The sequence below is a fragment of the Melopsittacus undulatus genome, chromosome 6 (assembly GCF_012275295.1).
Source record: "Melopsittacus undulatus isolate bMelUnd1 chromosome 6, bMelUnd1.mat.Z, whole genome shotgun sequence".
NCBI classification, from domain to species: domain Eukaryota; kingdom Metazoa; phylum Chordata; class Aves; order Psittaciformes; family Psittaculidae; genus Melopsittacus; species Melopsittacus undulatus.
In genome coordinates this window covers 63,781,522-63,905,395 of record NC_047532.1, presented here as the reverse complement: position 1 = coordinate 63,905,395, position 123,874 = coordinate 63,781,522, and the positions used below count along the sequence as shown (strand labels likewise).

Genomic DNA, 123,874 nt, shown 5'->3' with positions numbered 1-123,874 from the left:
ACATGTCAAACTCAAAGAAAATCTTTTAAATTAAAATATAACATTTACAGGGTTCTTCAGGAGGCAGCCAGTATGGTGGACAGGTATGCTTTCCTTTCTCCACACAGTTCAATTGTGCTTGTAGCAGGCACTCATAATTTACTTTGCCTATCTTTCCTACATGAGAACTGTGTTCTGCCAACACTGTCTTTTCTGCCTAAAGCCTCAGCAATGTCATATTCTTTTTCCATGTCATTCAGACATCCTGCAGGCCAGAGGCACCAGTAGTGACTGAGTGGCAGTTGTACAGGAACTTCTACCCCTGCTTTATTGCTTTATGTTTTTCTTCTTACCCATTTCAGGCAGATTGAATGTGGGAAGTGAGACACTGAATGGTGAACTTCTGTCCACCTCTCAGCCCTATCAGAGTAGAAATCACATGTTTCTGTAGGGAAAAAAAAATGCTCTCTGTAGTATGACTCAGAATGTTTTACTTGTCCTTTTAATGCATAAGGTTTTGAAAGTAAGGATTGTAGATAACAAATTAGAAGATATTTTTTTTAGACTTTTGGCTCATTAAAGCAGTAAGTACAGGAATAGTTGCATAGGATGAAGAGAACAGAAAACAGCCTATTTTCTAGAAGATGGGAACCTTGACAGTTATGAATGTACCTGGGATGATAGAAAAAGTCATCTGAGTTGTAACTGAGGTCCCTCTCAGTCCTGTGCTCCTGATAAATATTTTCTGCACTCTTTACAGGGTGGATGTGATTGTTCTGGGACAAGTTCTGTAAGTGATATTTTTTATTATTTATTTTCTTTTACTAAATTATTTAACTGGAAAATTACCTGTGGCCCTACTTATGTCTAAGTTATTTATTTGAATGTACTCTTAATTTTATAGTTATTGTTCCTTTGGTGACTAACATATTACTGACATGGCAGAAGTTATTTCTCATTATGCCAAGATGAAGAATTAGGAATCATAGAATCATTTAGGTTGGAAAAGACCTTTAAGATCATCAAGTCCAACCATAAACCTAACACTGCCAAGGCCACTGCCAACTAACCCATGTTGCTGAGGCCTCATCTCCACGGTGTGTGAACACTGCACTGCCCTGAGCAGCCTGTTCCAATGCCTGAGCCCCCTCTGGGGAAGGAATTGTTCCTCAGCTCCATCCAAAACTGCCCTGGTGCAGCTTGAGGCAGTTTCCTCTTGTCCCATCCCTTGTTCCTTGGGAGCAGAGCCCAGCCCCCTCCTGGCTCCATCCTCCTGTCAGGCACTTGTAGGGAGCGATAAGGTCCCCCCTGAGCCTTCTCTTCTCCAAACTGAACCCCAAGTTCCCTCAGCTGTTCCCATCACACTTGTGCTCCAGGTCCTGCACCAGCTCCATCGCCCTTCTCTGGCCCTGCTCCAGAACCTCAGTGTCTCTCTTGTAGTGAGGGGCCCAGAGCTGAACACAGGATTCTGGGTGCAGCCTCACCTGTGCCCACTGCAGGGGGACAGATTGCATTAAATAGCAGAATTAACTGACAAAAGATCTATCATGTAGGAAAGTTAAAATAATAGCAAATGTACAAAATTGCCAACCATGCAGAGTTATCTTAGAAATCAATGTTTACCAAATTTAAAAAACAAAAACAGAACAACAAAACACAACAAACTCATTTGTGCTTTTAACTCCATATGAAATTATTTAGGCTGTGGTCAATCAATATCTAGTATGTAAAGGATATTCCTGCATTTTGGGTAGCATTCTTATTCACTACATAACGAGTTATGGGTAGATACAAAATGATTCTTTGTGACACATGGTCTTCCAGGCCAAAAAAGACCATTTGCTATCTTGGTAAATTAAGAAACGTAAGTGAAGTGTAAGTGTGATTTAATTGCAGGCTGGGATATTCCTCCTTTCCAATGCCACAGAACAGCCTTCTAAAGTTTTATTTCATTTTTAGTTTATGATCAAAGATGAAGGCTATTTTTTTTCTTTTTCTCCCCATCCCACCTCCCCCGTTACAGGGTGGATCCCCTACCTTAGTCAGGAGTGATACCTCTGTAAATGTAAGCAATATTTTGTGTGCCCTGGTTTTGTTTTGTCAATATAATGGCTAGAGAGGTTAAAAATAGTCAGTAACTAATAAAAGTAATACACTTGTGTAAAAAACCTACCTCAGTTACAATTAAAAGTACATTCATGCAACGGTACAATTAAAAGGACATTCATGCAACGCTCACAGTTTCTTTTTCCGTTTGAAATTATATTCATTCAAAGAGGAGTCTTTGAATGAAAATGCTGTTTGGCACAAACACAGGCACATAACAATATTTATTTTGGGTATTAGTTCTGTTGGCTTCCTTGGCATTATGTCAAAATATCCCTAAGGACATGGATTTATGGGTTTGTGTTCTTAGATAATTTACCACAAGAAAGATTAGTGTTCATAGATAGGAATTTTAATTTATCCCACATGGATAAGAGCTCTTTTGCAGGAGAGACCTTCTTAGGGCATTCCCAAGGCCAGTTCTGTTCATCATGTGTTAGGAAGTTATGCAGCATATGTCACTGGAGCTCTGTGTGTACTGCACTAAAGAGAGAAAAAACATTTGGGTCTTTTTGCACCTGGCACAGAGCTCTGTGGCATTGTTACCATTGTTACCAGGAGTGGCGTGAACTAATAGATACCAGGCTGGCTTGGACAAAGTTTTGTGTCCAGACAAAAACCAGTATTACATGATAAACAGGACTGCTGCCTTGAAGGAAAGAGGAATGTGTATATACCTACAGTCAAGAAAATATTCTTACCCACCTGTGTTCTACATACTTCATATTATTGATGCTGGGATTTGTTTCCTTTGAAACTTCCAATTGGGACTGGGGATTTTTTGTTTTGTTTTTACTGGCTTGGCTATCTTTGGACAGCAGTTTGTAATCAGGGATATTGTGTATAGATTGAGGGAACATAGTTATTGTGTCTACACCAACAAACTGCTAGGACTGTTTCACCCTACAGAGTGAAACAGCCAGTGCTGATGAATTGATGGCCACACTGTACACATTTCAGGAAGGGTTTGCTCTGCTCTGGTCCCATGGATCAAAAATCCATTTGATACATGAACACACTAAGTATTACCCTAGAAAGCACACTACAATTTAGATTAACCTAAAAAGTATCCAATTAATTAATTCCAAGTCTCAATGTTGTTTGCTTTGCATCATGGAGTGGGGACTATCTCAGAGCACACAACTGATCTCTATTTTAATGAACCCAGCACCTCAGCATGGGAGAATGGCTTTTGCACACTGAACGCAGATCTTGGTTCTCCCCCAATTCTATATTCTAGTCCACCTCAGAACATTGTCTTTAATATCTTCTTCAGAGGCTAATTGAAAAGCAGTTATGATTCTCAATAAAGGCCACATTTCTGATAAATGCTTAATGTTATGTAGTAGATAAGCTCTTTATGAGCTTAGCAGCTCTTGCGGAAGCTCAGACTACTCAAAAGCTCTGTAGGATTCTGCAAGAATGAACTTTAAAAGCTTTTTGTGGGGATGTCATTCTCCAGTGCGCTGATTGTAAACAGAAAGAAAGAAGCTGCCTGTCCTTCAGTCAGATACTTTAAAGTGAAACAACAGGTATTTCCTTTCTGAAAGGGCTCTTGAGGCATCCATCCTGATGGACAGGTACACAGTAAACTTGAGCTGTATTCACAAAGTAGGGAAGGCTGGATTTTATATTTTGAGTAGATTTTAAACCCAAGAAAATGAAAATTAAAATAGGGATGTATGGACCTCTGTCTTTCAGAAGTTTTGTTTTGAAATAGTTCTGTTGTTAGAAAAAAATAACTGGTTTCTCTGCTTTTCTTTTTTTCTTTTTCTTTATTATTTTCCCTCCCCAGGGCTCATCTTCTTCTGGAGGCAGCCAGTACAGTGGCCAAGTAAGTACTCGTTCCAAAAGGAGAGCCAGCTTGTGATGGTTGTTCACAAATTCAATTCAGTTCAGTTTTTATATGGGTACTATGTTTAAAGAGCAAAACTCAGTAAATGAAATTCAGCATAGAATTCAGTATGTCCCAAAGTTTATACATGATGACTTAGTTAATAAATAGTGCTCTTGTTTTTGTGAGACTTGCATAATGAAGCTCACACAAAACCCAGGTGTGAATAAAGAACAAATCAAAATGTAGCATTTTTGATTCCTACGGCACCTAATTCCATTAAGAAGAATAACAGATCCAATCTCCCCTCTTTAAAGAGACCTCTTATTATATGAACCTGTTGTATGTCCAGTGAACTTGCTCATTTTGGTTTTCAGAGACCTGTTGGGCAATTTTTACTGACAGCTTTTGCTCAGGATTCATCTTTCCAAGTAGAGAAATGCCATTCTCCTGAAATAAGCAGAGAAAACACTTGAAAGAATGCTGCTTAAATCTTCCCAACAAGTCATACACAAACAAAGCAGCAGGGGTTTTGCCTTCCACCCTTGCTTAGGAACTTGGATGTTCTTCCAAGGTACCTTGTAAGGCTTGAACTCTACTTATTAAATCATACTGAAAGTCCTGCTCCTTTGCTCCTGTTGTCCTGGAAGAGTCATATTTTGATTTAAGGAAATCCTACAGCAGGTAACTCACTTATTTGGTACTTTTTACAGGATTCGTATTCCTCTGGAACTAGCCAGTATGGTGGACAGGTAAGCTCACATATTTGATGTGATATGTTTGTTTTACCGTTATTTGACTCTTGTCAAGTAAAGGATTATCCAGATAGCTATCTCAGTATTCCAAGAAACTTCATAATGAATACTACTCTGTAGTAGTATTGTGAATTCAAGAAATACAAAGATACAGAGTTTATTCTGGGAAGATTACAGTCAAATAACAAAATACAGATGTCTTTGACACTCGTCTCCATGAATGAGGTATTCAGAAATAATTGGGTTTCAATATTATTCTAGGGGCCATCTTCTTATGGAGGCAGCCAGTACGGAGGACAGGTAAGCACTGATAGTCCGCACTTCTGTAGTTCTGACCTATGCAAACTTGTAGTTTATTTATTGTCTACCTGACTGTCAACCTTAGCTTGACTCATCTTACTCTAAAATCTTCTCAATAAATCTTTGTAGCATTCTGTGCTACTATGATTAAACTAACCAAGCTCAGATGAAGAGCATTATTTAAGACTAGTTAAAAATAGAATGTGAAATACATGATTGACTCAATTGCCTCTTGAAATTTTCAGGATTAGAGGTCCTGTCTTTCAGAAATAAATTCATGAGGCAGATAAAAACTTTTCAAAACCTCATGAATTTATTCTATAATTCTGTAAAATGGGTGTAAAGAAGTTTCAGTTCCCTTTTTTGTTGATATTTAGGGTTCACCTTATTCAGGAGGCAGCCAGTATGGAGGACAGGTGAGAATCCTTCCCTTGTAGTGTCTACTACTTTATCCAAGAGATTTGGTACTTATCTGTGTAAAAGAATATTTTAAGGAGGTTGAGTTTTTTTCCCCCTCATGTTTTATTTAATGTGCTGCTAAACATATAGTAGTTATAAATGTAAGTGATACAAAGCCCCAGGAGAGCTTTTAGGAGATGTAGTTTCTGATGCATCATGATAAAGGCACAGTCTGGTTCAGTCTACTCAGTTTTGCACTGAAGGAATTGGGTATCTCTCCTTCATATGGAGCACTGTGTAAAGGAGCACTATGACATGGTATAGAGATTATTTAATTCTATTTGTTCAGGGTTCATCTTATTCAGGAGGCAGCAGCCAGTATGGAGGACAGGTAAGAATCTCTTCCTGTGTAGTCCTTATTCTGACACCCATTTTCTACATCAAAACTTGGTACTTTCCTGTGGACTGAAAAAAAATAGTGTTTTGAATAAAATCAGGTAATAGATGATCAAGTATCTAAAGATACATAATATGAAACAATATAGAAACTATGAAGGCCCAGTACTTCCGTTGTATCACAGTCAATGCAGCTCTGGCCTTGTTTTACCCTCCCACACGCCCTACTCATTCTGGATCTGTTTCCCTTCTGCTGATGTTATGGATTCTTACCTCTAGCAGTAAAGAGTGGCTGGAAGCAGACTGCATTCCTTCTCTACCTCAACCTATGGAATACCTCATCCCTTCAGCAAAATGCAGCATCAGGGTTGATACCAGAGAAGCAGTATGTCTCAGCAAGTGAATGGGGAGAAAGTGAGGATTTCCCAAGAGGTGTTCTATGCCCTTGTGAAATGAAAGATGATGGATACGGTTCCTAGTGCTACCTGATGGTATAGCCTTTACTATAGTGTAAAGTCCCCAAAAAACTTGTCCTTAGCCTCAGAAAACATTCATTGTCTGATTTATTGGAGAGGAAATTAGAAGAAAAAGAGATTTTCAGTCCATATAAAGTCTTCTGAAACTAGGTATATAATCCTAACAGCTCATGATCAGTATTCTGGATGATTCACATGTTATAGACTATCCCTAATTTGCACAGATTGCATACAGGGATAGGTTGGGTGATTATCTTTCTGGAATCCTTCATTGTACAGCAGAGAAAGAAATAGTCTTTCTTTCAAAACCCCTCAAAGTAGCTTTTTAATAAATAACTGGCACCTTTGCTTCAGGGTCCATCTTCCTATGGTGGCAGCCAGTATGGAGGACAGGGGCAGGTGAGAATTGTTTTTTTCTGGGTTTTTTTTTAAAGTTGTTCATCTTTCTGTCTGGGTTTTTTGGTTTTGGGTCTTTTGGGGGGTGAAATCAGAGTATTTTATAAAGGGGTGGCTTAAAGCAAAGCAGTGTTTAGGCAGAATACCTGAAGATACAACCTTGTGCTGTGTCAGCCCACTCAGGAAAATAAAACATCGCACAATTCAGTGCAGCAGCACTGCTCACCCCTGCCTGAAGCTGACTGTGATTTAAACTACTCTTCTGTTTAAACAGTAGCCATTGTGAAAGCCAGTAGATTTCAATGTGGTTAGAAAGGAAGTGTTGTCATTCCTGTGACACTTAAGTCCATGGAAGAAAATAAAAATGTGGTTTTCCATGCCAGGTTATACATAAGTTAAAGAATGTGCTCCAAATGTAAATTTTCTCACTTTTTTAGGGTGCTTCGTCAGGCAGCAGCCAGTATGGTGGACAGGTAAAGCTTCTACTTTCATAGTATTTGCAGTTTCAGGACACAATTCATTAGAAAAACTGACCTATGGTTTTTGCAAAAAAGGAACATTTTAAGAAAGAATAGCTTTAAGCCAAACTGAGGATTGCCAAGTATGGTTCTGTCTGTTATGTCAGATTATGACGTGAGCAAATGAAACAGGGATGTGTGTGACTGCAGGGAAATGCTTCCTTAAACAACCTGTGATTCTGAGAAGCCCATTTTTGTTGTTCTGTCTAAATGGAAGTGATTTGAAAGTCTAAGCACCACAGAGAACAAGTGAGAATGTTACTCATTAACACAGATATAATCATTTACTCCTTTTTTCCAGGGTTCTTCAGGAGGCAGCCAATACGGTGGACAGGTAAGCTTTCCTTTCTCCATGCAGTTCAGTTGTGCTAGTGGCAGGCACTTGCAATTTACTTTGCCTATCTTTCCTTCACAACAACTGTGCGCTGCCAACACTGTCCTTACCCATTTCATGCAGAATGAATGTGGAAAGTGAGACACTGAATGGTGAACTCCCAGCCACTTCTCAGTTAGTTTTATCACATACTAAGCCTCAACTGGAAGTAATGTGTAGTGTTTGCTGTAATATCTGTAGCATGAAAGAGTACTGCGTATATTCCAGATGCTCTGGCCTCTTACTGTTTCAATGGGTAAGAATTTTACTGCAAGTTTTTAATGAGAAATTAGAAGACTCTATTTAAAACTTTGATCAGTAGGTACACAGCTAGCCTGAAAGGATGGTGAAGAAAGAAACTCCTTTTTAAATGGAGCTTGTTGAGTTTATGAGCAGGATTTTAGAGTCCATTTTCTTGCAGTAGCAGAATGTGAGTTTCATTTACTAATTCAGAGGCTACCTCCAGTCATAAGCTCAGAAAAATAAGTTTGGCTGTTTTTTGTGCAGGGTGGATGTGTGTGCCCCGGTGGAAGTACAGTAAGTATTCCTTGGTTTTCTATATTGTTCTTCAATTCCCAAAGAATTGCATTTCTTGAAATCATTCTGACTGTGAATTTATATGTATGATGAAGTTTGGTTTTTTTTCACATTGTGCTAAAATGAGGAATTTTGAACCTGCTAAGAACAAAAATGCAAAGTGACTTGCAACTGTTCCTGTATTCAAAACTAGCCACCAGACACACTTCTGTTTTCAAGGAAATATGTGGGAAATAAATTACCCTTTCCCCACCCTGGATTAAACAAGTAGTAATATTCCTGGTATCTGTATTTAATACTATAAATAGTGCTAACTCTGTAAAATATTCAGACATGAAAAACTGTTTCAAAGCTTTAATTTCTTTTGTTTTGTAAGAGTTACCTGGAACTTTGTTAAGAATCTGTTTCCCAGCTATCTCATAGTATATCTCCTGAGGTTTGGACATGTGTGTGTAATAGTGCTCTTCTTATGATGGTTATTACCATCAGTATGATTGAACTAGGGAAACTCAGTTTCAAAATCTTGGCCCAAAATAGCAGAGGTGTAAATTTAAAAAGTTAAAGCTGTTTCCATTTTTCTATCTAATGAGTATATTCTCTGTACTTGGGTAAATACTTAGAACAAAAATGCACACACACAAAAACCAAAACAAGACCCTTCCTCTCCCACACATCCCCCCCCCCCCCCCCCCCCCCCCCCCCCCAGCTAATTTACTTTTAAGGGAAGGTTCAGTTATCTGTTGTCTCGGAAGAGTCAAAATTACTTAGATGACTACTTCTCTTTCTCAGATTATTAAATCAAGCAAAACCCACATGCCATAAGTACACCAGTAATGGGATATATGCCACTTCTGAGAATCTGAAGTGCTGAAAACATGTAAATTATCAGATTACTTCTCTTTGCAAGCAAATTATCTGAAGAAATGAGGATGAACTAACACTAAATCCTTTATTTCTTTAATGACCCAAATAGAAAAGTATACTAGTCATCAGTGTAGATGACTTGATCACTGCAATAGGTCAATATGTTCTTGTGGTTTTCCTATGCATGACATTGTATTCAATTCCGAGTAAAACTTGCTATTTTTGTTGAATACAGGGCTTTTATGCAGGAAACAGTTACCCTGGTAGACAGGTAGGCAATTTGTCTTTAACATTTACACAGATTAGTTCCTCGGGGATAACTATGGCTCAGTTGCCAGAATTGCTCAGAGCCATTAAATATTCAGTTCAGTTTAGTCACAGAGGTAGGGACAATAATTTCACAGAGTGCATGTGGCTTTTAGTGAATTGCTCTTGACATTGCAGTTACGTCTTTCTGTCTACTAGAGCCAAGATTTCACTGTGTAGCTCTAGAAGCTTTCTTAACTTGGAAAAACGCTGGAGACTAATATGGGCTTCCTCTCATTGCATAAACCAGTAATCTGGTGTGCAGAGAAGTAGCCATTTGGCACTGCATTAATAGCTATGTATTACTGTTCCAGTTAATCAGTGCCATGAGTATAATTTAGATGAGGTCCAGGTTTTTGATGCCAGGTGGTATTTAAAAGCACCATTTACAAATGTTTCCCCTTTTTTACAGGGTTCTTCATCCTCTGGAAGCAGCCAGTACGGGGGACAGGCAAGCAATGTTTCTTTGTTTTCATGATCATCTTCTTATTTGCTATTTATTAAATGAAAAATAGGATGCAGTGCATCTGCTGCCAGGCACCTTGTCAGAGTCCTTTTACTCTCAATAAATATCTGAAGACAGGGGCTCTTTCTCAGTGAATGAAATGGAGTGGTGTGAACAAACTCCAGTGTAAAGATACAGCACAGATTGTCATTTTAGTTTTTTTACCTCTTTTCTCTCAAGTGACGATTTTAATTCACCATTTTTATGTTTGTTTCACATTCCTATGATACCAGAAAGTCTGTCTTCTGTTATTCTTTAATTATAATTTTCTTTGTTTTTGCATTTGTTTAAATACTTAGAAACTTGGTACAACATCTACCAATAGATATTGCTTTGAAAATACAAATTCTGGTGTGTTACCTGCAATACTACTACTTTACTCATCTTCAGCTCCCATTAGAGCCTCTTATTGTAAGCTGCTCCCTATGTACCTTTTGTACACTTCATAGTTTGTCACTGAGTGAGAAATCTTGCTAGCCCAAAGAGTTAACAGATGTAATGGATGGCTCTCTAATAAGGAGGTGGACCATATTTTTCACCAATATTATTCTGTTTAAAAAGTTTCACTCTCCTATACTAAAAAACTAATTTCCTTTTATTCCATTGGCAAGCATTTGAGTTCAGTATCACTCTATTAAGACAATTTCTTGTAGTTTAGAGAGGGTTTTTAACAGCTGCAAACCAAATCTTTCCAAAATACTTCTTCTCTTACAATAATACACATGAAACTCTCTGAACATGTTTTTGACCTAGAAAATCACAAATAAAGTAGATTTTTTTCCCCCTCTTGAACAGAGCCACACTTAAAGACACTTTATACCTGTATATTTATGTCAGAGAATAGTCTTAGCAGGAGTTTTGTGACTGCCAAATTTATTACTTTCAAGTGTTGAGAAACTTAGAAGAATAAAGGCAGAAGTGTTTCAACATTCCTGCTGGGATCCCCTGTCAGAAGATCCTTTTACTAGGTTTCATTCTGCACAGAAAAACAAAAAAATGCTTAAGAATTTAGGTTTTTTGTGATTTTTTTTAATAGGGATCTTCAGGAAGCAGCCGGTATGGTGGGCAGGTGGGTATATTCTCTTCCCACCCCATCAGTCCTACAGCTTTCCCTGTACTGTCTGGATCAGGTCATTTACTTGATGCTATAAGATACATTCATCTGGCCATGTTACTGAGCTTAAATAGCTGAGCTAATATTGACTAAAGTTGTTTCAGCAAGCTGAATAAAAGAATTGGTGACAGTGAATTACTGCTCTGTGTAAAACACTACCATTGCTATCCTGTATTTCATAACACCACTTTCTTGATTCAGCATAAGAAATTGCCATCATTTTGATTTGCAGTAGACAGCTGAAGTTTTAGGTACCCCAGTTACTTTTTGTTCAAATAACATCCAAGTAAGTTTGTCCTAAGTATTGCACAAATTGTCTCCAGACAGTGATAGAGGATTTATTCATTCAATTAATAGACACTTGATTGACTTCTTACAGGACTCATATTCCTCTGGAGGTAGACAATACAGTCAAGGAGTAAGTAAAAAAAATTCCAGTAAAAAAATTCAGGTTTACTTTTTTTTTCTTGCAAGCCTTCTAAATATATATATATACATCCCATTAGACATGGAGCTCAACTTCTGAATTAGTTGTAGACATCACAGAATGAGGTTACAGGATATTATTATTATTACTACTATACACTTCTCAACAGCTATTTCTGTTTAAATTCATAGTAATCAATGCTCTGTGCTCAGGATTCACTTCTTCACTGACTTCATGTGCATTTGTCTTAAATATTTCTGGATTGCTTTGAAGAAAATACTTCCGAAGAGAATAACATTTGACATTTGACTATGCATATTTTCATCTTCTCCCATTTCAGACCACTTTTCTTACTATGAATTTCAGACCTTGCTCTCATTCTCATTCAATGGCAGGAGATAAAAATAAGCACACCCAATGTTTTATCTGTTATTAAAAAGCAGGCACAACTGTTACATTTTCTTGTGCATGAATCATAAAGGTGAAAGATTTTGTGTACCGTATTTGATGGCATTTCTTAAAGAATCAGTGTTTGTCCTATTGTACTGCCATTCAAAATAAGCAGAGCAACTTTGCCAGAAAGCTGAATAAGTTTACCAGAATATCTATTTTTCAGTATCCACCTTTATTCTCATTTACTTTGTTACTACAGCTTTCTTCAAGTAGGAAGAAATCTAACTGTAGAGTGATTGAAGGGGAACTAATGTTTAATTGGACCTTATTATCTTTTCCCTTTCCATATATTAAACCCATTGTAACTTCAAATCAGCTCTTTCTACTTGAGAACTTTCAATCAAATTCTCTATCCAATACATTGCTCAAAAGAACACTTGTAACGGAAAGATGTTAATGATTTGTGTTTCAGATAAGCTTTTCCCTGGGATTTTAGTTGACTAGACACAAAATAGTGTTTGGTCTCCTGTGGTCCTTTACTCCAGATAGCCAAAATACTGAAGTACAAATAGGCTTAGAGTCAAAAATGGGTATCTTTTTTCAGGGCTCACCTTCCTCAGGAAGCAGTCATCAAGGAAAGCCAGTAAGGATATTCTTCTTTTCAGTATTCCACAACCAAGTTAGAAATGTGGTATTGGGTTTGAAAATAGGTAACAATAATGAGGGTGAAACTTAAAATTCTATTACAGTTGTGAAGTGTGACCAATAAAAGGTGAAATACTGGGTTCAAACTTGAGCCTTCGGATGAGGCAGCATTTATTCCTGCCATAGCAAAGTTTTGATACACTGTTACTTACTCATAGTGTCATTCTGTTAAGAATGATGTATTTATATAGCAGGGCTAATTATTTTGAACTGTGTAGTTCAGTCAGTGATACCCTGCTTTGAAAACCCTTTGTAACTATTAATGGAATGAAAAGGACAAAGCTGTGCTTACTCAAGGCCATTCAATTAAAAAATGGGGGGGGGGGGAGAAAGGCAAGGAAACAGTAAAATCAAGTAGTCAGTATCAAAACTACTAATATCTAGGGCATTTTAAAGCCTGCTGTGTGATCTTTGGGTACAACTCACTAGGAGGCTCATACAACAAAGTAAATGGCTTATAATTATTGTACAGGGCTCTTCTACCTCAGGAAGCACTTATTCTGGGAAACCGGTAAGAATACTTTCATCACAGCATTTTCACCTTCTTTCCTTAGAAAACAAAGAACCTGAGTGGTTGACAGAGCAATTTTGGGCTGGTTTATTCTGAAGAGAACATTGTGTATTAGTTCCATTTCTATTAGAGCACATTTAAAGAAACTGCTGTCAAAAATACAGCCTCAGCCTGAGAAAGCTCTTTCAGTATCAGTTATAGTTTAAATCTGAACCTGCCTTTCTTCCCATTCCAGTTTGTGGCCTTGTTACAATTTGTGATCCTCTACTTTTCAGTTCCTGATCCCTGTGTAGATTTGGTAGGCTCTGCCCAGTTAATCCTTCACTTTTTTTTTTTTTGCTATAAGCTGGATTGTTGAGTTTCTCCCTGACAGGTTACTTTGGTTTGCACTCTCTTTCCCCCTTCTGCCCTCCCTTTTTCAGTAGTCATCAATTTTTTACATCCTCTTTTAATTGTAGGGATGGAAAACTGTATGGAATAGGATAATGGAATGAGACAGAAAGGAAATTTTGCCCTTTCAGAAATTTTAACTGAAACTTTCAGATGTCAGATGAGGTACTTTTAGTTACACACTCTCTCTATTTCCTTTATTTATGCAAAGCTACTTTCCTCTTGAACAACTTAAAGCTACTCAGTGGGATAAGCTATGGAAATTTTGTTGATTACAGATAAAATTGTGTTCAAAACCCACAAAACTGGGAAAAATTTTAGATTGATTTGTTTATTTCTTTTCAGAATTCTCCTTCCTCGGGTGGTAGTCAAGTGGTAAGCACTTTTTGTAGTTTCTACTCATTTCTTTCTCTACATGTTGTAGAAAACTGAAAGCTTTGTTTATCCTGTCAGATATCTGTCAGATTTCCTATCTCTGAATAAAAGGTTGAGAATATGTCCATGATAATAAAAGGGAATAGCATCAACAAAAATGACAAAAAATGGGACCATGTAGTGTTACAAAGCACATAAGAAGTACGAGCTTTGAATCTTGCATACCACTGAAGACCTGTTGATTTACGTGTATTATATACGTGGATGTAATCTTGTAACATCAGAAGTGTCTGCTTGATAAGGAAAGTTAATAGGAAAAGATTATTCTGAAACTTTCCATGCTTTTATAACAGTAATAACTAGAACTATTTTGAATTGGGTTTATCAAATTGCTCTCTTTTTTTTTTTTTACAGAGCTCTGCTGGGAAACACTCCACTCCTGGATTCCTGCTGTTATTCAGTGTTTTGAGTGCCTTTGCTCTCTCTGCTGCTACATCAAAATGGTCTATATGAACTTCTGAAGAGTTGTTTGGCATCCTAGACATGGATTATATGCTGTAATACTAGATTAATTACTTGTTGTAAGAAAAACAAGATACCCTTAAGATGAATTGGCAGATGCTACTTGGCTGTTATGTTCTGTGTTTAGCTAGTATGTCATGCCTCTCATTAGTTTACCTTTTGTTTTAGTCCTTAGTAGATACCATTAGTTTTGTCAGTGTTTTAGGCATCATTTTAAAAGAGCATATTGTACCCTACCTATACGGTTTATTTTTATTTCCCATGGGCAATGCAAAGAACCTGAAATCTGATGGATGCTACAAACAACTCCTTAAAAACGATTTGGCTATTGACAAGAGCGGAGGAGGTCAAACAAATTGTTGTATATTGAAACCACCTGGTCATCATCGCATGAAATAAGGCTAAGGTGAACATCTGATAAGCAGTCCTCCATGGGACAGAAGATGCTAAAATAATATCAAAGGATTGGGTTTAGCCCAGTGGGCTAAAATTTTGGGGAAAAAAACACATGGGACTAAAATTTGGTGAAATTAATTATTCACTAAAGAAGCCAAACAGCTCAGAAAAAGAAATGCTGAATTCTGTTCAAATACCTGAAGCTCTGTAGAGAAGCATATGAGGCAAATGCACCCTAGATTAGGCTGATAGTCTAAAAGCTGCTGAAAACCAATGCATTTTCCCTTGGGAAGGAATGGAAATTTAATTAAGTTCATAAAACTGGTAGTTTCTTGGCTCCTTTTCTCCAGTATTTAGTCTAACCTGTGATACCAGACCTATCTTCAAGTTTAATAACAAGAATGATGCTGACATCTGCAAGCAGGCACAGTAAATGTGGTCACAGAAAGACCATGGCCCATTTTTGAATTTGGGAGAAGTTCCACATCTTGCAGCAAACTCTTCTGCCAGAGCTGTGTCTGTATGTGCAGTGGCCATTGCTCTGGCACCCTGTTAGCAGTGGGGTGCCCTGCACCAGCACTCCTGCAGCTCCAGCTAAGCTCCCTTGGTGTTAACAAAGTGCCTTCTCCTACGGAGTACTTCTAATTATTGTCTTGTGGAAAATGTGCCTAGTATTAAAGTTAAATTTACTTGTACTGTGCTTGTCTCCTATGGTTTACAATTATATCTGATGAAATACATTTCCATTCAAGTTCTGCTACCAGCTTCAGTGGGGCCAGGGTGTCACTTGTGCTGCACAGGATGCACTGTCCTATGCCAACCACCAGTAAACCAACCTAAGTACCTGAAGCTGTAATTGAAACATATAGGAGTTTTGCCTAAATATGATCATCAAAATTTGGTGGACAATTTGTTTCTTTGCAACAGGGTTCTCTCTGGGATCTCTGTATCTTAGTGCGAACTTGCCTTCTCTAATCAGATTATCATGGATTTCATACAAAATGCTCATGCCTCTCACTGCAGACATGCTCTTGTTGCTGATTCTCATGCAGTGTCCCCAGCACCAGAGCCCCTGCTCCATTGGTGAGACCCTGGCCCAGCAGGCTATGAACCCACTTCCTTGATGAGGGAAAAGGTGTGGGCATTGTCTATTTGGACCTAAGTAAAACAATGACAGTAAAAAATATTGTCCCTCACAGCATTCTCTTGGGGAAACTGGCTGCTCATGGCCTGGATGGGTGTATTCTTCACTGGACTGGCTGAATGACAGAGCCCAAAGTATGGTGGTGAACGGTGTCACATCTCTTTGGTGGCTGCTCACTAATGGTGTCCCTCAGGCCTCAGTGTTAGGGCCAATGATGTTTAATATCTTCATTGATGATCTGGATGAGGGGACTGAGGGCACCTGCAGTAAATCTGCAGATGACAGCAGGTTGGGTGGGAGCATTGATCTGCTGGAGGGTAGGAAGTTCTGCAGAGGGATCTGGTCAGGCTGGATCTATGAGTTGTGGTCAAAGGGATGAGGTTCAAGAAGGCAAAGTGCGGGTCCTGCACTTGGGCCACAACAACCCCTTGCAACGTTCCAGGTGTGGGGAAGAGTGGCTGGAAACTGCTCATGGGAAGGGAGCTGGGGGTGCTGACTGATGGAGCTGAACACGAGCAGCTTGTGCCCAGGCAGCCAGGAAGCCACCAGCATCCTGGCCTGTATCAGCATGGCCAGGGCAGTGACTGTGCCCCTGCACTGGGCACTGGTGAGGCCACACCTTGAAGCCTGTGTTCAGCTCTGGGCCCTCACTACAAGAGAGCCATTGAGGTGCTGGAGCAGGGCCAGAGAAGGGCAATGGAGCTGGTGCAGGGCCTGGAGCACAAGTGTGATGGGGGAACAGCTGAGGGACCTGGGGGGTTCAGTCTGGAGAAGAGAAGGCTCAGGGGGGACCTTATCACTCTCTACAAGTGCCTGACAGGAGGATGGAGCCAGGAGGGGGCTGGGCTCTGCTCCCAAGGAACAAGGGATGAGACAAGAGGAAACAGCCTCAAGCTGCACCAGGGCAGGTTTGGATGGAGCTGAGGAACAATTCCTTCCCCAGAGGGTGCTCAGGCATTGGAACAGGCTGCCCAGAGCAGGGCTGCAGTCACCATCCCTGCAAGTGTTCACACAACGTGGAGACGAGGCCTCAGTGACAGGGTTAGTGGTGGCCTTGGCAGTGCTGGGGAAAGGGTTGGACTGGATGAGCTTAAAGGGCTTTCCCCGCCGCGCTGGCTCCCCTCTCCCTCGCTCGCCTCACGCCGGGCCGGCCCGCACTGGCTTCCGCGGCGCTGGGAACGGAACGGAGCGGGCAGAGCCGTGGCTGCAGCCGGAGCTTTCGCGGGACGGGACCGCGCTGCCGGAAGCACCGTGTGTGTGGTGGAGCGGAGACGGCGGCGAGCGGAGAGCGGGGCGCTGCAGGTGGGGGCTTGGGCTGGGGCCAGGAGCGGTGGAGGCTGCTCCGGAGGGTCATGGATGAGGGAAGGAGCTCGAGGGAGGCCTTTGAACGACGCTTGGGGTTGGAGGATGGGGTGGGAAGCGGGTCTGTGGGAGAGGAAGAGAGGGATGGAGGAGAAACTGAGGGAAGCGCCGGTAACCGGAGTGGACTGAGGGGCAGGGAGGGGTGAATGAGAAGTTGCTGTGAGGGAGCAGCTGCAACTGCCTGGAAGAAGGCTGCAGTGAGGTGTGTAGCGAGGTTTTTTCCAACCTAGTTGATTCTGTGCAGTTGGGAAGGGAGGTGGGTGTGGATGTGGATGTGGATGTGGATCTGGTCAGCAGCAGCGGCGGTGCGGGGACTGTGGTCACTTTGTGGGTTTGTTCTCCATGTGCGGGCAGTGGTGTGGCAAGGTTTCCTGTGCTTGGTGTAGTGCTGGGGTGGAGGTAGCACAAGAATTACGAAGTTAACACCTCGTAAGTACTGACATGGTGTCACGTTCACACGGGTTTTCAGGTGGGAAATGTTTTAGCAGGGCAAAGCTTATGGATTGCGTTGTAAAACCCGAGGATGCAGAGATAAGCGATGTAGTGAGGTAATACATCATATGGAATAGACTGGAAGGTAAAAGATAACATCAACAAGGACTCCCATCTGTTTCATTTTAAAACTATGTTTTACATCTGTGAGGGAGACTTGGATACCAGAGAAAAGGTTTTTAAGGAAGGATTGGATGGAGAAGGTTGAGACTGCTTTGTATGATGGCGGGTGTGTGATGTGGGACATGTATGCAACAGACCTCCCAAACTGAGCAAACACCACAGTGTGAAGCTCATCTGTCGTGGTGTCCTCTACAGAGCAGGGTTGGGGTTTGGAATGGACGTTACGTGACAGACTGCTTCTTCCCAAATCTCTCCCATTGCCTTTCTCCACTGGCACTGCAATTGGCTCATCTGAACTCTCTATGGACTGAGTTGAGCCAGACCCATTCAGCTCCTCATTGTTAATTGGGTACATGAGACCTGCTCCACTGAAGCTGTTGCTGTGCAGACACTTTGTTGGAGGAGACTCCAGCTCTGTGGTGTGTGCTTTTCTTTTAGAATAGAATGGGCAACATCAGATTTCTTCAGGAGCTGCAGGGTGAGTTTGAGGGAGGTGATAGTTGTGATTCACAATTTCCTTGTGCATTGTTAGGCATTGTGAGAACCTGTGATTGAGAGTTAGTTTGGGAGAATAAGAGTCTTCCAGATATTGGGGATGCATGATGCTCTGGTTTGTAGAAGTAGCATATGCAGCAAAAACACTGGGTTTGGGAAAGACTGTGGTAGTTGCAAGTATAAGTTTGCTTTATTTAGAGCAATGTATTGTTAGGGGTGTCTATATGTCTTTAACAATCCTACAGGCTTCTTACACAGCCTCATTCCGAATTGTGCTAGTTATGCTGCTGTTTGCAATAACAGAACAAAAAAGGTAGGGATCGTCCAAGCCAGGAATCTAGGCAAAAGAAATCAGAGAATCACAGAATCTCAGACTGGTTTGTGTTGGAAAGGACCTGAAGCTCATCTAGTTCCAACCCCCTGCCATGGGCACGGACACCTCACACTAGAGCAGCTGCTCCAAGCCCCTGTGTCCAACCTGGCCTTGAACACTGCCAGGGATGGGGCAGCCACAGCTTCTCTGCGCACCCTGTGCCAGCACCTCAGTACCCTCACAGGGAAGAGCTTCTGCCTTAGATCTAACCTGAAGTTCCCCTGTTTCAGTGTGAACCCGTCACCCCTTGTCCTATTGCTGCAGTCCCTGATGAAGAGTCCCTCTCCAGCATCCTTATAGCCCCCTTCAGACACTGGAACCTGCTCTGAGGTCTCCACACAGCTTCTTTTCTCCAGACTGAACAGCCCCAATGTTCTCAGCCTCCATCCATAGAGGAGGTGCTCCAGCTCCTGCTCATCCTCATGGCCTCCTCTGGACTTGCTGCAACAGTTCCATGTCCTCATGTTGAGGACACCAGCACTGCACACAGTGCTGCAAGTGAGGTCTCACAAGAGCAGAGCAGAGGGGCAGGATCCCCTCCTTTGACCTGTTGCTCACACTCCTGTTGATGCAGCCCAGCACATGGGGGGTTTCTGGGCTGCAAGCGCACACTGAAGCCAGCTCATGTGCAGTTTCTTATCCACCAACACCTCCAAGTCCTTCTCCACAGGGCTGCTCTGAATCTTCTCTGCCCAACCTGTAGCTGTGCCTGGGATTGCCCCGACCCAGGTGTAGGACCTTGCACTTGTCATGGTTGAACTCCATGAAGTTGGCATTGGCCACCTCTCCAGTGTGTCCAGGTCCCTCTGGATCCCGTCCCTTCACCATGTCGACTGCACCACACAGCTCGGTGCCATCACAAACACTCTGAGGGTGCCTCAATCCCACTAATTGCATGTGTCTGCTTAAAACAGTTCCAGATCTGGACTGTTAAGTGAGGGCAATGCATACTTGATTTTGGTACAGGCTTTCTAGATAGTTATTCTTCTCTTACTATTTGTGGATTGCTTGGAACCTGGGTTTATTCCTCACCAGTTACTCCGGTTCATACCCATATGCATACTGCTTGCACAGGTTCAGTGTCTTCACTGGAGCTCAGCAGGCTGCAAAGGTGGGTCACATTGATAGTGGGTGTCCCTAGAAGGAGGAAAGACTCTTAAGATCTGTACCTCTTAGGATCTAATATACAAATGTAAGACGGTTAGGAGTTCAGGATTTTCCATTGAATTTTTGGACCTTCTTGTCTTACAGTCATAACCCTGCAGTTCACTGTTCAACTGTCTAAGTTCATTTGTTACTACTAGCTTTTGGAAGTAAGGGTCTACGGATTGATTTTAGCTGTAGTATTAGTTTGTGTTACTCAAGCTGGGTCACCTTTAGTGAGGGTGGCTGCGTTGCCTCAAGCACTGAGGCTTGATTAGTAATTCATAAATAATGTAAGAGTAAGCTGTAGCTTGTATTCAGTGCTCAGCCTTTCAGCACCTTAAGTCAAGTCCCTTCATTGGCTTGAGAGATGTGCAGGATTCAGGCAATGCTTCAGCTCTTGGCATTGGCCGCCTGTGTGCTTGAACTGAAACTGAGAACTGAATGCCTCCTTGCTCCCAGGGTCTGACCGTGACTACTAGGATCTTTCTTTTCTGTGGTACATACAATGAGTGCAGTGTATGCACTGTTTGAAAAGAGAGAGGCAGTTAAGGCAGGTTGTATCAGATTTCTGTGCTGGCAGGCAGAATTTGGCTTAATGACTGTTATGTCAATATAAAACTATTGCACTACTGTGGGCATAGTTGAAGGCTTCATCTTACAAGAAATATTGGTGTTAGATTTGGCTCAATGAAGGCCTGAATTTCCTGAATGCTGAATATTTATTCTCCATATGTGATTACTTTAATCGTCATCAAAACAAATTCTCATCGGTCAAGGAAATCTTGCCTTTGGATTCTTAGGCTTGGTGTAAAGGATAAAAGGGGTGGGGGGGCATAAAGAGTATTTAGCCACAGATTTGGCATTTGAGATTCACAATGCCTAACTTTTCCTTTACGATTCGTAGATTAGAATGGTGATTTTTTTTTCTTTTTCTCCCCCACAAAAGAGAGAAAGAAAAAAAGTCTCTGTGAGGTCATCAGAACCATGTGTTTGAACTGCTGCGTTTTCTGTCAACATAGAGGAAAACCTTACCTGAGTCCCAAGCAATCTATAGCATTATCTGAAATTAGATGTTAGTTAATATGTAATTGCATTCCCTTTGTTAGACTTGGCAGTGATGCAGTTTCCTGGTTGAGTGTTAGGCCAGTGATACAGCCTCTACTATCCTTGGCAAAAACCTAGGGCTTTGGAGCAAAGGTGAGAAGAAATCATTGCTTGATCGTTAGCAGTTACAACTTAATGTGTAACTGCTCTGTGCACAAGTGCCTTGCCAGTGCTAAAAGGTACCTGCATGATTTTAAAAAGGCCAAATGTGGTGGTTTAAGCCCAGCCAGCAACTAAGCCCCACACAGCCACCTGCTCACTACTCCCCAGTGGGATGGGGAAAAAATGGGAAGGGTAAAAGTGAGGAAACAACTCATGGGTTGAGACAAATGCAGTTGAACAGGGAAAGCCAAACCCACACACACTGGCAAAGCAGAACAAGGGATTCATTCACCACTTCCCATGGTCAGGCTTCAGCCATCTCCAGGACAGCAGGGCTCCATCATGCCTAACCTTTACTTGAGAAGACACATGCTGTAACTCCTCCTCCTTTCTCCAGCTTTATGTGCCTAGCCTGACTCCATACTGTCTGGAGTATCCCTTTGGTCCCTTGGGATCAGCTGTATCCCCTCCCAGCTCCTTGTGCACCCCCAGCCTTCTTGCTGGTGGGGTGAGAGACAGAAACAGCCTTGACTCTGTAAGCTCTGCTCAGTGGAAGCTAAAACATCCACGTGTTATCAGTACAATGTTCAGCACACATTCAAACCAGAGCCCCATACCAGCTACCATGAAGAAAATTGCCCTAGCTAAAACAAGCACACCAAGATAGGGTACTAGATAGTTCTACCTAGATAGGTACTAGATGACATTGCAGGAGCAAGGTCCACCAGCATTCTGCTGTATTGTGCTTGCTGTCCTTGTTGTGAAGATCCTACTTGGATGCAGAAATGTTTTCAATTATTTTCACCAGTTAAGATTTTTTTCTAATGTAAATGAAGAAATTGGAAACTGCCTGAAGGAAACTTTCATGTGAAAACATCTCTGTTACTCAGTTTCTGCTAGAAGAGGCAGGAAAAACTTTGCTAGAGGATTTGCTTTGAATAGTGCTTCTGAAGAAGACAAGCTGTAAGAACATAGCTTATTTTTGCCATAGTGTGCTCAATACACATTATAATGTATTCAACGAGAAGAATGAGTAACAAACCAAAAAACAAAAGAAAAAGGAAGGTAAGTTTTGAAATGATGGAGTTGCAGTGCTCTAGATGAAGAGTGTCATGTGTTTGGGGAGGAACAGCTGGCAAGTATAGACACGTGGGAGGGAATGAAGGAGAAACCTCTATCATATGAGAGATTGAAAACATTAATAGCTGTCTTTTAAAGTGAGAGATAGGAGGTTTAAGATTATTAGAAATATTTATACCATTGTTTATGAAAAAAATAAATGCACAGATATGAAAGAACACACATTGGGAAGGGTGGGGAGAGAAAGATGTATTGTTGCATGATAGCAGTCCAAATTTAGCACTTCAGATATATATATAAGATCTTGTTCATAACCCAGTCCAGCAGCACTTACTAGATTTGGAAAAGTCTGTGCACCCTCAGTACTGTCTGGGGTGTTTATCGCAGAATCCTAGAATACTTTGGTTGGGAAGGGACCTTTAAAGATCAGCTACTTCCAACCTCCCTGCCATGGTCTCACTAACCTCATCCTAAAAACTTTTCCTTATATCCCAGTGAAATCTCCCCTCTTTCAGTTTTAAATTGTTGCCCCTTGTCCTGACACTGCACATCTTAGTAAAAAGTCTCTGTCTGTCTTAAAAGCTCCTGTTATATATTGAAAGGCTGCAGTAAGGTCTCACCAGAGCCTTTTCTTCTCCAGTCTGAACCCCAGCTCTTCAGGAGACAGGTGTTCCATCCCTCTATTTATTTTTGTGGCCTTTCTCAGATCCTGCTTTAACGAGGCCAAGTCTGTCTTGTGCTGGAGACTCAAAGCTGAATGTGGTACTCCAGATGGGATCTCATGGGAGCAGAGGGACAGAGTCACCTCCCTCAAGCTGCTGATCATGCTACTTTTGATGGAGCCCAGGATAAAGTTGGCTTTCTCGGCTGCAAGCACACATTGCTTGCTCATGTCCAATTCTTCATCCATCAGTACCACTACATCCTTCTCCACAGGGCTGCTCTTGAGTCATTACCCAGCCTGTACTGATATGGGTAATTGCCCCAGCCCATGTCCAGGACCTTGCACTTGGGCTTATTGAACTTCATGAACTCCATCCATTTATTTCTATACCTAATGTATTTGTTGTACCTGATACTAATTTTGGTGGGAACAAGGCTATATTGAGTCCAAGTGAAAGATCTATGGAATAGAACTTTCCTCTGAGGGATGTAGTTGTTATAGATAGTAGCATACTATTTGTTTGTTAGCCAGCACAGGGAAGAGGGCAATGCACATGCGAATGTGTAGAAGGAAGAAATAAAAATAGTTTCTTCAGGTTCTGTGAACTCTTACTCCACCTAATAATTGTCTTTTTCTTCTTTGTTGCCAGCTTATTATATTTGTACAGGTGTAGCATCAGCACCAGGCTCACATTCCATTTAAGAAATAGGAGAACACAGTCTTATTTCTTCAGTCTGCTGCCTTGATTTCAAAGCAAATGGCCCAGAAGTGTGTCCGTATCCATTCCACTGGAATGCAATAGTGTACTTTACTTCCCACCCTTCTGTGAGGCAGATTCTGTCAGTGCTTATTTTCTAGCAGGTTGCAGACATAGAATCTAGTCTTAAAGTTTTGCTAGAGGCTGCAGACTTCAAGTTACCCTTCTGCAGTTTTAAGAGGTTGGTTGTCTGCTTCTGTTTGACTGTATTATAACTAACCTGCAAGTGCCTTTAGTTTGGTTAAGCAGTCTTAAACTCATTGATCCTGAAACAGAATAAGCACTAGCAGTAACTTCTGTAACTTGGCTTTTTACTGTGAAAGACCATCAGCAATGAAAACCTTTCACAGCTAGGCTAGAGGAAATGTAACTCATGTAATGCCATCACTGTGAAGATTGCAAGCATAATAGTAATTAAGTTTGGGGTTTTTTAAATTTAAGAAAAAGTGAAAACAAATTGAATATACAGCTTTTAAGCCGGCTTCTAAAAAAAGCTGTCTGAGTAATTCAGGCTGAATTCAGGAAATATAATACAGAATATTGGATAGTTTGGGACACTGAAGGAACTCTCAATGTAATTGATACAGGAGAAATGCACAAATAAATGAAATTCAGATCATTTGTGGATGAGCTTTCGTCTTTCTTTATAAAACAATATGTGAAAATGTAATTTCAGTGAGCCTAAAAGATGCTATTCAACTAGATACTTGATGCTTGATAACGCTGAGTCTTAACAGTTCTATACTTAGTTTACCTTCACATATTTGTATCAGGATTTGTATAGGGGTGCTTGGATCTGTGAAGTGGTCCCTGCTTTCTTGTTCTCGAAGATGGTGTTAGGCCATGCTTGATGGGAGGATGTCCATGATGTGCAGCATAACACCATCTGAGGAAAATGTCTCCAGATAGTCTCTAGGCTCTCAGCTTAACTAAAAAGTATTTCAAATAAATAAGTCATGTCTCTTTCTAGAGGTCTCTTTTTTTGGTTTTAGTGTTTTAGATACCTTGAGCTGAAGTAATCCTCTCAAGTTTTGAGACCTACAAATTCAAGAATAGGATAAATTAATAAACTGGTCATTAATTTTGCACAGAATTCTCTTACTGTAGCTATCTGGCAGCTCAGAAGCTCAGAGATTTACACCATTACATCTGTAAAAGACAAAAGTTAAGAAAAGCCCTGCATTTATCCACCTGTGTGTACTGAAGGTGAATGTTACGTGGCTGCAAATACTTGGCTTGAATGCTGACTTCCTATATAGACCTGCCTTTCAGCTCTGCCCCTGCCTTCTGTGTTGCTGGTTATGGGGTGTGTCTACATGGTCATACTGAATAAACTAGGAAGAAATGGTTTACTTATTTTCACTTAGACTAATAGAAGAACAGTAAGCCAAGTCACTGAGTTAACTGATGTGACAGGCTATGTGGCAACCTGGGAGTTGCAGGTACTTAGCAGCTCTCCCTGCAAGATACAGCACAAAAGTCACTGAGTAAATGCAACCACTCAACTTCATGTCTTTGAATTAGCAAATCTAAGTCTGATTTTTTGGAACACAGTACTGAGTGATATGCCCAAAGCCCAGGAAGAAATCTAAGCCTGGTTGTAACTGTATAGGAAACACATTGAGAACCAGGTTCATCATTGGTTTAAGACAAAGTGTGAGCTGTTCCTGAGGACAGTAGTTCACTTAGTATATGATGCACAGTTGCAGTGGGAGCAGCAGAAACTCGTGGCTAGAGGAAAGCAATTACACCTCTGGTAGTAACCTCTAAATCTAAACCTGCTGGGAAATGCATTTAAAAATGCATCTGAAGGTTGGTGCTTAGATCCTTTTCTGGATCCGGGAGTCCCCTGTTTGCAGAGTTTTATGAGCTCATATGCAGCTCTCTTTAAAGAAAGGAAGAGGGACCAGGAGAGCTGATAAGATAGTATGTGTGCTCAGTAAAGAGTGGTTATTTTGTTGGCATGCATAAGTTTCAGTGAACCAACTATTTGTAAATACAGCAAGAAACTTCACACACTTGTCCTTTACAAGCCTGCCTTGCTGGCCGCTGACAGGACAGATATCCTTATTTCAGCTAGAACTGGGCACTTAAAGTCTGTTTTGTATGAGTTTTGGAAACTCTGAAACTGCTTTAGTGAATTACGGCAAAGAAATGCTTCCTGCTACTGGCACCTTTTTGAGACACATTGGGAAAGCTCCCTTTTGTATCACGATTACTACTGAAGACAAGACTGTAGTTCAAGGTACTAGTGTGGTATGTATACCTTATGGCTTTGCTGATGGGCTTATTAAACTGTTGTCCTAGTTGGTATGTTTTCATGCTGAATGCTTTGATACTTGCTCATAAAGAAGATATTGGTGATTTGCTTTTAAAATTCCATTTTAAGCTGCTTAGTAAATAGATGGTTCTATGTCAGCAAGAAATTCACATGAACATTATTTTCTGAGGTTGTGACCAGGTTTGCAGGTTATGGAATTGCTGTCTCAGAATTGGGAACGTTTGTTCTTCACAGGCTCACAGAAGGCAGAAATTTGGGTCCCAGTTCAGGAGAGATGTGTGTTCCCATTACCTGTAGTTTGTACAGAAGCAGTTTAAAAAGTGAAAGCCAAAAAGTTTAAAAACTTGTTTGTCTGTAAGTGTGCTTGGATGATATCTGGTGGTGTTCCTCTTAGCCACAGCTCATTGTTTCCAGATTGTCAAGTCTCAATACCAAAAAGTGAGGTAGATGGAAAAGGTGGAAAAAATGTTGTGCAAGTTGTCTCATGTAAGTGTACATTCTGCAGTGTTAGTTTTCCCCAGTAGCATGGACAGACCTTCTGATGAAGTTCAGTTCTGTATTTTCTCTCAGTGGATTTTGGGTTTTTTCCCTTTTTCTCCCTCTGTCTTCTCTCTGCTGCTGGAGAGTCTGATCTCTGTTCCTCTGGAGAGTCTGATCCTTGCATGTCCCCTCTTCATCCCTTTGCAGGAACTGTTCTTCTCATTCTCCACCTTGTTTTTAGGTATAGCAAACCTGTTCTTCCAAGCTGTTCCTCTAACTGATCTTCTGTGTTTTGCTGATGTGGATGCATAATTCCACAGTTAACATCCTCATGTAAAGGGTTATTCCACCAGAACCTGTGGGAAAAGTTAGTAAATCTTGAAAGTTGCCTGCAGCTTTCTTCTCCTTCATTTCTGTCTGATTTATATGGTCCAGTGCAGTTGTGTTGTTAGTATTTGTTTCTTCAGTGAGCTACATGACACCATAGTTCATACAAAAGTTATTTTCTATTAATCATAGAAACCTAGAATGGTTTGATTTGGAAAGGAGGTTAGGATCATCCACTTCCAACCCTCTGTTCCAACACTCTGGTTGGAGTCCAACCCTAGCAGGGACACCTCACGCTAGAGATTCCTAATAAGGTTACTTAAAGGAATCCTTTTGTATTTCTTCTCAGTTTCTGCATCCTGGCATCTTTTTCTTGGCTGAGATGATTTTAGAAATATTTCTACAGCTATATAATTTTTGAGGTAAACAATTTTAGTGTGCAGGATACAAGTATGTACTTCCTATCTGTGTGGCTATTGTCAATTCATATTTGTTTGCAGTGTCTCTTAAGCATCCGATCTGTGCCATATAGGTATTAATTTGAGTTTGTCTATTTGACTGGAGAAATTTATTAATGCTTAGAGACAAGATAAAAGCAAGTCAGAAATACTTGAATAGCACAGCTTTCCAGATCTCATAGAAATGAAAACTCTTACAAATTGCATCTTGTGCTAGAGAAATGCAGTTGAGCAAGAAACTGCTCTAGTTTCAGCTACAAATGTTTAGAGATACCAGCACGTCCTTCAGCAATGGTACAAACCTAGATAATGACTCAAAAGTTGTGTGCCTGTAGGTGTAGAACATGCACAGGGGCAGCTCTGGCATATGCATTTATTAAGTATTTCTTATGCAGCTCTAGCCTTCCAAAAGTCAGAACAGTTATTTATTGTCTTGACTTACTGCTTTTCTTTTACTTGAAAACATCTCTGTTGACTTCTACTTACTTACTTGATTTTACTTTTTCATTATAAAGCATGGCTCTGTTTTTTGAATATATGGGCAGTGAAGGCAGTAGCAGTTAATCTTTTATAGAAAGCATTAATTTCTGTGGTATGGAAACTCTTCTTAGTATGAAGAATAGCAGAAAATGATGCAATGTTCTGAATATAATGTCCTTGTAATGTGTTGTGCTCACAAAATACAGATTACATTGAATCTGTTAGTCTTTTGCACTCAGTTAATACTTCAGTTGGTGACAAAAGGGAAAGGAAACCACATCAGCTTGGTGAAAGTTCGTGGTAGAGGTGAGGATGATACAGCTTTACTAATCTAAGGTTTGTGGTGGTTGGCGCAGTGTGAGAAAGTGGGTGCAGTCACCAGTCATCTGTATTGAACCAGTTGAGCAGGATAACCAGCTGGACAGGTTTGGTGGTGCTTCCTTGCAGCTCCTCCTTCCCACATGTTCCTTTCTAACCCTACTTTCCCACAACTCTCCTTTTCCTTTAGCATCAGGCATACCTCATTTCCATGTAAAGCAGCTCAGCCCTCACCCTGTGCTGTGCTGGCACTGTGTCATCTGGCAAGGCAGAGACTGCAACCTGGTGGAAGGGTGAGAAGATCTAGTTCTGAGAATAGCTCAGTGCAGCAGCAGTGCTGGGCATTCTGTAGTGCCACAGCTCCTTCACTTTGGCCTTCAGCTACATAAAGAAAACCAGCATTGATTTACCTTGAGAGGTTTCTTGGGTGAAACCAGTTATTGGAAAGCTAATTACCAGTTATTAGTCCTTATTTTACTTTGTTGTTACTACAGCTAAGCAATGTTGCTTTTCTGTATTCTCACTTCTAATATTCTAATATGCTTCCCCATTTGTAATCTTCTATTTGAAAAAAAATTTTTTTAACTGTTCATCTTCTTTTTCTTATAAAATATCAGATTAGGTTTGTTATTTTCATGTGGCTGAGCTCCCTGGATAACTTCATTTAACATGCCAATTCCCATGGGAAACCTCTATCTGCAATATTGCCTTTTAAGCCTGGGTTTGGGTTTTTTTTCTGTTTCAGGAAGAAAAAAGTCAAGAAATGTCTACCAATTTAAAATACCTTTCCTTGAGCATCCTGGTTTTTCAGACCACAAGTTTAGTCTTGACCATGCGTTATTCTCGGACGCTGAAGGAAGAAGGACCTCGTTACTTATCCTCCACTGCAGTAGTTATTGCTGAACTTCTGAAGATTTTGGCCTGTGTTCTCTTGGTCTACAAAGACAGCAGTATGTGTCAAATTTTGCACCAAGTAATTTTCCTAATCAATATGCTGTATTGTAGTGGCAACTGCAGAGCAGCCATGTGAGTACAGGTGTGAAAACAGCATTTCCCTTCTCATGTTAGAAATGTTAGAAATAGTCTTGGAGTGACACTAATCATACCTCATTCTTCAACACAGGAAAAAAGATACTGTCTGTTTGCTTGCAAGAGTTAACTTTAAAGAATGTCAATACTGAGGAGTTGAAGAATGAATTTTCTACTAACAGGTTAAAGCTAGTAGTAGAAAAGAAGCCGAGCAGCTGTGTTTGCTCAGGCATTTGAAGAAATTCATGTGTAAGAGTAGGAAAAAATGAAAAGCTTTAAGGTGTTCAAAGCATGAATGATAGGGAAAAAAAACAAAACAAACAGCAGATGCAGAAGGAAGAAATCAAGTTCATTATTACAGGAAGAAGTGCAGGTTTAAGCTTGAAAAAAGTATATTGAGGTTTACTCCAGTTCTTTGTACATTCTAGACTGAATTTATCTGGTTCCTTGACATATATATTTGATCTTCAACAGCTTAAAAATATCATTGTATGTTCATAAATAGTGATGACTTGCTTCTAAATGTGCACTTTTTAGATAACATTAATCTTGAAATATTGACATGGTTTCAATAAGTTGTACTTAAATTCTTCTGAATAATTGTTCTAGTTCTGATATTCCTGGAAGACACCTTGCAGCCCTTTTTACTTGCATACATCCGAGTCTCATGAAAGTTAAACATAGTATTTTGAGGTCTTGATAGCAGTGATAGCTTTAAAAAGGAGGCAACAATCTTCATATATATATATATATTCATATATATCCATATCCTCCCCCCACCCCGCATCCTTATAGTGAATGTCTATTTCTTTTATTGTTTCTTTGGGTAGAGTGCAATTTACGGACTCTGAACAGAGTGCTACATGATGAAATCCTTAATAAACCCATGGAAACTCTTAAGCTTGCTATTCCTTCAGGGATTTATACTCTTCAGAATAACTTGCTGTATGTAGCATTGTCAAACCTCGATGCAGCCACATACCAGGTACTGTACCTTTGGATTTCTCTGTACATTTCAAATCCATTCATGAATTATGCAGTAGTAACTATTTCTGGGTTCTTCTAGGTTACATATCAACTGAAAATTCTTACCACAGCATTGTTTTCTGTGTCCATGTTGAGCAAGAAGTTAGGTGTGTACCAGTGGCTTTCGTTAGTCATATTGATGACAGGAGTGGCATTTGTTCAGGTAAGTATTAACAGGTAGTTTGAGCTTGTTTAATGTGTTTATTTAAGGAACATGGGCTTCTGTGCTTACTTTCTGATTCCACCAGCTTCACATGAGCACCAGAGTATGGTAGGAGCTATGAATCATCACTGGCAAGGGCTAGAGGACACCAGAACTGGTCTGAAGACAGAAGATAATACTTCTTTTGTGTGCCAGTGCTCCCCCAGTAGAATGTGACAGGAACTCTGCAACCTGCAAATAACAGGGATAGCAGTATTTGCTAACACACTTCTTCAGACATGAGGGACTCACTGATCTGCTGCTGCTCACAATGTGATTTGGTTTCAGCATGATAAATTTACTTGAACTTTTTCAAAAGGCAAACTTGGCCTCTGTTCTAAATAGTGCAGGTACCAGGGGTTATAGTTTTTAGAGGGCAGGACCATGGAATAAGAGACTTAAGTTCTAAGAATTTTTAGCAGATTTTAGCATATCCTAATTTTTTTTTTTTGTTAAGGATTTAAAAAAGAATCTGAGGATTACATTTTATAGACTTTTCAAATTTAATAATTAAAAATGAGAATAAAACATTCTGATAGTGTCTGAAAGCAGAACATCTGAAGCAGACTTCAGTATGATTTTTATCTATGGCATTGCATTTTATTCTGTTAGCAGTAGATATATTGCAGGATTTAGCTTCATAAATTTCAGTTTTAGTCATCTGCATAATCACTGAAGAGAGGCACATGCAAAAGTCAACTGATCCAACCTTAAGGGCAGCTTGTGAATGTGGTTTTCTACCTGTGCTTGTATTTATAAGGTAACTGTTGGGTTGCAAAAGTTAGTGAGTATGAATGACCATCACAAATTATGCTGGGATTGAGAAACAGTTCTACCCTATAAAACATAAAGCCTGTGCCTGTTTAAATTGAAGGGTGTTCTCCCCGTTCAGGCACAGGTTTACTCCTTACAAATACGCAGAATGAAGAATGATGGCTTTGCAGATTTTTCTAGGTATCTGTGGTGAAAGCACAAAACTTTGCAAGCATGGGATTGTATTTAGTTGCTAGAAAACAAACTTGCATTTTATAGGTGCTCCTGACTTGATTTTACCAGTGAACATTGTGTAATTGTTTTTACATCCAGTGGCCTTCAGACTCCCAAGCACCAGCTGCTAAGGAGCATTCGGCAGGTTCTCAGTTTGTGGGCCTGATGGCAGTGCTGATAGCTTGCTTTTCCAGTGGATTTGCTGGTGTCTACTTTGAGAAAATCTTAAAGGAAACCAAGCAGTCTGTGTGGATCAGAAACATTCAGCTTGGTAAGTTTAATTGAGATCATCTCCTAGAGATATCGCATGCTGAAGAATTAAGATAAATGTGCAATATAGAGTACTGAGTCTGGTAGAATGTAACATAGAAGCAAGAGATGGTGTAGTTTTTTGTAGTTATGGTTGGTCAGCACTGGTATAGTCACAAAAGTCTGAATATCAGCAGTATTTTTTTCCTTTGTTTTCCTGTTGCTGTGTTTTAATTATAAATGGTTTCAGCTAAAAACACAGAACTGCATTTTGATTATATTTTAATATTTTACATGCCCATAATGATTTGCAAATTGAGGATAGAGAAGGGGCTCAAAACCTTAATATCTGCTAGTATTTATTGTAGAAGTAGGGGAGGGAATACATCAGGAAAGGTTATGTTAGGGAATTCTGAAGGCAGAGAAGGGTGAGTAGGTGGGGCTTGGTCCAGGATTTAAGGGAAGATTTGGTGCCCTGGGTGGAGCTACAATGTAAAATCCATTGCCAGGGAAAGCTGACTATTATCACCCTGTTTCCATGTTAAAAGTGCTTTGGTGGGCAACAATGAGGATATCTGAAACAATTTCCAATTAAACAGTCATAATTGCCAAAAAAAGATAATCAAGGATTTCCTCAAACGTTCTTCAGATTTTCTGCAGTGCACGGAAGTGTGTATGAAAACAAGTGGGTTCATTGGTTTGATGACCAGGTGGCCTGGTCATATATTGAATGTTCCAGTATTCACCTTGTGAAAAACATGAGATCAGGAGAGGCTGCATCTAAACATGAACTATTGAAGGTAATGAGTAACTAGGACTGTGATATATGAAGAGAGAAATGCCTGTGTTAACAGTGAAAATCAAGTCACCTGCTATGGAGACCTCATAGCAGCTTTCCAGTATCTGAAGTGGGGCTATAGGGATGCTGGGGAGGGACTCTTTATTAGGGACTGCAGTGATAGGACAGGGGGTAACGGGTTAAAACTTAAACACGGTAAGTTTAGATTGGATAGTAGGAGGAAGTTCTTTACTGTGAGGGTGGTGAGGCACTGGAATGGGTTGCCCAGGGAAGCTGTGGCTGCCCCATCCCTGGCAGTGTTCAAGGCCAGGCTGGACAGAGCCTTGGGTGACCTGGTTTAGTGTGAGGTGTCCCTGCCCATGGCAGGGGGGTTGGAACTGGATGATCTTAAGGTCCTTTCCAAGCCTAACTGTTCTATGATTCTATGATTCTGTTTTTAATTCCATTTTGTCAGCTTAATTTGCCTCCATACAAAATACAATAGAATATGTTCATTATGAAGATTGTTTTCAGTTCAGAAATTAAATCAATGTTGTCATCTTCTGTAGCTTTCAGAAAAATCTTTAAAACATGAAATCACAATTTCACAGTACTTCAGTGCATCCTTTCTGCAAGTGCACAGTGGTGAGTTGCCCACATAAGATGTTGTATCGTTCAGTAGCAAGTCAGTCGTAAGCAAGAGCTTGGAAATAGAGCATTTCTTAAAACATAAACAATAAAACCCATATGTCAAACCTGGTTTTTATTTTCATATCCATAGAGAATTATTAGAACTGTATAAAAAAAGTAAAATATATTAGAATAATTATTGGAAAAAGTGTAAGTTTAATGCATCCCAGGCTCAGGTCAAGGATGTATGAACAGTTGTTTATTTTAGCAGATTGGTTGGAAAATAGAAATAATTGTTTTAATCTGAATGAAATCCAAGTTTTTCGTTCTGCCTACAGAAAGAATTCTTGGCAGACAAAAGGTTTTATGTTGTTCAATGTCAGTCAGAAAGAAAAGTGATGAGGTAGAGGCCAGCTTTGCATAGAAAAGGAATGGAAAAACTGCTCTCCCTTTCCTGCTCAGGAAAGTCACAGAAGAGGTGTTTGTGTTACTTCCATGTCTGAGGGGGTTAGGAACAGTTTCCCAGATGATTGGAAGAACTCTATACTCACCATATGATATGCGTTTTGATCTCACCTCAGTTCCTTCCTTTGACATTAAGTCTCTACTAGTAAACATGAGTCTGTTGAGATCTTATCAGAAGAATCCTACTTCTGAAGGGGACCTACAGGGATGCTGGAGAGGGATTATTCATTAGGGACTGTAGTGATAGGACAAGGGGTAACGGGTTGGAACTTAAACAGCAGAGGTTTAGACTGGATATAAGGAAGAAATTCTTTACTGTTAGGGTGGTGAGATACTGGAATGGGTTGCCCAGGGAGGTTGTGAATGCTCCATCCCTGGCAGTGTTCAAGACCAGGTTGGATGAAGCCTTGGGTGATATGGTTTAGTGTGAGGTGTCCCTGCCCATGGCAGGGAGGTTGGAACTGGATGATCTTAAGGTCCTTTCCAACCCTAACTATTCTATGATTCTATGAGCCTTATCTGAATTGTGAAACTCTTAATTTCTGCTCTTGCTATGTCAGAGCCTATCTCCTCCAGTGAATGCATTCCCTGTTTTTCTCACAGGTTATAGTGCGACCTCAGCCTTCAGGCAGGACCAGTCTCAGGAAAACTGAACTTGTTTAAGTGAATTTTGCTATTTATGCCATAAACAAAAATGACCCCATTCCAGTAGAAAGCAGTGGAAGATAAAAGCAGAAGAAAATCATACTGGAAACAGTCAAAACTTGTTATAAGTGTGAAAACAGCTTTTAAATGGGAATATCTATTTGAACACTGGCCACATTTGAATGTGATGATATCACAAGGGGCAGTCCATTTTTAAAATGGGAAATATGTAGCAGTCCTTGATGACAAGGAACCCGTTTGCATGTTTTTCACCTGAAGCTTTTAAATCAATCTTGTATTTTCAGGATTTTTTGGTAGCATATTTGGACTGATGGGTGTATACATTTATGATGGAGAACAACTGTCAAAGAATGGATTTTTTCAAGGATACAATAAACTTACTTGGGTAGTTGTTGTTCTACAGGTGAGATAACTTGTATCACATGTTTATGTGGAGGCACTTGGGATTTACTGTCCTATAAATGACTGGGGATACTAATGGGTGTCATTGAAGCTACTGCAAATTCTATAGCCCAGAGTCTGCTCTATCGCTGTTAGAATAAACCTCTAAATAAAAGCCTTGAAAATTTATAGCAAGTATATGTAATACAAAGTATTGTGCAAAATAAAAGCACGTAAGCTTTATTTCTTTTGCAGTGTTTAATAGAAATTATATTAAAAAGCCCTTCTTTCTATGGCTAAAAATGCAAGGTACAAGCACTTCCACTGATTTAGTGATGGTAATATGATTAACCATTTCTTTAATGGGAAAATAACTTCTCCAGTATTTATCAACCCATACCCATAACATAAATGTAATGCTCCTAAACATAGACAAAACCCTTTCCTAAAGTAAGTGCTTATTTTTAAAACAGATGCTCTGAGTTGAATTCTCAGGTTGCAAATCCAAACATTACTATTTTTTGCAGGCACTTGGAGGGCTGGTGATTGCTGCTGTTATAAAATATGCAGACAACATTTTAAAGGGATTTGCAACTTCTCTCTCTATTATACTGTCAACATTGATCTCCTATTTCTGGCTGCAAGATTTTGTCCCTACAAGGTAAGAAGTCTTTTCCATGTATATACAACTTGCACATGAAAGTTGAGTTTCATAACATCCCATAGGTAATACTTAGTTGGCAAGGTTAAAATTCCTGTAAGACAGTGCCCCCCACAGGTCAGGAATAACTGATGCTCAAATCTTGGCTCTTGACAAGCCACTCTGGTTTAAGTCACTGTCTCTTTCTCTCCTTTCCTCCCTACTCGACCTTCCTCAGTGTGTTCAGCTCCTGCTTTGCTCTCCACATACATATCTCTGCATACACACATGGAAATTACACTACATCAAGTACCATAAAGAGTCCCATATTTATTAGTAGAGGAATCCAATATTTATTAGTGAAAACAACTTGACCAAACAAGAAAGAAAAATGATTGCTATAAGCTTCTAGGCTGGATACACTGTGTCCAGATGTTGTGTGAATCAGATATTAGTAGCTCTGTGCACTGCAGGGGTTGTACATGGTTAGGTTCCACAATAGTGTTTGTTTTGGCAGTGCATGTTAGTATGTGGAGTTTAGAAGCAATATTCCAACCTTCTTTCTCTATTCCAACTAATATTACTAGGAGTTTGCTTATAATTGACCTACACTCCTCACGTTACACATACTTAGTGTAAAACTACTTTGAATAATATTTGCAACTTTATCTGATACAAAAACCCCCATCTTTTTATCTAAAAGCACTTGCAGTATAAGCAGGACTTAACATAAACATTCAAAGAGGGAAGTAAAACAATTATTTAGGCTTAAAAAGCGGAAGACTTTGAATTTCAATTATAAGCAGCCTATACTTGTCCTATTAAAACAAGTGTAGAAAGTGATGTAGGTATTTCTGTGTGCTCAAATGGAAAATAATAAGTAACTTGCCAGCTTCTGCAAACATGGTGAAAATGGAAACAGTGGTAAATAATTAAACGAGATGAAGCCAACTAGCAGCACATAGAACTTGAAGCCATCTCATTTAATAAAACTTGATTAAGTCAAGTTAATCAGACTTTAGTACCTGGCTTATGCTAACTGAATTTATTTGAACTGAAACTGCATAATTGTTTCTGTGCTTCAACAAACATCTTTGATTGGGATAATAGATGTAAAGTGCTAAAGTGCTTGAACGTGTTGCAATGGATCGTGTCCAGAAACAGGCTAACTGTATTCTCTGAAGGATTATCAAGTCATGTGCCACAGTTTTTACAGCGTTTGGTTCAGAAGCTCGAATTATCAACACTGTCATGTCTTTATGACAAGGTTCTTTTCTAACATGTGTACTGATCCTCTGTTGGCTTTGGATATTTTGTTTCAGGCTTGTAGCTATCAAAACAACCTAAAAGGCCCATGTGTCACAATACGAAAGATGCCTTTATTAGCTTCTCCTTACATAAATCTTGATGTATCTGCCAAAAATTAGATTATACTGACTTGCAAACTGCTTCTTGGGCCGCAGTAATTTGTTTTGACATAAGCTTTGGACTTCAAAGCAAACATGACTCCAACAACATGCTGTGTGCAAGATGTTAGAAGTTGTTGGGTAACTGCAGCAATTGCACTTTAGCTTCTGCTTGCATTTTGCACAGAGCTTTAGGCAAAAGAAAGGGGAAAAAAATAAGGTTGTTCTGATTACTTTTGACAGTTCTTCCATGAAACTGTAATTGTAATGTTCAGAATGTCACTATATGATGTGTTACTTTGTGGATGTAAATGTCTTATTTCAACTTCTCCCTGTATCCTTCTATAATAAATATATGCGAATTGTTTTGTTCTTTATAAATTGGGCAAATACAATTTATCCGGTGTTCCCACAATGTCTTGTCTTTGATTTTAACACATAAAAGAAGTTGCATCAACTGAAACAAGCTAACTTTTTCTTTTTTTTTTTTTTTTTCCCTATCCTTATTCTATTCAGTGTCTTTTTCTTTGGAGCAGTCCTTGTAATAGCAGCTACTTTCCTATACGGTTATGATCCCAAACCTGCAGGAAATCCCATTAAGGCATAGCACACTTCCTCATCAACCTGCTTCTCAAGATCATGCACTGGGGGCCTTGCTAACAATGGCATATGGAAAGTGTCATTGTGCACTGCAAGGAAAGAATTCCTACGCTGAGTCTATTGAAGAAATGCTTATGAGTAGTTCTGAACAGCTGGAGGGGTTGAAGGTGATGATACTGCCTGTAACTGACGAGAGGAAAAAGAAAAAGGCAGGGGATCTTCCAGTGCAACTTGCTAATAAAAACTTGAAAGGAACAAAAGGTTTCCAAGAAACTGCAATTAGGAATGTTTACAGCTTTGACTGGGATTGCGTCAAAAGAATTTACTGTACTGACTGTTGCAGAAATCCGTCCTATGCACTCTTTGAAAGAGCACATGACAACATTGTCAGATTGTATGGGTTTGCAATTTGACTGTATTTAATCTTAGCAAATATGGTTTTTAACCGTTTGTCTAGTTACATGAAATCAGATGACTACACATCATAGTTCTAAAGCGATGGTTCTAATTAGGTTTCCTATGAAGACTGCAAAGATTGCAGTAAGATCGAAAGACACTTTCTTAAGATCCAATATTTTTATATTTTAGAAGGCTGATTTAATAACAGAAATCTGTTATTTAATTATAATAATATAATTCTATTGCTTATATAAAACTGTTGTAAGAATGTTAACGTTCAAAGGAAGAAATTCAGAGTGAAAGCTGGAAATCTTTGTGGATAATCCAGCCATCGTCGGGATAGCCTATAGTGTTCCAACAGATGGGAAGACTCTGCTCTGTGAACACAGGCTGGAGGTTCCTCCACTAACCTGGTACTAAGAGTAGGGCTATGACAGAGTGCTTGCTCAGAGGTAATGCTCATTCTTTTTATTGATTATAAATCAGCTTCTTGGTAGAACCTTCAAAGTAGATCTTATGCTTTAAATATCTTCCAGGGATTTTTTTAACCACGATTTAAAACAAAGAGCCCATAATAAACATTCTGAATGCGTTATTGTTGTCTTTAACAGCTCCTTCTGCAGCTATTCTGGTCTATCATCTGTATACTGTACTGTACTCTTACAGAGGTGTTTTTTAAACAAGTGGTGTTTACTCATGAACTCTCCAAGGCTTTTTCAGGACATTTCTACGTAGTGGCTTAATTAGAGATTTTTTTTTTTCATTGTTATTATTTTGTTCTGGGAGTCCTTGAGCTATTCAGTTTAGTCATAGAATTACTTTAATAGGAAACATAATGCAAAAGTGCAATAGCTAAATATAAAAGCATGGTGTTCTTCTGTTTTAAACCAAAACCAACCTTCTTAAGGAACCTGGATGCAGTCAGAACTTAAATTGATAAGACTGTTATGAACACTTCACTTGTTGAAGTATTTGCATATAACCAGAAACACACAAAAAGAAAAATAAAAGTGAAGGACCTAATAGCCAAAAAAAAAGGTCTTAGAAAGCACTTGTTTTCAGGAGGCCTATTCACAATGGATAGTTATGTAGAGTGACTTCTTACCCACACATAACACTTGTAAAGATACACGTTTATACAAACCCCATCAGCAGTCCCTTACCTGTAGAATGGCAAGTGGCACAAATGAATGATTTCCTTCATTTTCCCCTCATGCTCTTTCTGTCTTGTGCTAATGAACACGTGAAGAGAGAGGTGTTTTAAAATGTTAACCAAAGTATCCCATCCTCTTTTCCACATTTTAGTGGTGGATTGACAAGGAGAGTCTGGAAGAGGGCTCTGAGATTTTTTTTAATGAAGTATTGTTAATGGGAAAGGAGAAATTCCACTTACATCAGCCATGTAAAAATAGTATTTTCTTTCTGTTGGCAGTGACATGGATTATCAGCTTTTTTGGTTGTTTATCATATCAGAGCAAGACATTAAAGAAATTTCAGAGTCCAGGGCTTGCTGAGCTTTGTGAACTGTGAATCTGTCCCAGTATGCCATACTTACAGTCAAATTGGTATATATACATACTTACAAATATATGCCATCCTTACTTTCAAATTGGTAGTCAAAACTATCTTGTATTACCCTAACTTTGCGTGCTATGTTATTCTTCAGCCTTGTGCCTATAACCTTTAATGGGGCAGAATCTTTCAAAAATTAAATGTAGTCATTTGGCCACTAAAATGCAACATGAAGTAAGATAGAACAGCATAGAGCAGTGGCTCACAGCATTGCTTGTGTAGAATGGGAAATGCAGAATGACTCTGAAATGATGGAGAAGTTGGTAGTAATATCTGAACTCGAGCTTGGCTTACACGATGATACTTTTAATTGCAAGAATCACAGTAGTGGAAATGTTCAGGTGATATAATTGGTTACTTTCCTGAGGAATTCCTCAAAGAACCATAAGCAGCAGGTTGAGAACGCTTTAAAGCTGGGCACACAGGGAGGGACCACATAGGTCACATCATCACCACATTGCTGGAATTGTGTTACATATAACCCAGCTTCAGTATTTTGGGTGAACCTGTCAGTGTTTGTCACCAAGGAACAGTTTAAAGGAAATAACAGGAATATGTGCTCTTTGCTCTTGAATAGGATGTCCTACAGCTTTGGAAAACACTATCCACTGTACTAAGGAATGGTAGCTCCTGTCCGTCAATCGGTGACTCTTCTGTGGTTTCAACTGACAGTTCCATTAAATTTTTCAGTAGATCTCTTCATACACTTGTTGCTATAAAGGAAATACGAATTTGCGTTTTTTGCTGTCATTCCTTAGCCCTTTCCAGGCTAAGACTCTTGTCTGAGGCCCTCCAGATTGAAAAGCATTATTCTAGACAAAGGGAGACCGTGTATGTTTCTTGAGAACAGAAAAGATTTGAGGAGGGATCAGTGATTTCTGTAACCTTTGCAATCTGTGAGCATATGCACATTTTCTCTTTGAGATACCTTTGTATCTTAAAACTTTCAGTCTATAGCTGGTAACTAACCAAAGAAGCATAGCTAGCACAGAGCGTCGGGAAGTAGGGGGTAGTGTGCTTTGAGTTTGCCCTACAAGCAATCTGTAGGAATCTAACGTTCCAAAAACAAACCTGCTTTTCTGGACTGTTTTTTAGACTTTTAGTCAACAGATTCTTTAGTTTAGTTGTATGTTTAGGGGGCTAAGCTATACTTAGCAGAATTTTATTTAAATATTTATAAAATTATAGCTAGGTATTTATTTACAATAACTTGAATGATGTGATTTTCTTTAAGATTTGCATAATGGGAGTACTGGTATTTATTGAGTAGTTGGATATTTGGTAGTTTTTTTGAGAATCTCTGGGATACATAGAAAATGGTCACATAAACTTAGAACTGTCTTCAAAGTAAAATAAACCAGCAGTTCAGTGGTGAAAAATCTTGAGTGTAATATAAAGTAAGATAAACTTTTCTTTAAACGTTGTATTTCTGTGCTGTCCACAAGTGCCCAGGAATCTTTTTTCTCAAGGAATTCAGATAATTTTATATTCCTATTCAACTTCTTTGTTTTAGAGAAACTGCAGGAAAACTTCCCTTTTTGTTTGCTTAATAAGGGGTAGATTCATGTTCTAGATTCGGCTTCTACAAGATAACACCTTGAGGGTTTTACTGTAACTTTTTTAAACTATTGTTTTATTTTTCCTCAAAAATTGATTATTTTGGTAGCATATGCTTGCATTTCAGTTACGCGTACCGTCTTCTCTGATTGTTGGAAGTATGTACCTGTTTTGTGTTCCTAATTTATTTTTATGGCTGTAATTCAAAAGACTGTAATGGATTATGTTGAATTGTTTTAAAATTGATAAATGAAACCTTGCATTTCTTCTGGGTTTTGTTGTTAATATATTATCAGCTGCACATGTTCTGTTGTATTTAAGCTACCATCATTTTCCAAATTTGAAGTTGTTGCTCATTTTCCTCCTGTGACAGTTTTTTTTGCTGGATATTGTGAATGAGGAAAGATTATTCATTGTTTTCTTCACCAAAATCATAAGAATGAGATACTAAAAAACACAACAGGTTTTTGGAGGTATTAGAAAGGTAATGTTTATCTATAACATGATATTACACCATATATGTGGTAGTGTATCATTACCTGTGGTGCTTGGTTCTTATAAGAAAGTACTAGAAGTGTTTCCTTGTTCTGTTGATAATGATGAGTATTTTCCACAGGAAGTTATTTAAAGAGTTGTGCTTTTCCCAGGTAAGCTCTTTATATGCTTTTAGGTGTCTGGAATTAACATATTTTTACTGAAAAAATGCAGGTGGAAGTGCAACAAAATAACTGGAGGTAATGAGATGCTCCAGTTACTGTGAATCCAGATTCTCTTCAGCTGAATGTAGAGCTCTCTCTAGAAGCAACAGAACTCTGTCCTGAGGTGTGAGTGCTCATTCTTGAACGTCTGCTGCATGTTTGCATCCAAGAGTAGACGTGACATGTTTAATTCTTGCCTTCAACCTTCCATCACTGTTCTGACTGTAAATTAGCCACATCCATTCCATTAGCAATGTACAGCTCAGTTGGAATTGCTTCTATGCCAAGCATATGTCTACATTTGCTGTCAGGAGTTAACACTTCTTTAGATTTTTAAAAGCTTGTTTTTATTGTCAATATATTTTAAATTTAATTTTAAATATATGAGCCCAAATATAAATAATATATTCAAACATTGTAGCAATTTTTAAGGTAGTCCTAGGGTTTTATATATGTTGACATTCGTGTATGATTACACTGAATACAGTTCTAATACATGGTCTTTACAGGCAGCTTGAAAATAGGTTATTTTTTTGATATAACACTGCTGAACCATGGAATCCATCTTACATGACCTGTTACAGTCTTTTTTTAAACCATATTGAGTTAAAATACTGTATTTTTTCCCTCCTGTATGTGTAGATAATGTCACCATAGTAATTGGTTAAAATTAAGCACTAGCTTTGTTAAGAATATGATATAAAACAGAGCTTTGTAAATGCAGAGGCTTGCCTTATGCATATTTTGGCAGAAATAAAACAATGTTTTAATTAACATCTCTTATTTTAGAATATAATTTTTAGCATAATTTTCTATAAACTGCAGCATGCTCTTGTAAGATGTTTGCTAATTGTGTCTTTGAACATACAGCTTACTGCATTGTGCCAGGAATTTAATTTTGCCTGAGACATGCTGCTTTTCGACCACTGTGTTATGCCTTTTTGTTGAATCACATTCGAGCAGTGTTCTTGTGACTGTCTCTGCACTCCCCTGGTCTGAAAGCCCTGGCCTCCTTGTTCAAGGACTCTGGTTCCCAAACTGGAGGTGGTGGGGAGCATCTGGGTATCAAGATCCAAACTACAGGGTAGCGTGCAACAGTAGAACACAGTGATGCTTTGTACAAGAGTTTTGCCACAAGTTACCAGAAGGCAGCTGGTGATGCAGAAGCTTTTTTTCCCCCTTGTTTTGAATACTGACTTTTGACTGCGATGGAAGTACTATACAATATACCCTGTAGAGTACAACACAGTCTGTTGATTCATGTTCCAGTTTAGAAGTTGAGAGGTTTTATAACTGAAATTTATAATATATCAAAAAGCTGAACAGAGTTCACAAACATACTGCTGTAGATGGTGTATAACACATTTCCCTGCCCTTTCCTGAAGGCTGTTCAACAGCTGTGCACCAGTAATTGTCAGGACACTTCAATTCTGTCTGTTTCTTTTGTCAGTTCTGCTCTGCTCTTAGTGATCACATGCAGCATGATTTAAACTTTTTAGCATAATTTTTAAGTTGTTATAGACCTAAACAGAAATTAGAGACCTAAAACCATAAGTTAATTATTCATCAACTAAGCAAAGGAACAGAGAGTACTGGCATGCAGGGGATGGAGTTTTTCGAGTTTGGCCTAAAACCAATCTGTAAGAGTCTTAATAGAAACCATTGAAACCATTGTCTGTCTGGAGTTTCCCCTGGGGAGGTGGTAAGCATTCTGTCCATTTTCATTCCACTTCCGAAAAGACTGTACTGTCTTCTACAGCTAGCAGGTAGTGTTATGCATTTATGTTGTATAAAAGGTTGAACACTACAGGTGTTTAGGTGTAACAGGCATTTTTTGTTTCTCTTCTTCAGGAGATTAAATGTATGTCAGGAATTTGTCTCTCAGTTAAATAATGGCAGAGCGGATTATGTCAGGACTGGCATGGGTAAGTGGAGTTTGATATTTGAGAACATGTAGCTGGCTGAAATTCATGACAGTAAAAGCAAGTCGTACCTATCTAGAGTTGATTCTAAATGTATGAATGATGAATTCTTACTTGAATTGTGTCTGCTCAGCAAACTTCATATGTGAGTGCATTTCTTTAGGGATGACATCAGTAATGGGGGTTGGTCTGATATAAAGATGTAGATAAAAACCCTGCTGTTCAGCCTCGTTACACAAGGTTTGCTGAGATGCATTAACTTCTCTAGGTGAGTCCCTTACATGTTACATCCATGTTTGTATGTGACTTTCCCACCAAAATATAACAGCACTGTCTCCAAGGAGTAGGCTTGAAACTGTGTCAGAATTTTAGGATCCCTCTGCTTTTCAAGAGAGAAACCCTGGATCAAAATTGTCACACACTGGGTGTGACTTACTGAGACTTGTGACAAAGGACTGGTAATAGCAGAGGCTGCAAATGTCCTTTCTCCCCTGGGGGTAGCCTGGTAGGTCCACACTTTGTATCGTCAGCTGGAGTCTACTTGCCTTTGTCTCACTGTGAGACCAGAGTGGATCCATTGGCATGAGTAGGGCTGTGCCTTGTGAAATTCCAAGTTTCTTAAAAGCTGCATTATGATGACATAAGAAGGAGCTTGTTTTCAAGGCTAATAGTTTAACTTAAAGTGCACACCATCCTAAGTGTTCAATGATTTGCACTCCTTTGTGATTACATGCCCATACTGCTGCCTGTGGTGAAAGGGAGCTAGAGTGGAGGTTTGCTTTAGCAGCTACAGTTGGTGTGGACAGGGAGGATAGTAGTATGCCACTGAGGTTTCGGGGGAAACAGTGTTGCAGGAGCAGGGGAGATAAAGATAGGCAATAAGAGGCCTGGAAGATGAACAGAGAAAAGACGGGTATGCGGATATGGCCATGGAGATCTGTGTCTTGAACTGTCAATGCAATCACACTGGATGTGCACAGATGTTATTCCCTTTAGTGCTGTCAGACATCAGCCGTGAAAGAATTTCAGAGAATCACAGAATCAGCCAGGTTGGAAAAGCCCTTTAAGCTCATCCAGTTCAACCCTTACCCCAGCACTGCCAAGGCCACCACTAACCCATGGCACTGAGGCCTCCTCTCCACGGTGTGTGAACACTTGCAGGGACGGTGACTGCAGCCCTGCCCTGGGCAGCCTATTCCAATGCCCGAAGAACGTTTCCAACTTGGATTTTTAAGCTGGGTTGTCTCAGAGGGTATAGACTTTGGCTCTGGAAATGCCAAATTCCAGGTATGTCCTGGAACAGCTGACCGGTTTTGCTCCTTTTTTCCAGGCCCCCAGCCAGACGGGGGAGGAGGGAGGGGAGGAAGGCTGGGAACAGCGCTGTGGGCTCGGCTGGGAGCGGGCAGGCACAGGCGTATGTGGACAGATGCCTGTGAGGGGTGCGGGGCTCGGGGCGCCGGGGGCGCCCGGGGAAAGCGGAGCAGGAACCGGGCCGCGCTGAGGGGCCGGGACCAGACTCCTCCCGCCCCGCCACTGCGGAGCGCAGGCGGTGCCTCCAGCGCACGTGACCGGCGTCTGACCAATCGGGCGATCGCGTGATGGTCTGCGGCTGCGCCGGAGGGTGTGGGGGGGAGCTGGCCAAGATGGCGCCGGGTGCGTGAGGGAAGGCGCGGTCGTGCGGGGAGGGAGGTGAAGGCCCGGCTGCCGGGGAGGGTTCGCTGCTGCCCGCGCTCCCCCCGGGGCTGTAGGATGGTAAAATGACCCAGGGAGGGAAGAAGAAGAAGCGCGCCGTGAACCGCAGTATCATGCTGGCCAAGAAGATCATCATTAAGGACGGCGGGACGGTGAGGCCGGGCGGGGCCGGGTGGCCGTGGGGCGAGCTGGAGGTGCGGAGGGCGGGCAGCGGGTGGAGAGGGACTGGGGGCCGGTGGCCCGCGGGGCTCGGTTTCGGTTTCTTTTCTGTTTCGTCGCTTGTAGCCGTGTTCTGGCATCCCAGGCTGGTTTCCTTGAGACAGTTGCCAGAGGAACACCTGTAAGAGCGTCAGGATAGCGCTGGTCGTCAAAAGTGATGTTGTCTGTCAGCCTAGGCCGGTGTTTAGGGCTCAGGAGCGAGTGTCGTCTGAGGAGTCGGGCGTAGGTAGCTGCAGTTCACTTGCATGTGTGCGCGGCTATCCGGTATTATACCTTAGTCCTAACCTAAACCTAACCTTATATTGGACATTCTCGAAATGGATCTTTACAGAAGGAATAGCTGCTGGGAAGCAGCTGCACCAGGGGAAGTTTAGATGGAGCTGAGGAACAATTCCTTCCCCAGAGGGTGCTCAGGCATTGGAACAGGCTACCTAGGCCAGGGCTGCAGTCACCGTCCCTGCAAGTGTTCACACACCGTGGAGACGAGGCCCTCAGTGACAGGGTCAGTGGTGGCCTTGGCAGTGCTGGGAACGGTTGGACTGGATGATCTCAAAACCCAAAAGGTGTACACCAACCTCGGTGACTGGAGACAGCTGTGTGCTTGCAGCAGCAGCTGGCTGCACAATGGCCTCTCTCAGCCTGGAGGAGAGCAGGAACCCCTCCGGTGGTGCTGGTGCGAAGGCTGTGATGCCTTCCCCTGCACAGGGAGGGGATCCCATCACAGCTGCCTTCTGCTTCCAGAACCTGAGGAAGAGTAGTCCTGTGAGTGGGACAGCGAGCGCATCAAAGAAGTCCCGTGAAGGGTAATGGCAGAAGTGGTTTGCAGTTCCCTCCCGCTGCCTTGCTTCCTCTTAAATACAGAAATTCTAAAAAGAAAGGAAGCTGCTTCATGTTTTGTCTGCTGGAGCTTGATTTTGTTTTAAATTGATGAGTAGCATTGCCCCTGGATTTTTTCCACTGTGGAATATTATGTAGCTTCTAAACACAATATCATTATTTCAAATAAAGAGACATCTTGACAGCCTAAATTGCTGGTGGCCTTTCAGTTTGTCCATTTGGAACAATAAGGGAGAGGATGGAGGTTGTAGAGGCACCGGTGACCATATCTGGATTACTTAGTAGAAAGAAGCAAAACTAATTCCAGTGATGGATGTTATGTTTCCTAGGACGTGCTTTTCTGCTCTTTGTAAAGATGGGATATATGATACTAACTACCCTGTGCAAATGCTAAATTCCAATATTTTAGAATGGTAGTAGAAGCAGAGTACATGTTGTTACGGGACATGTTGCTTCAGAATCTCTCTCTGCAGTAATCATTGATTAAAATATTGATTAAAATGCAAGTGTCCTTTATCTCTCAACTTCACCTTTCTTTTGCTGAGAGAGAAGAAGAGATATTCTGACGCTGCATGAAGTGATACCTGTGGTACCATATTCAGTGCTTCCCATCAGTGCCAAAAGCAGAGTGCAAATTTGCATGAGTTCTGTACCATTTTCAGTTGTGTTTAAGGAAAGAAAAATGGGCTATACGTATTAGATGAAGGTATGCAGATTGCTGTTAGATAACAAAAATACCAGCTTGTGATACTGTCTGCCTTCAAATAAATGTTTGAGAATTAATTTCTTTTACATATGTTTGTAAAATCTGGTATGGTGGAGTATTCTTTATAATGACAGCAAATTTTATGCCTGGATTGTTTTTTAATGTTTGCTGAAAGGTTTGAGCAGCTGCCCTTGCTCTGTCTCCTTAGTTTCTTTGCTTACCCAGTGTGCTAAGTGACATTATGGGAAATGGGTGAATGTCTCCAACTGGCAAACTAACAATTAATTAAGCATCCAGTGTCTATTTCCAGCCTGGTTTAGTTTGAAACTATTGGTCATCTAATATGACTCTGTGAATGTCACCAGCAAGAATATACAGCTGTTTAATGAGGCAGTGTCCGAGGCAGAAAGAGTTTACAGATGGGAAACTTCAGTCAGTGTAATTTATTGCCACTTCTAATCAGCAGCTCTGCCATGGAAAGAGGAAAACAAGCAGGTGGGGAAACCTGCTGTTGTCTCTGCAGAGCCTCTCCTCCTGCCACAAGTTACACTGAGGTGGTGGGTACTGCAGGAGGCTGTGTTGGTGCATGGGGGTATTTTTGTGGTGATCTCTTTGTAGCTTAGGAGCTGCAGCACAGGAGAAAATGCGCACTGGTGTGTACTCAAGTGTGCGTTGTCACATTCACCAGAGGAGCAGCAAAGAGGTTGGTTTCAACACTGTTCCTAATTTCACCTTCCTTTGTGAGCAGTTGGAATACATCTGATGTAAGATTATGCATTTTGGAAACAGCCTTGAAATGAACTAGGAGGTACCCCCCGGGCAATGCTAGGAGGAGGCAGAGCTTGGTACTTGCTTTGGAGCCTTTGCCTCCCCAGCAGAGTGGTAGCAGCCATCATTATCCATGTGATGCCTTTGTTGCTTTCATGGTTACTCTATTGTCAGGTGTGTGTTCTCAGGGTTGCCTGGCATATCCATGTTTTATCATGAGCATGACAGGTGTGTTTGATTAAAGGCATTTTCTCTCTAACTTGAGAAATGGGCATTCTTAGCACCGTTCTGTGCCACAGGTTCTGCCAGAGACTAATACCCTTGGCTCTGGCTACACAGTTGCAGGGGAGAGTTGCTGTTCTGGATTGTTCACACAAGCATATCTTTTCTGTGCCTTACTTCCAGGTGGAAGGCTTCTGGTTTGGTGGCACGTAGGTTATTGCATCACATGACAGACACTGTGTTAGCCAGTTCGTAAAGCACAGCAGGGTGGGTGTGTGGAGTGGGACAGGGCTGAATACCCAACACTTGCACTGGATGTGTTGGGGTAGGAGGGTGCATCAGACTTGTGTGTGTGGGCTGAATGCACATCATATATCTTAATGCACTGTAATATCTCCACTTCTTCAGCTCCTTCCCTCTTTCTTCCACCTCAGGAGTATTTTTGCTATGTTATAGTTGCAGCTATCTTTTAAAATAGCTATAGAGGTGGTAATGTGACTAATACTTCTTTTTTATATATAGATCAGAGTGAATGACAGTACCTGTGATAGGGGAGCATAAGCAACAAGAAAGCAAGGAAGCTTAAGGAAGCTGGTGATCGGAACATCACCTCTTCTTGTTTCTGCCAATGTAATGGCAACACCTGATCAGGTTCTTACAGTGGGGTGACCTGCCAGGGTCAGGAGTCACCAACAATTGAGCTGTGGAGGATAGCCACTTTAGCTGGACATGGACCTTGTGTTTGCTGCCAGTGAACATAGCAAAGTGCTTTTGATGCTCGCTGCCTGGAGGGGCTGTGGTGGTTCCTGACTCCAGCCTCACCTGCTGTAATACACTGGGGTCATGAGCCAGTAAAAGTGACAGGGATCTGGGGGCTGTAAGAGTGAACCTGGCTTTATGAGAATGTTGCTCACAGTTTGTGCAGAGCTGGATAGATTTTAACCTGAAACTAAAGTAAGGGTCGTGGGTGGAAAGGGAGAGGAATTGTGGGAAGTGAAGATAATTATAGCTGCTTTCTGTACCTATAAAGACTGTTAATTTACCTCCTAAAGAGAACAGGCTATAAAATTGCAGAAATATTTGTATGGTATGTCTGTATTTACTGAAAAGGGCTGGGGAAAGAAAATGAGCACAGTGCTAAGGTACTTTTGTAGCTCATCTGTAGGATGGTAAAATATTGGTATAGTTACTTTAGAAAATTATCTTTTCTAGCAATAGGGGTGAATGGCCAGTGCGGTTTTCTGTACTTCCTACAGTTGTTCAGAAGGCTTTCCTTCCTTCCTCCCACCCCCCACCTGTTGGAAATACTGGAATCTGGAAAGAAGGGCTAGGTATGACTTGTATAAATCTTGTCATAAAAGCAAGACTGTAGCATTAACTGCCCTCACCTTCAGATTGTGTAGTGTTTGAGGTTGGAAGGCACTTGTGAACATCTCTAGCCCAGCCACCCAGTCTTGTCCCCCAGACAGGGTCAGCTGGAGCAGTCCAGTCAGGTTTTGGGGTGGAGACTCCACAACCTCTCTGGGCAGCCTGTTCCCCAGGGTTTGTTTTGTTCTAGGTTTAAGTAGAATTTCTTGTATTTCGGTGTGTACCTTCAGAGCTGTGTCTGACACCTGAGAGGAGTCTCGCTGCTTGTCTTTGCTTCCTCCCATCAGATATCTGTACACATTGGTAAGACTCCCCCGAGCTTTCTTGAGAAGCAGCGTGTTTGCTGAGTACAAGTGCTAGGTCTGATCAAATCAGTGGTACTCTTGTCAGTAACTCACCTTCAGAGGAAGGGAGATGCTAAGGCAGCACTCATAAGCTTATAGCATGCTCACGAGATTTCTCAGGAGTTACTCATCCTGCCTCCCTCTGAAAATAACTAATGCACCGTTTCCTCAATTTGCAAATGATGAGTAGTGGCATGTTGTTTGACAGGGTGGCATTTACGGGTGTATGAGATGAGCAGGTTCTCCCACTCATGCTCTTTTTGTTCTCCTCAAAAACTACTTCTGATTATACTAAATCACTGAATAATTTAAAGTTCCTTGTTTCAAATCTTTTATCCAGGTCTCTTCCTGCACTTGAGGCACATTTTGGCTAATGTAGGCCTGCCCTCAGGATTTGGGAAGTGATCAGTGCTCTTCCTGAGGTTCACTTCTGGTGTTCATTCTTTCAGTTTTTCTTCCCTGGTTCAGAGCTCAGTTTTGTCTGTAGCCATGGTGCCTTTCAGTAGCAGAAGTACTCTAAAGCTGTTGGGCAGACCAGGTAATCAGACTTTGTCATGTTTTGAAATGATGAGAACATGATTTCCAGGCAACATTGTGTGGTCTTAAGCATTTTTTCTCAATGAAGAGGAGCTAATTCCCCAAAGAAAAGGCTATCTCTGCTTTCAGCATTCTTGTTCCCCAGACTGGCAGTAGAAGGAGTTTATTTTTCACTTTGAGGTTGGAGTGCACTTTATATTCTGCAGGAGATTAAGACAGTTTAGGATGTTGGTAGCAGGTTAAAAAAAGCAATACCAGAGAACCAGCTAACCTGAGTAACTGTATTTCAGGTTCTGAGTCGTGTTCTATTCCTTAATCCTTCTGTTTGTAGTATCCCCATGCATTTCTTGTGACAGTGGTAGATTATTAGATGTTTTAATCACCTGTTTTTTCTCTTATTTTAGCCTCAAGGAATAGGTTCTCCAAGTGTCTACCACGCTGTGATAGTGATCTTCTTGGAGTTCTTTGCTTGGGGACTCTTGACAGCACCCACCCTGGTGGTAAGTGATAGGCTGAAGATTCTTTTCACTGTGTGGGAGATGGGACATTTGCTGCAAAGGCACTGAACATCTTCTGAATTAAATGACAATTCTATAGCATTGAGCTGCTCTGTTGTGCGAGAAGTTTTGTGATTTAAATTCCTGGAACCAGCAGTGTAACAGGGCAGCAGGCTGTTTATGTGCAGTCTGCCAATGCTCAAGCTGATGTGTAAATATGTTCTGACTTGAAACCAGCAAGACAGCAGTGAAATCTCTTTCCTTTCAAGATACTACAAAAATTTAGCACATTGCAAATGTAAGGACAAAAATACACTTGAAATTTGGTCAGATTTCAAGGGAGGGGAGCTTTGCTGACCTGGCTGTGCTTTAAACAGAGGCTTCAATGTGCAGACCCTGTTAGACCGGTCAGGAGCTTCCCTGTGTTTAGCAAGCCTGTCATCCTAGCATGTTTGTACCAAATTATTTTCTAATGGAGTTTGTTGCTTTTTGTCTGGATTTAATCTTTGTGAGTGACACATGCTTGCAAATTAAAAGGAGCAAAGCCTTAAAGATCTCCAAGCAGACTCCACCTAAAACGCAGTTTTGGTGCAACTTAGTAAGCTGACGTTGACCAGGGACAGTCTCCTCCTGGAGATGAGCTGCACTTTGGTCAGTGGATAGAGTCCATCTCCTGTGGCACAGTCAGACTGAGGGGTGCTCCTGTCTTACCTGCACAGCTGGTCTGTAGCCACCTAGTGGAGAGGCACTTGAGAACAATGGGGTCTCTCCTCTCCCTCCCCAGGCCCCACAGGTGACACTGTAGTATGTGGAGACTCTGGCCTGAGACCATTTTCTGGGTTCTCTGTGGTCGGTTTAGATTTTCAGGCACTGAAGCTGGATGACATGGATCCTTCCCCAGGTGTAGAGAGAACTTGGGCCTCTATCACATAAAGCTAAAATTTCAATGTGCCTTCCATGTGAATTAAAGACTAAATAGGTTATTTGTGGTTCCTCTCGTTTTTCTTTCCCTGTATTCTATGAAAGTATAAAACTCCTGTGGTTGTGCCACTGTAGATGTTGGACACACCATGAGCAATGTGCATAGTTCATACTTTGCATAAATGACAGTGTTTGTATTTTTTCTCCAGGTTTTGCATGAAACCTTCCCAAAACATACATTTCTAATGAATGGTCTAATTCAAGGAGTAAAGGTAAGGTGCAAAAGTTTATAGCAGGAACAATGTAAAGTGAGTGGTGGGACAAATAGAGAATTGACTGGAAAACATATTCCAGAGGTTTTTCAGTAGAGCTTTCACAGTACAAATAAACCAAGGGAATACATTGTTGCTAAATAAGCAAGTCTGTGTCATTTTACTTTTAGTTTGGTATTGTTTGTTCTGTACCCATTGTTTGGGATCAGTGAGTAAGAAGGCAGTTGACCAGCCACAGATGGCACACGTGATGTTACAATTGGATAGTGGTTTACTTGGAGCTTGTTGCTGCAGCGGGGCTTTTTCAGTTACTTACATTTATGTGAATTCAAAGTACGTAAAACTACAAAACGCAGTTCATGAACCTGCAGGTGCCACTGGATCATCTGCATTTTGAATTTTATGTGGTTCTGAGGTAACAGATCTCAAATTGTTACCTCAGTTGTGTGTAACCAGACATGGGTGTAACACTGGACCATGTTGCCTTCAGTGCATTGTACGAGTCATCAGCCTTACTCACAGTAAAGGCCTGGCTGCTGTCAGTTTGTGGTAGGATTTGCTGTCACTGTTCTAACCACTTCCAACCGATCTAACAGGAAATACTTTGTTTCATTTAGGGCTTGTTATCCTTTCTCAGTGCCCCACTCATTGGTGCCCTTTCCGATGTATGGGGACGGAAGTCGTTCCTGCTGCTAACAGTGTTTTTCACCTGTGCACCAATACCACTGATGAAGATCAGCCCATGGTTAGTGGATGCTTTCACACTAGATCTGTTGTTTCTTGACAAGGTTGCTTGTGTTTGTAGCATTGTTGATAAAATAGTGTTTGTGCTTCATGGAGTTTTGATGCTTTTGTATTCCTTTGGTGCAAAGCTGGGAGAGCAGAGTTGAACTGGAGCAGCTACCATGAGGCCAAATGCCTTGGTCAGGATTTTAAGAGCTGTAGGTTTTGAGCTCTGTACTGAAGGCCCCACTTCCTACTTCAGGTACTTCTGCCTAGAATGGTAGGATGCTAGATTGATACTAAGATACTAGAATGCTCTCCAGTAAACTCTGCAGGGCAGAGCCTCTTCAGGTAGATCCATGAGCCTTTCCAGCCTTCACTATGGTCACACATAGTTTATGGATTCCTCATCCCTTTTCAGGGAAGCAGCTTGTTTCTAAGTGTAGATTCATGGTGAAAATGACACGTCTGGTGGCTGTAGCATAAAGATAAGGCTTGTGTTGACCTCTCAATGACCAGATCTCAAAATCCTTAAGTTCCTGATTTGCTTTGGGTCACAGGCATCCAGCCAAAGGTAAATCCAGCACTTCATCTCCTACAGGTTCTTAACACAGCAGCTGTCTGTAGATGTTACAGAATTACAGTGTTTGTCCTTGGTGGACTAAGAAGGAGCTACACAACTGTATGGAGACATGTTCAGTTTGCCTTTATCCACGTTTAACTTGGTATTTGTCATGACAGGTTAGACAAGGTGATTTATTGTTGAACTGTGCTCGGGCTGTGAATAGAAGCTCTTTGTTCCATATACTGTTCTGATGGGTTGCTTTGCCCTGTTCTAGGTGGTACTTTGCTGTTATCTCCGTCTCTGGAGTGTTTGCAGTGACGTTTTCTGTGGTTTTTGCATATGTAGCAGACATAACCCAAGAACATGAAAGGAGCATGGCCTATGGCTTGGTAGGTATTTTTAGGGCTCTGTTCCTGTGTCTTCAGTGCTAAACCCTTCAGCAGGGGAAGCTTTTCAAAGCAGTATTCTTGTCTCTTCTGTGGCAAGTTTGGAGCAAGGTTTTCCTGTTGAATTGTTTTTGTTGCCCAGTCCTGTGTCTCTTGAATATTCTGCTTCTAACTTCAAACCTGTTAAGAGCTGTCTTTCATATGTCTGTCTTAGCAGTTGTTACCAGTGTTCATGGTGTAGTTTGGGAGGCTCTGAGTTACCCCTCCGTTGTTTCTCACAGTAGCACTACTTCATCATCTTGTCAAAAATCTAACCTTTTGTTCCTGGATGCTGTTGGAACTGGTGCTGTGTGACAGCTTGGTGCTGCTTGCTTGTCTCCAGGCACTGCTGCAAGCAGTTTGTTTGTCCAAGTTCTTACACCTCCATTTCTCTGTGTCTCCCAGTGACCTGCCTGGTCTCAGGGCCCTCAAACCCTGCAGTTACAGAGGAGTAGAATGGCAACTAAATAGTTTCTTTCTGCCTGTACACATCAGGAATTGAGATATGTTGGGAAAGAGCCACTGCTACCCCAGTGTCCCAGGAGAAAGGTTACTTTCAATCCCTGCCTGATGGAAATGGTTAGGCTTGTGAAAACCCGGGCAGGTGGGTAACAGGACTGTTGACTTTTGACTGTAAATCTTACCAGCTGCTGTTTATTGTAGGTGTCAGCAACTTTTGCAGCAAGTTTAGTTACCAGCCCTGCTATTGGTGCCTACCTTGGTCGAGTCTATGGAGACAGCCTGGTCGTGGTGCTGGCTACAGCCATAGCCCTGTTGGACATCTGCTTTATTCTCGTTGCTGTACCAGAGTCGCTGCCAGAGAAGATGAGGCCAGCGTCCTGGGGAGCACCAATTTCGTGGGAACAGGCTGACCCCTTTGCAGTAAGCTATGATAATGTGGAATATTTGTTAGTTGTAAACCTTGAGCTTTTGAGACAGGGAAGAGAATGAATTCACTACAGTTAAGGCTTGAAAAACTCTATCTTTTCAAGTTTAACTTTGTGTTGCTGCTGGTACTTTGCCAGTGACCACGCAGGGAAGGTTCTGGTGGTACCACAGCACAGCCCCAGGAATTGACAAGCTTTTGGGGTTCTTGCTAGGTTGTTTGTTGAAGATCAAATGGTTTCTAATACTATTTTCTTGCCATAGTCACTGAAGAAAGTCGGCCAGGACTCAATTGTGCTGCTAATCTGCATAACAGTCTTTCTTTCATACCTCCCGGAGGCAGGGCAATATTCCAGCTTCTTCCTATACCTCAGACAGGTAACTGGATGTTTTGATATGGATTTGAACAAGAACAAATTTACCGGGCAGTTTGCAGCATGGATGAATGAACGCAGGATGTGGAGATAACCAGTGCACTGTGCAGCTTCCAGCAGGTTTAAGTCCTCTTCCTGTTCTGGTTTTGTCTCTTTTTAGAGACAAATTGTTTTCTATTTATGCCCTTTTTTGTGTATACTTGCTTGATTTAATGGAAGGAACAAACCAAACAAGCCCCCACTCAACAAAACCCCCATCTTTTCTTCTAAGTTAGGGAGGGGTTGAATAATGCCACCTGTGTGCAGTGCATTTGATGTTTGTGACACCTTGATACGTACTTTACTGTTCATCATTCAGTTGCCTTTTTTTAACACAGATCATGGGATTTTCATCGGAAAGTGTTGCAGCATTTATAGCAGTCCTTGGGATTCTTTCCATTATTGCACAGGTGAGTTCCTGCTCTGCATTCCATTGGCTTGGTAACTCTGGAAGAGCCAAGTGTTGTGCAGGACTTCCACAATGCTGCAGTTCTCTTAGGTGAAAACCCAGGCAGGGTTTGGTTGCTTAGTATCCAAGAAGAGGTGACTGTTCATGTTATTTCACAGAATCCCAGACTGGTTTGTGTTGGAAGAGACCTTAAAGCTCCTCCAATTCCAACCCCTGCCACGAGCGGGGACACCTCACACTAGAGCAGGTTGCTCCAAGCCCCTGTGTCCAACCTGGCCTTGAGCCCTGCCAGGGATGGGGCAGCCACAGCTTCTCTGGGCACCCTGTGCCAGCGCCTCAGCACCCTCACAGGGAAGAGCTTCTGCCTTAGGTCTAACCTAAAGCTCCCTTCATTCAGTTTAAAGCCATTCCCTGGTCCTGTCACCACACACCTTTGTCAAAAGGCCAGGTATTTGCTATACAATTGCTGTTTTTTTTTTGTGGAGATTCCTGAATTCTTGGCAAATGCTGCTTATGGAGAATTGCACTTTGCTTTTGAAAATTAATTTGCATGTATTTAGCAATCAGAGTAGAATGTTTTGAGGTGTTTCACTTTTTTAATTTATTACTTGAGCTGCACAGATCAAACACTTAGAATAAAATATTGTTTTTCTTTGAAATGTTTAATTTTTCTCTCTTTTCGCCCATGTCAGACGATAGTTTTGAGTTTACTGATGCGGTCCATTGGAAACAAGAACACCATCCTCCTGGGCCTTGGCTTTCAAATACTGCAGCTCGCATGGTACGGCTTTGGATCAGAGCCCTGGTACGTGAATATCATTGTAGTGTGAATGATCCAGCCCTTTCCTCCATGTTACCCTTTATCCAAGGGAGATGTGTGTTTGGGTACACTTATGTACACATATGTACATGTGTGCCCACGTGCCACAGGACAGTGCAGTCACCCTTGTCTGTGTGCTTGCAGGATGATGTGGGCTGCCGGAGCCGTGGCAGCCATGTCCAGTATTACTTTCCCGGCTGTAAGTGCACTGGTCTCCCGAACGGCGGATGCTGACCAGCAGGGTACGTGTTGTCCTCATTCAGATTGCAGCTTCCAAGTATTGTGTCCTTCTGGTACAGAGGGAAAACATTCACCAAGTCTCAACAGCAGCAAAATCAATAGCAAACTTCAGGTGCTAGCCCTTGCCTCACGTTTGACAGACGTCTGCTCTGTTGTGCAGGTTGCACACAGCAGTTTACTCAGTGAGACAGCAAAAATACTTGAATAAAGGCAATTTTTCTGCCTCCCTGCCTTGTTGCAATACTGGATAGCAATAAATACCATTTAGAGACACTTAGCTGCTTGCATCAATTTTAAGTGACTGAAGTACCGCTGATCCATTAAAAGTAGCTAATTCTAGATGTATAAATATAGATAATGGTGTATTTTACTGTTTCCAGGTGTTGTTCAAGGGATGATAACAGGAATTCGAGGCCTGTGTAATGGCTTGGGCCCAGCACTTTATGGTTTTATATTCTATATCTTTCACGTTGAACTGAATGAACTCCCCATGCCTGAGTCGCCATCAGGAGGCAGCGCGGTCACACAGTACCATTTACAACAGGTATTCTTTTACTTACTGTTTCCAAAAACACAAACTGTGAGGAGAGCCTGTGCCCACTGGCTCCTGAGCGGCACCACCTGTAGCCTACTGGAGCGTGTAATGAGGTTCTTCACTTGCCAAAGGTGGTTGATCTCTAACTGTACCTGGATGGTTTAACTCTGGGGCGGCTGACTGTAGTTAGGTAACTGCTGACCCCTGTGAAGAGACTTAATGGAGGGGAGGATGGGCTGAACAGCAGCATCCTGATGTTCCTCTCTCCCTGGCACTGTATTTCTGTTTCACATTGTATGTTTTGGTTTTGCTACCCTTTAACCAAGCTCTCTGTATTTACTGTAGTTCCTGATGGATATTATTTGTCGAGGAGCCTCAGCAGAAAGAATTTGCACTAGAAGAGGAAGTGGGGGAGCATTAATAGGAAATCATGCTCCCTCTCATAAATGTCCTTTCCCCCATGGGAACACGTAGTGCTGAGTGTAGCAAGCGACAGTTCTTCCTTTAAGGTCTCCTTTAAGCTCAGCCAGTCCAACTGTTACCCAGCACTAACCCATGTCACTGAGGGCTGTGTGTGTAAGGAGCAGCTGTGGTCTGCTCTCAGGTGGCTGAGGGCTCTCTAACCCTGTGTCGTGTTCCTGTTGTTTCCAGAACTCGATCATCCCTGGCCCCCCATTCCTGTTCGGAGCGTGCTCTGTGCTGTTGGCACTACTCGTTGCCTTGTTTATCCCTGAACACACCAACCTGACCGTCCGCTCCAGCAACTGGAAGAAGCACTGTGGCAGTCACGGCCACCCCCACAGTCCCCAGGCTCCTGGGGAAGCTAAAGAACCATTGCTGCAAGATACAAACGTATGACAAGAACCTAGGAAGGATTTTGGACTTTGTTTTCCATCAGCATTTTGGGATACGCATTCCAGTTCCATCCAAAATGTCAGTTCTTAAGGTGATCTTAAGAAGTATATTTCTGCATGAAATCCATAGGAATTAAAAAAAAAAACAAGGAAGTTTCTCCAAAGAGGTTGCCACTGAGTTAATAATTTACTTTTAAACACAAATTGTTACATACTTGTCTCTTGCCATGAAGTACTGTTACTACTCAACCTTACCTTGTAGTTCAGAGACAAAACAGACCAGTCCAGGCATGAGCATGTGTCCTTCTGTTTCCTTAAGGTGGTGAGCTTTAATTCCAGTTGTGCCAAGTCTCAGTGAGACACAGTGGCACCCCCGGGGACCCCATTGTAACGGTGTGAAGTCCTGGGTCAGGTAATTCAAAGCCTTAATGTACATGTACTCCAGGAGGAGCAGGGGAATCGGGATCATTTAGTTTCAAAGGCGTAGGGCAGGTTTTTTAGGTTTGTACTAATATGAAATCACAGGAGCACGCTTGCTGAGCAGTCAAGAGTTATTTTTATGTAAGTGCATTTACTCTTTCTATCTTTGAATAAAAGGGAGTAGCAAACACTTGGTTAAGTGGGTGTTTGTTTTGAGCCTTCAGCATTTACTGCTGGCTCCAAACCTCTGCTTCCCAATGTACCGTTTATTATACCACTATATTTCTGATGTTTGCATAATCATACAAGGACCTCAAAACTTGAATACACAGACTGAACTATAAGCTGATGATAGCCTTGAATATGTCCGTGTGCTATGTAGTGGCCTTTGAGGACTGTCACAATAACCCTTTTGCATTACAGAGCTAATGTTTTAGTCCTAAATTTTTAGGACCCTTAGTACAGAAGAGAGCTTTATACAATTACTGATGTGAATTTCTCGAAAAGTGTATATTTTTGTGTCCAGTTGTATTATTTAAGTGTTCCTTTGTATAAATTTGTGTATAAAGTATTGTATAGGTTTAAAATGTTTTCACCTTGTGGTTATTGCTTAATGCTTTTTTACCTTTGAACATTCACCATGGTTGAACAAGAGCAGGAAAAAAAATGTAAATATCCTGTTAATAAAGTTGAATATTTTAATGAATTTTTAAATAATTGTTCCTGTCTCTTAATGTCTCAACTGAAGTAAGTGGTATAGTGTGTGTGTGGTGTACTAGCAGTGCAGTGGGGTTAACACTCAAAACAATTACTAATCAGGTTTTAATAAAAGCCATTTAATATTTCCATGGAAACCTTCACATGCCAAACCCAGTGACCATCATGAAAGTAGTGCCGATTTAGAAACAAATATACACATTTTGCACTGCAAAACAAACCACTTAAATACACAGTCCTCTAGATGCACTTAAATAACTAAGGTAAAAGGTACAAAATCTCTTTAACAACAAAAGTATGTAAATAGCCATTAAAAACAGGTGTGTTTTGTACGTTTACAAGTACTTGCATCCTACACTGAGTAAGAGACAGCACAGAAGGAAGCTCTTTCTTAGGGGATTTGAGCATTTGGAGCCAGGAAGTAGGACAAGCTGAACAGACTCAGTCCCTCTAAACCCAACTATCTTAAATGCCTGCAGTCTGAGAGTGTTAAAGGATGATTAGTAAAAATCAAGTAGCTTTTAGCTTGTTGTGATGCTCTCCCTGGTTAACTGTTCCCATGCTCACCAGGTATCTTCTATGCACAGTGGAACAGAGCCCTGAGACCTCAATAGAAAAGGCAGGGTAACCAAATGTGAGACCTCTGAATTACAATTTTCAACTGCCAGTGCATTAATTGTCCATCTTTAATACTAATTCCATTATTTGTAAGTCTGGATGCAATTCAGATTAAAGCAATCACCCTAAATTAAGTTATGAGCTTGACCATTGACAGCACTACTCAATTCCCAGCACTTCCCATTTGCATCATCCTTTCTCTGAAAAGAGTCAAGAGGAACTGGCACAAGAGACCTGGTCTCTCTCAGGGAATGCCAGTGTGTCCAGCTCTCCTGCTACAAAGCCACACTTGTCAATGCCTATGATACAAAGGCCAGTGCACTCGGGTGGGTTTTAGGAAGACTTATAGGCTCTCCAAGCGGACACTGCACAGCCTCAGGGACCTGACTGCAGCATTGTTCTCACAAAGGCTGCTTAAAGCTTTAACTTCCCCTTAGGCTCATATATCCTGAGAAGTCATCTGTGTCAGTCATCTTTCGCAAAGAAAAGAGATTCAGTTATAAAATCTTGTCAGTTCACACTGATACTTTACTAATACCTTATTACAGCACATCCAAAAATCCCCCTGGGCTTAAGAGAGGACTCCCACTGTTGGAATCCTGTCTGCTATCCAGGAAAATAAGCTGACACTGGCGTTGCTGCAGCTTTCGGTGACTGTGTGGCTTTTGGAGGCAAGTAGGGTTTCAGATACTCTAAACAGCAGAAACAAGACACTGGTCAGAGAACCAGAACTGTTATTACATTTCAAATAAGGTCTTGTTTTACTATGTCCACATATACCTGAGTTGAGTGTATTTTGACTAAGCCCTCGTAAAGGAATGCTGTCATCTTTCTTCTTGAAATACTTTGAATCCAGCCCCAAATTGTCACCACTACAAAGAAAAATGCCAACTAAAATTTAGCACACACGTTAATGCACTCCTACCTCCCAATGAGTGTGAACAAAGACTCATTCAGAAAAACCTGAACTTCAGGTAGAAGGACTGCATTCCTCTGAACTTTATCATTTAAAGGTTAAGAACATCTAGAACTCATCTCTTGGCTGACCTATCACCCAGTACCCTTAGATCTGTCACCAGGAGGGACAATGGCTTTCTGCTCCTTTGGACTCCCTCCTGAAAGCATGGCTCTTCAGCTCATGTCCACAAATCATGCTCAGTGACTGGTTCAGGCTGCCACAACTTAAAATGCCTTAACATGTTGCTGGACAAAGGCAGATCCCAGAACAAGCTTAGTACTGGGAATGTTTTGCTCAGTTCCAGACACACATGGAACACAAATGGCTTTATAAAATAATTTAATAAACAAAAACCCTACAGTCCTAACAATGCACCCACCAACACTTACTTCTCCTTATTCGCTGGATGACTGGTTGCAGCCACTGTCTGCAAATCTGAACATCGATTCATTTTAGGAAGCTGGGTGTTAAGCTGGATCTGTAGAAACAAAAGAGTTGCAGGTGAAAGAGAACCACTCCACTAAGTGTATTTACAGAGAGAACTTTGCAGGGTTCAGTGTTTCTATCCCCCACCTAGCCCTTCTGTGCAGCAAAGCATGCAAGACGGAGCAACGTAAACCCAAGCATTAGCCATTGTTAATAGTAATACCATTTGAGACAGGGTGTAAGATGCACTGGGATATACAGTAAATACTTAGAACATTAAGCATTGCTATTTTATGCCATCAACGTTCTGAACCAAACAGAAGTCCAAGTGCCTGCCTTCGGTCCTGGACACTGGGAACTGATGGATTTGGTGTGCACTGGTTCTGTAAAGTTCTGGAAGGCATATAGAGGAGAAATGGGATGACTGATTCCTGAGCTGGGAAAGGACGGTCGTTCATGCTGTAAGAAAAATAGAATATATCCATGAAGGAGAAAAGCAATTCTTGAAGTGATTGTTTAGAGATTCAAAATTCCAAGCTTAATAACTAACACAAAGTTAATGCTTGTCTGAGGCTTCCTGATGGTAAGAAAACCACTTTTTCTTAATGAAAATGTGTAACTTTAAACACTTAGAGGAACTGAGCACTCTTAGCTAATAACTATAATCTCATAATAAGCTGTACAATTACACACCCTGTCACTGATCGATGCATTAATTGTATCCAGCTATAACTTAGAGACCTCTTTGCATGAATATGCCCTTTCACTACTGAGGAAGCAGCTCATCCGCTGCTGGGTGACAACAGCCTGCACACATGGGGCCAAGGTGAGAACGAATAAGCTGCGGAATTTAAGAAATATAGTAGTCTCTTACCCCTTATTTTCATGCTTCTCAATATCACTACTAATAAGAGTACACTTTCTTTTTCAACCTATATAAATATAACTGTTGTGAGATAGGTAACCTCACAACACAAAAATGCCACCTTCTTTTTCCTTCCCCTTTCACTCCGTGCATCATCATTTTCCAAGACAATTTTGCATTGTTTGTGTATTCTAATAGATGAGACCTTAGAAAAGTCTCCCTGAGGAGGATCAGGGCATCAAATAGCACCCAACAGGGTGTTATTAACAAATAAAAGGCAGAAAAAATCCCCCCAAAAAACAAAGTCCAAAACCCCCAGAAGCCACCACACACACACATTCTAAGGCCCAAGGAAGATAAAAGCACATTTTGTTTCTCCCTCTTTTAAGGCCATACATTTAAGGGAACAACTACGTCACTGCCCCGCTCTAGCTGTACGTTACCATGCCATGAGGAGAGATAGCAGTCCTAACACCAGCATGAGCACTTGCAGAAGTCTCCAGCTTCTTTGTCATCTGGATTTCATTCAGCTGTTTGTTTAACCATGTGATTACTGATGAGAGAAGACAAAGGCCAAGCTCACTTCCTACCTCTTCCAAGCTGCTTACAGTAGTGAGCAGCCATTCCTCAAAGAAACAAATGACAGCTCAGAGCTCTTTTTCCTCATTAAGCTCAGGCAGCACTAGAAGCCCCAGGTCTCACAAAAAGACCTTTTGTTCCAGGTTCCTCCAGCCATACATGCATTCCTGTCCCTCCTCCAGCATTAGCCCCATCACACACACTACCCCAAGCATCAAAGGAAGTTGTGGGCATGCAACAACCCAGAGATGCATGTAGAGACCACAGACAGCAGCTTATTTTTGATAAACAACAACAACCTCTACAAAACAGCAGCACACAGGTGAAGTACTGTAGCTGCTCCCATTAACTTGCAGTCGCAGATAGATCCCTACATCATTGTTAAAGCAGGAGAAAGGAGATTGCACAGACCTACCATTCTCATTCGTTTTCAGTAACTGCTTACTTTCCTCCAGCTTCTGCACAGTGGTTTCCAGCTGCTCCTGCAGCTTGCAAACCTGCAATATTCCCGTAAGAATAACAACACCATCAGGTGCTGCTACAAACTGGAGTTGTTCCAAAGTTAAGGAAGTCCAAGCCCAGTATTTTACAGGAGCAGGATGATAACTCTTTCCAGGTAAGTCCTACTTTTAGTTAGGGGCAGCCAGAAACCTTTCTGCTCTTCACTTTTTTATGATTAAACAATGCAAAGACTAAGCAGGGGAAAACATTTAATGGAAGGAAAAGTTCACCCTGTTCCTGCCTCCTTCCCCAGCTTCCACACAAATGTGCTCTCTGATGGATGTCAATTCATCCATTGCACTGCTTTCGACTCTTTAACACAATCCAGTTCTGTTCTGTACAGGTGGATGGCTCTTCCCCATCAGTTTAAAATTAACAAATTCAAAGCCGATTTACACATTCAAATGTGTTAAACTAAAAGAGTACGTTCTATTCCATGGGAAGATTTAAGACCTTATTGCTGTAAGTTAAAAACCATCAAACCCAGCACCCTACACAGTAACATCTGTAGGAGCGAGGGTTAATGTGTCAGTACCTCCTGCTCTTTCATTCGAAGAGACTGTCCCATCTCCTGCAGTTCCCTCTGCTCTTTTTGAAGTCTCTCTTCCTTTTCTGCCAGGAGCTTTTCCTGCTGAATTGTTACTGTGTTTTTCAATTTTAATTTGCTCATGAGTGTTTTCAGATCTCCCTGTAATTTCTTGATAATTTCATTGGCCTAGTAAGAAGAAAAAATCATCAGATACTCTCACAATAAACCCCTGAAACTAAAGAAGACATTTCATAAGGATGATGTTTGTTCAAACAAACCTTAAGCAGTTCAGCTGACAGCGACTTAATGGTTGCCTCTAGTTTTTCAATATGATTGTGTTTTTTCTCTGTGCTCTCCTCCAGGATCACCTTCAAGACAACATTGAAAACATTGTTATAAAGATGTGACAGGCATTGCCTGTGATTCCAAGGAGCACCTCAGGAATTCTAAGGACTGATCCTTACAAGAAATTCAGTAGTTTCTTTTCAGTCAAATTTCAGTCAAATTCACCCATCTTTTTATTCACAAGAACTAGCTCTAACTGTACTCCAGTACCACAACACTAACACAGTAGCAACCCTTATGAAACTAAATCCAGTGTACTTGTTACGCTGTAATTTAGAATCTTTAACTCCATCTGAAAGCTTCCTTGCTGTATTCATAAAAACTGCTCAGCTGCTAAGTTATGGAGGCTACACTTCATGTTCTACAGGGCTTTAGAGGAAATGATTTTGAAACTTGAAGGAACCTTCTGTTCTTGTGTCGCATCCAGTACTTCTTTTGTTCTAATAACTAGCTGATCTTTGTCTTTGATCTCTTGTTCCAGAACAGCAACACGTGTCTGTAGCTGGTTGATGAGTTTCTCCTTTTCATGGCACTCAGCATCCAGAGTAGTGTTCTCCCGACGCAGCGACAGCACCTCCTGCTTTGCTCTTTGACATTCCTACAATGTTGGGAAGGAATTTGACCTTTAAAGAAAACCTGCAGTAGTAATTTAAAGACCTATATCTAAAGAGTAACATCATGTGGAACAAATATTAGCTGAACAAAATTAATACACAATATTTTCTATTATATGCACAGGCAGGCAGTGTGAATGCTCTAAACCTAGGAAGTTTGGTTATGGGAAATAAAAAAGCATACATCTTCTAATCCAGAAAGCTTTGCTTTCAGTTCTCTGACTGTGGAGTCTCCTTTGTATCTCCTTTCTGTTAGATCCTTATTGATGACCTCAAGTTCCGAGAGTCTGTTCTGCAACTGCTGAATACTTTTCTGATGCACATTTTCCAGTTCCTTTTTCTGCTGTTCATGCTGTTGTTGGTACTGAGCTTGTGCCTGTGAGAAGAAAAGAAACCTAGCAGTTATTAAGTGAAGCTGAAAATATAGGCAAGAAACTTTCACACATACGAATATTGTCAAGTCTTCTCTGTCGCCATACCTGGAGAGCTCTCTCCTTTTCATTTGTCAGCTCCTGGGTGTGTTTGCTTGTTAGAGCTGTAGTATGTGATGTCCACTCATGTTTCAGTTTGTCAAGTTCCCGGTTTCTCTCTGACAAGCTCTGTTGAAGTTTGACAATGCAAATAGAGTTTTACATATTTAAGCACTTCAGTTAATACTGAATGATTCTTTACCATTACTTCTCAAAAAGAGAGACGTGGAATTCTTAAGAAAATTCTAGATTTCAGCACCAGACGTCAAAATATCTTTAAACAGGATATCTTAACAGAATTTAATCATCATTCTGTAAGCAGGAAAGTAAGGCACTGAGACACTAAAGAGCACCTTTCCAACACTGTGGATAAAAGAATCTTCATTTCCAACTTCATTTTCTTCCAACCCCTATTTAGGAGTGAAAATAAGTATCTGCTGATGTTCCCTACTCTTATAACACAAGGTGCTCTAGTATAGTACATAACATGCATTTACATACACAAACAGACCTCTGTTCCAAATGAAGTGAAATCCCGATTTGGTATTCTAAGAAATGTATTTTATTCTCTGGTTGCACCCTTTGCTTGTTCTGCTCCAGCAGACTGACGTCCTTCTTTTCACTCACCCAAAGTCAATTACCGCGGCTAGGTAGCATCTATCCAACCAGCCCACAGAAGTTACATTTTCTACAGATTAAAACAAAGTGCAAACAAAGGGAAGGTAAAGCTGTATGTTACCTGTTGAGTGTAGCTCAGCTGTCTGGTAAGATCCTCTTCAGTTCTTCTAAGCTTTTCTTCCAACATCAGTTTGTCTTCCTATGTACAAAGTGACATCAAGTCAAAACCTTAGCTCCCAAAATACAAGTAGTATTTAGCTTCCATTTCATCAGCATACCCTGCCTATGCAACAAACACCCATTATATTTGTGGAAAAATCATATTATTAAATAAACGTTGCATTCAGGAAGATTAAAATAAATTTAAAAGGCATTAGATACAAGGTAAAACCCCTAATATACTCTTACCAATTTTGTATAAGGGAATAGCATCTTATCATAAAGTCTTGCTCACAAATGAGTTGCATGAACAACAGATCTACTGAACTACTGTAAATGTATGGATTGAAATGGCTTATTAGATGGCTATAAACGTGACAGCCCAGTAAGGGAGACAATCTGAGGCTACGAAGCTTAACAGACAACAGTCAAACTATGAGAGCATTAACTTCTCTTTCAATAAAACCTAGCAAGCTACAACTGCTAGCAAGTGCACCAAAATCGCAATTTTAGTTTGCTACTTATAGCTACTAGCCCTTTGAAGTCCTTGAAGCCTCAGAATTACACACACAGACATGCTTTCCTGAAGTAACTGCACAACAAAGAGCATGAAAGTCTACGCGGTTTTATTTTTGCTCTTGCTCTGGCAATGAGCACAAGGCTGCGAAGCTGAGACACTGGAGCATTCACCAGCTGCACTCTCCATGCACTGCATGTGTAAAATACCTGATTTCCTGCCAGCTTGGCTGAATACACACATAGCATTTTCCTTGCTAGAGTGACAGTAACAATTCAGATTTAGAACATGCACACAAATAACTGCATGCAATGACATATATGAGCTAAAGTAAAACAATAAACCAGAACATACAATTTGATAAACACTTCTGAAGTATTAAGACTGGTAAAAATGCTCAGGTACACAGAGCAGTGATAGCTATGACAATATTTCATTTTACCTTAAGGCATTTCAAACAGCTGGCTAAAAACTTCTTTATTTCTGCATCATTTCCTGGTAGGAATTTGAGAGAGAGATGGGTAAGGTGCTTAAAAGGGTTTGTCTCCACTACATTTAAAGAGACAGGAGTGTGATCTAGAACAGATGCTGAAGAAACTAACTGCAGCAAAAACCTAGGAAAAAGAGAAATAACCAGATGTTTAGCACATTTCCTGACGCTATCTTCATAGATCCTACAAACTATTTTCAAATAAAATATATTTTTGTATGTACAAGACTGTCCAGGTTTTGTTTGAACTATGACACGTGATGCCTACGTCACAGTTAATACTGCAAACAAGTATCAATTAAAATGCTTAAAACTTAGAATAAGAAATGTACAAAACTGATCAGTCTATTTGTATAATTTTCAGAACCATGTCTTAGGAGTCCAAATAAGGCTTTTGTAACCAAACTGAAGAGGAACGCAGACTCCTGATTTCCAGGTATCCTACAGCCTAGGAAAACTCATAGCCTACAATAAATACTTCAGGAAATGGCCTGACTACTGGAGTGGAGCTGTGTGCTGTGCACAAGGCTTCCCTTGATACCCACACAAACAAACACATGGAAAAAGGCTACTACAGGGAGAGTGGAGCTCAGGTTGTCCCCCTCACACTTTAATATCTGAACACTGAAATGAAACACAAACAGAAAATCATCCTTGCCAGAATGCCTTATAACTTTGCCTTTTCCTGTGAAACACAATTCCATGAAATTCAGAGCAGCTCTCTAGCACTAAAGCATTAAAAGAAAAGGAGCAGTGCTGCACCCTTGCCCACCTGCCAGCTTGGGAAGCTTTCCAGCTCAAGTGGGGAGACTATCACTGGGTATCAATCCCACTGCTCTGTCTTCCCAAGACTTAAGTTTTGTTGGTAACTACCACCAGCTGATGCTCAGACACATCCAGAGAAGGTTCTCTCTTGTCTTACCAACCCTTCTCCAGTGGATCAGCTGACAAGTATTTTCAGAACTCCCCATGTATATACAGAGTAACACTTACGACCTACCTTGGGATATCTTTATTCTGTTCCTGAATGCATTGCTGAAGCAGATCGATAAATTTTTGTGGGAAAGCAGAGAAGTCCACCAGGAGACCCTGCTGGGACTTTAAACTGTAGAAACACGGTGAGGGGAAAAAAATAACAATATATGAGTGTAATTCATTTCCTATAAAATGCTTTGTTTATATCAGAGGAAAGAACTAATTCTGATCATGCCAATTAAAGTTCATCCGCAGATTATTTTCAATCCTGAACACAGAAGAAATATAACCACATCTTCGATAGTAATCAACAGAGGACATTTTTGTCTTCAAGACTTCAAATAAGTTATTGTGGCACAACAAATGTACTCCTTTGAGTACATGTCTTCCTTACAGCACAGAGTAGATAGGGGCACATGAAAGAAGCAAACGGCAGTGAGGGGAGACTCAACATTTATCAAGACTTTATCCAAACAACAAAGCAGAAAACTGAACTGTTCATATCAGGTGCCCAAATCTGATGGCCAAATTCTGAGCAAGTAAAGCAAACTGAGTCTCAGCAATGCAGTTAGCATGCAAGAAACCCAGAAGACACAAGCTCAGGTCTGAGAGTCCCTGTCCAGGCAAACGGACTTTCCTCTTGCAAATATTGCCTGGAATACTTCACATGCATACAACAGTCTATGTGAAGTAGTTACAATGAACATAAGATGGAAGTAGAAATATGAACTGTGGTACTGTAACTATGCAGGGAAGTTAACATCAGGATTCTGTCACTCATCTGGATAAATCTGAGCTAAATCATCTTCTTGTACATGGCTGTCTCACTGAGTGGCCAGGGAGAACAGTATCACCAAAATACTGACAAAACTTCACAAGAGAAAAATGCCAAAACTGAAATTTTATATAACCATTCATATAACCATTTTAAGCTAAAAATATCCCTTCATTCTTTTTTGTCATTTGGAAATTATTCACGTACGAGACATGACAATATCACTTACCTTTGAAAATCTTCCTCAGATATGACAAGGTTATAAAGGAAAAAAGGATCGGTATCATCAGTCAATCGAACAGCTAAATCCTGAAGATAGACATTTAAATATGATTTAAAATACCATAGACCACCCTGCAGGACTGTTTAAACATCGTAAAGCAATACTGCAAACAGTATTTAATGTTTTTACTCTTTAACCCCATGTTAAGATAGAACTGTGGCAACTCATTCGAAGGTGGAAAACATTAACATTTAACACAACTGCAAATGTTACAGTGGGGAAAACTTCCTCACAAAAATAAAACAAGTAAAAAACTTCAACTGTGAGCAGCTTTGAGGCTTCAAAGTTCAATGTGTCTTCAGCATTCTGCAGAAAGAAAACTATGTTCTATTTTTCCCCACCATGAAATAGCACTGGCAGCACTGTAATAGATCACACACACATCATTCTCATAACTGGAAGGTTTTCATAGCATACTGCTCCTAAAAGTTTAAGAAACAACCTTCTGAAGAGTGTATGTGCTTGAGTAAGCCCCGTGTAAAACTGTAGCACTTACAGTGTTAAAAACAAACTTAAAAACAAACTCATTTGTTTGCTGGAGGCATACTCAGTGCTTTGAAAAAACTGCCTCCTTGGTAAACCTTAGTTTTTTACTGCAAGGCTGGGCTTATGCTAAACACCTGCTACCACAGGCCCAGGCTCTCTGTAACGAGGCTCAAACCTGTGTGAATAATGTAATATTCCCCAGGCAAGAAAATAGAAGAAGTAGAAACCTGAGAGCTCCTCCAATGTGACTGAAGTATGACCACAGCACACCTACACGTACAGATCCGAAACCAGTTTCACTGATTCAGATGCCAGCAACACTAACAAAACTCTTAATTGGAGATGGATTTACATGTGCAAGAGCTTATATTAAAACTAATGCCAGCCCACTCCAGCCTGACACAGGCTGTACCTTGGTACATAGTCCTTAGCTAAACTGCTTCTTCACACCTATTATCATTGGCACAGTTAGCAGAATCTTACAAAACAACTGCTGTGCTCCTTTACAAACAAATCTTTACTCAGTAACACTAAAACTAACGACATCATAACATCACAGTAGGTGGATGCATGGTTTAAGTGACAAATTAGACATAAACAAAAAAAGATTTTTATACATATATATTATATATATAAAGGATATAACCTCCAACAGTCATTTCATTGCTATTTTTCCTGAGAAAGAAGACTTTATTTTACTGCAAATTTAGTACAGCCTTTCTACCTCCACTGGATGAATTCCAAACATTCAAAGACTACCACTTGTCAATAAAAACCAAAATGTTACATCCATCCACAAGGTGACATTCTGGCTAGTTGAGATTTTTGCAAAGACAACTGCTGCTCCACATTCCTAGGTGCTGAGTACATTTACAGCAAGACTGCTCTCAAGCTCTCACCTAGGTTCCTCTGAGGATCTCCAAATACTTTTAATTTCCAAGTTTACTACAACCCATGAGCTGCCAAACTGAGAGGGCCAAAAGGCTAGAAAACACCTACCATACCAAATCAACTAAATTACTCTAGAAATTACACCTAAAATGAAATAAGGGCAAGTGACAGACATACTAATATTCTATTTTGCTTTCCCTTTGCCCATTTGTCCCCTTATACCACAAAATTGAGATTAATACCTAGTAAATGACACAAATATAACTAAATTCACAAACCTTTTTATGAACAGGATTAGAAATTGACAGTAGCTCAATATTCACCCGAACATTTAATCTCCTGCATACAAAAAAAAAGATGAAGCTTAGTAACAAATCAAGAAAACAATATTCAAACACCATGTGTTCTTAGCTGTAGTACAGGAATCAGATAACATTTGAAAACAAAACACTTTGGCAGGATATCACAAAAGTGTCCATAGATGACTATTACTAAGATACCTGAAAGCCCCACAGTTTCAGTAATCGTTACAGCTCCTCAGTCAGCTCAGGCTTTTTTATTGCTTGTCGTCTGCCAAACTTTAAATAGCAAGGTTTGAAACTTTGTCCAGAAGCTGGAACCTTTGCAAAAGTCTAAAATTTGTTAAAAACTGCTGAAACTTTGGATAACCATTTGTACTGTGCTACCTTGTCTTCATTTACTTCTTGCTGAATGATCCATCCGAGAAGTTACTTGCATTACAGAATACATCCACAGACATCAGCCTTCCTGTGCTTTTAACACCAGAGAGCCAGAGCAGCCCTAACACCTGCACACAGTCTAATCCAGATAGGACCTATGTTACTGAAATTCACTCCATGCTGAATAGACACTACAACCCACTTGGAGGACTCTGCAGTGCTGGTGTCCTCAACATAAAAAGGACATGGAGCTGCTGGAGCAAGTCCAGAGGAAGCCACGAGGATGAGCAGGGGCTGGAGCACCTCCCGTATGTAGACAGGCTGAGAACATTAGGGCTGTTCAGCCTGGAGAAAAGAAGCTGTGTGGAGACCTCAGAGCAGCTTCTAGAGTCTGAAGGGGGCTACAAGGATGCTGGAGAGGGACTCTTCATCAGGGACTGTAGTGATAGGACAAGGGGTGATGGGTTCAAACTGAAACAGGGCAAGTTCAGGTTAGATCTAGGCAGAAGCTCTTCCCTGTGAGGGTGCTGAGGCGCTGGCACAGGGTGCCCAGAGAAGCTGTGGCTGCCTCATCCCTGGCAGTGTTCAAGGCCAGGTTGGCCACAGGGGCTTGGAGCAACCTGCTGTAGCAGAAGGTGTCCCTGCCCACGGCAGGGGGTTGGAACTGGATGAACTCTAAGATCCCTTTCAAACCAGTCTGTGTGATTCTAGGATTCCTGTGCTTTCCTAGACACCACTGCTGAGCCACGCACACGGGTACAGCCACATCGCCTTATCCCTCGGCACAACCCGATCGTGACAGACGTGTGGGCTCCCCGGGGCAGTACCAAGGGAGCTGAAACGCTGCCGGAGGCCGCGGTGAGGCCGGCTGCAGGCTGCGAGGAGGCGGCGGGGCCCTGCCCGCGGGGCAACCGCTGCGGCCTGGGAGACGCGCAAACAGCTGCCCCGCCCGCCGGGCTCCAGAACTGAGAGGGCCAGGGGAGGGAGTCAGCGGCGTTGGAAAAGACCTTTAAGCTCATCCCGTTCAACCCTTTCCCCAGCACTGCCAAGGCCACCACCAACCCTGTCACTGAGGCCTCGTCTCCACAGTGTGTGAACACTTGCAGGGACGGTGACTGCAGCCCTGCCCTGGGCAGCCTGTTCCAATGCCTGAGCATCCTCTGGGCAAGGAATTGTTCCTCAGGTCCATCCAAGCCTGCCCTGGCACAGCTTGAGGCTGGTTCCTCTTGTCCCATCCCTTGTTCCTTGGGAGCAGAGACCGACCCCACCTCACTACAGCCTCCTGGCAGGCAGCTGTAGGGAGCGATTAGGCACCTATTTCGAGGCGGAAATCCCGGTCCCCGCGTCGCCTGTAAGGGGGCCCTCTTGTACAGCCCCTGGGTGTTTTCTCCTCACCACGACCCCCTCGCTTCCCTCTCCCCAAGTAAGACACCACAGCAGCCGCCCCAGCTCTCACTGACTACCTCCAGCCTCGCCGCGACCAAGCCCTCTTTCCCATTAATGCAAAGGGCCCCCATTAGCAGCCCCAAAGAAAGAAGAACGCAGGCAGCCACCGAGCTCACCGCGCGCACGACGCTGCCTCTACCCATCAGCTGTTAGGGCACAGTACAGGGGAAAGAGAGGAGGGCAAAACCTGCCGGTCTGCAAGCCCTTCTCCAACAGGATGCACTAAGATTTCTGCGCAGCGGTGAGGCCACCAAACCTCCCTCACCTCTCCTCGCAGCCCGGGCATCGCACTTGCACACACACCGGCCGGTTGAACAGCCTCTCCGCGGCCATCTTGCGATCCGAGCTTCGCGCGCAGCTCCCGCGGAGGAGGAGCCTCAACATGGAGGGGAGGTGGTGGCCGCGGGGGCAGCTGGGACGGCAATGGCGGCGCCGGAGCAGGAGGGAGGTTGCGGCTTGCCGGTGCCAGGGCGATGTGGCTACTTTGTGCAGAGGAAGAAGCGCTTCTGCAAGATGATCCCGGCTCCCGGAAGGCGGTTTTGCGGAGAGCACGGGCAGCAGGAGGTACCGTGCTGTGTCCCCTCTTCCGCTGGGGAGGGCCGGCTCCTGGCGTGAGGGGAACCCCGGTTGTCCTAGAGGAGCCGGGGCAAGCGGGAGCCCTGGAGGCACTGTGAGGGGCTGGGGTGGCATGCCTTCGCAGCGCGGGCAGCAGAGGCAGCACCTGGATGGGCAGGGGCTGTCACTCAGCCCGGCAGTAGCGCTGCCATCGCGCTGCAGGTTTGTTCTGCTAGGATCCATTCACATGTTAAGTTCTTGGCCCGTGTCTCTATCCCGGTTAACCTCCGTGTCTCCGAATAGATGCATTATGAACCTCGGGTGTCTCGCAACAGCTTTTCTGGAACAGGAATCCTGAATGCATGCTGAAGTGGCGTCTAAAACCTTTCTTTTGTTACTAGGAGGAAAATGGCAGAAAAAGGATTCCGTGTCCTCTTGATCCAAAACAGTAAGTAAAATAAATGCTTTTTGTACTCCTTGCCAGAGTTCACATAATAAGTTCTGTTACTTATTTTTCCCCCGTTTGGATTTTAGCACAGTATATGAAGACCAACTACAAAAGCATGTAAAGAAATGTAACTCAAGAGAGAAGCCAAAACCAGTAAGTGCAGTGTAACTATGGCATGACTTCCTCTCCATTGAAGAATGTTTACATTACAGCTTTGCAGAGAACTGATTGTGCTGACAGTAGCTGTGAACTGGAGTACAGCAAGCACTGCAGTAAGGGCAGCACAGAACCTGACTGACTACTTGCTGGAATTGAATTCACATCCTCCATGTGCCCTGTCACTACTTCAGTACAGCTGTTCAGTTCTTGTAGTTCCAGATGAAAATGCTGAATTAATGTTTCTCTAATGTTCTCCGAGAATAGTTTCTCACAATGCCATTCGTTTCAGATGCTTGGTGAGAGATTCCTCAGAGAGAGATGGCTTCCTTACTGTCTGCCTTTGTGCCTTACCAGTATTGTACCTTTAGCACCACCTGAGAAGTCTTAAAAGGGTCTTTGGGAAAAGTCTAGTAAGCACTGACAGCTTAACTCTTCTCACCATGTTCAATCTTGTTAAAATATGTCAGAAGAGTCATTTATGCTGGGGATGCAGGGGCAGACTATAGGGCAAAAAATCCTTCGAATATCTTCTTTTGCAGTGCATTCCTTATGATAAGAAACACTGAAGAACTTAACTTTTTGCTTTCTGGTAATTAACATAATCATACTTCCTTCTCTTTTAAAGGTCTATTTTGTTCAAGATATTAATGCAGGTTTTAAAGATGTAGCAGAAATACCAGAAAAACAGGTGAGTACATTTATTTGTTCTAAAGCTCAGTTCCTAAAAAACATGTTGTAATTTGTGATGTGACTCAAGAGCTAGCAAAAATAAAAAGGTCTTATATTTATGGGTGGTGCTTTCTTTTCTTTTTTTCTCCTTTAAAAGGTACCTCTCTCTTCTCTATCCAAAGAAGAGCTGGAGAACTTGATAATGAAGTTGAAAAAAGCAAGTAGTGGTGAGCTTCCTTAATTCTGAAAATGTTTTACATTTTATTGATTAAATATTTCATTATTAGATTTGTTGTTGAATACCTATGAAAATGTGAGATACTTGGCATTAAACACATGAAGTCATTATCAGCAAGGCACAGACAGTCCTCTGATAGCTAAATTTGTAGAAGAATAATGTGGAAGAATAAACTACATTGAGAGAATGCTAAAACACTGATCTTTGTTAGACAGGTGATTTCCCTTCCTTTTATGTTTCTTGTTTCCCATCAAATACAGGTAATAACTCTAATAAACATACATGATAGATTCATGCTTTCGACAGACTGTTTGGTTAGTGCTACAGGTTGAACTCATATCTGAATATGTTACAGAGCCAGAAACTCTTGGAAACTGTAAACCTTTACCTAAGAGCTTTGCATTTGTATGCAGGCCTGGAATTTCACCTTAAGGAACAAATACTGTCCCACCAGGCTTTACAAGAAGCCTTAAATGACCCAAAGAATGGGGAATCTGCTTTCAAACACTTGAAACAGCAGGTATGGACACTGCTTTACTGATAGCTATAGATATTTTTAAACATGCGGAATTCTGCTGCTGCAAATTTGAGTGGCTGCATTCATAATGCTGGTGACTCCACATAGAGGAAATCTGGTATACTGTATTAACTGCTCTTCAAATGATAATATATATATATATATAAAACCTTAGAATGGCTGCTTTGTTACATGTTAGTAACAGAAGTTTATTGGGATACTGAAATGATAAACTGTGTGATGATGTTCAGAATTTTTACTTATATATTCTTATTTTACATTAGCTCAATCTGAACTCCAAAAAGGAAAATGTTGTGTTTGCTAAGAAGTAATTCTTTACTTTCTCTGTAAGAGTTGGTGAGCCTACCTTCTGCATTTTTAATGTATATTGAACAGCAGGAGTGTTAAGGGAGATGGATTGCATACTGCAGCAAAACAGAAAGATTAGGAAAGAAGAAAGTCACAAGTGATAAATGTCCATTTCCCATACTTTCTTCCCACTCTCTACTTTCCTATGTATATCAAAATGCATAACTGCAGCAGAGAGAGCTCTGTGAGCACAGAGGCTTCCTAGAAAATCCAGTCCAGTGCCTGTATTTTGGATGGCTCCTTTGAGAATCAGCAGAGAAGAATATTATGATGTGTACCTGATCCTGAAAATTCATTCCATCTGGATGGAGTTCTGTGACCAGTGGAAGAAGGGCAGAGAGATGCTGACTAGCCAGAAATTGTAATCCCTTTCCTCTGTACACAAGATCTTTCCCCTAATCCCTCATGAAAAGGAAAACCTGAAAAAGTGTCCTGCAGTTTGATGAAGTAATAATTTTCTACCAGGCATTACAATATTCACTGTGTATAATTGCTTGGTTCATAAATAATCTTTTGACGTTTGTAGGCTTCTATTTTAGGTAACATGGAAAAATTACATTTACTTGGTCCAGGAAGATGTTTTATTGAGTTTGGAGCTGGGCGAGGAAAGCTCTCCCATTGGGTTGATGTTGCCTTGGAGAATGTTGAAAATGTTCAGTTTTTGCTTGTGGAAAGAGCAGCTACACGATTTAAGGTAAGGGAAGATTGTCACATTAGCAGGGAATAATTTTTAAACTGTTTTCATTGAAGCTGTTAGTATTTGCTTTTTAGCTTCAAAACCAACATAAAGCCTTTACATTGAAAAAGCTTCAGAAGTGTGATTGCCTACATTCCATACTTTGCCAAAAGCAGACATATTAGGAAAAACTCTGGGTGTATAATGTTGAAAATGTGCAGATGTTGACTTGCCAGGAAAAAAGTCTGGCATTAACAGCTAGAGCCAAATGATACTGACTAGTGGCCAGCCCTACCAAACAATCCAAACCCTAACCCTAATCTTGTTCTGTTTACACAGGTGGATGGAAAACATCAAAGGAGAGATTCTATATTTGAAAGGCTTCAAGTTGATATTCAACATTTATGTTTAAGTAAGTTCCTTCTTGGCTTGTGTAATTCTGAAATGGTCTTAGTTTTACATTTTAAATACTGGAGGTAGAGTCAGTTTGTACATAGTGTGCTTAAATGGACTTGGTTTTGAAGATTATTCTCAGTGGTGGCTTGGAGACAGGTTAATGTTGTGTGCATAGATACTTAATGTACATGTATATCTCTTTAAATGGTGATTTAAAATGTTTTGCTTTTTATACACTTGCAGGCCATCGTTATAGGTGAGAAATAAGCAAAATTAAGCTTGTTTTGAGCTTGCAGGACTAAATTATTTGTATTAGGTTGCAGAATAAAGTACTGCCTATCATTGAGGTGCTGTGCATCTCAATGGCATAGAATTTGTGGGGTCACCTGTCATAAGGAGATGCATTAGTGTCATATTTACATTTCATAGGCAGTATAAAAAGGCTAAAATGGCTAAATGTGCTTCTCAGCTACAGTATCTAATTCTGTTTTAGAAAAAGAAACTTTCCTTTGGATAGCTTGTAACTATATGTACAGACCAGTGTATTTTTAGTAGTGGTAAACATCTATTTCTTTAGTGTACTGAAAATATTTTATCCAGAAAAAAACACTGTCTTAATTATAATAATAGAAGTTCTGTGATTGTTGTGGATTTTGTGTATGTGTGTTTATTTTCTTGTTTGTTTTGTTTTTTCCCTCCAGATAAGGTGCCTGTTTTGGAGAAGAAAAAACTCCCAGTGGTAGGAATTGGGAAGCATTTGTGTGGTGCTGCAACAGGTATGAATTCTCTATGTGTTACCTGCACAAAGTTAGGATACTAGATCTTACAATGTAAATGGACTGAGCTTCCAAACTGCCCTTTTAACCTTTTCTTGCCCTCTAACCCTTTTCTGGTGAATGTAGCAATTGCATTCTAAATATATACTGACTTCAGTGGAATAGTAAATTGATAATAGATGCAAGGCTACTTTAGAAACAAGTAAAACCTGCCTTGTTTTTTATAGAGCAGAACAAAGAACAGTGAGTGGTGATATGGGTCATAGATTTTTGAAAGTATCTATTTTAACACTGTTGCCTCTACTCTGCAATATCTTTCTTTCTAAATCTGTATTGCCTGTCTGAATGTGGTTCCCAAGCAAACATATGAGAAGACTGTGTTTCTGTCCTGATAATTTTAAGCTAGTACACTGTTTCAAAAAACATCACAGATATGACACCTACATAGATACTGTTACAAACATGACAGTCAAGCATTTAAGAAGTACCTGTACATATTAAATAGGTTGTGTCCTAGACAGCAAACTTTTAGAACAAATAATTGCATGTTTTACAGGAGATCCTCCCACAATATGCCACTTTGTTAACCAAAGTAATTTAAATCCACATGTGTAGCACAAATATTCAAGACAAAAGGCCCTTAGCAGCTCCAGAGGTATCATAGTATTAATTTAGCATTGAGGGGTTTCATGTTTTCAAAGCATGCTTGTAATTTTTATATATCTTTCAAATCGCTTTTTTACTTAGTTTGTATACTTTTGTTCTCTGTGGTAAGTACATTCTCAACCAGGATGCAGGCTGTATAAATAATGTCATGGCATTCATTGCAATATTTTCTGGGGGGGGGTATATCTGTTTTTCCCCAGATCTTGCTTTGAGATGCTTGGTTGAAAGTTATACAACTTGCTGTGATGCAGAAAATGAAGAGCCTGCACCAAAACACTCTAGGACTGATCAGACAGAGGTGATGTCCAACAATTCTTCTGATCATGAAAGCAGCAAAGCTGACTGTAAGCCTGTAGCTGGAATTGTGATTGCGCTGTGTTGCCATCACAAGTGTGACTGGACATATTATGTAGGCAGAGAGTTCTTTAAATCAGTAGGACTCGGACCAGTAGAATTTCACTATTTTCAGAGAATGAGTAGCTGGGCCACCTGTGGCATGCGAGAAACCACAAAGCAAGACTCTGCAAGTGAGGAAAGTGAAGAGCAAAGTAACGACACAGAAGAACATGAGCAGACATTCAGCAAGATAGAGAGTGGTCCTGATACTTTGCAAGGGTATGGAAATTGTTTTCTAGCAAATTGACTTCTGCAGAAAATGAACATTGTGTGTAGTGATATATGAAACCCTTTGGGGTCCTCAAAATGCCTCATTTTAGAGAAACTTTTTAATTGATAGAAATATTCTACTTTAAAAATATCATTTTCATGGACATACTTTTCAAAATCTTTAAAGTTGCTCTTGCCTGAATGGAAATTAACTTCTACTGATTTAAATAGCTTTTTCTAAGCTTACCTATTAATGTTAATTAACAACGCTGTTCTTCTGACACCCGTTATTGTTCTTTTCCTCCTTTTTATGAAACCAGGATACTTACAGTTGAAGAACGAAAGGAGATAGGCTGCCTCTGTAAACGGCTTATTGATCACGGACGGATTGAGTATTTACAACAACGAGGATACAAGGCTGTGCTACAGTATTACGTAGAGTCGACCGTGTCCTTGGAGAATGTCCTGTTGACAGCTGTCCCAAGTCCATCTTTGATACCAGAGCCAGCTACATGACAGAACATAGGTTACTTACCTGGATTTTTACAAAACTAATTCATTGCTTACAAAAAAAAAAAGTTTTAATCATTCCTGTACAAATAAAAGGTCTTTTTATTTCCCAGTGTGAGTGGGAATTCAAAATCTGCAAATCAGTTCGCATCAGTGGAAAAATAGAATCCCTAGGAATATATGAAACCTGTTGTACGCCTCTTTGCTAGGAGTAAGTATGCTTGGTATTTCTTCCATTCACAGTTACATTCTTTATTCAATAGCATTCATGACAGAAGAAGGACCAGAGGTGCTGCTTTCCACATTTCCTGAAAGACAGTGGATTAAAATAAGAGAAGTTAACTTACTTTATTTTCACTTTGAAGTTCAGGATAGCTTTTATTTCCTCTTAAAATGTTTAAGTAGGCCTAAGTAACCATCAGCCTGTGCTGCTAGGGGAGTCTGTTAAGGAAAAAAACTTTATAAACTGTCATCTTGATATATTTTTGCTAAATTTATGATTCTTTCATAAGTTATTGATGAAGAGAAAGCTGATTTGGTGTTCGGACTAAAGAGCCTTTCCACCCTTCAGATTTTTAAGTCTTCACAATAGATATGAAATGCTCCTTTGGATCTTCATTTCAGTAGCAGTGAAATTCTCTCTGCAAGTAACAGCTGCCACCTGCACATGTCTTCAAAAGTGCTTGTTTTCATAGAATTCCAGTCTGGTTAGAGTTGAAAAGGACCTGAAGGTAATCTAGTTCCAGCTCCCCTGCCATGAGCAGGGACACCTCACCCTAGACCATGTCACCCGCAGCTCTGTCTGCACCTTCCAACTGTTATCTTTGAGACTACTAACAGCATTTTTTAGTCACAAGTGATGTAGGAATGGGGTGAAATTGGGAGGGTGTTTTGTTTAAGTTACTGGATTTGCTGTCAAGGGAAAGAAAGTGGTGGGAAGCATCTGTTTATCATGGGCATCTCCCCCTTACATGCTGCTTTGTTAGTCACCATCTGGACAACATCAAGAAATAGGTAAAGTTGAGGTTCATAAGACAAACAGTGCTAGAAGACCCACACTGTATAAACTGATTAAATTGCAAATACTAGAGCCAGTCAACTTCCAGTTATGCAGGCTGTAGGTAACTAATTCCAGTATTGCATGGCTCCAGCATGTTCCTACTAGAATACATGCTGTCCATGGGAAAGCTCCAGGGCCAACCCCTGATAAACTTGCCCCTACCCTCAGTAAAAATCTGTTCACAGCTTTTTTGGAGAATGTTACTCACTTACTAAGATTATTCATGTTTCATTTGTATAAATATCCTGGCTTGCTTTTATCCAGCTTATGCTTCCCTTCCTCACTGTATTCCAGAGAGATCAGAGTTAATAAAAAAGCCATACCTGTTTTCCTGAGAGACTCCTGGATATAGACATGCATGAATTCAATGCCGAACATTTCCTGTTGCTCCTCCTCTTCTTCATTCTCACATGGAGGGAGTGTTACCTCTAACTCCAGTGGGTTGTCCCTGAAGTTGACAAATCTGACAGTTCACCAAAAAAAGGTTACTCTTGCAATAGGTTTTGTCCAGACATGACAACTCTTTAGAAACTGAACTAAGATTCTTCAAACAGTATTTCAGCAAAGGAAGTATTTCCTTACACTAAACTCACCATAATACTGGTAGTATGAAGTAAACTAAACCATCCCTCCACCTATGGTTGATATATTTGTTTAAAGAGTTGCTGCTTCTTCCAAGCTAGCTGAAAACAGGTATTGTCTTACTGGGTTAGATGTGATTTTAGACTAGCATTCTTTCTCTCAAACAGCCAGCATCCAGTAATCCAAGTGAAAATGCAAACAAAAGGAAACTTTCACAGTATACAAAATAATATTTCTGATTCTACCCATTAAAAATGTCCATACATTCTTTTTTATTTCTCAAATGAAGTACAGGAGAGTTTTATCTATATCCTTACTCCTGAGCCTTTTTGTTTAATTCTGAACAGTTGGCTTCTCCGTGCCTAAGTTCTACTTTGTGTCATAAATGCTTGACATGTATTTTTCCTGTCTTAGCTCTTGGCTTTAAAGAGTAACAGCAAAGGATAATTAGAAATGGGCATTTGGACATTTTAGGAATGAGAAAATGTATTACAATCTCCTTTTCCATTTGGGACTGTAACCATTATAGCTTACTTAGTTAAGTGAGTGAGGATACACAAAGCTTATTTAACCAGATCCTCAGCTGTTGCAAACCAGTGTAATTCTACTCGTTTATATGTTACTGTGTCTATCTGTAAAACTGTGGAGGTGTCTTTTCCACTTCCTTAGTATCACTCTATGATACACAGCTCAAGGGAGGCTTTAAAACTTATCTGCTAGTATTTATGTTTCTGTTACTTTTTCTTACCTCAGACTTGTCATGTCCTTCATACAAGCTGGAATATTCCTAAGTTTGTTGTTGCTAAGAACAAGAGTATTAAGATTTTTCATATTACCAATGGTTTCTGGCAAAGAGGTTATCTCATTCCTTTGGAGCCATAAAGTGTGGAGATTTTCCATTCTGTAAAACAGTTATTTGTGCAATCAATCAAGATTTAGAAAATTTATCATATCAATTATTAGTATAAAGTAATTAATGTTTACAGTCACATAACGAACGTTCATTAAGAATACAATTCTGACAGGAAACCCCATATCCCAGATAATCTCCTAACCTCTGGTTCAAAATGTCATTGGCAAGAAATTATAATTTGATAGTTGACACTGAATTTGTTGTTTACTGAATGGATTTTTCCAGCTCATCCAAAATACCACATTAGGGCTGATAAATCTTATGTTTGCAGTGAGGTTAACATTGAAATAATCTTTTGAATTAGGATTTAATAATGAGAATTTCAATGCAATGGAGTTGAGTAAAACATCTTTGAGCTTTATTTACCTTTCAATTGCATCAGGAAGCTCCTGGAGTTTGTTCCCCCCCATATCTAGCCATTCTAGATTTGGCATGTTGAGAAGGGCTGAAGGGATGCTTGTAAACTGATTCATGCACAAATCTATGTGGGAAAGCTTCTTTAAATCACTGAGCTGAAAAGAAAGGGAGGTTTATTGGAATAGCAGTGCTGTAATACTGTTGACTGAAACAAAGAAACACTTTGAAATCATCAGGACACATTCTGAAGTTCACAGACACAGCATGATTTGTGAGTTACATCAGCTGATAATACCTGACAGTTACAGTTCTCACCTAGAAGGTACATGGGTTTGAAACTCATCTCAATAGGACAGAACTAGGTATTTGCCATGAGCTGTCAATTTAAAAGCTGTCACTAGCAGCATGTAACCTGTATCCACATAGATTTTATACCTTCTGCATACTGATTAATAGTGGATAGTTTCATTTGAGGATTTTTTGTTGTTTGTTAGGTTTGGACTCAGCTTTGCAAGGCACTGATTGCTGTCAACTATTGCCACTACTTAAATAAAACAGGTAAACATGGTTAGATATTAAGCATCTCTATCTAAGAATCTAATACCTAGAGATGCAGGGCTCACTCACATTTAGGTCAGTCCAAATTAAAGCTCTGTGGTAGGCGAGCAGTTGTTTTTATTCTCTTAACATCTCAGAACAACATTCGTTCAACTCTTTGTGCATAAACAGCTGTATAAATCACACTGCCTCTCTTCACAGGTAACAGCTCTGGTAAAGATGCTTGCAATTGTGTCCTGGCATATGGTATACGTTTGCATTCTCAGCCATAAAAGGGAACTTATCTGTGCTAAGGTATCAGATCCTCAATAGGATAAATTAGAAAAGACCTTCAGCTTAAACAAATTAACATCAAGTGTATCACTGTCCTATGTGCACTACAAAGTCCTTTATCTGGACAATGTAAAGATTGGCTCCTTCAAATCCTCAGGCATATGCATGTCCTTCTCACCTGGCTTCAGTTTGACTAGTCATGTAAATATTGTGTTTCTGTGGAGTGGCTGGGAAATCAATACCAAAGCAAATCTGAAAACATGGAGTGTAATGTTTAAGGATAATTGGTTTTGGATAAGTTCAAAACAGCCATTCAACAAAAGTAAACAAAATAAGCTAGTCTGTCAGAACCTGAGGAGGAAGATCACAGATACTCCTGTTGACAGCCAGTTCCAGTCTTTCCAGATTGACGCAGTTACTTATTTCCTTTGGAACAGATTTGATTCTATTGTAACTGAGAAGCAGCTCTTGGAGGCTAGTCAGCTGGCCTGCAGAGAGCAAAATGAGAAATGAGACATGTTAATTCTATCTGAGATACAGTATTACTTGGTTTGTGTTACCCCTCTATCATTACACAAGTGCAATGTGTTCTCACTATGTATTTTTCAATAGCACTTTTTTAGCTGCACTGTCCAGTACCTGCTGTGCTTATGTGTGCTTACATGCTTTTTCTTATGGGGAGCTTTCATAAAGAACTGTCTCCTGCATCTGGCCATCTGTTTGGATTTGTATGGGATCCACAGCTCCAAGCTCTCTGTCTCACTGTCAGATTTCAATTGTCTGGTCTCTAACTACCCAACAGGATTCTTAGGCAGGCAAAATGCACAAAACCATCACATTCTTGTAAGATAGGAAAACAGCTAAAACATAGAAAGGACAGCTCACCAATTTCTTTAGGTACACTTTCAATGGAGTTCCGGGATAGATCCAAAACAAGAAGACTGTGAAATCTCCCGATGAAGTGAGGAATTTTCTGCAAACTAGTTCTGTGAAGCTGCCACTCCTGGAGATGGGCTAGTTTCAATAAGCACGAAGGTAATGTCTAAGACAAGAAATAGGAACCAGAAAAATTCAGATTGGTATACAACAAGAATATAGGCTTAGGTAGAAGTTGTAGTTGAAACAGCAACAGTCTTTCCTTCTTCTCAAGCCACACTGTAACATCACCAAATGAACGCCATCAATGTGGGCCATTTGCTCAGTTTTGCCCCCAGGAGTTAGGTATCTGCACTACTGTCACTGCTTGAAAAGCCACAGGCTTGCTTTGGTTTGTTTGGTTGTTTTGAAACAAAACCAATATAGCTGAAGATGAAACTGCTCTAAATAGCTTTTTTCATTTAAATGGTGATCTAAGTTGTATTTCCCATTCTGTTACGAAAACCAGTGTGCCACTGAGAGTGGATGAGCTGAGGCATAGAAGAACTATGATGTCTGTATGCTTCAAGTTCTGAACAAAGAACACTGGAGTACTGCCGGATGGGGCTGTCACTCACACTGCCCTCAACATGGCCTAATTCTCATCACTCCACAGAACTGGCATCTGCATTCCTGTATAGCTCTGAACAGACTTCTTCCACTCTGTCATGGATCTACAGTTAGCCACTTACCCCCATGCATTAGAAATTGAACTAATAATATCCTGGGAATTTACAGGCTCATTTTCACTTTTAGAAAGGAAAACCAGTAAGAAATATTTCTATGCAGCTCATGCAGACAGTTATCACCTTGATACATTTCAGTCGTTCTGGTGTCATAATGTTAAATGAGAATTTACATAAGTAAACTCATCATTTGCAGGGTAAATAATTCCTAATGCAGAAAAGCTTTTTGGGCTATATTTTTGCAAAGTAATGTTTTATATTCAGTACTTCAATAATTGGCTTGCTTTTACACTCTCACAACAGTATAGCTCAATTCGTTGTTAGCAAAGCACACAGTGAGCACTTCACAGATTGAAAATAGTACAACTGTGAGTGTAAAGTTGCAAATAGTAGTTTTCTAATTCATCAGTCATTCAACATTCCTTCCTATCAACACTACCTTCCATTCTTCTTCCTCTATCCTTAAAATTGCTCTCCCATCTTCATTAATAACCTTTTCTTTGAGCTTTGCTAAAGCAGCTCTCTCCTCCCAAACAAGTAGTAGCCTATGAGGGAAAAAAGCTCTGTCAGTGGTGCAACAGTAAATATAGGCAATAATTACTATCTGTTGTATTTTCTGGAACAAAGGAACAGTAGCCTTTTTGGATGTCAAACAACACTTATTACAACTGGATGCTAAATAGACTATCAATTTGAGGGAAGATAAGAACACAGAGTAATGTCTGGCTGACGCAGTTTATAGGAATTCTATTTTATAGCTCTTCAAATTTACAGTCAGAAGGAAGACATAACTTCATTCACCTTCATCAGGTTGCAACAGGGCAACAGAATATACAGTCATGTGGAACAAAGTTCCAAAGCTGTTTATTCTGAAGCCCTCTCCTAAAAAGAAAGCCTTCAGTTCCACCAAGTGTAAGTGCAATCAACCAAGGTCTATCAGCCAGCGATTCTTTTGGCTTGATTTCCCAGGGGGACTTAAACAAGAATCATGGAAATTAGGCAATTCTCTGTTTTTCTGCTTGTATTTTAAATTTGTGATTCCATTTCAAACACATCTGACAGATCAGGAAGAGTTCCAAAAACAGAATACTAAATTTCCTCATATTCCATGAGATTACTGCCGAGACTGGAGCTCAAGAGACCCTTTGAATGCCTTTGCTGGGAAGAAAGCATATCATGTTAAATCTCTATAGTTAGGACATCCACACAGGAGAGGATTTTCATATCTGAATTTAGGGGATTTAGTATATGTGCTAATATTCTTACCACAGAACACAGATCGTAGTTTGACCCTACGCTATTGCCAGATTCTAAATGTTGGGAATTCTCCTGGAGTAACAACTAAAGAATTCAACCCTGAATGAGTTTAAAAAGACCAACTGCACTCTTCTACAGTGTAACACATGGTGTAACTTTTCACATGCTTAAAGAACTACAATTTACCTACCTTCCTGCAGACCTCTGTCTGAATTCCTTTTCCTTCTGTAATTCCTCATTTATCTTGTGTATTCTTACTTCCCAAAGTGTCTTCACAGCAGTGAATGTTCCAACACAAACTGAAGTTTCATTCATGATCCTTACATGTTCAGGTAGAGTCACAGGGATCCGACTGTGAATTTCAGGCTCAACAGATTAGCACATGCACCAGTTACCAGATGGGGAGAGTGATACAAAAACTAAAATTCCATAATTCCCACTTGATTATCTTGTTTAACTTAGTTAATACACAGCACTGCCAGAATTTTACCACTTTCTCTTTATAAAAATAGATAATTGCATGGAGTTACATTTACTTATAATAAGAAATGGTATCCTTGCAATCTCTCTGCATTCTTAGTCTGTGAACAACTGCTTCTCAGTTCCTTCCAATGGTAGGCTGAGTATTGACCATAAGTACTAAATGCAGACATGAGCATTCATTCCCTTTTCAGGAAGAAATTCAGCTGTTACCTGCATTTTAAGGCAGATAAATCCTGATAGCTGCAACCTGGCAGCTACCTGGTATAAATTCTTGTAACTAAAGCAGTTTTGCACTTTAGAGAAACTGAACTGTTGCTAGAAGTGAATGAGGATTCTTTATTTGCATCCACTTTCTTCACAGTTTAACTCATTATATTTTTAGTTAGTAATGCATTCTTTTTCAGAAAAAAAAAAACCAAAAACAAACAACCTTTTAAAATCCTTCAGATCTCTTTGAAGGTCTCTTCCTGTGTCAGAAGCCGTATTTAAAACAAAACCTCAGCCTAAAGTCATCAAGTCCTTAGTGAGATAATGAATACAGATTTTCCTGAGGAGCAGCAAAGCAGGATCCTCAGTTATCCTGATCAGAGCATCCCTCTAAAAAGCATTCTTCTTGCTGTTACTGTAGTCATTTGGGGAAGGGTTTGTTTGGAAATAAACTGGAGCCAATATAGTGATACTCAGATAAGCCTGTGGGGCTCAACTTCATGCCATCACTCGGTGTACTCTGAACTCTGATGAGCTGAATGCTCCTATTCCAAATTTTACTAATACACGCAGGGACAACTAAGGAAAATGTCTTAGATATCCATTCAAGCTAAAAAAGTGAGTAAAATTGTCTTCCAAACAAGCAGGTAGATAACAACAAAAGGGGAATTTCAAGTCTTTTCATGTGTGTGTTTCCCTACAATTGCTGCAGGTCTGTCTTTCTGAGCAATCTTTTCTACCACATTCCATTACAATTTTGTGTGGTATGGGTAAGGCAGAATTGCTTAGTGAACATTCATGTATTCAAACAGTCAATTGTTCTATTTGATGTTTACTGTGTCTTTTGTAACACAGTTATTTATAAAGCCTGATTGTACTGAGCTCAGTTAATTAAAAATGTACAAGCAAATGATAAAAATAATTGTCAAGACTGCTTTCTGTTGTAAAGACAGCATAAAAATCCAATTCTAATGCTTCAATAAAGAAGAGCGTGGGCCAGTATTAAGGATTCTCAACTGTTCTCTGTTTGTTAAGGAGGAACATCAGGATTTGACAGATGGCACAAACAGCAACCCCGGTGCAGCACAGTGCAGTCTGGCATTTGGTTTCCTAAGGAGGAATTGAAGTTTTTCCTGGATAAGAGAGGATTGTATTTTTTTCCCTTCACCACATAAATGTGGTCACATTTACTAGTTTAAAGGATTAACTTCTCTTTCAGTGGTCCTTGTTGTAATCACCTTTCTCATTTCTCATCCCAGTATGCAACAGTACGAGTTTTGGGGTTTTTTTTTTCCCCTCTGATTAGTAGTTACAATTTAAATACCTTTATTTTTCAGGATTAAACTTTTACTGAGGTAAAGTGATTTACCTGATCCATCATTTCTTCTTGTTCAGAGACGCGTTTTGAATTGTAAGCTGTTTTAGGTAGAAAACTTGATGTCTTTTTGTATAAACTGTGCAGAAAAGGAGCACTTCTTAATACTTGTACTACTAAACCCAGTATTGGACTAGAGAGTTGAAACAATATTTATTTTTAGCAAAGCTTACACTGTGTTCTTTTGCTGTGGAAAGCATATTATTCAATAAATACCGCTTTAGAACCATGAAACACAAAAGAGAGACTAAGTATATGACTTTGTTTTCACAGAGATTTAATTCCATTATAACAGCACTACCATCAAAAGCTTCTTATTCTTAGATCTTATTATTTGTTGGGAAAATAAAATCCATAATAATCATGCAATCATAACCAATGATTCAGAATTTAATTCCCAAGCATGGCTGTAAAACAGCTGCACATTTACCCCCAAGTAATCAGATCTCCCCACAACTTCACCTCCAAGTATCTGAAAGAGTTTAACAACAACATACCTCAATTACTTGGTGTTGTCAAGGGTCTTCTCAGACTCATTGCTTTCTGAGCAAAAGCAGAAATAAGTTACAAACCTGGCCTGTGCTAACGAAAACTATTTAAAATCCTCACTCAGACTCCAGTGCAATGTCAGTCTAGTTCTAATTTTAACCCATGCTGAGAATAGAAGGTATCACATGAGGCACTCTGTAAAACCTCCATTTACCACTCTTACAGTCTTCTCAGTTTGCTGAACATGACTGGAGTCCCATTAACAAAAGCTACAAACTGGGGGACAGAAAAAAGGAACAATAAGTATTTGTTATGCTCCACAATGAAAAAGAAGCTAGTTTTGAATTCAAAATGACAACTACTTGCTTTACTCCAGCAATGGTTCTCTGCGAGATAACTGAGCTTCAAAGTGCTATTAAACAGCAACACTGATTAATTAGACTAGCAAAAGCATTACATCACTAAGCATTTTCCTCGTTACTTATGCCCATGCTGAAGAATTATCTTGTTGGAGAATTTTAGTGCAAAATATCAAAGTCCAGACAGAAAAGTAATCCGTACTGGGTGTGCAGAGGGTTATTACTCAGCCAGTTTCATGCTTCTAATCATTAAACATTTTTAACACTCTATCTCTTTAAAGAACCCCTGAAGAAGGTAAAAGAACAACCCCATCAGAATCCTTTTCTTCATCCAAATGGGAAGAGAGAGAAAGAATCACAAGGATTTAAGGCAGAAGCTCTAGAAGTGGATAATTCTAACCAATTCTTGCACCGGAGTGGAAACTGTGAAGAGGAAACTAAAAATGTCATTCATTTGGTTATAACCCTCTTTCAGTAGAAATAATTTTTCCTCATTATTAGCACTACCACATAGGATTTTATAACCAAAAAGACCCTCTGCAGTCCATGACAAACTAAATAAACACCTGAACACCAACACCTAAGTAAGAAGACGCTAACTGCTTTGGTTTTCCATCTTCCAGACTTCTTCTATGGTTTTGGTTTGGATTTTTCTTCTTCCTTTAAAGTTATGCAGAAACAAAAATGATCCAGCAGGTTCTTTGGTACAGGTATTTCTCTTTTCAGTTTTCATATAGATTCAGTGTCCACAGTGCTTTCTAATCAGTGTTTTCTGTTGATCTAAAAAAGTCATAACTAAAAATTTAATTATTTTATTTTCACCTCCTTAAGAGAAACAGATAATTGGAGCTAGGGAAAACCAAATAACCTTCCCTTTTATTGCAGTTTTAAGAGGCAAAGAAATTTCAAGCTCCTTGTGTAAGCAAAAGTATTCTGTCTCAAATACTTCCAGATCACTTTATTGCTTTCTATCACACAGTCGTGTTTCCTCAATTGACTTTCTCCATGATCATCAGATTAAAAGACACACTGTCCAGACTAAGCTGTTACCACAACAACATACTTGTAGGAAAGCAGAATGTGTTCTTTTGGTAGTCCCGAGTGCAGAAGGATCTTTAAGACAACTAGAAATTCATAAAGAAGCAATAGAAATGTGTCACCTGTACAGAATTGCCTGCAGAAAATGAACAAATAAAAGCACTCTAACTACAAGTCTTTGTGGCTTTAATTTTTTTATTAGGGATAAATAAATCTGATGAAAATCAAACAGGTGTAAAGAATGATATATTAGTCAAACTTCACAAGAAATGACCTAGATATAAAAGACTTTTATACTACAATAGAAATACAAATAGCACCTTACATGTATGCTCCCATGCTCCCTCCCCTACATTACCAGTTTTCCTCTTGCTCAGCCTCAGCATCAAGGATAGCAGAGATTCTACCTCTGGTATCTTGTGTCTTGCATCTTCACAGCTAATGCAGTTGAAAAATTTGGTCTACAGTTTTGGAGAATGCTCCTGTAGAGGCAATTTTTGATGTCTTTAAAGAAAGGAGAAAAATGTCCATTTTGTGCCTCACAAATTCATTTTTAAGGCCATGTAACTGTCTTCTCTTGTGTCTGTTTACAACTTAAATTTCCAGCAGGAATTCATACCCATCAGTTTTCTTCATCTCTCCTCTTAAATCACCAGTGCAAACCCCATCATCTGTTCAGTTTACTTGAAAGCCACATGACTGTTCCCTGTTTGGAGGCACTTATTTGAACCTGTTCATCATGTGCTTCATATCAGAATTTAAAAAGTCCTTATCTGATACAGTGATTTTTTTAATGTTAATTCTTCATTGTATCTGATTAATCTGTCAAACTCTAGTACCTGTACACCAATGCACAATGCAAGCTTTCAGAACATGTTCTGCTTCCTGTCAGGCTTTCCCAAGGACAGAAAACCAAATGAGATCCTCAGTTTTTTTCTTTTCTTTCTTTCTTTTGTAACAGACAGATGCTTTCTATATGAAACAAAAATAACTGGAAGGTATTTAAGGCCTGCAGCTACTTCCAGCTTATAAAAATACAGGATATTCTAGAGTATTAAGGTCCTGACAGTTATGAATAAATGTTATCAGCAAGCACATCAATAAATATGGCTTCTTGATTTATAATTTGATAAAGAGTACCTGTGCAAGTAATTGCGAGGAAAAAGTGGACTAGCAAAAGACTCAAGAGGTTTATTCAGTTAAACAACAAAAAGCTCTCTGGACACCTTACAGCAGAAACATAAAAGGCATTTTATTTGTATATTATTTTTTGCATAACTTCTTTTGGAAATCTGGATAATAGTTATTAAAATAAATGTACGTGTCCAAGGAAGAATTATGAGCATTTCCCTTCAAAGCAGGTTAATCAGATTATAAATACTGCAGATGTAGTTCAGTGTCATTTGGTCACACCAGCCTCACAAGCATACATATTAGAAAAGGCAAAATAAAGACATTCATTCCATCATTGTAATCAGAAGTCATCCCATGATCTATTAAGTTTTGCAGTTTCCTGTAGAAGAAATTACAGCACTACTAATTAAAAGAAGTAATGACTGATAGGCTGATACCAGCTGCTGAGAACTTTTAACCACACAATATGATATACTAATGTGTGTAGCAAAGGCCATGTGCTAGCAGTGCCAGCTTTTGTCATTATTCAGTCTAACTGACAAAGTTAGAAGGCATATTCCAGCCTGGGTTTCCTTTATTTAAGGTCTAACAGCATGGAAGCAGGGTTCTCCAAGTAAGATTTCCATAAGTTTGAAAAGCGGGCCATTGTAGCTCCATCAATGATGCGGTGATCAGCCGACCAACTCACGTTCATTATCTGTGCTTTAAATACTTCACCTTTTCCATTAAACCGAGGAAGAACCTACACAGCAGAGGACAGGAAAAACGAGGAATAGGAAATACTTTCATTAACAAAGCTGTATTTCTTTTACCATTAAGTTGTTAATCTAAATCTAAACATTTTTCTACATGAGACAGACAGACAGCAGTAGGGCCATTGAAAAAACAAGGCCTTTCCATTACTGCTTGCGCTACAGATCAGGATATATTGCAAACCTACATAATAGACAATCATATCCTGTTTCCACCAACACAGAGATACTTGAAGTAGCAAAAACCTTTCTTGACTCAAAAGTTTCTTCCTGAAGAGTTTATTGCACTGTTAGTGCTCAAAGTGAAGGCTTTTTAAAACCATTTCCTAAACAAAAGGCTTGCAGGAAGAACACAGAAAAAGTAATTTTAATTTAATATTGACTTCATTTCCACCACTGATTTCAAATGTCTGTATTAAAGATTTAAAGCCTGAAATTCAGGAAATATGAAACACCTTTCACCATACAGAGTTCTGTATGAATTCAGTCATCTGGCTCATGAAACTAAACTTCATCATAAGAATACTTTTTTCTCTCACGTTTTCTCCTTAATGACAGAAAAAATGCTGTCACCATGTTGCAAAACCTGTAAGGATATATTTATGTTGTTTCTGAATAACCTGAAGGCTAAACATAGATGTGAGTGTAATGTAACAGGATTCTAGAAAACAAATCTAAACCCTTGGCACAAGAGACTTCTATTTAAACATTTGGTGTCTCTAAAAACATCACAAAACTTTTCAGTCACAAGCTATGCAGCTTCTGTAACATAAAGAGGAAATACTTACGCAAGAATAACAGAACAGAGACATTCTCATTACACATGAACTTAGTTAAACACTCACATCATTGAGGGAAAGCAAATATACCTGTATCTTTCCAAGTGCTCCAATAGCTACCTCAGGAGGTAGTATCACAGGTTTGGTGTAAGTGCCACCAATCTAGAAAAGAAAAAGCTAGGGATATTAATGAAATAAACTTTGTTTTAAGCAGACTGCCTCTTGCATTAATTGCCACAGGGTTTGTTCATTGCATATTAAACTTTGCTAAGGTATTTATTTCAGTTTTCAGCCTAAGTTCCCATTTTTCCAGTACTTACTGTGCCAACGTTGGAAAGGGTAAATGTTCCTCCTGTGAGGTCACTGGTTCCCAGCTGGCCTGCAGAGCCCAGAGACTGTAGGCGATTCAATTCAGAAGCAATCTCAAACACGCTGCAGACTTGCACATTTTTCACATTTGGGACAATCAAACCTTGCTCTGTATCCATAGCAACTCCAATGTTGTGTGAAGCCTGCAACCAATTTCATTAACTGGGTATTAACATAAGCAGTCAACATAAAATCTATTTTCCATAAAAAAGCACTTGAATAAGTCTTCCATATGTATCTTTTTAACTTAGAAAGTGCTGTCTGTAGCAGGAGCTACAACTCTATACAGCTTTGACAGGAGAAGGGGATGTAAAAGTTTCAATTATACTTTTCACATCTGCCAAGTGCAAATTTATTTTGGCAAATACTAAATCCTGGAATCAATTTCAAACTGCAAATACTTGACTTTAGGATGATTATATGGGTAACAAAACATGATTAGCATGTTTTAATGAGTTCACTAACATTAAAAGGAAACTGAGTTGCCCTTCATTTGCTAGAAAGAGCATGTAAGGATTCATCTGAGAGATAGTGATAAAACAGCATGAAAGAAGTTTGTACTGCAAGAAGCATGTACACATCACTTAGGAAAAAAATCCCTGCCCAGAAGAATCAATCCAGCACATTGTATGAAAATGAACTCGTTTTTACCAAAGCTGAGTTTAAAATACAAGTTTAATACATAAGGGTTGAGTGCTGGAACAGTGGAACCACTGTGCCATTACTAAAAACTGCACTAGAATTGATATGTTCTCATTTTTAAGTGCTTAGCTCATCTTCAGGTGAAAAATAAGAAATCACTAGATTAATATGCATTTTTAAGGCCAGCATAAATAACAAATTGGTTCTCACTAAGGAAACTACTGAAAAAAAGATCAATAATAAATCAAATCCAATCTTTGAATCTGGACACACAAACTATTTGCTAGCACAACACCACAGTTTTGGTGAAACACTGACATAGGGTGCCCAGAGAAGCCATGCCTGCCCCATCCCTGGCAGTGTTCAAGGCCAAGTTTGATGTGGCTTGGAGCAACCTGCTCTAGTGGAAGGTGTCCCTGCCCGTGGCAGGGGCTTGGGACACAAAGAGCTTTAAGGTCCCTTCCAACACAAACCAGTCCAGGATTCTAAGATACACAAATTATTTTCCAGCACAACACTGTAATTTTGGTTCTTGCAATGAACCTGGGCATTCTGAAAAGCCCTTGTCAGCTGTTAGTTTAGATTTTCTGCTCACAAGTTTTATCAGTACTTTACAAACCTTATATGTGACATTTTGACAGTTTTCATCCAAAGAAGCATTAAGAATGGGATACTGCAACAACCCCAGAGAGGCTGCCTGGTAAATAGAAAAGAAAAAATAAAAGGATAGATTTTTATATTTTAGAATTGGAGAGCTGCATGGAAAGGATGGAAGGGTGGGAGACAATTTAGATTAATAACAATATGGCTTAAACTCTCCTAAACTTGTCTGTTGATACTCTGTCATTATTAGGATAGCAGGAGAAAAAGACAACTTACAAAACCAAAATATATATCAGACAGACATATGAAGAGTGATAATCCCTTTCCCAAGTATAACTGAAGTTGAATTTGCTTTTATTTCCATTCCACAATTCAAATCAAACATCCCAAGACAAAAGTTATGAGATTCATCAGCAATGTCATTCTCAGCTCTCCGCTTAGATGAAAATTTTTTCAAGGAAGTAATATTAATTTCCCCTAAAGAGAGGGAGAAGAACAAATGCTTACTTAGCACTCTAATTGAAATAGCATCACCAGAAATTTCAGACTAAGCTGTGCATTCAGTGTCTTTACTGATGCCAACAGTTGGAAATGGAACCATGGCAACTAAATGAGTGCAAGTGTTTGGTCTTCTGAACAACAGGGGAGACATACTGATTCACCTGAACACCAGGAGAGACATACTGATTCACCTAAGGGATCCATTACTGACCAAAGATGTAAGAATAATAACAATATTAATTATGCATTTCATGTGAGGTTTATTTTAATTGAGCTCATAAAAAATACTGACAGCTTCCCAAATTTGTTTTGTGTAATGCAAACACCCAGTGATGCTTAATGCCACCACAAATAATGCTTTATCTGCTCCATCCCTCCCCATTAATATTTAAAAGACTTTCCATAATATTAAAATAGCCCTAACTACAATTCCAATAGTAAATTGATAAATAACCAAGAAAAGTTGAGACAAGTTGAGACTTTACTTGTGCCCTGCAGTTATTCAGATGATAAAGAGGTGCTTCAAACTTACAACACCATTGATCAGATTTTGACCAAATCTGTGTAAGTGCTCTGCTGCAGGTCTCACCTTTATGAAGAAAGGCATAAAGGAAATCTTAACTCCACGAATTTGGGCTAGAGGTTTCAGCTCTTCTCGCAGCTGCACAAGCTGAGTCAAATCAATCTCATCACAGTAACAAAAGTGGGGGATCTTCAGGGCTGCACTCATAGTCTTTACCATTGCCTTGTGAAAACCTGCAAAATATTCACTGACTTCTTAAACCAACAAAATGAGCTTCTGGAAAGTTACGGTTAAATTTCAATTGTTTCCATTAAACACATTGCACAACTTAAAAAAATCCCAAACCAAACCACAACAAAGGAAGGACAGGGTGAAGCTCACTTTAGGATCAACTATTCAGCCCATGCAACTCAATTTTTACAACTGCAGTATTTCAGAATATATTATTGCATATCTCTCCTATGTATGTATTTGACATCATAGTACAGTAATCTGCACTATTCATTCCAAATAAACACCGCCTGAGAGGCAAGCAAAACTCCTTTTATTTTCCTATTTTAATGTGATTTTTGTTATGTATTTTGTTGCACGCTTCTCCAGAAGTGTGAACGTTAAAGTATGCTTAATCATATTAAGCACTGATAAACCCTCAAATTCATGGCACTTTGCACTAATTATACTTCACATGCATTTCAGAATTCCTACCTGTTTTGGCACACATTGAAGAACCACAGACTAAAAATGAGTAAATGCAATCTGGAGCCCAATTCCATCTAATCAAAACATGGATAATTATTTCATAAAATAGTTATTTCATGCAACACCTTCTAACAGAGTATGTTTTCCTATCACTTACTTGCATGACAATAACATGAAACACACTCCTGTCAAAAAGAACCAGCTGTTCAAGGCATAGCATTTACTGGTAGCCTACTGTGAACTTGGTCTCAAGATTTTATATTGCATTATTTACCTGTTATAGGTTCAGTTTTATCTTTTCCTGAAAACACAATGGGTCTGGAAACAGGCACAGGAATTTTGCGTGCTTTGTCCTTTGGAGGAGCTGGCATAGGCTCTGATTTTGGCAAAGGTGGGATAATTTCAGCCTTTGGTGATGGAGGTAAAATAGCTCCTGTTTGTTTGGCCAAATAATTGAGTATATCTTCTTTAAGGATTCTGTTATCTTTCCCTGTTCCAACAATTTCACTCAATTTAATCTGAAAAGTACATAACAAGCTATGACACTTTTGTTTTACAGCAATATAAAAATATATTGTGAGCTACAATAAAAATTATTTCAGTTATTGATCTAACGTATCTACAGTTTTCTTTCCCTTTCTGATTTATTAGGTACTCAACACTGTCCAAATCTTTCAGAAGGCCCACTGGGTGCCTAGCTGCATACTTTAAGCAAGAACTATGAATACTACTTACCTCTTAATTACCTTCCAGAATCAATATGAGACCCTTAGTGACATGGTTTAGTGGCCCTTTGCAGTCCTGGGGTAATGGTTGGACTTGATGATCTTAAAAGGTCTTTTTCAATCTAGTTGATTCTGTGATTAATCTGAGAAAAGCTATTTCCACTGAATTTTCTCTGTTTATTTATTTTTCTCCTAAAAATGCACCACGAGCTTTCAAAGCCAAAGGAATATTCATAGCTTCACAGCATAAAAAGAATCAGAAAAGCTCACCTAGTACATCCTCTGCTCTAATACAAGTCTGAAAAACAGAACAAAAGGTATCTAAAGCTGAGATTCCATTTTCCTTCCTCTCTCCTCTCTCCCAGGAATCTATTCTGGTACTTCAGATTTTTATTCTAAATGGGTTTTCTTAATCTCAAGCCTAAAGCATCTCAGCTGCATTTTCAGCCCAGTAATTCTTTTTCTATCCACCACAATCAACAGAAAGCACAATCCTCTTCATCTTTACAACAGTTTTTACACATTCAAAATGTATTTGGAAACAAGCCATTTCTCACTGTACTCTCCTCTAGATCCATGTTCTTGTCAGTCTAACTGCTATATAAAAGCTGGATAAAATGTAGCAGGACCTGGTTCAGCAAACTTACATTGTTCTCCATGGCCAGACGACGAACTGCAGGGGTTGCTAATGTTTTGTGACCTTTTATCTCTTGGTGTGTGTGTTCTTCATGAGACATAGGAGGTGCTTCAACAACATCTTCTGCTGTGGCAATACCTGCAAACAAAAAATTAACTTTACTACATTATAAGCATTTCTTGAATTCCAACCTCAACCATTCTGATGACATAAAAAGACAACCATGACAGATGAGGGTTTTAACATTGGGATGGGAACACAGCATGCTAAAGGCTGCTGCTTAAACTAAATTTTCAATAGGGAGTGTTGAAATTGTAAATCCTAATAAAGTGTCACAGCTTTTTCTACTTAGCTTTCTTGACTTTACAAAGGGGGAGGAGGGAGAGAGAGAAATCAGTTTTAAGAGTTTCAGGAGGAAAAAGTAAACTCTCACTGATGGTTTTACAACAAACAAAACAGGAGAGAGAAAAGACCAGTTTACACTACCTTTTGAAGCATCGATTTCAATGTCCACTAGTGGTTTTCCAACATAAGCAATTTCATCTAAACTATAATGGAGTTTTCTAATGATGCCATCATAACGACTAGTAATAGTAACGGAAGCTTTATCGCTTTGTACTTCACAGATGCTATCGAACTGAGACACACTATCACCTTCCTTTATATACCTAAAAGAAAAAGACAAGGGCTAGTACAAAACATGTTAAGTGTAAAAATCCATGCTGTGTATTCTTTTGATCAGTTATGTACATGCCCACAACTTGAAAATGCATTCCAGATAAGAATACAAATTCTACATAATGGGTACATTTGCTATATACCTTTTGCCTGACTGCTGCAGAACCCTTTGTGGTGTGAAATGACAAATTATTTAGGATACCATCAGACATGTATTTTTACTATTACTTTAGTAAAGCAGAGGTTTCTTGACAGATTATAAGCCATCTAAAAAAAAGAATGAGCCCCGCTTAGTCTGAATCTAATAAAGTTCATAGTTTCAAATTGCCAGGATCAGTATATTTTCACCTATTTCTACAAAGAACAAGGCATTTCAACACTGACTTCCTTCAGTGTACACTTTGATTTTGCTTAATCCATTCATCACTGGCTTTTTACAAGCAATTTAATGTTCAAATCTTTTGCTAAAGTCAATAGAGAAGGGATATGGGATAAAATGATGTGGATTCTCCAGACTAGGTATTTGCTTCTTAAGTTCAGCCTAAGTAAGTATAACAAAAGAAAGACCAACTTGCACTTCAAAAACATTCATCACTGAACAAAAGCCTATATACAAATGCAGCTAGGGCATCCCATTCCTTACACCTCTTCCACTCTCAAATAAATCAGACTGTAAGCAAGCAAAATGCAAAGCTCAGTATATACAAAGTTTAAAAATGGGGAAAATTAAGCTTGAAAAACTTCACTAGTAATACAGAAAGCATATTCGCAGATACATAACTGATAATACAGCTGTTAAGCTACTTGCTCATTTCTTAGTGTATTTCTATAGAAGCAGAGCTTACCATTCCTTTACAGTCACCTCCGTAATCCCTTCTCCAATGTCAGAAAGCTTAAACTGGACAATTTGGCCACGTGAAACTTAAAATAGATGAACCAGAAATACAGAATGTTTAATACTGAATATCTCAGACAGAAAAATCTGAATGCATCAACCATAGTCTACACACCAGTCATATACAAACTGTGAATGTAACACTCATCAAATAGCAAAGTAAAAGAAATGTTATGATGAAAAAATTACCAGCAGATGTTCTGAATAATCGCTGCTGATGACTAAACTTGAGGGCAGATTTGTCAAACACGCACACATATTTTGATTTTATAAAGCGAATGCTGCTGCACGATCTAACCCGGTGACTGCAAACCTGGGGGAGAAAAGTCTTCAGTGTTAATACAGCGGACTGAGGAATGCAGAGGTCATTCAATATTCCTGAAGTAACAGTAATACTAAAACAGTTTAATCCTACTTCATATAGGAGATGTTCTTATGGAAACACAATTATACTGAATGTACAATAACCATTACATTAGCATAAGCTTTGCTAGGTTTTAACTTCTTTCACCAACAAAACACATGGGGAGATCAAAGCCACAATAACATAACCAGTTAACAAAAATCATGACAAGATCTTGCAAGATTCACACTTGCTATTGTTTCTCTAAACAATTAGTTTAATCAGGACACACACAGAGAAAGCATACATAATAGCAACTACATCAGCCATCAGAAATACTCTTATCCAGAATGGATGCTGAAATGGTCCCCTAGGCTGCAGGAAAAATCAGTGGATTTTCATTTGTCCGTTCTTATTCCAACCAAAGGTTGATCAGAAGTACTGATTGCAAAGGGAATTCACACCAGAGGGCACAGACAGTTGCCCTTTTATTTATCTAGGAGACAACCATCCCCAAGTAAATACCATTTCACATGAACTTCAATGCCATTTTTTAAGGACTGGGTGTGAGATGGTTTTCTCTCATGGTTACAATCGTATTTATCTAACTTACAGGGTAAACAGTTCTTCAGGCTTTATTTAAAGCATCACATAGTCATGATTTTGGTCAAAAGCAAAGCCAGTAGCATTTGCATTGATAGAAACAGGCATTTTATCATTCAACTCAACAGAAGTGATTTCAGACCCTTTCTTATTTAGTAAGATTCCTTAAAGCTAATGTAATTCTGGTGTTACATTTTCTTAGAGTGCTGCAAAATTAACAAAAAATAATTTATCTGTGGATACTATCTCTAATTAATTTAGAGATATAAAAAAAAATCAGGTGCTACAATGTACCTCAAAACTGTAAAATTTAGAAATTATCTTCTGGGAGGAGTCAGAAAACAGCACACCTGCATGGGAGAGTTCATTTCAACTTAAAAATCATTCCAGTTATTACAGAGCAAATGAAACTTCCTGATTTCCCTCCCCACATCCCACACCGCTCAACTACTTAAATTTATATTACACTTTTAAAAAGTAGAATATTCAGAAAATGGAACCATTCTGAAGTGACAATGTACACATTTTCTGTGTTATTTAGTCTAGCATTGCAAATTATATTTAATACTGCCTTTCTTTCAGGAACAAATATTTATACAAGACAATAGAGGACTCAATAAAGTTATGCCAAGTTACTTTTCAGCTGCCCGCTATTTGTATCTGTTGATCTAGATACAGTCCAAAGACTGTATTTACTGATCTAAAATGAGTACTTTTTTCATTCCTGTAATGAGCAAACAGTAAATCCTTTTTCTTAGCTCTCCAAAGAATTTTCACTTTAAAAAAATCAGGTAAAACAATAGGTTTAAGGACTGACAAGTCTTATTTTATGAACACATTTGAAATTCTCAGTTACAACACTGGTATATAATGTACATCTTCACAAACCTATCTTCTATTTTTAATTCTGTACTTCTTCTCACTTCAGTCCATGGCTACTTTTTCTTTTTGTCCAACATGATCTCTGTGTCCCAGGTTTACAATAAGGCTCTTTTCTCTTTATATGACCCTACATGGAAAACATTTAATATTTACCTGAGAAGATGATCACAAGAAGTACATCAGATCTGTAAAGCTATTTCTAAATATGAAGTTTTGTAATGCTTCCCATGTGTTTTTAACATTTGGCAACCAATGCAGGTAGTGAACTAGTAATATCACTGCAAAAAAAACCAGGCTGGTTTTGTTACAGAAGAGTTTCAATACTGTAGGAATAATCCAAAATCACTGCATTGATTTGGGGTTTTGCACATTCTCTACTATAAAGTTGGTGTGCTAGTATGTGAAAGCAGTAACACAGCACCCAGTCTCTTCACAGAACAGTGTTCTTTTCTAACAAAGGGAAAATTAAAAGCCATTAAATAAAGAGGTTGTGCTTATTAATTTCAGTATTTAATCATCATAATGCTATTTTCTGACTGTCGTGGTTTAAGCCCAAGAAGTAACTCAAAACCACACAGCCTCTCATTCACTACCCCCTTCTTCCCCTGCTCCTGGAGGGATGGGGAGGAGAATGGAAAGAATGTAACTCCCATTGACTGAGATAAGAAAAGTCCAGTAACAACGGTATAACAAAAAATCACTCCTGCTGTCACCAATAATAATAATGATAAGGCAATTATAACAAGGGAAGAGAATACAACCGATCACCACCCAACAACCAATACCCAGACCGACTGAGCAGTGATCTGGATCTTTTGGGTAACTCCCCAGTCTATACATTGGGCATGACATGCTGTGATATGGAATACCTCTTTGGCTAGTCTGGGTCAGGTGTCTTGTCTCTGCTTCCCCCCAGCTTCCCCTCCTCCCTGGCAGAGCATGAGACTCACAAAGTCCTTGGTCAGAGTAAACATTCCTGAGCAACAACTAAAACCATTGGTGATATCAGCGCTGTTCCCAGGCTGAAAGTCAGAAACACAGAGCTGCACCAGCTAAGAAGGAGAAAAATGATTGCCACTGCTGAACCCAGGACACTGTGTAATGCTGAATCAGAAAATAACAAAAGCATATAAAGGCAAAATTAGTTCTAATATCCATAGCATATCCATCCACATCTCTTAATGTCTGGAAAAACATATCAATAAAACCCCAACAAGCACATGGCAGCTATGTTTGTGTCACCACTATTACACTACATGACAATTTACAGGCAATAATGCCAGAGTAAATAGCACCTTTCACATCAGCCACTGGTATCTGATTGAGTAAAGCTTGTAGTTTGAACAACATGGGATTTGTATGCTAACTGGGGGAGAACTGCCTTGCCCCTTGTTTTCACTTGGATTATTACTATTAAAAGAGATTTGTTTTCCTGACATTCCACAGAACCTCAGTGACATAATTGGAAACCAACACTCTTCACTACCGGAGCAAGCCTGTAACACAAGAAGGCAGAAGAAAGCATGAAGTAAGTCTTCATGGTGGTGTATGTGTATGAGATTGTAAGCATCCTAAAAGGCAACTAGGTAGATTACAGAATCACAGAATTACTGGGGTTGGAAGGGACCTCTGGAGATCATCTAGTCCAACACACTGTCAAGATTCACTTCTTGAAGTATGGTAAGGTGTCATGTCAAGGCTTCTGGGATTCAGAGAAGTACATTTCTCCTTATTCCATCTTCTCTATTCATATGCCTTGCACTAGAGCAGCTGAAAAAAGTTATTGTGCTCTGAATTCCCAAAGTCCAGCCTAATGTTACAGCTTCTGTTCTCACAATGTTTAGCCAGATGCCCATATGAAATTGTACAACTCTGATGGGATGATGCTGGACAAGGTGCTTTGACATCTAGTCTAGGTCACGCGTTGCCGAGAAAGATTGGCCGAGATGATCCTTCGGGTCCCTTCCAACCTGTTACTCTATGATTCTATGTGTGTGTAAACTACACCGCCTCTGTGCAGATACGGTATGCCATGGGGCAGAGGGGGCGCGATGGCACTGTAACGTACAGGCAGCGCAATCGGATGACTAAGAAGTAACCCAAGAGAAGGATGGCTGTCGGCTGCTTACTGCAGAAGGCACAGGCTTCTGTCACAGCAAGCATGGGCCATGAGGAGGATCCTGAGGGTGCTCTGCGCGGCGGAGGAAGGTGTCCAGGGCTCCCTGTGAGCCGGGGACACTCCGGGCGGCAGCGTCCCATCACCTGTGCACCGCGGACCGGCTGCGGGCAGCATCGTCACCCGCCGAAGCGGGCGGAGGGCACACGGGAGGGCTGAGGGGAGGCAGCGAGCCCGCGAACGTGTCATGTTTGCTCCGAGGGTCCCTGCCCGCTGCCGGCTGGAAGCCAACAGGACCCTGGGGTTCCGCCGCCGAGGCGGCGATGTGGCGCGCTGTCCCCCCCTCTGGGAGCGTACGGACCCCCGCTCCCCTTACCAGGCGCCGCGCAGCTCGGCCACTGCTCCTCACAGCGCTCAGCGCCGCCATCTTGCTCCGGCCGGCATAGCCCACCCCCACCGCACACCTCCCACCTACCAGCCAACAGGCACCGGCCGCGACAGCCGCAGCCAACCAGGCGGGGGGCGGCGGCTGGGCCCGAGCGCGGGGCGGAGAAAAGGCACAGCTGCCAGCGGGGCCTCAGCTGGGACGTGGTTGGTTTTCCCACCCCACTCCGATACGCGGCTGCCCGGGCGCTGGGACCCGGCGGCTGCTCCTCCTCGTGGAACGGAGCCGCTCCTGATAGCCCACGGCCGGCGGGCGGGGAGGTGTCTGCGTTCTGCGCCTGCTCCAGGCATCGGCAGCGATACCGGCATAGGCAGCGCCTCGTGGCCTCTTCCGTGTCACCGCGGGGCTGCTCCGCCGGGGGCTCGCGGTCTGCAGGACCCCGCTGGGATCCCGCCGGCGCGGCAGGGGCCTCTGCGAGAGACAGCTCTGCTCACCGCCGGCCATGGACGGGGACAGGGTGGAGGTTGACGGCGGGATCATGGAGGGGGTGAGCACGGGCAGCGGGCTAGGGCTAGCCTCGCCTCATCCTCCCTCACCCCTGGCAGCGGCCGGCCGGGTGCGCAGGGCCACAGCGGCTGACGAACCGTCTCTCCGTGCAGGGCGGGCAGATCTTGCGAGTGTCCACGGCACTGAGCTGCCTGCTGGGCCTGCCGCTGCGGGTGCGCCGGATCCGCGCCGGGCGGAGCCAGCCCGGCCTCAGGTAACGGCGCTTCCCGCGGCCTCACGTCCGCCGCGGCCCCGGGGGACGGCGGCCACGGGCGCCTTCAGCCGGACGCGTTAGGGCGCGTGTCAGGCCTTTCTAGGCCTGGCTTTTGTTTGAAGGGCTTCCAAGAACGAACCGCGTGTGTTCCCACTGCCTTGAGAGGGGTTGGGAAACACGCTGTGACTCCTACGTGGAAGGAACGAGCGCGGAGAAAGGCTCGGGAATGAATCGGGCATTCCCGGCGAGAGGATTCCAGCTTTTAGCCCTCAAGTGTCTCCAAAGTAGTTTCAAAGGTGCTAAGCAGAGTGCATGAGATGAGCTGTGAAATACAGCTGAGGACATATAATGCCTCAGCAAAACATGGTTCACCAAGTAGATGGTGTTAAGAACAGTTAGGTTTATTTTCAAGTTAGATGAAACAAATGGAAATACAGGTACAACAAGACAGATATGTAGCCAAACTGTTGGCTCTGTTGTGGTTCTGGCAGCAGTTACTGGCTGGGCTTGTGTTCAGTAGAATCATAGAACAGTTAGGGTTGGAAAGGACCTCAAGATCATCTAGTTCCAACCCCCCTGCCATGGGCAGGGACACCTCACACTAAACCATATCACTCAAGGCTTCATCCAACCTGGTCTTGAACACTGCCAGGGATGGAGCATTCACTACCTCCCTGGGCAACCCATTCCAGTACCTCACCACCCTAACAGTAAAGAATTTCTTCCTTAGATCCAATCTAAACCTCCCCTGTTTAAGTTTTAACCCATTACCCCTTGTCGCATCACTACAGTCCCTAATGAATAGTCCCTCCCCAGCATCCCTGTAGGCCCCCTTCAGATACTGGAAGGCTGCTATGAGGTCTCCATGCACCCTTCTCTTCTCCAGGCTGAACAGCCCCAACTTTCTCAGCCTGTCTTCATATGGGAGGTGCTCCAGTCCCCTCATCATCCTCGTGGCCTCCTCTGGACTTGTTCTAACAGTTCCATGACCTTTTTATGTTGAGGACACCAGAAGTGCACACAGTACTCCAAGTGAGATCTCACAAGAGCAGAACAGAGGGGCAGGATCACCTCCTTTGACCTGCTGGTCATGCTCCTGTTGGTGCAGCCCAGAATACAGTTGGCTTTCTGGGCTGTAAGCGCACACTGAAGCTGGCTCATGTTCATTGTCTCATCGACCAACACCCCCAAGTCCTTCTCCGCAGGGCTGCACTGAATTTCCTTTTTGCTCAACCTGTAGCTGTGCCTGGGATTGCTCCCACCCAGGTGTAGGACCTTGCACTTGTCATGGTTAAACTTCATGAGGTTGGCATCAGCCCACCTCACAAGCGTGTCAAGGTCCCTCTGAATGGCATTCCTTCCCTCCAGTGTGTCAACCGAACCACACAGCTTGGTGTCATTGGCAAACTTGCTGAGGGCACACTCAATCCCACTGTCCATGTCATTGACAAAGATGTTAGTACTGCCATCGTTACCCACTGCATTTTGTCCAAGCACTGGTGAGGCTGCACCTCGAATCCTGTGTTCAGCTCTGGGCCCCTCACTACAAGAGAGACATTGAGGTGCTGGAGCAGGGCCAGAGAAGGGCAATGGAGCTGGTGCAGGGCCTGGAGCACAAGTGTGATGGGGACGGCTGAGGGACCTGGGGGGTTCAATCTGGAGAAGAGAAGGCTCAGGGGCGACCTTATCGCTCCCTACAAGTGCCTGACAGGAGGATGGAGCCAGGAGGGGGCTGGGCTCTGCTCCCAAGGAACAAGGGATGGGACAAGAGGAAATGGCCTCAAGCTGCACCAAGGCAGGTTTGGATGGAGCTGAGGAACAATTCCTTCCCCAGAGGGTGCTCAGGCATTGGAACAGGCTGCCCAGGGCAGGGCTGCAGTCACCGTCCCTGCAAGTGTTCACACAACGTGGAGACGAGGCCTCAGTGACAGGGTTAGTGGTGGCCTTGGCAGTGCTGGTATGAGCTTAAGATTAAGGTCTTTTCCAACCCCACTGATTCTATGATTCTAATGCTGGTCCTTTGGCTCCTGTGAAATCAGAAGTATTGTAGGAACCAGATTGAATTTCTGATCCTTGTTTGATCTGAAATTTTACCTGTAGTGTTTATTAATTGTTTAGTAGTTCTTATAATGCCACATGTATATATAATCTTCTTGCACATATCTTTAACTTTGTATTGTCACTCCAAGGCCTCAGCATCTGTCTGGATTGGAGATCATTCGAGATCTATGTGAGGGGAAGCTGGAAGGTGGAGAAATTGGCTCAACAGAAATAACCTTCACTCCTGGGAAGATTAAAGGTGGAACACACATCGCAGATACAAAAACAGCAGGGTATGTCTTTGTACATGGATAATGCTGACTAGTGACTGCTCTGAACTGCTTTTGGTAACTCTAAAATATTGACAGAAAACATTTTGGTAACTTTAAAATTATCACAAAAGAGCAGGGGAAAAAACCCCAACTTTAATATGTGGGTACTGAGCCAAAATCTGTGCTGCCTGAGCCACACGCATGTGACTGAGGAACCTCTAGTACAGGCAGGATATGTATGAATAACGTACATACAAGTGTAATAGCTTTAGAATTACAATTGATATATAAGTTGAACACTTGATTAATATTAAGCAGCAAACAGCTACCCATGAATTTAAAACTTTATCCATTATTTTCTCACATTAGCACATGACACATCAGGTCAAATGCAGCAAATTAGATAAATACCTCAAATCCCTGAGATCTGAAATAATCACTGTACAATAAAGTAAATGTTGGGATTTTACTTGCACATGTAGTGATACGATATAGGATAGTAGGGAACAGGAAACATATTCTGTCCATGGTTCTTTGTGCCTGTGTTTCTCCTCTATTACAATATTAGGCTCTTTGTTCTTGGAATTCATTGCAAAACAGAGTAAGTAGGTTTAGCTATGGAAGGTGAATAGTTGTTTGGAAGCATAAGCCAAGTTAGGCATAAGTTCCCTTTGAGTTAAGAGAAATAATTTTCTGAGCTGCAATTGTATAAACAACCAAGATGATGCCTTGTACTTAACACAGAAAGTAAACAACAGTGCAGCAGAATGTGTAATTAAACACAAGAAGAAGGAAAAAGAAACAAAAAGAAACAGTAGACTTGATAAACATTTGGAAGTTACTTAAGGAAACAAAGCCATGTTTTCTTCAGTTCAGTGGCAATTACTGTTTTCACAATTCAAACTGACGTTTGAAACCCCTGTGGGATAGTTGTTTGGTTTTGCTGAACAAAATTCCATTGGGAAAATGCCTTTGGGAAAATTCCTTTTGTAAGTTTTTTATTATCTATGAAATGTGGAGAGATTCAATGGCAGCGGAGTCTTGTATCTCAAACCAGGTTTTCTATACCCCTGGATTTTCTTTGCAGAAGCATGACCAGCTTCTAAGCAATTTTGTAGTTCTCTAAATATGTTATTATTAAATAAGTATTACAATATTAAAATTGCTGCCTAAGCCTTTCCTGGTTTTGCAGTCAGCTAGGTAAGCCTATTGTTCTCACAGTCCCATCACTAAGTAAGCTGCATGACTTATTTCAGACAGGAGTACTAGACATGTTTATTGTGAAACAAAACCCTCCATATTTAGGCTTGCTAAGTACATGAGGTTTTAAATTACTATTTTTTTATATAAATAAGCTTATAGATGATGTTGAAAATCGAACACTTATGTAAAGGCTCTGGAAAATCCTTTACCTTTGATATTCTGTGGAATTCTATGGATTATGACTGCACAACATTTAACTGTCCTGTGATTTTTTTTAGGAGTGTGTGTCTCCTGATGCAGGTAGCAATGCCCTGTGTGCTCTTTGGTGCTTCTCCATCAGAACTTCATTTAAAAGGTGGGACTAATGCTGAGATGGCTCCTCAGATAGACTACACAGTCATGGTAGGGAAAAGTTTCTTTGGCTTTGCATCTTTTATGCATGTATATGAAATGTAACTACTGTATTTCTGTTCCTCTTACTGCAAGTTTGTTTGTAACTGTGGAATTACTCATGGGAATGTAACAGGATTAGTCTACTTCATGTAGAGAGCAACCAGTGTTTCATGGGATTCCTTAGCATTTGCTTTTAAGTAGTCTGTTTGCTTTTAATTACTAAAGAAAACTTCACTTAAAATACATCATTTATTCTAAAAGTGCAATGAATTGTTAAAGAAAATATTTACACAAGTTGTCATTCAGAATAAAGTGTGAAGAATGTCAAATTAGCTGCATGGATGAGACTGTCTCTATTTTTATAATGTAACTGAAATTTTTGTGTTAAATTTTTTCTTCATTTTGGAAGACTGCATAAAATATTGGGGAATTATAAATGCAAAACAAATTCACTCTGTGGTTTTATATCTGCTTGATTTTCAGGTTTTCAAGCCAATAGTTGAAAAGTTCAATTTCACCTTTAATTGCAACATAAAGAAGAGGTGAGTTATGGAGACATGTGGCAGTGGCCCATCTTGCTGAACCAGTGTGTGAGCACAAAGGCACACACACAAGGTACCCTCAATTAACCTGAGGGATGCTTTTATAATATATAACTAATCTGCATGAGGTGTCCCTGGTTGCACTGTCACCATGTGATGAATGTCATTGCTGAGACTTCAGCTGCTGTTTACTGTTTCCTGTGGTCTACCCCTGAGGCAAGTGCATGCTGAACAGGCAGTACATTACCATATGGCAATGCCAATTATGTTGGCATTAGGTAGTTAAGATGTGTGTTATGAGGTAACATTGTCAGAGAATATAATTCTATTATAAAGATTTCTGAGGCACATCAAGTAAATTCATATGTATAGTAACAGAGAACATAAAAATGTATGATGAAATACACAGAGCCTTCTTTTTTCTTAGTTTCCTTGTGATAGCGATCACTTTAATTATATCTGATGACTCTTTCTAAACAGGGGCTACTATCCTCAGGGAGGTGGTGAAGTTGTAATCCACATATCACCAGTCAAAGAGTTGAGCCCAATAAACTTAACAGAACGTGGCATAGTGACAAAGATATACGGAAGAGCATTTGTTGCTGGAGCACTGCCTATAAAAGTAAGTGCTCAGAATAGCTCTGATAATATCCAACTTCATATATCTATATAAAATTGCGTGCAATCTGCTTAACATACCTCTGCTCTTCCTGTATTCTGCAGTCTTTCACATACAAACTAAGTAGCCTTATTAAAAGGTTTCAATTAGTCAAGCTGTTGGGCATTTCTGAAATGCATATCTTGCATAGCATTATGGTATCAGCTAGAACACAGCAAATGGTATCAGCTAGGGGTAGAAATGAGGATCTTTCATGTGACTGTTCAAAAGTCTTTAGCATATATTGACAAGCATCTCATACCTCATTTAAATGTCATTCATATTAAGGTGGATTATTTTAAATCTGAAATCCTGGCCCTTGTTCAGAGGTTTATGGGATTTATGATGCAATGTAATAGGCAGAGATCAGACTGCATCAGTTTTTTCAACCACTGCTAAGGGTATTAGACAGAACAAGTCAAAGGTAGGTTTAGCCAAAGATAAAATAGGAATTTGTTCCTTTATACCCCCTTCTTTTTATTATTCCTGCCTGCCTGTGTTCACAGAGTGACAGGATCTCCTTAAGGCTCCTTCTCAAACATAGCCTAGCAATTAGTAGGAGAAGGAAGAGGATAAGCTGAGTTACTTTTTGAAGAGCTGTGGACTGCTAGTTTTGGTCTTAAAATCTCCAAACCTATGAATATTGGCTATGATAGAATCACAAGTAAGGGGATAAGCCCACACCTGCCTGTGATTTAAAACTATTATTTTATATATTATATTTTATATCCTGTACATAATAGTTGTGGGGTGGGTTACTTCATTTTTTCATTTGGGTTTTTTTCTAGTCTATGTCTTGGGATAACCAAGACTAAAATCAGGTCTTTCTCGCTATGACTGGAGAAAAGATGAATTTCTATTGGTATTGAAGTCTCTACATGCATCACTATAATTGTATATTTTTCCAGCATTAAATGTTACCTTAATTCTGTGGGAAAATTCTCAGAAGAGATGATGTTCAGTGCTTGCTCGTAGGGGTTTATAACAGTCATTTGCTTTTCTAGTTAATAAAGTAGCCCCTTCTTTTAGTGGTTGACTGTCATAATTTACTGTAAGGTAACTGAAAGAAAAAAAATTAGTTATATAATTTAATGACTGTTTTTACCTTTTGTTAGCTGGCGAAAGAGATGTCAGCAGCAGCAGTGAGATGCATCAGAAAAGAAATCAGAGATCTTTACATTAACATTCAGCCTGTTCGAGAACCTGATGATCAAGCCTTTGGGACTGGAAGTGGAATCATGTAAGATGAGCCCAAACTCCCTATTGATATGTGTAATCTTACTGGTTGATTAGCTAGGTTGTGATTACATAGCTGATAAAGTGTAATGCAAGTGATTTGGTTCTTAATATTGATTCTGGGGTTTCTTCTTAGTGTTGTTGCAGAGACTTCAACGGGTTCTTTGTTAGCTGGGTCATCACTTGGCAAGAGAGGTAAGAATTCCATGAAGTATACCTCTTTGGGATTTAACTTTATGTACTATTAACAAATAGGAATCTCAGGTATAATCTATTCAAATAGCTGATGCTTTGAGTGTTGCATTTTTAAATGGATGTTGTTTAGTAATAAAGGACAGTGGAAATGAGTGGATTTTAAGCATTTATAGTAAATAGAATCTTAGACTTTCTACTAAGCTGCTTCTGCACAGTAACAAGATAACAAAATTATTCAACTTACCTTTTATCAGAATAGATTGTTAAGGACCACTGAGTAGAAAATGCTTCTGGATTTTAATAACATCAAGTCTCTGTGATTTACCTGTGAAATTTTTGTTCAACAGTGAATCTAGATGTGTATCTAACTGAAAAGCAACAGTGATTTTGGTTGTAAGTAGTTTGAACAAAATGTTTCTCTGAGTGGGGCTACTTTCTTTCCAGTGCTTAGGAAGTATGAACTATATGTCATTTTCAGATAGGAGGGGTTTTTGAAGCAGATATTTGAGGCAAAAGCATAGAAATAAGGTTTAAAAACTTGATAAATTCTTGCTTCTTTTTTTTTGTTTTTCTTTCTGTATTTTTAAAATGTTAAATAATGATTGGCAGCATCCTAATCCCCTGGGTTTGCCTGTTAGGAAAGAATTCTGACAAGGTTGGCATTGAAGCAGCCGAGATGCTGCTTAGGAATCTTAAACATGGTGGAACTGTGGATGATTCTCTGCAAGACCAGGTAAGGCTCCTGTGTGTGTTTACATGAAGTTGCAGTAGCAAGAACATGTCTGTATTACTTGTAAAGAATATAAATCTGAACAGAGAAAAAATGAAATGTGGATTCTATCTCTAATAGAAATAGAAATGTGGACTCTATCTCTAATTACCATTGTTTGATACTTAGAAGTTTTAGGAGGTTTCCAGGTGTGGTCACAACATTGCTGGGATTAGTAAAGAACATACAGTTCTTAGGAATGTCTTAGGATGCTCCTGGCTTTGCACCAATAGCCTTGAATTTTCTTTTCCTGTAACTCTTACTAGGTATGGAAGAAAGAGGTAGGAATTACTTTTATTTGGCATTCCGTGTAGGGGAGTAAAAATAGCTCCTGGTTACACATGAAAAATTATACTAAGTGCAGCTATTAGAGAACAGAATATCTAGGAGGTGCTCCTGTTTGTCTTGCTCACCTAACTTCATTTGGGAATTAAGACCCTGCACTTTATTATTTTCAACAGCAAAGCCTGATGAGAATCTTGGGCTGCTCTAGATGTGGTGACATTACCTCTAAGCTGTAAACACCTGGCTGCACATTACTGTTGTGTAGTGTAATAGGAGGCATTTAGGTCTTGGACCCATCCTGCTTTTCCCAAAGTATGAGCAGTACAAATGGTAGAAACACGCTAAAGCTAAAATCAATACATATGGGAGCTGCTCAGGGTTATATCATGCTTTACTGAGTACTTGTCATGGTGCTGCTTGTAAATCAAGTATAATAGCTTTCTGGTGAATGTGTGACCCGAAAGTGTTAGAATTCAAAAACCTTTTCCTGAGCTTTTCTCTCCACAAAGGTAAGCTCCAGTGGAGTCTGGGTGCAGGAGGGTAGGAGAGAGCAAAGTTGAATGTAGCGATGGGAGTTCATTGGTACACTCCACTGTGGAAAATTAGCAGGCCTTCTGTAATAAGCATTATAGTTACTACTTCCAAACTTCTTGAGCCTTAAATCACTCTTAACACTCAGCATCATGAACTTCCATGAAACTTGGCAGACCACATTTCTACATCTACAGACTTTTCCTTTTTTTTTTTTAAACCAGTATGTTCCTATGATCTGAAGAGTTACTTAATAATTACCTTTCCCTCCCTTTCAGCTGATCATTTTTATGGCACTAGCAAAGGGGGTGTCCAGGGTGAAAAGCGGACCAATTACACTTCATACTCAGACAGCCATACACTTTGCAGAGCAACTGACAAAGGTGAGTCCAAAAGTTTGGGAAGTTTTACCTATCGGGTATCATCAGGTAACAAGGCAATGCAGTTGAGCAGACATTGTTAATTTGATTAGAGAATCATTGAATCAATGGTTTGGGTTGGAAAGGACCTTAAAGCTCATCCAGTTCCAGCCCCTACCATGGGCAGGGACACCTCGCACTAGAGCAGGTTGCTCCAAGCCCCTGTGTCCAACCTGGCCTTGAACACTGCCAGGGATGGGGCAGCCACAGCTTCTCTGGGCACCCTGTGCCAGCGCCTCAGCACCCTCACAGGGAAGAGCTTCTGCCTTAGATCTAACCTGAACTTCCCCTGTTTCAGTTTGAACCCATCACCCCTTGTCCTGTCACTATAGTCCCTGATGAAGAGTCCCTCTCCAGCATCCTTGTAGCCCTCTTCAGACACTGGAAGCTGCTCTGAGGTCTCCATGCAGCTTCTCTTCTCCAGGTTCAACAGCCCCAACTTTCTCAGCCTGTCTTCATACGGGAGCTGCTCCACTCCCTGATCATCCTCATGACCTTCTCTGGACTTGTTCCAACAGTTCCATGTCCTTTTTGTGCTGGGGACACCAGCACTACACACAGTGCTGCAATTGGGGTCTCACGAGAGCAGAGCAGAGGGGCAGGATCCCCTCCTTTGACCTGTTGCTCACACTCTTGTTGATGCAGCCCAGGATATGGGGGGCTTCTGGGCTCAAGCGCACACTGAAGCAGCTCATGTTCAGTTTCTTATCCACCAACACCCCCAAGTCCTTCTCCACAGGGCTGCTCTGAATCTTCTCTGCCCAACCTGTAGCTGTGCCTGGGATTGCCCCGACCCAGGTGTAGGACCTTACACTTGTCATGGTTGAACTCCATGAGGTTGGGATTGGCCACCTCTCCAGTGTGTCCAGGTCCCTCTGGATCCCGTCCCTTCCCTCCAGCATGTCGACTGCACCACACAGCTCGGTGCCATCACAGAATTCCTGAGGGCGCACTCAATCCCACTATCCATGTCACTGACAAAAATGTTGAACAAGAATGGTCTGTTCTCCAAGTCCAGGGTAGCCAAGTCTCTTGTGGGCCCACTCCAGAAGGAAACATTATCCCTAGTCTGTCTTTTGTTGGCTATATGCCTATAGAAGCCCTTCCTTGACATTCTCTGACATCTCTGGCCAGATTTAATTCTATCTTCCTGACCCAATCCCTAGCTTTCTGGACAATGTATTCCTCCCATGCCAGCTGTCCTCTCTTCCACCTTTTGTAAGCGTATTTTTTTCCTTCTGAGTTTGGTCAGCAGTTCCTTATCCATCCACAGAGGCCTTCTGGCCTTCCTGTCCCATTTCCTTCTTGTCGGGACACAGTGTTCCTGAACTTGTAGCAGGTGATCCTCGAATACTAACCAAGAGTCTTGGCCCCCCCTGCCCTCTAGGGCTATATCCCATGGAACCTTACTAAGCAGGTTCCTGAAAAGGCCAAAGTCTGCTCTCTTGAAGTCCAGGGCAGTGAGCTTACTGCATGCTCTTCTCACTGTCCTGAGGATCTCAAATTCGACCATCTCATGATTGCTGCAACCAAGGCTGCCCTGGAGCGTCACATTTCCAACAAGCCCTTCCCTGTTGGTGAGCACGAAGTCAAGCAGGGCACCTCTCCTTGTTGGCTCCTCTATTGCTTGCAGAAGGAAGTTGTCTTCCACACAATCAAGGAACCTCCTGGATTGCTTGTGCAGGACCGTACTGTCACTCCAACAGATGTCAGGGAGGTTGAAGTCCCCCATGAGCCTGCGAGTGTGAGGCTGTTCCTATCTGTCTATATCTGATCAGGTGGCCTGTAGCAGACCCCTACAGTGACATACCCTGCTGCTGTCCTCCCTTTAATCCCGACCCATAAGCTCTTGGTTGGTCCACCATCCATTGCCAGGCAGAATTCCATACACTCCCGCTGCTCATTGACATAAAAGGCTACACCCTCCCCGTCCCCTCCATGATACAGGACAAGGGTGATAAAATAATTCTTACAATGCTCATATGGGGGTTTACCTGTAGAAAGTGAATCTACTTTGTAGTTGAATGCATTTAGCATAGCTGGATAACTTTCACCACCTTCCTTGAAGTGGTTTTCAATGAAATCAGTCAAAGCTGTAATAGACATATACACGTGGCAATACATTTATTTGGCATCAGATACTGAATATTTAACCTCATGTCTGTTATAACTTCATTAGTGCTCTATTTCTAATCCTTTTCTAGGCCAAATTTACTGTGACAAAATCAGAAGAGGATGATCCCAATCAAGATACCTACATCATCGAGTGCCAAGGAATGGGAATGATAAACCCAAACTTATAGGGATTAAAAATAATAACATAAAAAGGCAGCAAGCTGTCAACAGCCAAACTCAGCATACCTCAGCAATGTATTACGCTAAACAGCAATGGATGTATAGATGCATGTGAACAGGAGAAGCCTTCTGTCACATCTGAGCCATTTAACCTCAAGGCTGATGTGGGCTTTTTCCTTGGAGTGCTGAGACGCTGGTGTGAAAAATGGAAACTTGACTTGGTTTTGTTTCTTTTCTACTAGTAGCAGCGCAGTGAGCACAGGGAGGACAGCATTGACAATGCACTGCGTGTATGGGAGAGCTGCAGGGACAGCTTTGAGAATTCAGATTCACTCAAAGAAAATAATTATGTAAGAGTTTTGGAAAAATACTGATATGTTCCTTCCCCTCGAAAAAACAGAGTAAGTTTTCTTCTTTGGGAGCCTTGCTGTTATGAGGCACATGGAACGAAGTGCACCATCAGATCTGTTTCGCTGTTCTTCCTTAACCATTGTGCTTACCTTGTGTGTGAGGAAATAATAAAGCAGTAGCACCACATGAAAGCCTCGTGTTTGTATTTGCTGCTGTCTCGGCAGGTTGTGTCGCTGAGAGATGGATACAGAATTACTTTTCAGAAGCTTAATTTCTCTCCCTACAGAAAGAAGATGCACAATAGAAGATGCCTGAAATAACCTTTTCAATCTTCTCTTTTCATCTGTTTCAAAAAGCTTTCTCAGACCAGCTAAACCCATGTACCATGTTACATCCCAAACACAAAATAGTAACTTTATATGGCTGGATTTTCTCCCTGCAGGTGTCCTTGTCAGTGTACTAACCAGATTTGTGTTTTCACCAAGCTGTTGTTGTTTGTTCTTTTTAAGGAGTGTACTTAACTCCAGCTGTGATTAGGGAGCTGTTGAACGCACATGTACATGTCTGTATGCTGAGCACTGCATATACAGGTGTTTAGGCTTGTAAAATCCAGTTGTGTTGTCCCTCATCTGTAGGTTAAGTAAGGAAGATCTTGGGCCAATTTGGCCTTCATTGTGGTACAAAAGCTTGTTTATTTTGTATGTGAAGAACTGAATCACAACACTGGATTCACTTAACCAAAACTCTGCACTCTGGAAGCTTGAACTAATTCCCAGGTTTTCCACAGCCTTTGCTCCAAGATCTTTTTTCCTCAGTTCAGGCTATTGAACCTAACAGCTACAGAAGTAACTTGAAGTAGCATTTGTCTTACTTATTAAGATCATTGTGTTACTGAGCATTTCTAACACAAAAACATGCTTTGTTGCTATACAGGAACTTTCACCAGCTATCTGCTGAAATATCTTTAGGGTTCTTCCCCTCTTCTCACCTGAAAACTAGTGCAAAAGAATGGAATGCTGTTAATTTCTGACCAGTAGTTCTTTTTATCTTGTAGAATTATAGAAAACCCTTTAAGCTCATGCAGTCCAACCCTTACTCCAGCAGTGCCAAGGCCACCACTAACCCATGGCACTGAGGCCTCGTCTCCACGGTGTGTGAACACTTGCAGGGACGGTTACTGCAGGCCTGCCCTGGGCAGCCTGTTCCAATGTCTGATCATACTGGGAACGGTCTGAAGGGAGCAGCAGATACCCGCTGGTGGATGTGAATGCCACATTTGACTGCAGTTGAAGAGCATCTCTCGGAATTAGTGGTCTGTGCCGCTAATGATGGTCAGCGTTTCCTTATGGAAGAGGCCTGAATGTATTTTTTTTTAAAGAACTTCAAAGAGAACCTCCCAAAGGCTGGTTTCTGTGCTTAAGAAAACAAGCTCTTTTTCACCACACCTGAATGGATCTTTACCTGTTTCCACAATTAAAACATTCATATACTTGACTAATTTAACTTCTAATGGAGGGATCCCTGCTGAAGGGGAGGTGGGATGTAATTTCATTCCACCTCCTGCTCAAAGCATCACTAACTGGGTGCAATCCACCAGTTCTTTGGAAGAAAACATGATAAGAAGATAAGAAAAAAGGAGATAGTCACTTCTACTTGATTCAGATTGCTGGTATGTGGAAACCGCTCCACTGCCACACACAGTTCTTGCCCTGTAACCATTGCTTCACTTCAGCAGTCAAACAAGAATGACCGACTTTCTTGCCTAATAGATTCATTGTGGACTGTAAGCATTGTGGGCTGTATGTAGTTTAAAGACTACATAAATTGGCATCTCTTGGTCCTGTCCTGTTAAGAAAACCTTATGAACAAAAGCACAGCTATATCAAATCTTTTCAATTTAGGCAGACTGTGCACATACTGCATTATGTATGATAGGTAGGATCAGCTTGAGCCTGATCTTGTATTTGGTCTCAAAGCTGGCTGGAGTTTTCTTTGCTTCTGAAAAGCTATGCCAGTTTGCATACCTGAGACACTGTCTGCAGGGCTACAGAATTTCATCCCACAAATCACAGCATCAGAGAATCAACTGGGTTGGAAAAGACCCCTAAGATCATCAAGTCCAATCTCCCTGTCTTGGAACAATTGCAGCAAGAAAAAAAAGAACTCTCTCACATCAGGGATCCTGCCTCTAGCCAACACTCCCTGAAAAATCCCTTTGGGAAAGAACTTAAAAATGTGCAGGTTTTTTTTGTCTAAGGCAAATGAGAACAAACAAATCCAAACAAATCTCAGCTGAGCAAAAGATCCCCATGGAACAGGTGAGACCTTTCAAATAGCCATGCAAAAGCATACATATAGTCCCTGCTATACATGCACATGTGTGCACACACACAAGTTTTATTACCCAGCTCCAGTTCACATCCTTTCACCTCATGGTGTCCTTTTACCAGGAAACACTTATCATGATCCCTGTTCCTTTACTATAGAAAGCAATTAATTCCTCTTCGTTCCATATATACGTGAATAAATTGTAACTGAAGTAATAAAATTCACAGCATGAATTGAGGACTCCTAGCATTGTTCATATCCTGCCAAGGTGATATTCCCCCTTTTCAACAGGGTTCTGCCCTGTAACATTGAAATCTTTCACCTTTACATTTACTTTCAATTCACTTTGAGTTAAATCTCCAAGTCAAAACAGGAGCTGCAGGTCCCGTCACATCACAATCCTGCGTTGTACCTGCTGTATGTACTTCAGCTTTAGTTTTACAGCATAATTAATTCTTAAAATGAATGCAGTGTGTGCAAATTGGTTGTTGGTAGGGAGTGATGCAGCTTTTTTCTTTGTAAACTTCCTACCTTTTTGGAACATGAACTAATACATTGCATTCCTTGAACCTTTCTATCTTTCATTTATATCCCTTTACAATCATATAATTTGTAGCAAAAAGGTTACATTAAGTCACTTTGTGGGAATGTATTAAACTTTTGTTCAGGAAGCGATGAGACACTGCTTGTACCTGCTCCACAAATATGCACTGGGTTTTCTTATGTTAATCAGGCACATTTGAATCTTATATAAAAAACCCAGTGTGGGTGTATAGATACAACTAAGATGCTTACATTTAACACTGCTCAAACAAGTAGTGGCAATGACTCACAAGTTCTATATGTCAAGGAAATGGGATTAATCCTCTCAAACTGTGTGTCTCTAGTGTGCTTCCATGAGCCAATTATGTTTGGATGAGTGTGATGGTCAGAGAAAAGCACTCCACTGAGATATGTGGGGACTGAAGTATCAAGACACATAACTTGATGATCTTTAAGGTCCTTTCAACCCTAACCATTCTATGATTCTATGCATAAGGGCAATATCTGCAGCCAGTTACAAAAAGTTCCGACAGAACTCTGTTACTCTCAGAGAGAGTTTCTTTGAACTTTTTTACTTCTCATGCCCTTAAATCTGCTTCAGCTGGTAACTGTTCCTCTTCTGACCCTATGCATCTCATTCTGGTCACTTAATTACTAGTAAAATGTTTACAGTTCTCTAGACCATGCTGAAATACTGCACCTTCTTTTGGGTGTCTCCACACAAGGAAGACACTATTGGTCAATGTGATCTGAAGCAGGATCCATGTGAGGGCAGACTGAGGGAAGAGGCCCTGCTCAGCCTCGGGAGAGGATCATAGAATCATAGAATCCCAGCCTGGTTTGGGTTGTAAAGGACCTTAAAGCTCATTCAGTTCCAGCCCCTGCCATGGGCAGGGACACCTCACACTAGAGCAGCTTGCTCCAAGCCCTTGTGTCCAACCTGGCCTTGAACACTGCCAGGGATGGGGCAGCCACAGCTTCTCTGGGCACCCTGTGCCAACACCTCAGCACCCTCACAGGGAAGAGCTTCTGCCTTAGATCTCACATCAACTTCCCCTGTTTCAGTGTGAACCCATCACCCCTTGTCCTATCACTACAGTCCCTGATGGAGAGTCCCTCTCCAGCATCCTTGTAGCCCCCTTCAGACACCGGAAGCTGCTCTGAGGTCTCCACGCAGCTTCTCTTCTCCAGGTTCAACAGCCCCAACTTTCTCAGCCTATTTTCATACAAAAGGTGCTCCAGTCCTCTGCTCATCCTTGTGGATGCACTTGCTCCAACAGTTCCATGTCCTTTTTGTGCTGGGGACACCAGCACTGCACACAGTGCTGCAAGTGTGGTCTCACAAGAGCAGAGTAGAGGAGCAGGATCACCTCCTTCAACTGCTGGTCATGCTTACAGAATCAACCAGGTTGGAAAAGCCCTTTAAGCTCATCCAGTTCAACCATTCCCAGCACTGCCAAGGCCACCACTACCCCATGGCACTGAGGCCTTGTCTCCACGGTGTGTGAACACTTGCAGGGACGGTGACTGCAGCCCTGCCCTGGGCAGCCTGTTCCAATGCCTGAGCACCCTCTGGGGAAGCAATTGTTCCTCAGCTCCATCCAAGCCTGCCCTGGTGCAGCTTGAGGCCGTTTCCTCTTGGGATGGATGTGATAAACATCTGCAAGGATGTTTTGGAGGAGATGGAGCCAGGCCCTTCCATGATGGTGCACACCAGGACGCTGAGAGGCAGTGGGGGGAAACTGAAACAAGGGATGCTCAAGGTGAACAAAGCCCTGACCAACGTCAGCTGACCTCCTGGCTGACTCTGCATTGAACAGGAGCTTGGACCTGAGCCCTCCTGCACTCCCTTCCCACCTCAGCATGATCCTCAGTGCCCTATCTGGAAGTGATGATCATTGAACATAGTGAGGAAGAGTTCTCTAAAGTACAGGTTATTTATAACTGTCTCTGTTACAACGAGCCATATGTTAAATAAAGCACTATATGGGGAAAAATGCCAGTTTAAATTCTTTACAATGGAAACAAGAGAGATTTTGTTTTGGAATTAGAGCTGCATCTTCCTGAATTGAAAAGTAGTGAATGCAGACACAGAGATTTGATTTGTTGGTGACTGGAAAGACTAGGAAGTAATGCCAGTATCTAAAAATCAAGTAAGATAGGTCAACTAGAAGGTGCTTCCCCAAGGTTTGACTGCAGAGAAGTCTGCAAATCCTGAGGTAAACAGAGTGGGCACACAGCCCTGTGTCATTTTAGGCAGAGTTTTACCTTTAATCCCAGATTTACTAGAACGTTGAAGACCAAAGTTCAAGGCTTAGGAAACTTACTGATAAGTCCACTTAAAAGCTGAAAGCTCTTCTAGAGTACACATATGGAGAAGCTTACAGTACAAGCTGTGTGATTTTGTATCACCCAGCTCCTCAGGAGGCTTTCTACCCAATGCTTTCCAAATCCAAAGCATTTGGAATCCATCAACGACAGAACAAGGAACCCCGCTTTGAAAACCCCACTTTCAAATGAGGACTGTTACAATGCATCTATTACATCTTAATATGCATCTTTGCCTTCACGTACATGTGTTTTTAGGAGAAAACGTTAGACCAATTTTCTGCCATACCATGGACGTCTTCACAGGTCCATTAAAAGAACAAATCAAATTCACTCAGAAAACATTTGGAATTATTTATTTTTTTCTCTTTCCAAATACATTTGTCTCTGTTTAGAATGAAGACTTCCATTACCCGATAGGTCTTCTTTGGAATGAAGACTTCCATTACCAGATAACTGATTCCTGTGTAAAAAGACAACTTGTAAAAGGGTTTAATGATTTTTCCACATGGAGACCTCTGTATAAACAGAGAATTTTACAAGCACTGAACTGTTCTAGTTTATACAACTCCAGCTGACCTGAAGTTTATGCAACTCTGTTCACCCAGGAATGTGCCCATAGAGTGAATGTTTTCTCAGCCCAAACAAATTCAAGCTTATTTTAATTGTGGACTTTCCTATACTGGTATTACATCCCATTACAAACACAGAAAAGTGACTAATAAAGCATCCAAGCATTCCCTTGTCATCAGAACGGGGTCTTATATAAAAAGGCTGTGCAGACTAATACATGCTCCAGTGTACTGTATTTTAGAAACAGTGGTCAAGACTTTGCTGTTCTAACAGCAAACCTTTGCTTATAACATGATGAAACCATAACTAGAGGAATTTACACTTAAATAACTGAAGATGGAATTCGGGCTATACCCATAAGTGAAAAAGATGATCACATTACAGCATTTGGCAAAGAAAGGAGGAGAGAGTGAACAGCATTTCTGTCACTTTTATTCTACAGTCATCCCCCCAGACTTAGCCACAGACTACCTGATTTTGTACTATACTTTGCTATAAGTACTCCACAGCAACTAAATTATGCTCACTCCCAGCTATGCAAAACCAGCAATTATATTGCCTTTCAGCTAAGTTAGTCCTCTCTTCCGTAGGTTTTTCCTGTCTCTCTGATCAAGGATAGATAAAAAGTTAGGGCCTCTATCAGTACATTTTAATATGTGAGTGGAAAGAAAGGTTCTGAATTCGTAGCAATGAAATCCATAGAATATCCAAGTCAGTCAAAGGAGTTGCTCTGAAGCAGTACTGGAAGGCACTGGCTCCAACTGAGCAGGAATACCAGCACGTGCTGACAAACCTGAGATAGCTTCAGTGGGTTCGTCCCCAGGAATGAGGAGAAGCACATGGCCCCTTATGTTGAAGTGACTTGGTGGGTCTGTAGGAATCTCTTATCAGAACAAGATTGCAAGCATTCTCTTCTGTGTGGGAGAGTTCATTTTCATAACTGAATTATCAGATGTAGAACTGTAAAGGAAGACTCTGCAAGCTAAACTGAACTACATTACATCCCATAAAGCCCAGAAAACCTTGGGCCTTCCAGCTGCCCAAGCCTTTCATCTTTTTATTACTCCCCACATCAGAGCTCTGCACTTCAACCTGTAGCTCCTCAGCTTTACCAGTGATTTTACTATGCACAGTTGACTTCTCAGCTGCAACATTCTTGATAGTACCATTAATGTGGGGTTTGGGTGGGTTGGTTGGGAGGGGGGTTGGTTTGGGTTGGGTTTTTTTTCTCTTTCCATTCCAAAATGTACAAGTTGCTGGTGCCAAAAGGCTTTTAAAATAACCCGAGTCTGTATGTTGTCTTTCTCTGGTTTTAAGTGCTAAAAAATGACCAATTTCTTAACCTCCCCCCCCCCCCCCCCCAGTCAGTCTAAACTGCTGCTTTTTCTGGAGGGTGATGAAAAGAACCTAAGAATCTATGCAGCTGATGAATGAAAACATTCCCATGGGATTTTGTTCACCTCTGGAATTCCAACTGCAGCACCATTTCCAAACTGCATGAGAGCAGAATTTTAAAAGCAAAAATTTATTTATTTATTTATTTAATAATTTTTTTTAGAATCACTTTTAAAATCACTCACAAGTTTCTGTCTGTCAACAGAACAGGGACTGCTCCCAGGTACAGAACACTTCCATGCTGCTACAGAGCTTTATTGCCAGAAACGGACACTCGTGCTCCCATGGAAGGTGGCAGTGCTGACACGTGCTCATCTCCTCTGTAGATGAGCCCATATTTCAATTTTCTTTGCTGTTTTTTTTTTGTTTTAATCAGGTGTAAAATCTGCCCAGCTGAAGACAGATTTGATAAGTAAGAATTAAGCAGAATATTTAGAATGGGTTAAGGTAGTACAAAAAACCATGTACTCCATTGAAATGGTTTCTATATTAACCCTTCACACTTGCAGAAGGGAATTAAGGTAACTGGATCTCCACTGTCGGAAAGAAAAGGTCAATGTGATGTTGAACTAACTTGCTTTTCATAGATTTTGATCAGTCAGCATAAATAGTTTTGGAACTGTGCTTTTAGCTAGATCTGTTTGCTTCCGTCCCAGGAGATGGTGACCTCCAGGACCACAAGATTTATGTCCTTTGACTGCAAGCCAGATTCCTGTATCCTGTTTATTATTTATATATGTTCTCTGTCAAATAAGCATAATTCAAATGCTTTGCTACTCAATCAAGAGTCAAGCCCAAGCTTTTAGACAGGATTCAGGATGTGTTTTATCCAATGATTATTTAATACCCCTGAAAGAGAGACAATAAAAGCTTGCTCCCTATGAACACCCCAGCCACTCTGGTTATCATGCAGGAGAAGAGCAAATGAAGTTCCACCTGAGCCCCTTACTTCCTGGATGTAACTTGCACTTTGTGAAAAGAAGGAACCCCTACCACCTCTTGTCCTTGTGACTCCTGCTGTCTTTCTGGTGAACAGGTTGCTGTCTTTCACACTACAAATGGACAGAGACATCCCTGCAGGAAGAACTGGGGTTTGAACATACCCATGTCCCTCTTAGGTCTCAATGACAATCACCAAGCACTTGGATGGTTTCATGCTCCACTCCTCACAGGTTGCACAAGGCACCAAGGGCAAACCCAGGCTCCCAGTGTCCATCAGTCTTAGAGCCACCACAACCCAACCATTTTTCCTTAAAGCTGCTTCTGCCACCATATGACTGCATGAGATTCAAGTTTCCAGTATGGCACAGGCAGCCTGTTTCCAGGAGCCGTGATTCCCTATATGTGCCAAGAGTGTGGGTAAGAAAAATGAGGTCAAAACCCAGCAAAGGTAAGGAAATCTCAGCAAAACCTGCACCATTTTCTACACAATCTCATGACGTATTGCAGGATCCTTGGCAGGTTTAAATTACACAGCATCACCTTATTGATCTAAGCTTTTATTTTGCCTTTCTCATTCTCTCTCCCTAGTCACTATCCACGTGCTTTGTATCACTGGCTTAATGTGCATTTGTGAAGAAGTGAGCAACCCACTTTCTGCACTGCAGCTCACTCCCCTCAGTATTTCCAGCTCGCAGACTCAGCTGCAGTGGAACCAAGTCCTTATGACAAATAGGATCAAGCAAAAAAAAACCAAAAATGTCTTTTTTACTTCTTGTTTTACTTCCTTTTCTGCTTCTGTTTTTGTTTTCTATGCTCCATTTTAACTGACTTTCCTGTGTATGTGTGTTTCTGCACCTTTCCTCCAAGTTTATATTTATTTCCCTTCTCCTCCCTCCACTCACATTCACATCTACTTACAGAAGCATTATGATATCACAGGATTGTTAAATGCCAGGGTTAGAAGTACAGTCTGGCTCCAGCTAACCTTGGTCATTGCAAACCCAGTTTACTTCCTGTAATCTACAATTGGAGATGCAGAAAGCATTCAAGGACATGTCTGCAGCCCCTCCTGAGGATTAACTGGGCAGAGGCTCAGTTCCCATAAATGCAGCACTAACCTCTGCTTGCGGAGACAGCTACAGGAAATGGTGCTTAATGATACCATATGGAAAATAAGGAATACCGAAGTGTGGGATTCACCTTATTTCTGCATGAATAGAGAGACATCCTCCTACAGAGTCTGACCAGGGTTTTTTTGCATCAAACAATTTGTTCTTCAAAACACATGAAAATGAAGCAAATTAAGCCTCTGCTCTCATGAGACCCCACTTGCAGCACTGTGTGCAGTTCTGGTGCCTGTGGCAGGGGGTTGGAACTGGATGATCTTAAGGTCTCTTCCAAAACAAACTAGTCTGTGATCCTGTGATCTCATGCTGTAGCTGTGCTTGAGTTCATGCTCAAGCTCCTGGAGCCAGCTGCACCCACAAAGCCTAGAGGGGTAGGACTTCCACATGAACCCGGCCATCCCCATGCCTGAGTCACTCCTCCTGGAGAGCCCTTGGCTCAGGCAGCTTAGACAAAGTAAGATTTAATGTGTAGGCAGGAGTTCTGGCTCAAGCAAACTAAATAATGAAGTCTAGATGACTACATAGTCAAAAAGAAACAAACCCCAGCAAAAACAGATCCCCATTGTATATTTAGAGATCATGGAATCAGAATGATTAGGGTTGGAAAGGTCCTTATGATCATCTAGTTCCAACCCCTAAGTATTTGTGAAGGCTTGCAATTACCTTCCAGTCCTTAGCAAAATAAAAGTTAGTGGCCCATAG

General features: G+C 40.8%; 7 protein-coding genes across 7 annotated transcripts; 4 read left to right on the top strand and 3 right to left on the bottom strand.

Annotated features, from left to right (window-relative positions):
- The first annotated feature begins 16,968 nt into the window (after positions 1 to 16,968).
- Positions 16,969 to 40,615, top strand: SLC35A3 (solute carrier family 35 member A3). Its single transcript, XM_031054463.2, has 8 exons — positions 16,969 to 17,023; positions 28,509 to 28,713; positions 29,623 to 29,777; positions 29,859 to 29,981; positions 31,107 to 31,278; positions 34,080 to 34,198; positions 34,704 to 34,837; positions 36,739 to 40,615. The coding sequence occupies exons 2-8, from the start codon at positions 28,527 to 28,529 to the stop codon at positions 36,827 to 36,829; spliced, it is 981 nt and encodes a 326-aa protein (XP_030910323.1). The 5' UTR covers positions 16,969 to 17,023; positions 28,509 to 28,526; the 3' UTR covers positions 36,830 to 40,615.
- A 3,960-nt stretch (positions 40,616 to 44,575) lies between these two features.
- MFSD14A (major facilitator superfamily domain containing 14A) lies at positions 44,576 to 58,348 on the top strand. The gene is made up of 12 exons (XM_005140650.4): positions 44,576 to 44,814; positions 50,068 to 50,163; positions 51,291 to 51,353; positions 51,971 to 52,098; positions 52,916 to 53,030; positions 53,730 to 53,948; positions 54,216 to 54,329; positions 54,703 to 54,774; positions 55,466 to 55,578; positions 55,738 to 55,835; positions 56,214 to 56,377; positions 57,020 to 58,348. The coding sequence occupies exons 1-12, from the start codon at positions 44,728 to 44,730 to the stop codon at positions 57,224 to 57,226; spliced, it is 1,476 nt and encodes a 491-aa protein (XP_005140707.1). The 5' UTR covers positions 44,576 to 44,727; the 3' UTR covers positions 57,227 to 58,348.
- A 114-nt stretch (positions 58,349 to 58,462) lies between these two features.
- SASS6 (SAS-6 centriolar assembly protein) lies at positions 58,463 to 71,949 on the bottom strand. Its single transcript, XM_005140649.3, has 17 exons — positions 71,850 to 71,949; positions 69,737 to 69,797; positions 68,028 to 68,107; positions 67,049 to 67,153; positions 66,001 to 66,172; positions 65,004 to 65,081; positions 64,274 to 64,393; positions 63,979 to 64,170; positions 63,584 to 63,778; positions 63,114 to 63,203; positions 62,842 to 63,021; positions 62,221 to 62,302; positions 61,670 to 61,779; positions 60,698 to 60,820; positions 60,325 to 60,413; positions 59,758 to 59,849; positions 58,463 to 59,669 (listed from the first exon to the last, which is right to left on the bottom strand). The coding sequence occupies exons 1-17, from the start codon at positions 71,915 to 71,917 to the stop codon at positions 59,584 to 59,586; spliced, it is 1,923 nt and encodes a 640-aa protein (XP_005140706.2). The 5' UTR covers positions 71,918 to 71,949; the 3' UTR covers positions 58,463 to 59,583.
- Positions 71,950 to 71,966: 17 nt separating this feature from the next.
- TRMT13 (tRNA methyltransferase 13 homolog) lies at positions 71,967 to 79,557 on the top strand. The gene is made up of 11 exons (XM_005140657.4): positions 71,967 to 72,148; positions 72,541 to 72,587; positions 72,674 to 72,740; positions 73,372 to 73,434; positions 73,573 to 73,642; positions 74,067 to 74,173; positions 75,066 to 75,233; positions 75,555 to 75,627; positions 76,313 to 76,387; positions 77,254 to 77,668; positions 77,980 to 79,557. The coding sequence occupies exons 1-11, from the start codon at positions 72,008 to 72,010 to the stop codon at positions 78,173 to 78,175; spliced, it is 1,422 nt and encodes a 473-aa protein (XP_005140714.4). The 5' UTR covers positions 71,967 to 72,007; the 3' UTR covers positions 78,176 to 79,557.
- Positions 78,422 to 85,085, bottom strand: LRRC39 (leucine rich repeat containing 39). Its single transcript, XM_005140656.2, has 8 exons — positions 84,961 to 85,085; positions 83,953 to 84,058; positions 82,798 to 82,954; positions 82,264 to 82,400; positions 81,091 to 81,236; positions 80,560 to 80,712; positions 79,553 to 79,692; positions 78,422 to 78,477 (listed from the first exon to the last, which is right to left on the bottom strand). Exons 1-8 carry the CDS (start codon positions 85,083 to 85,085, stop codon positions 78,422 to 78,424), a joined length of 1,020 nt encoding a protein of 339 aa, XP_005140713.1.
- A 3,811-nt stretch (positions 85,086 to 88,896) lies between these two features.
- Positions 88,897 to 102,043, bottom strand: DBT (dihydrolipoamide branched chain transacylase E2). The gene is made up of 11 exons (XM_005140648.4): positions 101,979 to 102,043; positions 97,848 to 97,971; positions 97,609 to 97,684; positions 96,572 to 96,753; positions 96,096 to 96,223; positions 94,998 to 95,241; positions 94,091 to 94,257; positions 93,017 to 93,094; positions 91,707 to 91,898; positions 91,477 to 91,548; positions 88,897 to 90,597 (listed from the first exon to the last, which is right to left on the bottom strand). Exons 1-11 carry the CDS (start codon positions 102,027 to 102,029, stop codon positions 90,430 to 90,432), a joined length of 1,482 nt encoding a protein of 493 aa, XP_005140705.1. The 5' UTR covers positions 102,030 to 102,043; the 3' UTR covers positions 88,897 to 90,429.
- Positions 102,044 to 102,350: 307 nt separating this feature from the next.
- RTCA (RNA 3'-terminal phosphate cyclase) lies at positions 102,351 to 114,127 on the top strand. The gene is made up of 11 exons (XM_034063666.1): positions 102,351 to 102,534; positions 102,647 to 102,747; positions 104,937 to 105,080; positions 106,541 to 106,664; positions 107,139 to 107,197; positions 107,678 to 107,819; positions 108,971 to 109,095; positions 109,228 to 109,286; positions 109,925 to 110,019; positions 111,150 to 111,254; positions 113,495 to 114,127. Exons 1-11 carry the CDS (start codon positions 102,490 to 102,492, stop codon positions 113,591 to 113,593), a joined length of 1,098 nt encoding a protein of 365 aa, XP_033919557.1. The 5' UTR covers positions 102,351 to 102,489; the 3' UTR covers positions 113,594 to 114,127.
- Positions 114,128 to 123,874: the final 9,747 nt, after the last annotated feature.

What these genes read in the sequence shown, in the direction of transcription:
- SLC35A3 (XM_031054463.2), top strand. Translation starts at nt 28,527, where the DNA reads ATGTCTACCAATTTAAAATACCTTTCCTTGAGCATCCTGGTTTTTCAG. An exon ending in CTTGGTCTACAAAGACAGCA is followed by an intron (nt 28,714 to 29,622) that starts GTATGTGTCAAA and finishes TTCTTTGGGTAG; the next exon opens with AGTGCAATTTACGGACTCTG. An exon ending in TCGATGCAGCCACATACCAG is followed by an intron (nt 29,778 to 29,858) that starts GTACTGTACCTT and finishes GGGTTCTTCTAG; the next exon opens with GTTACATATCAACTGAAAAT.
- MFSD14A (XM_005140650.4), top strand. Translation starts at nt 44,728, where the DNA reads ATGACCCAGGGAGGGAAGAAGAAGAAGCGCGCCGTGAACCGCAGTATC. An exon ending in GTCTAATTCAAGGAGTAAAG is followed by an intron (nt 51,354 to 51,970) that starts GTAAGGTGCAAA and finishes TGTTTCATTTAG; the next exon opens with GGCTTGTTATCCTTTCTCAG. An exon ending in GGAGCATGGCCTATGGCTTG is followed by an intron (nt 53,031 to 53,729) that starts GTAGGTATTTTT and finishes TGTTTATTGTAG; the next exon opens with GTGTCAGCAACTTTTGCAGC.
- SASS6 (XM_005140649.3), bottom strand. Translation starts at nt 71,917, where the DNA reads ATGGCCGCGGAGAGGCTGTTCAACCGGCCGGTGTGTGTGCAAGTGCGA. An exon ending in GCTGTTTGAAATGCCTTAAG is followed by an intron (nt 65,082 to 66,000) that starts GTAAAATGAAAT and finishes CTTTGTACATAG; the next exon opens with GAAGACAAACTGATGTTGGA. An exon ending in AGCTTTCTGGATTAGAAGAT is followed by an intron (nt 63,779 to 63,978) that starts GTATGCTTTTTT and finishes CCAACATTGTAG; the next exon opens with GAATGTCAAAGAGCAAAGCA.
- TRMT13 (XM_005140657.4), top strand. Translation starts at nt 72,008, where the DNA reads ATGGCGGCGCCGGAGCAGGAGGGAGGTTGCGGCTTGCCGGTGCCAGGG. An exon ending in CAAGAGAGAAGCCAAAACCA is followed by an intron (nt 72,741 to 73,371) that starts GTAAGTGCAGTG and finishes TCTCTTTTAAAG; the next exon opens with GTCTATTTTGTTCAAGATAT. An exon ending in GAGCAGCTACACGATTTAAG is followed by an intron (nt 75,234 to 75,554) that starts GTAAGGGAAGAT and finishes CTGTTTACACAG; the next exon opens with GTGGATGGAAAACATCAAAG.
- LRRC39 (XM_005140656.2), bottom strand. Translation starts at nt 85,085, where the DNA reads ATGAATGAAACTTCAGTTTGTGTTGGAACATTCACTGCTGTGAAGACA. An exon ending in AGACAGAGGTCTGCAGGAAG is followed by an intron (nt 84,059 to 84,960) that starts GTAGGTAAATTG and finishes TTTCCCTCATAG; the next exon opens with GCTACTACTTGTTTGGGAGG. An exon ending in AAGGACATGACAAGTCTGAG is followed by an intron (nt 79,693 to 80,559) that starts GTAAGAAAAAGT and finishes GTGAACTGTCAG; the next exon opens with ATTTGTCAACTTCAGGGACA.
- DBT (XM_005140648.4), bottom strand. Translation starts at nt 102,029, where the DNA reads ATGGCGGCGCTGAGCGCTGTGAGGAGCAGTGGCCGAGCTGCGCGGCGC. An exon ending in GCCGAGCTGCGCGGCGCCTG is followed by an intron (nt 97,972 to 101,978) that starts GTAAGGGGAGCG and finishes TTTCTCCCCCAG; the next exon opens with GTTTGCAGTCACCGGGTTAG. An exon ending in TAAAACTGAACCTATAACAG is followed by an intron (nt 94,258 to 94,997) that starts GTAAATAATGCA and finishes AATATTTTGCAG; the next exon opens with GTTTTCACAAGGCAATGGTA.
- RTCA (XM_034063666.1), top strand. Translation starts at nt 102,490, where the DNA reads ATGGACGGGGACAGGGTGGAGGTTGACGGCGGGATCATGGAGGGG. An exon ending in CTGGAGCACTGCCTATAAAA is followed by an intron (nt 107,820 to 108,970) that starts GTAAGTGCTCAG and finishes ACCTTTTGTTAG; the next exon opens with CTGGCGAAAGAGATGTCAGC. An exon ending in TTGCAGAGCAACTGACAAAG is followed by an intron (nt 111,255 to 113,494) that starts GTGAGTCCAAAA and finishes ATCCTTTTCTAG; the next exon opens with GCCAAATTTACTGTGACAAA.